Here is a 144179-nt window from a genome sequence, read left to right on the forward strand (position 1 = left end):
AGCTGGGGAGCTCGCTAAGGTAAGATTGATTGTTTGTTGTTGGTCATGATTGACGGTCCGCATCAACAGGGCTGAATCATTGACAGTGGTGGTGTAGTTAGGAATGTCATACTGAACCGACCTGGATAGCTAGGCTTAGATAGTGAGGTAATATGCAGTTGTGCGGTGGTAGCATGGAGGGGGGTGTTTCCAGGACGCTGGATTACACCGCTAAACCTTCTTGAGGTGTCGTGGGCCTAACTTAACGAAACATCAGTGAAGGAAGGTGCCCACTTGAAAACCCCAATGACATGCTTCATACTGCTGTTGGCTAGGGTAGGTAACTGGTGATCTGTGTCTTGTTTATTAGTTTGTTAGCCTGTTAGCTTGTTTTATTCTGGATTGGGCTTCTATGTGTTTTTCCTCGGATTTTGGCACAAGGGATAGTAACATCTTGTCCTGTGTATTAATTAATATTGATTACATATTTTTTCTGTAACTGTAAGGGATTACAGTTACTTTGTTGTAATCTGATCACATAATCCCTTTACATGTAATCCAGTTACATGTACTCCTCAAGCCTGATTTTAAATGTTAGTAAACAGAAATAAGCATCACAGGGTACTTTCATAAAGTCGACATGTTAAATCTGTTGAATGACAGATCACAAGTCACAACCTATGCTCTTTTGGACTTTTCACACAGTTGGATGGCATTAAATGCAACGGTAAACTAAATCAGTCAGAAAATCTAATCAAGAAAATGAAATTTCAAAGCAACGTTAACATTCCTTAAACCAAGGCCAGAGCTGTATCATGTTTTCTCCTCGATCTGCGTGGTAAAAAGAAATACATAGGCTAAACTCCCGCTGAAAAGTTGAAACGCTGTGCGTTCCATAATCCCATGTGGTATGTTCCCACTTAACTAGTAATTGTATTTTCTCTTCACATATTTAATAGAACAACATGGCAGCGCTGCTCTTAATTTCTTCCTTGTGCTTGGAGGACAACCCAAGTGTTGAGTGCAAGAAGTGCATACAATTAGCTAATATAATTCACAGATGTGCTGCATTGGCTCAGTGCGCTCTTTTCTTTTTCATCTCGGCACTGCAGAGAGTGTATAAGGCTGGGGGCAAGCTGAGAATTTGGACACGGTTCCTGCTCTCACCCCGCCGTGACCTTATTGGCACATACATTTCCGATGACGTAGTAATTAAAATACACTAATTTGATAATAATGCAATAACAGCAGCACCCTGAAGGGCTAATTTAAAGAAAACATTATCCCAGACCGCCAGTAAAGCACATGTAATTCCCCATAGAAAATACAGTAGCATGTCGGGTGTGCTCGCTGGGGTCTCGGGGGTATTTCGGGGTACTGATTTCATACCACAATCATTGAAATCTCAGCTCTCTTTTGACTGAGAGCGCCTGGCTGGCGTCAGCCGCCGCGTATGACATCGGATCCCCCAAGGTGTAAACTTGATGAATATCTGAGGTTGTTTGCAAAGGGTTACGTTGGAAGCACCTCCACACAGATGAAGGAACGGTGACAATTCAAAGCTGAACTTCCCTTTATTTGGACTGGCTTGAGGGGCTTATTGGGCATCTCTGGAAGAAAGTGGCCAATAAGGCTATAGGGTAACTCAAGACAAATATGAATTTGGAGGAGTGATCCTGGTTCATGACCTGGATTTAACGGTCGAAATTGGTCGAAATTAACCAAACTGGTGTCTAGTTAGTTTATTTGATCATTTAATTTGACCAAGAAGGTTAAATAATGCAATGTGTCAGCTATGAATGAATTCCTATTCCTAATAAGAATGATGACCAGGGCTGTTGTGGAGACAAAGGCCATGTTCACATTATAGGCAAATCCAACTTGCTGCTAAAGTCATTAATCATCATTATCTTGATTGGTTTCCCAAATCTGATTTGCGAGTGTGTCCGCACTGCCACAAATCTGATTTGGGCAAGTGTTCAAGTCGGATCTGTGTGTGCAGATACAATGAGCCAACATACAATGTTTCTGGCAGTGTTTGCATGTCTGCTCTCTGCTCTTCAAGTCCCCGCCCCCTGCAAAAGACACTCTCAAATCTGATTTGGGTGATCAGCGCGTCCACACTGAAGTCACATCAGTCGAAAGCAGATTGGAAGGAAACTACCTCCATATGTGGTTTGAGACAAGTGACACAAATCAGACTTGGAGCGTCCAGACTCATAAAACCAATCTGGATAGAATCATTAAATAATAGGTCATTAAAGTTCACAAATCAGATTTGGCCTCCTAGTCTGAACATGACCAAAGTGGCCCCTCAACGCCCATCATTCTGACTGCAGACTCCTCTACATCAGGAGGAGGGCACTAATCTGTTGGAATGTAATAATGCAATCCGCTCAGTAGGCTTACACTACTATGGGCATGGTTTCTAACAGCACGGCAACCTCTCAAAAGATAAGACTCAACAATTTCACATGCACCATCATTGCTGGAAACAAAGAATGTATCTGTTCAAGAGGAGTTAATAGTAATCTACTTCTCCCACGGAAGTCATTGAGGCCATTTACACCTGGCATTAACATGTGTTTTCTGCCATCAGATTGGAATCCGTCTTCAATGTGTCTTGGGGGCACCTGTCCTTTCAAGTGGTCAAGCACAATCTGATTGCAATCTGATGGCAGAAAATGCATGTTAATGCCAGGTGTAAATGGCCTCTATGTGTTTGTGAGGCTGTGTTGGATTTGGGGTGGTAACATGGTCTGTGATAATGTATATGAAGAGAAACATCAAATATTGACATGGATGGAAATGTGATGATATGGGGGAGTGGACCTCTGCTCAGAAGCAACTAAAGAGAGCCTACTATTATGATGAATTATTATTTATTTATTTGCGGATGTTCCTATAGGGCTATGAAGGTCCTCCTATTAACAATAACTTGTGCAATTGTGATCAGATGTACCTTGTACTATTATATTGTAATGTATTTAATATTATATACAATGTTAACAATACAAATTTAAATGTCAAAAAAATAACTACGAATTTGCAATAGCTGTGACCACATTATGCGAACCCTACTCTGCCTCTGCCACTCTGCATTTCAAAATCCACCCCCACTGCCGCCCTTTTAGCCAATTGGCATGAACACAAACACACCCCTTTACACACACACATCTGACCTACATGCCTCCATGCCAAATTTCATCCTCCTAGGACAAAAACTGTGGCCACCAAAGCGTGCTGAACTCTTTGTAGACCAACCGACTTACCGACCACATGACCAACAGAGTGACTTACAGATAGAGCTGCTGGTCACAGCAAAAACAAAATCAGTAGAATGTGGCAGAAGCCATGATCTAGTTGTATGCATCAGAATACCCTCCTGGCTCCTGCTTAAGACCCAATCCCGAATGTCCATCATCAACCATGAATATCATGTGCCACATGCTGCATTGCAATTTTGCCCCCAATTTCTCCTCATCAAGGACAAAGACAATACTGAGCAGAGCCCCAATGTGGCGTCTCTCTCTGTATCCTGTCCTTTGTGCTGTGGGCATGGTGGCTTTGAAGCCTACAGAAGTGGAAGCAGAGTGATTGAGTTTGCTCAGTGAGGCACACTGTGGGGTTCACTAATGATGAGCTAGAAAGGCCAAGGTGTCGGACTCAGACACACAAGAACGGAATCTGCCGACTGACAGGCCTGGTTTTTCAGCCTGCCATCTTCACGCTATACAACGAGACTAGAAGCTGAAGCACATAGTGTACTGTAGAGATGTGATCGATCTAAGAGGTGGGATGATATAATAAGATATTATCGTCTATCGTGATATAGTCTCGGCTACCAGACAATTGGAGAGCTCCACCTGCCTCGCGGATAGAGACTGAGAACTGAGTCTAATCGTGATAAAAACATTACCGGTACATTACATTACATTACATTACGTCATTTGGCAGACGCTTTTATCCAAAGCGACTTACAATAACACATTTTTGTCAGCAATAGAGCAATCAACTATGCAACACAGTCTATGACAACTACAACTTCTGAAGGAACAGTGGTACAAGTTTAGTTTAGGTTTTTTTTTTTTTTTTTTTTTTTTAACACTCAAGATAAATTTATTGTGGTGAATTTCCATTAATCGTACAATGAGGATTGTCACATGAGCGTGAATATCCTCACACGAGTGACTTGAAATAGCTGTCTAGCTCATGAACGTATCAAAACAGCACATACAAACAGCGAACATAACATAAGAGTAGAGATGGCATCTTTGATTACAGCTTGTGAAATAGTGAATAAAATAAATAAAATAACACATTTGAATAATAAAAAGAATAGCAACCAATGTGTGACTTCACAGTGGCTACGTCCATTATTTGTATACAGTCCATGGTCCTATGATGCAAAAAAAAAAATGAATTTCTTAACACGAGTATGTTTTACTCCCATATTAAGAGTCTTAAGCATATTTTGCGCAATAATTTTGGACAGGATAACCGTAACATGAAATGTTCATATCGTCCCACTCCCACCCCTAGATCGATGGATTGCCCGCTCTCTGATCCCCTCACTGGTGTGCCCCCCACCCCCCCCCCGCCCATCTATTTCATCATGATGGACTGATTTGTTCCCTTCTTTATAATGTCATACAGGCACAAAGTCATATTCTGAATCTGATGGCATTTCAGCAGAAAACGTCCTGCAAGTGACTGCACTTTGGGACATCACGCTCTAGCCTCTATTCTCAGCCCCCTGGCTGACGGACATCACGCTCTAGCCTCTATTCTCAGCCCCCTGGCTGACGGACATCACGCTCTAGCCTCTATTCTCAGCCCCCTGGCTGACGGACATCACGCTCTAGCCTCTATTCTCAGCCCCCTGGCTGACAGACATCACGCTCTAGCCTCTATTCTCAGCCCCCTGGCTGACGGACATCACGCTCTAGCCTCTATTCTCAGCCCCCTGGCTGACGGACATCACGCTCTAGCCTCTATTCTCAGCCCCCTGGCTGACAGACATCACGCTCTAGCCTCTATTCTCAGCCCCCTGGCTGACAGACATCACGCTCTAGCCTCTATTCTCAGCCCCCTGGCTGACGACCCAGGAGGCGGTCGCTACTCGCTTTACTTTTGAAGGGCCTCTATAGTCTATACGCCCATTTGACATTGTTATGCTAAACACTGCTTTGGTGTAGAGGAAATTGAATTAAGGAGCGGCCCAGCAAGCAATATGGCTCTCTTGTCCTTATCATGTGCATCTATCTCCCTGATCAGAAACACATTGAGCTCCCACCAACAGAGGGTAACAGAGTCACCTGACCTGGGGCAGACAGGCATTTCCTGACCACTCCATCATGGATGCCTCCTCTCGCCTTTAGGCAGTGAGCCAATGACGCTGCTACCAAAGGTGTGAAGGAAGCATCTATCATGCCCCTCCTCCGTAAGACAGATTGTTGTGTTCATGGAAGGTCTGAAAACAAGTGCTAGGTTTAAAGCTCACCAACTTTTGCCTGTGAAGTTAACCAGTATAACAGCTTATAAAGTATCAAACCCAAATATATCAATTGTAGCCTACATTCCCAACTATATGAATTATACATTAACATTTTTGGGTAATTCCCAACATCTAAGCAAAGCTGCTGACATCGCACAATTGACCAACATCCTAAGGCAAAGGGGCGAACGATGCACAATGTCTGTGCACAATGCATCTATAGACACTTTGCATATAAATAGTTTTTACAACATCATAGTTAATTTGTGTATATAATATATAGTCATTACTCAACCATATTATATCAATGCCTTACAAGTTACGAGTGGGGATCAAAGAGCAAACCCCAACCCAGTCCACTTAGCCAACAAGTCTGATGTGGCAATCAGTACAGATTTGACTGGGGAAAGCATCCATTAACGCATCATGTCTAATGTTTGACTGTCAAAAGTATAGCTATGTGCTCTCCTATTTGTTACAAAAAGAAAAGGCAGTGGTTCTCAAACTTTTTCACATCAAGGACCCCACCCTAAACTGACACAAATTAGACCACGGGCCCCCATTTGATAAGATTTTGCCCCTGGGTCCCCATCTGAAAAGATTTTAGTTTAGTTTTTGTGATGACCCTCCCACTCTCCAAACTAACGCTACATTAAACAAACAGAACAAAAGGTGCATGTGAGGAAGGACTGAATGGGCTGAAGGCAAGCACAATGAGTGCACTGGGCCCAAGTGCACCCAATCAGCCTAACCCAACACCAGGCTCTAGACACTTTTAAATGTTTTATTACAGAAAGTGTATGAACCCGTGACCAAATACATTCTGTCATTGTGTTACTTATGGTTGGAATTATAGTGAAAAATGATTAGTTTTTGCTGAGGGACCACTGCCCTGGCCCCTAAAAGACCTGGGGGTCCCCGGACCCCATTTTGAGAACCACTGGGTTAAGTTACATGTGAAAGCTACACGACACGTTTCTGGATTAATGTTTAACTAAAGCTATTAAAATGTAATCATTTTATTCAGAAAAGCTTGTGTGGTGTAATTTAACATAAGAAACAGGTCTGATCAATCAAGACAGATCAATCAACATTTACAACAGCAGCAATAGATTCTGCAATCCATTCAGCCAGCAATTTACATTTTTATAGCATCACGAATAATGAATGTTAGACCATATTGGATATTGAATAGTAAAAAATAACGTTAATGACACTCATTTTTGACTGCCTTACATATGGCTAACGCTAACGTGTCAACTGTGCTGTGCTACAGGCAGCTCGTTGCTTGTTAGTGAAATTGCAGCTAACGCTAGCTAACGTTAGCTATGCATGGTGAGCATTGACATGTGTGTCAGAAGTTAGAACTGACAACTAGCTAATTAGCATGTGACGTTAGCCTTACTATCATAGGTAATATCTTACCTTAATTAAGGTTATTAGATGAAATGCGCATGCTGCAAAGGTGAGATACGCCACTGACTTTGATGGAAGTCGTCAGCTAACGTCACATCCATACCAGCGGCAGCCGATTTCCACCAAATGCACACAACTCTCGGTACATTCAGAAAATTTGCTAAACTAGATGCTACACGCTAGAGATAGCGCCATCTATTGACCAGCAGGGGCACCTGCCTCAAATAAACGATCGCATCCAAAATGAATGGAAGCGAACATGCCCTTTCTCCTATGAAAGGGGGGGGGGGGTAATGGGTGGCTAGCTTAGAACATTAAGTCACAATTGAAGCAATGATTGACAACTGAGGGAGTAACTGAAAGTACGGATTTATTTTATATCTTCATTTCACTCATTAGTTGAAGGGGGGGGGGGGGGCACGGTGAAGAAACACAAAAACTTGAAATATTAACATAAGGAATGCAAAAACTTTTTCTTTTTTTAACACAATGTGCTTTGTATTCTCTTTAAAAAGTGGAAGAAAGGCAATCGGCAGCTTTTACATATGAGATGCCAGATATACAATACATTCTTAAAAGGAATGGACATATAAGTGACAACACAGCTTTCAAATTAAGCAGTCTAAAGGATGATTAAACTGTTTGACTGATAAGTGATTGAGATTAATTAGATTTTCAGTTCCCAGAGCTAATTATGGGGACATGCCTAGTTTTGTACATGTCTAGTTTTGTACCTGAGTCCAAGACAAAATTCTGACAGAACCATTGACAGAACTCTGCCGTTTCTCTGCTGCCACCCTGGGGCAGAGAAATTCACATTACAATAAAGTGCAAGCAGACAAACTTTCAGCAGCAAGGAAACACTGTGCAGTGTGCACAGTCATTCATTGTCTAGAAAAATAGAATGTTATGCAAAACAATAACAGATTTTATCATTCTTTCAAGTTCAAGAAAAGACAAATGAGGCCGCATTGTGCCCTCTACATAAATTTAAATGGACTTCTTTATTAGGGAAGTTGTAAATGTGAATTGCACATGTGTATTTATGCTGTGGCACTCTGAAGCTTAATGTCAGTGCTCTTCAATAAGGCACATCTCACATGCATGTGTAAAATATCCAATATATGACTTATCCATAACACTGTCAATAGATTTGTACTCAACATGATTGTAAAAATTATCTGAGGCATCTGAATGATATAATTGGGGGGAAAGGGCAGGGGGGGGGTCCTCTCCATCTCTGACTCGCCTTGATTATCTCTGACTGCGCTCCTGCTTGAAGGCTACAATGAACTTCCAGGCCTCGATGTACTGGGACAGGGAGATCTCCCCTGGGAAGAGCTCCTCCACATCAGCGGGGACGTCCAGGTCTTTGCGCTCCATGTAAGATACCAGCGTGTCTTTTAAGCTGTATAAGAGACAAATCATACACTTTACATCTGATCTCAGATTATTGGCATGGCATAACACACTGACACACAAATGCACACATAGCCTCAGATCATTTATTTGTTTGTTTTTGTTTTTTGTTGTTTTCCTTGTTTTAAAGCTGAACTGTAAATGTCCGGTTGTTGCCTTGTAAAAAGCACTTTGTAACTATGACAGACACCACTTTAGAAATACATTTTATTGCATGGCATGATTAACATAGCCAGTCATAGTCAAATACACGGTTCTTGCACATTTCCCATTTCAAAATTACAGATTTCTTACAGACTTTAAATTCTACAAATATATCTCTTATGAAATCTACAAAACACCTTTTATCTATAGCTCTCAGAATACTTTCAATTTGCACGCGGTGGCCTGAAATGTTGTGCCATCTCAGCTGACCAATCATTACTCTACCATGAAAATGTGGATTTTTTTTTACAGCCTAATTAGAACACACGTCTGGAAATATATATTTCTCCATACTTTGAATTACCATTTTCTCACAATTTTCAGACATGCAAATTAAGCAAATCCTTTCCCATACTTTTTAAGTCTTCCCAAACCTGCACAAGAACCCTGCAAGTAACAGCCATCAGGTCTGGGCTCATTCTCTTACCCCCAGTCGGGCCGGTAGGTACCGGGTGCCTGTGGGTTCTTGAGGACCAGCAGCAGGAACTCATGCATCTCCAGCAGGAAGGTGTCAGCGCTGCTCTTGGAAAAGAAGGCAATCAGCAGTCTGCGCTCGTCCTCGCCCAGGGCCTGCTTGTACACGTCCGAGATTCCCACAAACGGATCCTGATGAACACGAGGAATACCGGGAAGATGTTCAGTTAGCCTTTATAAAAAGCAATGGTATCTAAAATGGCCATATTATGATCAGACATTACTGCTTTACTACTATCCCTACTACTGTACTACTGTTATTACCAGCTGTACCTCCATATATAGACCCTTTTCACGGGGCCATTTTGTGTCGAAAAGGCAGGATAAACAGAGGTACAAGCAAAACACTAATGAGGGTTTCCAACTTCCAATCATGTGCTGCGTTCCGATCTGCTAGTAGTTCCCATTGAAGTGGACTGCACAGGGTATTCAGCCATGTTAAGTAATATGGCTGAATACCCTGTGCGGTCCACTTGACTGGGAACTACTAGCAGATCGGAACGCAGCAAGATTGGAAGTTGGAAACGCTCATTAGTGTTTTGCTTGGACCTGTTTTTATCCTGCCTTTTCGACACAAAATGGCCCCTGTGAAAAGGGTCTATTATACTCCTATTGTGTTGCCTTACCCTCTTTAGGCGCAGCATGTTTTCTGATTTGAGTGAGGCCAGGAGCTGCCACAGCGCCACACAGTGCTTCAGACTGCACATGCTCAGGGCCTGTGGGCAAGACACACGTTTGATCTCATGTCACACAGAAAAATGTAAAAACACCCATACACAACAAGAAAGACCTTGTTTGTTTAAATCCAATTCTCATGGATATCGGGGGGGGGGGGGGGGGGGGAAGCAGCAATCAAAATGAGCAGGGGGGAAAAAAATTGTTTTTGTCTGTCTCTCTTGTATGTGTGTCAGTGTGCGGATATTCAGCAAATCACTTTAATACATGGTAACAAAACTGTCAAGGCCAGCCGCTGTACTCAGGCCAAAGAAGCCAAAGTGGAAGACACAAAGTTAACAAGCTTGTCTGTGTGCGGAAGAGCGGCAGTCTCAGATAAAGTTGACCTTGAGGATGTGTGGAGCCATCTGGCTTCCCATCTGCAGCACCTCCTCCAGGTAGCTGGCCAGCTGCATGTCGGGCTCTCCCCCGGTCATGGCGAGGAAGCCCAGGGCCACTTCCACCGTGGACAGCGCCTCGCACACCTCGCTGTAGGACTGCAGCTCCCCAGCCAGGGCCAACAGAGTCCGGGTCTGAAGAGGCTCCTGTGGACATGCACACACAGGTCGTACACGGGCATGGGGAGCATAAACAGATCGTTAATTCATCAAGACTGTTTTTTTTTGTTTTTTTTATAGGCCCTAATAGTTTGGCATAAGATATTTATAGCTATATTAATATCATGATATTATTCAATTTCATGCAAGGACAGGCATGTGTATTCCAACTGCATGTGGATTCACGCTCATGTTCAGTAACTCTGGACCCGGGTAATGGGGACTCGACTCTTGACTCTTCTTTGCTGAGTTGGACTCGAACATCTTTGCTGACTCGGACTCAAACACTGGGGACTTGAGCCTCGACTCGGACTTGAGATATAGTGACTTGACTACAACACTGCCAGTGGGCTATTGACTGTGTGATATCACAACGTACCTGAATGACTTTCCCTTTGATATCCTTGAAAATAATCTCATAGTTGCGGTCATGCCTGTTCACCAGTGTTGGAATGCCCTGTGGTGAGGAGATGGGGGCATGATGAGGAATACAGAATATCAACAATCATAACAATCAAAAAGGAGTGATTTCTTATTTTGTTCCCTTCACTCACGTTAAGGGTGATGAGAGGTTTGCCCAGTAGGAAGCGGGTGAGGATCTGCCGTTGGATCTTGGGCAGGTCGTACTCGAGCAGCGTCTCCTGGCCTCTCTCGATGCTGTACTGGGTGTTGGACAGGACCAGGGGCATCAGGTCCCTGTCCAGCTCATATCGGATCACGTGCAGGTCAGTCAGATCTGCAGGGCTCACTTTGTAGCTGAGGGAGGGGAAAACACAACAGTCAACACAGCGGTGGAAAGAGTATTGGAATGTCTCACTCAAGTTTAAGTACCTTTAATTTGGCAATATTTTACTTAAGTATATGTAAAAGTACTGGTTTAAAAATCTACTGAAGTGAACCTAAAAGGTAACTAATTTAAAATGTACTCAAGTAAAAGTTACTGAGTTGCTTTTTTGAAAATAGTGTTGTGATATTTCCTATGCAGTTCTAAAGGACAAGAGTTCAACCTTGATTCATTAAATTGGAAAATACAAAATGAAGTGCACAAACAAATTAAAGCCATATTACTCTTGCAAAGGGCTCCACGATTTGTCTGTACTTTGTCATGGATGGGATTTAAAATGTAACAAAGTACAATACTTGAGTCAAAGTAAAATGTCTATTTAAGAAATATTCTCATAAAGTAGGCCACAAAAACAATTTACGCAATTACAGTAACTTGAGTAAATCAGTAATTAGTTACTTTGTCTTACCCACTATCCAGCTATAACTTGACAATTAATGGTATCAATCTCCCATTAAATCATAGGAACATAGTTCATATACAAATGTGGAATGCATTTGAGTGAGGACTTTCACACTAACCCAGCATTCTTTTACAAAAGTTCACCACAGTGTGCTTCAAGCCAAACATGTACAAGTGAGTAAAATGTGACGTCAGCGCCCCCACCTGGTCTCCTCTCCAGTGTGCTTCTCCACACAGTAGACCAGCTCGTTGTGCAGGGCGATGAGGTAGCTGACCAGGGCAGTGGAGCAGAGGCCCGGGCCTTGTCTCCGTGGCAGCAGCACCTTGAAGTCGCTGGTGAGGTCCAGGTCCGCCCGGCAGAACTCAGCTGGGATCTTGATCTCACCTGAACAACAACCATTTTAACCCAAGGATGTTTAGGATGTTGGGTTAAGAGTAATTATAATCGTCTTAAGTGTGATGTATGGTTTGTTGTATTTACCATTGGTTGCCAGAGACACCCGGAGCTGATTCCAGGTGGTAAGGAAGATTTTGATGAACCTCTCATACCAGGCCTTCAGAGAAACTAGGTACAAACATAGAAACCAACCATGTAATCCAAACTGTGCAATGCATTTAACACGAGAGATTAGATTAAGATACACTTGTGCAGATCAGTCTAGTCTTGTTTATTTATATAGCCCTTTATCAGACAAGTCTCCAAGGGCTTTACATAACATACACATACCATACTTACTTACTACATAGGGGTGTAACAATTTCGTACTGAACAGGTATGAGGCTTTAGGTTCAATACGCATTGCAAACCGAACAAATCTTTCACTGCTAAACAGTGCAAGTCTTCTACAAGGATATCATGGCCAACTAAAACAGATGGAAAAAACAAAAGGTGTCTAAAAACTGTCATAAATTGGCATTTCTACTTTTTTGCTGCATCGGAAACATACCGAATGGTGACACCACTGTGTCGTATCGAACCAAATCGGGAATTTTGTGAACAGTTACACCCCTAATACTCCGTCATACATACACATCATATACCGTACATGCATCATAACCAACCAGTCTGTGGAAGAGACTTTGCGGTTAAGAAAACTGATTACCAAAAATATCACACAAGTTGACAACCATTTTCTCCCTCTAATTCAGAACAATTCCTACTTGGACAACAGGTCTTTATCAATTATTTTGCTAGTAATATGACATTTCTGGGCAGTAATTAGGGATTGCTTGGATCTTTGGTTATCTCGTGCAAGTGAGCCACAGCACTGAAAATGTAAGCTGGTGTAGAGAATGAGCTATTTCCAGTACCTGCTTTCTGACTGTGGAGGAACTCAGCAATGGTGCCAAAGGTCAAGTCTGTGATGTTTTGGAACTTCTTAACCAGATCTCTCTGGAGCGTGAGGATGTCAGGAAGGAACTTCACCAACCGGAGCTCTGCTTCCTGATCCAAGGAACAACCAGTAGACATATGCATGCATAATCAGTGATCGATTGCTCTTTGTAAATAACAGCGCTGATAATAAAGCTTGTGAAATTCAAAACAACACAATTAATAACAAAATCGCTGTGTAATTGGGCTGGTCTGGCAGTATATCACATCTTTTTTATTTTTTCCTTTTTAGTTCAGGCACATTTTTCTGGCTGGCTTAGGACTGGCTTAAGGTTTCTGGTCATTGTGGGCAGACTTATAAAAAGCAGACGCAAGGCAAACAAACATTTTTAGTCACTTCGGAAACTGCAGTGCATGACGGGTAGTTTTTCCTAAACAAAGGCAGAGGCGGATCTCTGTGTGCATTTCACTGGACTCTGCGATAAATAATGTCTCCATGTAAACAAGGGCAGGGCATTCTTAAATAATCAACTTGAAGTCGCTTTAGTATACGTAATCATAGCAATGGCAATACATGCAGTCTTTATGTATTTTCCATGCATCGTCTGTGAAGACTGTGAGGTAGAAGCAAAAATTATGTCTTCTTTATTTAGCCCGGTGGTTCCCAACCTGTTCTGACTCAGGGCCCACTTTGCAGCCCACATCAGACCGTAAAGAGTATGGATAAAAAGGAGCTGTCCATCAGCACCACACAGACATCAGAAACTAAAAGTGAGGGGCTGTCTTCAATAGGCTAATTAATGAATAATTGATCACAAATTAAATAATGTTATCATTCAACAATGGAGTAATGCCTTCTCATACATAATAATTAAATAAATAAATAAATAAATAAATAAATAAATAAATAAATAAATAAATAAATAAATAAAATAAATAAAATAAATAAATAAATAAATCGTGATGTTTTGCAAATTATTTGGTGGCCCACTTGCAATACCTTCACAGCCCACCAGTGGGTCCCAGCCCACAGGTTGGGAATGGCTGATTTAGCCCAATAACATGTTAGTGAACCAAATTAATTTCTTGCTACATTGCAATCGACTGAATGTATGAATTGATTTTCATGTAAAGAAAAAACATAGCAGGGCACAGGTTATTGTTGCTGTGGGATTTTTTCAAGGTTTGCTCGCTTCCACTCTCCACAAAAGGTTTTTTCTTGCGGGAGACAAACTTTACTTTTCTATCAGGGCACAGGTTATGTTGGGTGTTGAGAAATATCAGCATTCCTAAAATGTACCGGTGAGTTTGGTCACTTTTTTCTTACCCTATGCAGAAATCTCCAGAGCACAGGCAGGGTGTCTTTGCCATCGTTCTGCCCCACAATGTGGGTGAGGCTCAGCACAGACACTTTCTCTCTGCAGCTCCACACTGCTGAACCATGGATCACAGAGTCCTGGGGAAGTGAGGTCAAGAAGAAACGAGGATCCCCGAACACGAGCTTGATGATGGGATTGGCAGAGACGCGCGAGTCACCCCGGATAAATGTGTTCACTTCCTTTAGCTGCCTGTCAAAATGCTGAGGAGGAGATGACACGAGAAAAATATGTCTTATGCAGATCTCTGACAAACTGGCACAATCAGAGGTGGAACGAATACATATGCGGATGCATTTTTACCTTCAACTGAGGTGTGATGATGGTGTTGCTTACTACCGTCTCCCATCCATTTCTGGCCTCTTTGGTGGAGAGCAAATTGTCATAAGGAACAGGCCCTGAGAGAAAAGGCAATGTAAACGGTGTTCAACAGTGGAACTCAAGGTAATGCTGTGGACCTAGGGGTGGCCGAAAATGTTTGGCAAGGAGGGACAAAATGTAAACTAGCTGGCAGGCCTCAAACAAAAAACATTAAATAATTTAAAAGTGTCTCAAGTAATTAAGTTACCATATAAACCTGGACAATTGGGAAAGCTGGAAGTAACATTGTGCAGGATAAACTTGACCCATTGACCGTAATAACAGCATCACACCATTATAACTTCCCCCATTACACATAAACCACTTCAAGTTGATGAAGCTCAAATTAAGTTGTTCCTCACATTGTTGGCACTGGTGGGGTTTCAGGAGGCTACTGATGATCAGGTGTACAGTGTTGACCGTGTCGTCTGTCCCCTTGCCCAGTGACCTGGTCAGATGCGCCATGTCCTTCAGCAGGTGAGCGAGCAGGAACGCTCCTGGATCCTGGACTGGAGGCTTGATGATGGTAGAGATAGGCTAGAAATAGAGACACTTTCCATGAGTGACTAGTCTCAGACCGGTTTGGTGCAAATCCCAGGACATCAACATCAATCATCACGGGACACTCCACATTATTGATCACTGATTGACGTTCTCTGACAGTCCAATAGGGCGATGCTGTCATAAGTGTAAGCTACCTGTGTGTGGTTGCTGACCCCGAGCAGCATGGCCATGTGGGTGAGCATGCGGACCATGTTGAAGGCCACAGGAGAAATGTCCTTGGTGTCCAGCATGTCTGGATTGTCCCTGCGACTAGGGTCACCGAGGATGTGGCCTGGCTGGGTGCGGTCACCCCTATGGGAAGGCAACAAAAAAGTTAAAAGCAAACATTTACAAATTCCAAACACATTTTCTTCCTGAATTACCGATTAAAGACCTGCTTACTGCAACTGAACAACGTGAAATCCTTGGACAGGTATGTGGTTGGTTCCTCCGATCACAGCATCACAGTCCATACAACGGCTTTGCTCCATGGGCTGGCCGCACTGCAGAAGCAAGAAAAGCAAATGAGAATATAAAAAGGACAGAGCACGAAGAAAGGCATGCTATAGTGTTAAAGACTCATTTTGGACTTTACATACCTCACCAATGGTGCATGGATGACCATTTGGACAATCTATGGGGAGTGCAAAAAAATATTATTTTTTATTATTATGTTTGGCAGTGGATAATATCTCCAACTGGCATACTGTACTTAAATTTGAGATTGATACGGTTATTAATTCAAAGGTTATGCCCCTTGACACAGGATTAAAACACCACATGCAACCAGAGAACATTGTGTGAATGAAATAATCCATGTGAAAATGTTCACAACTGCTAACTTTCCTCATATTGTAAATATTTACTAGTCTTATTTTTTTTCAGTTTCCCACTTATCTTTCATTTCTTTATCCTCCCTTCATTTTATGTGAAGCACTTTGAATTGCCTCTGTGTATGAAATGTGCTATACAAATAAACTGGACTTGACTACTATCCTACTACTTAATATGATTTTCATGCTACACAGTAGGACCTACTGTATAGCAAAGACATGCATATTAAAACAGTGTCAGAACAGTAAGAAGTGTAAATCCTAATAATGTAATTGACTTCTCAATCAAGTATAGAAAAAATATATAATTAGAGGGTTTTATTCTCTTGTCCGTTACTTACGATACCACTGCACCGGCCCCAGAGCTTGATGAGCCACGGCCAACATGTCTTCTGGCATGGTGGGCAAGAAAGCTTTCTGTACCAACAAATATAAAAACAGTCAATTCACTTCAGAACGGAAAGGCCTAGTTGCCAACATTGAAAGCGGGTGACAGTTTACATACTTGCATGTTGGCAGGTGTCAGTGCCAGTTGCTGGAGAGGAGCCAGGATCCCCTGGTTCCCACAGAGCAAGACAGCAGCCAGGTGAACCGTTAGCTCCCCTAGCACACACTGGGCACCAGAGGCCCCAGGCCAAACAGCCAGTGGCCCCAGGCGGTTGGCCACGAGGGCCTGAGCAAAGGCCTTCACCTCTGGACTGCCAAGGACTCTGGAAGCCTGGATGTAGGCCACCAGGGCTTCTTGCAATTGCTGTAAATACAAAAAGGTATACATCAGTCAAGATGCTTGAAAAATAAATTGTCTTTGATCCGAATCAGAGTGGAAAAGCTAACAAAACTTTGTTGCATTTGATTCGTTTAGGTTCACACTGCCCAATTACAATACAGTGAACCAGGAGTTGTAAACAAAAGTTAGAGACTTCGGTGTGTGTGTGTGTGTGTGTGTGTGCGTGTGCATGTGAGGTACTAAAAACAGCCCCTGTAGCACGTAATAGACTTGCATACTCTCATTGCGGTAATTAATTTACCTTACATGACACTAATAGTAAATAATATGAGCATCAGTCAAGACTCACATTTTGCAACTGCTGGCTATTAGATGACCGCTAAACCGGTCACACCATAAGTACTCTCCTTTCCTCAGCACCTCGCTCGGTCCTGCCCTCCCCCTGCTAACAACTTGCATTGACTTCATGCCTGGCAGCTCGGGTGCAGCGTGCTGCACGCTTGAAAAATAGAACAACCATCGCTGCAGCGTGGCTTCAGTGTGGCGTTAACGGTCTTGCCTGTTAACAACGATGCCTACACTGCTACAGTGCTGCGTAGCTTCAGCGTGGCTTCGGCGTATGGTGTGAACGAGGGCTTAGATTGTATGAGAAGAGATAATTAGCTTTTGGTGGGAGCATCTACCTCAGGCTTGGGATGGAGGTTAGCATTGGCTGCTCTGTAGAGAGTGGTGACTTCTCTGAACAATGCCAAGAGCAGGTAAACTGCTGTCCTCTGTGGCAAGCACTTGCACCCCTACAGACAGAGAACAAATAAGACTTTATAAACTGAAAACAGCATTCCCACATGTTAACGTGCATCCAAAACTAAAACATGAACACAAAAGCAATGTCATGTGACCATAAACTGATCAGTGAGTTACCAAGAAAAATTACCTTGCAAGTATCATCCAGTCCGTCCAATTTGCCCTCCAATATTGCCTTTGCCACAGCATCTCTGATAGTCTTGTAGGCTTCTCCACACACAAGGAACTGGTCTATGGGGCTGCGTTCTTGACTCTTGAGGTAATGTGTAATGAGAGTGTAGGTGTTAAAATTAAACCAGAATATTTGATCAATGCACATAGGCATTGCCTTGCCGTCATATGGACACTAATATAGAAAACCTGCAATGTAGATAATAGCACCTGTTGCAGAACTTCTTCAGGGAAGAGCCAGGCCACTTCCTTCACTTTGACGAGTTTCTGGACAAACTCTACTCCATGCTGGCTGCAGATCTTGCGGATCAGATAGACACGATACCAGTTGTTCCTGCTGCGCCTACACAGGTCCACCACACTGTTCAGGAAGGCTGTGGGTCCACTTTGACCACCCTCCTGGGCACCTGGCATACAGTAGGATAAATATGAAAGTAGAATGATATTTCTGTCAAATGAATGCATTGAAGAGCATTACAACCAAACAATCAGGTTTTTAATTTTAAAGATATAAATGTCCTGAGATAATAATAATACACCATAATAATAATGGATTTTATTTATATAGCACACTTTAAAATACAACAAAATGTCAAGGTGCTTCACAGAGAGTAAAACAATCATAACAACATGGATAATGTGTTGGTATTAGGGGTGTCACAATATATCGTCCCACGAAATTTCGCGATAGTAAAACGTCACGATATGTATCGTTGAGATGAAATCTCATATCGTGAAAAAAAAAAAAAAAATTTTTTTTTTTTTTTTTTTTTTTTTTCAAAAGTAGACAAAGAAACATCTTTGTTTGTTGAAGTTCAATGTGTAGAAAGTAGTTCAGTTGAACAAGTCTCTGAAGAGACACATGAGAAGTTATACAGGTGAGAAACCATTCAATTGAGTTTCTGGCAAAACTGTTTACTTGACAGGAAAAACTGAAGATGCATAAAAAATAGACTAAGAAAAGTCTTGTTGTTTGAGTTTGAAGAAAAACTGAAGATGCATAATGAGAATTTATACTGCTGAGAAACCTTTTAGTTCAAAGTAAATCTAAGTGACGGTGTAACTCATTCTATTTCAAGATAAGCCTTATCTCCAATCTCATGTTTTTTCTAGTTGTTATTGTAATAACAATTTCCCACAACAGCATGTTTTGTATTTGTGCATTTCAAATAAAATACTACTTTTCCAGTCATATATTGTCATTATTCAAGTTTAAAAAAATATTGTTAAAATCGTATCGTATCGTATCGTTATCGTGAACCCAGTATCGTGATACATATCGTATCGTGAACTGAGTGTATCGTGACACCCCTAGTTGGTATTAAGGACATATATAGTAATGATGATCAAGATTACACACCTGTAGCAGACAGTTTTTCCACGAGCAGGCCAGCAGCCATGTCCAGGTCCATACGCACCCTGGCCACCTGTTGCAGGTACTCTACAGTGACTGTGTGAGTGGAGACAGCGTCTGAGTGCAGATAGTCATGCAGGAAGGCCTTTTCATCCTGCAGACACACCTGCTGCTCCCCTGCGGTTCGGAACTGCAACCGCTCAAACATGGAATCCTGTATAAATGAAAAGGTGGCAAAAAAAGTGAATTCCCCACTATGAAATCACTCTGTAAGATGCTACGCTACAATATACATGTAGCTAGACTAGATTAGGAAAAAAGTAAAGATGCTGGTTGCGCTCAGATGAAAGTACTTTGTTACACAGGTGCAAGAATCAAAATAGTGGAACTAGAAAAATGGGGGGGGCTTGGGTATTCTGCACCCAGGAAGTAAAGCCTTTTTGCATTCGTGCGTACCTCCAGGCAGTTAATGTACAACAAGTAGAGTTCCGTTTTGTCGGTCTCCTCCAAGATGTTGCTCTGCTCAACCGACGTCAGGTTCTGCTGCAGGTATCCTTTAACATCATCGAAGCTTTAAAAAAAACGGTGTTTAAACAACACTGACAAACACATGCATGTTGGAAACACTGACAAACACCTGCATGTTGGGAGTGTTGGAAGCCCTGCATATGAGCAATGTGCAGCCCTAGTTCCTCACCTGTATTTCAGCAGGAGTTTGAGCACTACTGAGCGCACCACTGGATTTCTATCCACCGACTCGTCAAACGGAGAGAGCACCTTTGTCAGAATTTGGCGATTAACTGACAAAAAAAGAAACAATATTGAGAGCCAACCAACCAACAGAAACAAACCCACCAACCCCACAGACACAAACACACCAGTGGTCAGTTAGGATAAAGTCCTACCTCTCAGAATGGGAACAGGCCCGGCCTCCATCATGAGGAAGGACAGTAAATGCAGAATAACCTCTGTACTTGGGGGAGAGTTGTCCTTGAAGCACACAGTAGACACCAGGTCTATGAAGAAAGCGTTGCACTGCTTCCTGAACTGAGCGTGCTGGCTGATAAGAACTCTAGATAAAACAATGACATAAACATAACATGAGCAGACTTCCCCTCATAGCAATGTTCATAAAGGCCACATTCATACTACATGAAGTCAGGTCTTATGTGGATTGAGATCTACATGTTTGAGCTGTTCATAATCAAACATAATTAAACAGTGAGTGCATTGAAGATTATAGGAATGTCTTTGCTTGCACACAGGTTTTTCTTTCCCATTGTTATGGTGGAAAATTGTACTACAGTATGTGCGCTGGTGGTAGCATCTACTGTGATGATCTCTTAAAAAGATTCAAATGTGAGTGTGTGAGGTGAAGCTATGAGTGTGGAAACAAGAAACAAATCAACTTATTTATCTGAACTTTTAATGAATTTGCTTACATTTTGTGACTCAAAATATTCAAATTGTTGTCTTTGACATTCATTGCATGTAGATTTATTGTACAGTATTACACCAGGAGACTGATGGTAGCCTCAGTAGACATATCGCACGATTTTGAGTATGGGAAAAGGAAAACAGGGCTTAGGGTAATTACTGCCGTATCATAATGTGAAGACAGACATGCCTTGATTTACATACTGTACTGTAGTCACCACCTCACATGCAAATCTTGCAGGAGGCCATGAATACAGCATAATTCCAGGTTTGGAATAGGCCCAGTGGGGTGCACATGTAAAAGAAACTTACTATGAGCACCACCTCTGCATGGCACTCTGGTCAAGGCCTGAATCGGGCCCTACGCCCTAAAATAACAGCTGCTCAAGTCAATATTTGCTTTAGATTGTGCAGTGATGCAGTAAAGCTGGTGTTCAAAGCAGAAACAGGTTCAGAATGGGATACTACCATACCAAACTTGTTATACTTGTCTACATGTTGCATGTAGCATTCCGAACACGGCTCTGGTGTTTCTCGTCAATATAGTTGAAAACAAAACAAAGCTTGTTTCACAAACCTAGTGTTAATCAAATGAGTCAGCTAATGTGGCAGTAATGTACAGCCCCGTTAATTTATAGTTCATAGAATATCAGCTCTGAGCTTCTCAAATTATGTTTTTTTTCTCAGAAATTATACCAAATAATGTTGATTAAAAAAATCACACATAACTTAAAAAAAGAGAGGAATTAAGAACATTTCATCAGATATAAGAAGGAAAGAATATCATTGTCATTAATTTCTCTCCTCAATTTAACTTGTATCTGTGCTTTTACTGACTAATGAAACAAATGAGCAAAAGCATGTTTTAATTCTCGTGCAGTGGCCTACCTTATGTCCTCTGAAGGAGCCATGGGGAAGTCGTCGGGAACCGGCTGCATGCAGAGGGGACAGAACATCTGCCCAGGGCCCAACCACTGTTTGATGCAGGCCACACAGTAGATGTGTTCACACGGCAGGCAGAGGGGATCCTGGGGGTCTCCCATACACACAGGACACTGCTGGTGACCAAACCTAGATGATACATAAACGCATTAGCGGGTAACACAGCACAGGCAAAATACAGGAGGAGAGAGAGGAGGATGGATCTGTACCTGAAGATGCATTCAACTGCTGTGTCTTTGCAGGTTTTGAGTAAACCAATCACTGCCTCAAATGACTGCCGAGTTTTCAGGTCTGAATTCTTTTCCAGCATCTTGGGAGAACAAAGGTTGTTGTAGTGAAAAGGTTATTGTGGAATCACCTTTAAAGTCATTCATTGAATTAATCTCATGAAAAGTTAAGTCTTGCATGATCAGACCACACCCACCTGGCCAAGCGCTCGTGTGTGCTCTAAAACTAAAGGTGCCAGCTTCTTGTCCACCTCCTCAATGCCCAACAGCATGTGCTCCACGAACAGAGAGAGGGAAAAGATCCGGCTCCATCCAGTCCTAAACAAAAAAATTAAAAATTAAGAAATGGCCACCAAAATCAATAGAGCTAACGTGGTATCTAAAAACTGCATGTACAACTGCCCCACACTACTAGAACACTTGGAAAACCTTTGAATAAGCTGGACTTACTGGACTCTACAGACCATTGCCTTGCTCCTCTCTCCATAGCATCTCACACTGTCTTCAGAGCAGATCAGCTCGATGGCAACCTGGAGCTTTTTGACCTGCCTGAGCCATGCCTGCCGATGGGCATCGGTGTCCAGTTCCCTGGGCTCTAGGTACTCCACACACGCAAGAGCGGCATACACATCTAGCACCTTGGAGACAAAGGAATATGATCACTGCACCTCAAAGCCAAGTCAAATGGCAACAAAGAGCATGAAATAAAACATGCTCCTAGCCTAACATCAATACATCTAATGTAAATGTCTTGCATTCTAAAATGAAGACCATGTCTGAAATTGCATGGAACAAAGAAAAAGCATTTTATATCCTGGAATGGATATTTTGGAGACTCACCAGCTCTTCCCCATCTCTGGCGTGAACATTCCTCAAGAGGACCTGTGTCACCTGGGGCTCGATGCACATCATTCTGGAGAGGTTCTGCAGTCGGTTCTTGAACTCAAGGTAAGCAGCATGGACCCACGGAAGAGATGTCACCTTATCTGTGGCGTTGTTGCGCAATCTGAGCTCATTGACACAGCAGTTCAATGCAGCACACAAGAGCTAGGGAAGCAGACAGTATGAATTAGCACATGCAAGCATATACAGTACCTTCAGCACACACCATCTCACTAACAGGGATTTAAAGCTCTAAAAAGGACCTTAGAAAAAGCCTGTAAATAAATAAACAACCTGAAGATCTTCCAGACAAGACACATTCATCATCATGGAGACAAAATCCTGTAGATAGCGGTGGAAAAACTCAGTCTGCATCTCCAGGTTTGCTTTTGCAATGTATCGGCCCAGTGGTGTCTTCCAAAAGAACTCGTGAAACTGGCTTTGAGTTTGACCTATCAAGAGACACAGGGGGTCATATGTGAAAAAGACATGGCAAAAACACAGTAGTGACATATTGCTTAAATACCTATCCACAAAAACTCTGTGTGAGAGGCAGTTACCTTCATGTAGAAGGGCATGACTCCAAAGTTCTTCCAGGTAGTCCTTGATCCTCCAGCTGAAAGGCATGCTGCAGCTCACGTTCCTGTCTGCAGAAAAGTAGTTCTGCACAAGGATGGTCCTCGTCTCAGAGCTGTGACAGAAGATAATATATAGATACAATAATCAAAGGACAAAGTGTACAAAAGTATGCAGTGTCCAAATTGGTATAAGTTGCACAAATATGGCAACCTTTATTCAAATTACATCACTAACACCACTTACTTGCGGTCCATTATGTATAGGACATCCAACAGTTTATCATCGCCAAAGATGTCCAACCACAGCTTCTTAACAGCTTCACCAGAGTTGCTATCTAGGAGGATGCTCAAGTTTTGGTCACGGTCAATGACTGAGACCAGCTGTGCCAAGAAGGGAATGACCACAGCCTGGACACGCTTCCACAGGGTGTGCCTGTTATGGCAAAATCCATTAAAATGGCTGATCAATAAATAGGCACTGGCTTCAAAATGGATCACTTGCATTAAACCATTCATTTCAGTAGTGCAGCTATAGAACATTTTTTATTCAAGGAAACCATTCCTCACCTGAATGTTCCTCCTTCCTGCAAAGCATCAATGTTGGAGGCCTCCTTAATGACCCAGTTGCTTTTGATGGAGTTTTCATCATGAGTCAGCAACAAGGAGTGAAGGTGCCTCTTCACAGTTTGCAGGAATTCAGCTAATAAGAAACACAAAACATAACATGGTGAGTGTTGTAATGTGTTGGAACAAAAAAGAACTGAAAAGAACTGAGTTGCTGCTACTACCTTTTATTCCGTCATTGTCACTCAGGAGCATCAATAGGATCTCCACTCTTCTGGTACTACGGAAGCCACTTTCCACCTGGTCCCTCAGCATGCCTACAGCACTCTGCACACAGCTCCGCACCAGCGCTGTGGTGTCCACGACAGTATCCCAGGCCTACAGCAGGCGGACAGGCAGGTCAAAGCCAGTAACACAAGTAACCCAGAACAAAAGATGCACGTGACAAGTATTCACTCTACAAATTTGTAACCATAAATGATTAAGGACACACACACACACAGACAGACAGACACACAAAGGGAATGTTGTGGTGTTCTCCATTCACTCACAGTTTGGACTTGAAGCTCTGCTTCATGTTGCTCGTTCTCAGTGTACATGTCATCAACCTCCATGGCTGTACACAAAGAAATCTTGTAATTCAGTGCGGCAAAATATTTTTACTGAAAATACATTTTATCAAAGACAACAAAGACGCAATTATAAATCACTGCAAATTAATTATCAATCAATTACCTTCAGGCTGACTCCTCTTTTCTTCAAAGAGTTGACTGATTGTCATGTTTCGCAAGACTTTGATGTCTGAAACAATATCTTTTGACCTTCTGAGGTCATCGATATGAACTGATCGCCAGGGGCCTGCAAAGTTTAAAATGTCTCAGGCTATTATTCTCAAATCTTGTTAAAACAATGTGATAGTAAATGAAAATTTGCAGGTTCTGTCCACCTCACCTCCATGAAACCCAACATAGGAAGAGCCTCCTTCCATTCTTGGCAGTTTGGTGATAAAGTAGACAAACACCTTGCTTCCCATGTTCTCCAGTCTTATCTTGTTGATTTCATTGATGGATGAATACCTGATAATGAACAACCAAACTCAGTATGGCAAAACCACATAATCGCACATAGTACTTATTAGACAGAAAATATTGACCTACTTTGCAGATGCAATAAGATTGGCGCTATGAGAAGCTTCATCAAAATCACACTGAATGATCAGGATCTTGTTGCAGGGGGCACTGCTGCTTCCATTTCCCGTTGTGAGGAAACTCCTAGAAGAAAACAGTGATTTGATTATGTCAGATTGAGAGAATACAATTCTAAGCAAAATACAGTAAACTAATTTACTGTTGTTAGGTTCCGTAACTACAAATAATAGTTAACCCATTGATACCTGATGCAGCATTTGCATGTATATCCCTCATTTGGTCCCTTTAAGTCACGGTCTTAAAGGGATACGCACACAAATGCTGCATCAGGTATCAATGGGTTAACCTCAAATTAAATTAAGGGCACAGTAACGTGCAATAAATAAAGCTGAGGAAACATATTACTGTAGGTAAATAACTTGGTCCTTTACTAGTAATTACAAATTTGTTTAAAAACCATATAACAACATTTTCCCTTTAGAATTAATTCCAGTTTTGTGTGTATAATATTCCAGGACAAGGCTTATGTAATATTTGGATAGTGTGATATATAGGGAATGCTTCAAATTCCAATAGGCCTGGCGTACATATAAATTGCACTTTCATTAGCAGTTAATTTAACTGTAAATGCAATACACCATAACTTCAAAAATTATAAAGTGTATTAAACTCAAAATGTGTTTTGGGGTCAATGTGACTCATTTTGATGCAGCAGGTCACATACAGTATATCAACAAACCTGATCTTCTTGAGGAAGGAGTTTTCTGTGTCAAACTGCTGGAGCGAGAGAAGCTCTACATTATGCAAGACCTGCTCCAGTGGTTCCAGGTCAGATGCGGTCAGAAGTCTGGAGAATGTTGTCACCTATGGATTAAAATTAGAATGAATAAAGTCTTGGTGAACGACTGCAGTGTATTGCTGAGATTGGCATTGTATAATAAGAACATTGTTTTTGTATTGTCTTAAGTTGTATAATAAATGTATAATTGTATAAAAATACCTCTGTGAAGGTAGACCAGCAATGGAACTCCTGGTTTGTATGAGCAAGTATGAAGTCAGCCAAACAACTGTTATTCTGCTCCTCGAAGTAGACCATGGAGAGATATTCACTCTCCACTTTGGGGAGAGCTGCGCAGTCCATACGCACCACTGAATCTGGTGTAGCACAGTTGAGCAGTACGAGTTTAGCCTCATCAAGTATTCTCCTGTCAGGATCCGAGATGTCCATGTTCTCCTTTTGCTTTTCGATGACTTGAAGAACCACAGAAGCACATGTGTCTGAGTGGTAGCCAATAAAGGCATCTGGTGGTAGGTACTTGTACGTCTGAGGCACCACTACATGTTGACCGCTGAGAGACACAAACTGTGCGACCCATCTTTCCAACTCATCCACAATTCTCCTCTGCTCAGTTTTAAGGACAGTGTGGATGTCCAAGTAATGTTTCTCCAGTCTGTTGATGAGAGGTATTGGGAATTGTTTGTAGACCACTTCTTTTTCCTCAATGACAATTAGCCGGAAGTCTTTGTGCACCCTGCACTTGACACGATGGGTTCCCAGTCCAAGGTCCACATATTTCTGTCCTCCCAGGCAGACATAGTATTGGTTGAGAGCATCATAGAGACTTTCATAAAGGTTCTGCAAGTTCAGAAGCACAACAGTTTGACCCGTTTCCATGCAGATCTTCACTCTGTTGATGTTGCGGCATATTTGGGTATACTCTTGGTCTTTGGGGAAGCTGGAGCCAAAGATGATTTCAGGCTGGGCAATTTCTGAGAAGAATGTTTGTTGCAGGATCTGCAGGGCTGCGTAGTTTTTCGTTAGAACCAGCAAGTACCGGCACTCTTCTTCCTGTCCGTTTGCCATGTTTTGTCGCACAAACTCAATGGCACTGATGCACTCCAGGTTGGGTGTAATCTGCAGCCTTCTGGTGAAGACAGTAACTGCATTCACATCATCCCTGCCACTGAAATTTCTCAACACTGCCTCCACAATCTTCTCTGCACTGGGCTTCTGTTGAGAAGTCTTTGCCATGGCAAAAATCATCTTAACCAAGCTGTAATAGTCACGTAGGCCAAAAAATCCTTTTCCTTTCCTACGGCAGATGGCCAAGTAGGCCCTGGCAAAGGGTTGGAAGAGACCCCTGACCTTCTCCAAAACCATTGCATCAGATGAGCATATGCCTTTAGCACTCGCAATGAGTTCCTTCTCATCAGGGTCACCACGGGAGACAAAGATGCCTCTGTTCATTTTGGCAGGGTCTAAAGCCCAGTTGGAGATGCCAATGAATCCAACCTTTTTGTGTGGTAGTGGCTCATCATCAATGCATCCCTCTTCCAGCAGGGGATGGAGGGTTTTCAGTGGCATTTTGGGGGAGTCCTCAGCCAACCCAATCTCATCTAGGACCACAACGGATATGTACTCATCAAGGTTCTTACCTTCCTGGAAGCGTCCACATTGCTTGAATGTGTTAATGATGCCTTCTGGTGTTGAGTGAGGGCTACACTGGAAAGACACCAAATGGATCTGTTTAAGTCTTTTGAAGAGGTCAGAGTGAGCCGCTTGGCCCTGCATTGCATCTGCCACCAGAGTTTTAGACAGAGATTTTGAGCTTCCGGGTTTTCCAACCAAGAAGAGGGGGATTCTAAGCTCAATGCAGAGCACCATCATGAAGACATTTTCTTTGAGCGCACTGTTCCTTGCGATGGTGTCCCCCAATGGCACACCGCTCAAAAGTAGATCCTGCATAAGTGAGATTTCCTGCATCACTCTCACTGGGCTGTACCCGCTTCGTAGGCTTCTGCAGATTTTCTGCCTATATTTGTCTTTGTCTTCTAGGCAAGCATGGTAGCACACTCCTATGGCCAAAACTAGAGACCATAACACAGGGTCTCGGCCCTCTGAACATCTCTGGTGTCTTCCGTTCTCAGCACCGTGCTTTTTCTCAAACTCGTCGAGCTCTTCAAAAAGCATCACGTGGTTCTCATGGAACCACACAAAAGACTGCATGCAGCGTTCCACATCCCTCAGGCTGACAAAGCTGCATTCATCCTTCCTTGTCCGCATATACCTCTGTGAGGCTGAAAGCACATCTGTGATCAAACTGATGTACTTCGCATCAATCTCATTGACCTCAATCACTCTCTGCACAATCTGCTGGATGTATATTTGCTCTGTGTGATCATTCAACTGTCCAAAGTCCCACACCAGAGGAATCATGCTTGGTGGCAATGCCTGAACTCTGTACACTAACTGGCGGAGAGGGATTGACCCAAGCTTTTCGTCCGTCTCTTCGGCTCGAACTCTGTACCCAAGGCCTGCAGATTCTAACCTTTGAATCATTTCATCTGTGTGCTTTCGGTAAGGGTTGCATGCCGCTATAATCTGCAAGCCACAATGGGGGGGCAAACTTTCTCCCTTAACTGTCCTGTCACAGAGGATCTCCTTAATACTGCTGATGGCCTCTGTGGTGTTTGCCTCATCAAAGAAGAGAACAGAGTCAAATCCATAGTCTTGTTTGTTGGTGAGAGCAATGACTTCTGCATCTCGGACTTTGGTGTAAATCATATCTGAAGTTGTTCCTCCATGGACTTTGACCAGTTTCATGTTGTCAGTGGCCACTCCACTCCTCCGAAGTTCACAAAGGAATTTGATGAGCCTAGTCTTGCCACACCCTGTCTCTCCCATGATAATGACAGGGATGCCACACCTGAAACGCATATGGATTGCCAACATCTTCAATATGTTGTCAGTGGTAAGCTCATAGGTTTCATCAGGGTCAAGAGGCCACTGGATTCCAAGAACGTTGCAGATTCGCTCTATCTTCTCCCCTCTGGGTAGCTTCTCAAAGTCAATGTTGAAAGGGACTCTCTGTAGCTTCAGGCCTTCATACAGCTCCCTTGTCATGATGTTTCTTTTTATCACCTTTCCAGAAGTGGGATCAATGGCATCTACAAAGTTCTGCTCATTAGGCTGAAGATGAAAGCCGATGAAGGTCATGGACACATGATCATCATTAAAGAAGATGTATGGATGTGGTTCTGATTCCCATCTCTTCCTAATCAGAAAAGGGGCCAAGTCTTCATCGCGGACACCAGTCAGGTCCATCTGCATCCTCCCAGGACTCTGGTCAGAGATGCTCAGTGATGGAGTGGCAAAGTCCTTTGCCATCAGAATCATGAAGTCTACCACAAAGGTCTTGAATCCAGTTAGAGTGTCCCCAGTGAAAGTCACATCACAGAAAACAGATGTCTCACAGTCTTTCAGCTGAAGGTTTAGGAACCATGCAAAATTTCTCAATTCTGCCCAGGATGGGTCCATCATGCCACAGTACATGAGAAGCATCTGTAGACATTCCACATGTGACCCTTCAACACCAAGGCATGTGAAGGTGTCAAGTTCTCCCTTGTTATGGAACCGTGTGAGATACTGGTATGGTCTTTGGAAGGCTTCACTCCTGAATTCTTTATCATCCATCAGTGGGTTTTCAGGGTTCACAATGGTGGGATCTTCTCGCATCCTCGTCTCTAGCATTAACACCTCTTTAGGTGGTCGGCAGAGAATGTTTGGGAACACATCTACGAATGAGCTGGTCACAGTTCGAGCCTATGAAAGAAACAGATTGAAACACAATCTAAGATAAGTAAATGTTATTAAATTAAATTATTAATGAAATGGCAGCACTTGTTAAACTCTTACCTGCTGTGAAGCTGTTCTGGGTGGATTCACAGTTGACTGTAAAATCTCAATGACATACAGCTGCTTGTTGCTGCACTTCCACATCTTTCCCTCAGAGTCCATCAGATAACGCAGAACCAGCAGCTTGAAAAGAAACTCATGGAGGCCTTTCTGCACCTTTTCAATCAAATGAACACAAAATACATACTTAATACGTTAAGACCAAACAGAATCTGTCTAGATATATCAATTACAACAAGCCAAACATTACTATGCATGAGACTCATTATTACCGATGATGTGACATCAAAATGGAAAATTGTGAGTTCTTTCATCTTGGGGATGGCGAGCAGAGACTGCAGGATGACATTCTCATCAACATTAGGCTCAATCAAGCGAATGCATTTCAGCATTGAGGGCTTTTTGGTGGAGTGCTTCAGTTTTTCATAAAGCCTCTTTGTGTAGAGAGATTTACCTGAAATTGGAAAAATATTCGTTATTATACAGTATCAACAATCGTAGCAGTGATATATTAACCCCCACTACAGGTAATCATTTGAAACAAGCAGCTTATACGCACCAACACCAGCTCTTTTAGACGACACAACTCCAACGCACAGTCTGTCTTTGAATGCGGCTGCAGCACTGCACTGATCTGCTGGTACGGTGTAATGTCTCTGGAGGTACTTCTGGATCGAAGCCAATGGCTCCTGGGGGACCATGTGCAATCTGTACTGGCTGAAGGCAGAGGGAAGGTAGGCGTGTTCTCTGTTTGAGCTGCAGATGATAACAAGTCGGTAGTCTTTTCTGCTCTGCATTTTCATTCGTTGAAAAAAGCCCTCAACTTTGGAGCTCACATCGTAGGTCAGCAGATCTCCATACAATAGAGAGTAGATCTTCTGTCCTCTGCAGCCCACATTGAGACAGCGTCTGAGGAACAGCTCCACCTGCTCATAGGGTGTCGAGGAGTTGCACAGGAGGACTTCGTCATATGTAGGCAGTACCTCGTGGTCGCTGCTCATGTAAATGGAGATGCAAGATGTCAAGACCTCATCATGTGGGCAAACAATGAGGTTTGGATTCCCAATGGCCAAGCCTTTAGGCAGCTCCCTTTTTATGTCTGTCTCCTTGTTCCCATCAGAAATGTCGTCCTCACTCGCATCTTCTTTGTTGGCCAGTATTTCCAACAGTCGTCCAAGGCTTTTTGTATCAAGAATGTGAGGAAGAAAAGTCTTCATGTCTTTCATATAAGCATTCCAGATCAAATCAAATTTTCTGGAACCATTTGCTTGTTCCACAAGACTTGGCAGAGGATCAACATCTGTGATATCTGGGACTTCCTCTGCAGTCCCTGGCAGTACAACAAAAGTCTGAAATTCAATGTCCTCGTTTTGTTCTTGCTGTTTGGTGAGAATTTCATATTGGAGGGCATGCCAGACTTGTCTCAAATCTGAGGCTGTACAGTTTGGCTTCACAAAAGAGAGCATCATGAGAACTTGGTCATCCACATTGGTCACATTTTGCTGAGTCAGCTTACTGCAAAGGTAGACGATCTGTTCTGCTGTATAGTAGTTCAGATAGTAATGTTGGGATCTCTGTTTGTCCACAAAATCCCTCCAGTAGTCCAGGCACTTCTCCATTTTCCGGCAAAGTTCAGGAAGCTGCTCCTCTATGTTGCCTTCCACAATGATAACACTGAGCACACTGCCCAGGTTGAAGTCCATCATAATGCTGGGTTCTTGGCTGCTTAAATTGCAGTGGATCTGGGCTTCCCAGTATCTGAACAGAGGATTCCCAGCTGTGTACAGGGCTATGAATGCCTCAGCTAGTCTTTGAACACTGGCAAAAACCTGAGGGAAAAAATTGCAATGTATGCATATTATTTTTGTCCAAAATGGAAGTACACTGTAGGTATAAAGCATTTTAAACTATAAAATGAATTAAAATGTTAAATAAATATCTTATGATTCTATACCATACAGTTATTACCGTACTTTAGAACTATGTTATATCATATAAAATAAAAATAAAATGTTCTGTGATTTATTAACTCATTCTCTGCCAAGGACGTACCCGGACGTACTTTTAACAATGGCGTTCTGTGCCAAGGACGTACTCGGACGTACTTTAATGTTTTGGTTGTTTACATTACATCAGACACTTTCCCAGCCTGTGACATTGTTTCAAGTCAAACTGATAAAAGGAACCCGCTAGTTTAGTATTTATGGGTGGAGCCTGTGGTCGAAACAGAGTCCGACCCAGAGTTCTCGGATGGCGACGATGGCGAGGAAGACGCCGGCGTTTTTGTTGTTGCTCCACGACGGAGCGCCAGGGCGACGAAGGCTCCCCTTCACAGCGTTCTGATCCGTCTGACACAGATGAATCGGAGGAGGAGAAATGGGTGCCACTTGGAGAGAGCGATGACGATGGTAAAAAGTAGCCTATTTTTTGTATCGCGTTTGAGATGAAATGATCACACACAGCCGTCTGTGTCACATAAACATTTCAAAGTTTACAGCACTAACGTAGCTATTGTGTGATCTTCTGTGCTAACGTTAGTTATGAGAGGTAACGTGACAGCAGGTAACGTTACAGCACTCGTTATTCCTGTGTGTGTGTGTGTGTGTGTGTGAGAGAGAGTGTGTGAGTGTGACCACATAAGGGTTCGTTCCATTTGTTTATGCTTTTATCAAGCTAAGCTAAAAATCCACATGGCAACTGTAAAAGTAAATTATTTATTTGATTTTGTGCACATATTTATCATACTTTGATATTTTGTGTTTTCAGACTCTGAGTCGATGGAGGCGCAGTCCAGTCCTAGTCCCAGTCCTGTGTGTAGTCCTACACCCCCCATTTCGGAAAGACCATGTCTCGAAATAGGTTCCAACTTATTCTGAGGTTCTTCCATTTTACTGACAATACTGTAGCAAGGAGGCTGCGGCCAAGCCTCATCTGTCAAGAAACCCCAGGAGCCAGACTCTCTCTCTCTCTCTCTCTCTGTAGCCACTCACTGGGCGGGATGGACCGACACAGCTCCCTCAAATACATTCTCTTATTTTTTATTTATTTATTTGGGAAAACAAATACTGTATATGTCTGATGTGTCACTGAGGCAAAAAATAAAAGGCTCAAAAGAGAGTTCTGCTTGAAACGGTGTCCTTCACTAAAAACCTCTTTTTCTCCTATTTCTCTCCCAAGGAGGGCATTTTTAGTGAAAACAAGCTAACTTCCACTGCTTGTAACTAAACAAGGAAACATGGTAGAGTTTCAGTTTTTTACAAGGGGTAAGAAGAGAGTCTCTGCTTTATTGTGAGATATGTTGTGTAATTTTATTCCTAGCACAGAATATTCTGTGGGTCCTGGAAGATCAGGAAATATGCTCAAAATCCTGGCACTGGGAGCACACAGACCGAAATGACCCTGGCAGAGAATGAGTTAAAGAGTCTTTCAGCAAATATAATATATCTAATTCATATGGTAAGGAAACGTCACAACTATGCTAATTACACAAAAGAAAACCATTATAGCTACCTCAGCAAAGAGATCCACCTCATTCTGTCCCTGATCCCCTTTCCCGGACATGAGCATGAGTTTGTTCTGCAGCTCCCGCAGGTCCTCCAGGGAATAGGAGCGCATCTGCTGGCCTTCATCATGCTCCTCTGGAATTTTTAGCTGCAGCGCTGTGTCAAGACTCAACTGGATTGAAAAACAAAAACACAAACTTAAGATTTTGAAGGATTAAATGAAAAACATTATATAGCAGTAGGAATTCAATGAAAACATATTTGAATTTCTTATTTAAATGGCCTGGAATTTCTTATTTACCTTTTTTACATTCTGTGCACTTATTAGGTAGATGCCTTTGTTATTGATGGCTGATGCTAAGGACAGAGACGACAGTTCCACTGACCCATGACTGTCCTTCACAGTCTTAAGCCATTCCAGATGCCGTGCAGTGTCACGCTGGAACAGAAGAAACATACTCAATTGTGTTGAAGTAATCAAGATTCAAGTATTTGTAGTAGTACAGTACTGAAGGTCTCCTCTCACCAGTTTTTTGGGTAGATTGCTGTCATTCTCCAAAGCTCTCCAGAGCTTCTTCAGCACCTCCTTGAAGGCCTGAAAACCCGAGTGTGGTTTGAGCTCATAAAGCAAGGATGAGTAGCCAAGGACAGCATCATGGAAGCAAGCGACACGATCCACATCCAGGTCATTCTCTCCAGCAGAGATGGAGGCCAGGTCAACAAACACCTTCAGCTCATTGATATCTGAAATGACATATTAACATGTCAAATGTGTCTGAATATGCATTGAAAGAAGTGTGATTAGTGTAGATCATTTCATTTCATACCTTCAAGAGCATCCTTTACCCAGCTGACAAAATGTTTTCTAAGTCCAAGCTCCTGTAGGCACAGTCTGCGGGCATCCGTGATGTCCACAAGAGCAACCTTGGCTTGGATCAAATCATTGTCAATCCGACTGAGGTGCTCTTTCTGAAAGTCTGCATGTGTCTGAAGAGAGAAGGAAGCCATCGTTATTCTCATCTAATGTCAATGTTGCCCAAAAAGTACTTCTGAATACATATCAGAAACACTCATGACAAGATGATCTGCATCCCATCATAGTTCAGTGTTTCCCACAGGATTTTGAGAATTTGTGGTGGCGGCCCGCCACAAATTCCTTTATGTATGGGAAACACTGTAGTTTATGAAAGAAGACTCAACTCAATACACTGTCATTTTATGCATTATCGGTAGGGATGTCACAATATATCGCGATATCAAAACGTGACAATATGTATCGTTGCGATGAAATCTCATATCGCGAGAAAAAGAAGCTGAACATGGTGGCACTGATCTGCATCTGATTGCATGCTTGCTCTCCTTTTCATTGCTTTGTTTGAACAGACGAGGGACGTTACAGACACGGAGGATGAAAATGGTGAAATTACTCAAATTAGCATGGAGGATGCCCCCTCAACTTACAAATCGATCGCAAAAAATAATGTTAAAATATCGTATCGTTATCGTGAACCCAATATCGTGTATCGTATCGTGAACTGAGTGTATCGTGACACCGCTATTTATCGGTAAATCTTCTAATATAAAGTTGAGCATGTCCCAATTAAATAATATTTAATGTAATATATGGCGTCTAATTTTTGTATACAAAATCTTTACATGTTGTGGTTGGGCAGTTGGACACCCTTATTGACCTTGACATCTAAAAGATATTTTTAACATCCAACAGTACTGATGCTGTAATATACTAGAAAACATAGGGACTTACAATTGTCTGCAGAACCTTGAAGTCACCTTGAAGACAAAGCGTCTCCTTGACCTTCATGATAACCTGAGCTGATGCCACAGCCAGATGAAGTTCATGATACTGCTCAATCTGTTGAACCCTTCTCTGGATCCATTGTTTGTCATTTGATTGATCCACTCTGCACATAATCTCCAAGTCCTGTGCAAGCTCCTCGTACTTGCCCTTGTAATCTTTGAAGAGCTTGTCAACCTTCCCGAGTCTGATACTGCCATCCTTCAGGCATCTGTAGATGGTTTTGTAATCACCATAGCAAGGCTCGAAAATGTCACCATGAATCGTCTCTGGTGTGGCCGTAATATCAGCTACTCCAGATTCATCGGGGTCTTCACTTTCCCTCTCTGCAGTGGCCAGCTTTCTGGCTTGTTTGTCCCAGCACACTTTGAATAAGTAACTGTTTCTGAAGGTATGTAGAACCTCTGCCATGTTTCTGATGTCATCATGGAGATTAAAGTAGGTGACCACACCAGCCATCGGAGAGGACTGTTGGTCAAATGGATGAACCTCCATGAAAACGTCCAGGGGCGTGGTCTCAATGTTGATCTGCTGTCCGTCTTCCATGTCAGCAGCATCAACTATCATGCAAATTAAACATGTAATAATTATTAAATTTGGTGCAACTGTGAGCACAAGATCAAACCAAATGGACCGATTGCCCTGACACCACCAACATACCTTTCATATGTTCCTCAAGTTTGTGGCTCATTGTTAGGAAGATGTCCACAAGCGCTTTCTCATGGTACACAGCTTTCATTTCAATCTGTCTCTGCTCTAATAGCCTCAGCATTTTGGCAATATCCTGGCCTTTCTCAGAGAGACAGTCTGTTAATGTCAAAGCACGCATGTTAGTATTTCCATATTTGATTATGTAGTCTCATATGAAATGAACACTATAAAGATTTAAGACAGTGGATCTCAAAGTTTTTTGGCTAAGTCCCCCCTTTACCTGACTACACCATTTTGCTTAGAAAACTGCAAGAGAAAACTATAGCTATGATGCAATGAATGAATGATAACCCACCTTTTGAAGATTATAACATTATAGGAAAGGGAGAGTTGCAATTAGTGCCTCCTGACCAGATTTATTTTAACATTTAATTTCTATTCACAATTTATTCTTACATTCTTCATTCTTCCCTTTCACCTTGCTCTTAAGTACCCCTGTAGTACCTCCACATACCCCTAGGGGTATGCATACCCCAGTTTGGGAACCACTGCCTTAAGACATCTTTCGTGAAAATGAAAAGCAGACATTTATTACCGATTTTTAGCAGTTCTAAGAAAGTATTCTTCCTCTCCAAAATGAATTTGAGCAGGCTGATCTTAATGGTTCCATGGACCAGCTGACTGGTGATGGTAGAGAAGGATGATATTGCTGTAACAATTCTGTCAGTGGCGTCAGATGAGAGCTTCTCAATCACCGTACCTGTAGTGAAAGCAGATGAATGTTAAAAAACGCTTTATCTGAAACCACAACACTGATTAACGATGCTTGAGACCACCCCCATGCAGCCATAACACTGAGGCCAGAGCAACTACTGAATAGACCATGCATAACTGGGTGTAAATAATGATGTAATAGTTTTCCTTCTGCCCTGCACATTTTATGGTTTGGGGTGTGCATGTTTTCAATGTTTGTTCTGAGGAGATACCATCTAGCTGGAAAATGTCTTTGGCAGCTGTCCAGGAGAGGAGGTGCTTCAGGACCACTTCTTCCTCATCCCGAAAATTCCCTTGGGGGTCCTTTGGCCAGGATTTCTGGATAATGGTTGAAATGAGTGTTCCAAACTTCCAGTTTATCTTAAACCTCTGAAATACTTTGCCCTCGGACTTGGTCTGAATGGAGAAAATAAGTTATTGATCAGTCATTATTGTTATTCGGGGAAATGTGTTATTGTTCACAAATATGGACTGGACTCTCCTAGACTAGATTACCGGTAGTAAGTCCCCATACCTGGCACAATGATGTAACCGCCTCAAGAGCACACTTCTCAACGCTGGCAGCAACATGTGGATGGGAATCACTGAGGCCCTCAAACTTTGAGCAGTAGAAATCAACCTGATCCATTGCAGATTCCTAAAGTCACTCAGAGACATTCATGAATTAATTACTTAATTAATTACACATTACCTGGTAGAAAATTAAGCAGAAATATGTAAAGGATGTATTCTATACCTTTTTAAGCTTGCCTTCAAAATCCTTGGTGAATGTATTTTTCCATTCTTCTGTCCAACCTTCATTTTTGAAATGGAGGGATATTATGCTGTTCCACATCTATGAAACACAACCAATAAAAAGGCACCATGAGCAATATGTTCCAAAGTATACTTTTGAGCAGCCATCCTAATTTTTTTATTTTATTCATACTGTAAGTGCAGCACTTCTATTAAACCCTGTATAAAATACATTGACACTGCTCACTTCAAGCTCTGCTTGTACGACAGTGACGCTCAGGTACATGGAGGTCACAGCCCTGTTAAGCAACGCGCCTCTGAAGGTCTGACTGATCCACTGTCTCATAATGGTCATCGCTTCGACCATCATCTCCAGGTCTCGTTCCACTCCTTCGGGCACCTTAATGAGAATCACTAGTATTTGAGAAAGCCAAAACTATTTGGAAATGTAAATAACTCAATTAAAAATCTTTCCCTTCACATACCTCTGTCTCGTTACAGTGAATGAAGTCAAAGACTGATGCAACCAGGTTCATGCAAGCTACAGGAATGTTTGTAAAGTTCTGGGAGGACAATGCAGATCGGACTCCTTTACAGATCTTCTCAAGCAGTTTCACCGCTGCTGCCAGGCACTCTCTCCTGTACGCCTCGCTAAAATAACTGTCATCAACAAACGAAACAGGAGTGGACGATTATGTTATTGCCCTGCAAGACTCTTGACAGTCTGCACATGGAAACACTCAAGTATATGAGAAACAATATAAAGAACAGCAACGCCAGACAGTAACAAGTCACAGCACACAGATCATGTGTAAACAACAGCAATTGTCATGGCAGTAAATCACCTGTATTTTTGCTCAATGAGGAGCCCTTGAATATGCGAGAGAGCATCAGATAGTGTCTGCAAAACAGAAAACCAAGAACATTTAATAATAATAATCATACTGTGATACAACCTTTTTTCATATGTTCAACTAGTATTTCCACTTCACCTCGCAGCTGCTGTAGCCGACATCCTGAGGAGCATTTATACTTAAGACATGAAGCATGTCCAGAAGCTCAGTTTTAATGGCGATGCTACACTCCACCAAGTCTTCAAGCGGCATCAGGCACATCCAGGATCGGGCTGCAAGTGTGTCCATTTCCACCAAATGGCTGTGGTTTTTCATCACGTTCAAAATTGCCCTGAAAATGGGATACACAACATACCATAAGCAACCAAAACATACGATGTAAAAACTTTATGCTTATCATTTGCAAAGCTATGTACTGTAGGTTTTTGTCAGCGGGAGTTGTCGCACATTTTCCAAATAGAGAGCAACTATATATATTCTTACTTCCGATCTTGACTGTTGCTCCAGGATGCAGTGTTACCCACATTCAGGCCTGGAAAACCTGTGTCGTGCTTGGAGCTGCCTGAGAGTGGTGCTTGGAAAGGCTTTGTGGTGCCTTTGAGGAAGTGGAGAAGCGGAATTACCAAAATCCATCGTGGCATTCCCTGTGTTCTCACAGTGTTCATCAGAGCCACCAGCTTTTCTGACAGACTAGACAAAGAGAAATCGATTAGCTTCCAAATAGAAAAGTCTGGACAGAAAATGACAAAATTACTATAAAACACATTAGGTCTGCAGATTAGAGGTCTTCCTCGTCGGGTATTCGGGCATACCCGAAGACCTCTACTGCAGATGAATGGTTTCTTAAAAAGGTAAATGATACCCATTTATGTGAAGGATGTGAGGATTTGACCAAGGGAAGAGTAAAAATGAGAAGTGCCTACTTGAGAGTGGAGACGTCACGGGAGAAATCCTTCCAGTACTGGAGGAAATCCTCCTTGCTTTGCTTGGGGAAGCACAGCACAGTGCAGAGCCGATGGAGCTCATTGGTCTCCAGTTTGATATTGTGTCGCGTCCACACACAGAGCATGATCACTGCCGCCCGAATAGGATCCTTAATGTAGTGGCTCTTCCCAGCTCCGTCCTTCTGCAACTGAGGAATGACGTTTGCCAGCATGAACTCCTTTACCAGCTTCTTCACCTAAAAAAAGAACCAAAGCAGACGGAGAAAATATTTTCAGAGGTTAATACCTGGCTTTTTCCAGAGTAACTAGAAGGCAACTGTGTGGAAGTACGGTAGTTTACTTACATTGTTTTCTCCATAACCATAGGTGAACCACTTCGTCTGCCTCTCCTCAAAAACGAAGGGGTTCCCATAAATCTGGAAGAACTGATTCAACTGGGTCAGGAAATTCTTCAAATTGACATCAGTCCAGCTCCTGAGGAGATCAAATATGGTCTCCAACATGATTCGCCCTGCAATGTCTCTGCCTTCGACCACACTCTTCCTCTGTTCAGGCCAGATGGTGTCTTTTAAGCGTTTGAGCATGTTCTTTGATGGCTCCACACAGATGATGTCATCATATTGATGCCAGTCCCCTAAATAAATAAATAAAATAAAATATTAAATTCCGTTTTCTTCAACTACATTATGCACATATTTCATGAGTAGTATCTGAATGCTACTAGAATGCACTCAAAGATTATAGGACTTTACAAAGTTACAAAGCACTTACCTTCCTCGTTAAGGAGGTGGTCAACCACAAACAAACACCTATTGGTAGTATGGTGCAAAGAATCCAGTTTGTATATGTACTCATACTCATATTTGCACTTTTTGGCCTTGTAGACGAGATACTTGTATGGTATCGACACAGCTGCAGCTTCATTTTTTGTTGTAACGAGTTTGCCAGAAACCAGAAATCCATGTTCTCCAAGATCCCTGTGAAAAGAAAGAAAAAAAGGAAATTGTAATTATGTTATTGTTTTATTTTTGAGTCATTTAAACTTTAGCGAAGTGCCTCCATAATCAGGCAATATTTGCTACAACAGAAATACATGACAAATGCATTGCGTGTATTCCCTGCATCAATAATTTATATTTTGAAGAAACAATCAATGGGCACCAAGCTTTAGCACAAAAGTATAGGCACTAAATCTGGAGAAACATGAAGAAAGTTTGTGCTTTCAGTAGAACAAATGCTTAAAATACACATATCCTGGCCAGGTGGTTGTAAGATTTCCTAAAGTAAATTGAAGATTAATTCAAGAAAGATTCACCTTGACACAGACAGCTCAACTGTATTCTCATCCCATGTCCCGATGGGGGCCCCAGCCCTGACGAAGATTTGATCTTCTTCTGGATCAAGTTTGAAATCCTTGGAGAGGACTGCATGGAAGTAAATCGTCAGTCTGTCACTTGCAGCAATGGTCTTGTTCCTGCTGCTTATTCTGAAATGCAATACAAATTGACAGCATTACAACTGGTGAAGGTGATATCTAAATCCAAATGTGTAGCACCGTCTGAGAATTTGATTACCTTTTTGGTGGCGTGTCAGTGGATTCTTCTGCGTTGTCCTTATTGCTGTCTCGGTTTCCCTTGTTGACATCTGAAGTTTGTGGTGCTGTGGAGGAATCTCCTGCGCCGTCTGCAGACTGCTGAAGCTCCATGCGCTCCGTCTTCAGCGGTGGATCCACACTGGAGCCTGTGCTTTCACCCTGGACAAGTAGCATTATTCAATTCAATACGTACAAACTCATCCCAACAAGAAAATGAATCCTTCTCCTTTGCCGCTAGTAAAATAAAATAAAAAAGGACCTTCTAATTGTAAATTGTCCTTACCTTTGCTGATGCTTGAGGGCCAAAAACCATTTTTTGTTCAGCAGCCGCTGTTTGTTTTGGTTTCTGGCCCTGTTGAGCAGTTTTCCCTTTCTGCTTAGCTTGCCTCGTCTGATTTGCGATTGCATCTACGTTGGCATTCTGGTCCACTTTAGTTTGTTTGGTGGTAGGCGAGTCTTTCATGGAGCTGTTTGCCTCAGTCTTCTGCTCTTTCGGGTTGGAGACCTTTGCCCCTTTACCCGGACCTGACTGAGGAGTCATACTGGTCTTGTCTTCTGATACGGAGTGGGAAGCAGGAGCGTCAGCTGGAGCTGGCTGGGATGTCTGCGTCTCGGTTGATTTTGGTACATCGCCGTCTGCCATGACCTGCTTATCCGGGGCTGCAGCGGACTGACTCTGTTTGCTTGGCTCGAGTGGGGCAGCAGTTTTTTCACTTTGGAAGCCCTCGGCTGGTTTGGAAGTATCGTCAGCTACCAAGGAACTCGGCTGGCTCTCCAGAGAGGAAGAGCCAGCGGGGAGTGAGTCTGGTGTTTCATCCATTGTATTAGTGGAGCTGTCGCTGTCGGAAGAGTCCCCTCCTTCCTGTGCTTGCTTCACCTGGTTGTCGTCCAGGGAGATGACGGACAGGTCATCGCTCATCTGCTCTTGGTCCAGTGGCATACGGCCATCTTTCCTCTTTTTGGCCTTTTTCTTCTTCTTTTTTCTCTATTAAAACCAGAGGTGATCAATTCAATTTCACAAATGCCCATTTAAAAATAATTCTAACGCCTATTCCAAACGATGTGATTAGGTCATATTTAGCAGATGATGATGACAGAATTTAACACAATGGGCTTATACTGTAGCATGATTTTAACATTTGTTCAGTGAATATGTCTAGGCTTTCAATTAAAGAAACAAGAAAAGAAAAAAACCGTGCACTTGGATCTACTGTCCAGATGCACGATTTGGGAAGCAGGTTAAAATAACTGTAGCATAAAGCTTGTATTTCCTTGCTAGTAGAAATAATAAATAAATGAAAAAATTAGGGATGTAACGGTACGTGTATTCATCCCCAACTGTCACGGTATGGACATTATGGTTCGGTGCATTCAGTCATATACGCAGTATGCGCAAAGATTGATGAACGGAATGTGGAACCAACTTTCACAAGCCCAAGTTCAACACGGAAACCTTAAAGGAACACGCCAACATTTTGGGAGATACACCTATTTGCCATATTCCGAATAGTAAGACGAGAAGATGGATGACCTTCTCTTCTCTGTGTGTGCATTAAAAAAAATTAAAAAAAGAAGAAGAAGAAAGACCCTCCTACTAGTTAGCTTAGCATCATGACTGGTAGTCAAGGGAATGTTAGCCTACCCCCGTTAAGTCACAAGAAATACACATTACAACAGCACCAAAAAGGTCTTATGTACATGTTGTGACTTGTGCATTCACCACGTTATGAATTAATCATGTAAAATGATGAAACATTGTAATTTACAAAGCAAAATATGTAGCCGGAGCTTCTGGTTTTCTCCAGTAAAGTCCCCCACCGTTGTAATCTTTCACATCACAGATCACACTTTGTAATGCACATACAGAGAAGAGAAGGGCATCTATTTTCTCGTCTTGCTATCGGGAATATGGCAAATAATCGAATCTCCCAAAATGTTGGCGTGTTCCTTTAAGCTGTAAGCCAACAACAGTTGGCAGCAACATGTCATGCTAAGCTTAGCTCCATGCAGCTACTACGGAGTCAGTCACACTATGGCGAGTGCAAATGAGACACAGGAGCTAGAAGACCCGCCTCCTTCTTTCAAACCAGCTTTGTGGGAAAATGTCTGGTTCCCAGTGAACTATGGCAGCAATGCACAGCGAGTGGTGGATTAGACGAGGACGGTGTGTCGGCGTTGTGCGGAAACGCATCGAACATGCTGTCATGGCAAATTTAATCTTTTCCTATATTTTATACTCCCCTAATGTACTTGCAAAACATTCATGCTTTTATATTGTATTATCTATTAACACGCTACATGTATAATACATTTTATACTTATTCTCATATTCAGGGTGTTGTGTGAACAATTCCTTATCTTAAACTCTTAATTGTAGTTGGTCTGGCCTAACCAGCTGACTTTTCTCCCACTTGGGGATTTTCATACAGGTTATTACAATGAAAACAGCCAAGAGATTGCTGATCATCCCTCCAATTATCCTCACATGTTGCTTTGGTACCGATAGGCCATTTGTGTATTGCAAAGCTCGTGTAGGACCGCATTGTCAGGGGGGAACATTTATGACTTCATATTATTTTCATGAAACCCTGACCCGCCGGTCCATCGGCTCACTATTTATCCTGATATTGTCTGATTCAGTACATTCATTGAGATCTTATTAGAGTCATGTGCTCAGCCAGACCTGACGTCATGTTGTATGGATCTGTGTCTCCACTGAATACTGTATTAACACTACTGTATTACAATGATCAAACCAGACTTAATTGTCAAAGAAGACATGTATTGGGTGAACCCTTGACCAAGCTGAACTTCCCCTGACCCGGGATATCGGATGTACTGTATTCGTATACTCTTATTGAGATCATGTGGTCGCCTCTGCCCTGGTGACTGCTGAATATTGCTGTGCTGTCCCTTAATTGCATTATGTCATGTGTATTGCTGTATTGTATGATTTAGCATCTGGGTCATTGGCATCACCAAGATGTGCCAATCACCAGCCTATAGCCGCAGGCCGAAGTAATGGAAACACTTATTCTTTATTTTGTAGTTTTTTTTATCATAACATACAGTAAGAGATGCTTTTCAGTTTTGTAGCCGATTGTGACCTATTGCCTTTTACCCCCCAGTCCCACAGTAAATATCGTAGAATCAATCAGCCCTACATAAAATCATGACCTGTTTACATTGCAGGCTGTACCATCTACCTTTGGGGGGACTATACAGATGGAACAAACTGTAACTCGCACTAATGTCTGTTCAAAATATATGAATAAAGACTGAATAAATGAATGCATTTGAGGGTTTTTGGTTGCTTTTTCCCCATCGTATCGTGATGTCCAAACCGTGTTGTGAAGTGAACCGTGATTTCTGTATACCATTACACCCCTAGTAAAGACCTAAAAGAGGGTCAAGGCACTTAAAGGTCTTCCAAGTCAGATTTCAACCTTTCAAAACGAACTAATTTTCTACTTTGTAAGCTAAAGCGAGCAGTTACTGGCTAATGCAAACTGATAAGACATACAATTCCAACTCTTCCCACACAGAGAAAATATCACTGTTACTGTATCTGCAGTGCACTGACATATTTCATTATGCTACTACATATTTGTTAGAGTAGGTTATCATAACATGCACAAACTCATATGGCGCCGTCAGTGAGATGACACTTTGATACTTAAGCGCAGTAGCGCACCTTTTTCTTTGGGTTGTTGTTGGTCTCTTCATTTGGCCGTTTGGGGGATTTATTGGAGTCATAGCTGTCCACAGTTGAGGAGTGATCCTGTGACTCTGGTTTGTCAGCGGCACCGTTCGAGGCTGGTCCCACCGAGCTGGAAACGGGCTGACTTCCTGCATCTGGATGACAAATATTTGGTACACAAAAATCAGACATGAATAATGCCTGCGCTGCGCAGCACTGCGTGCTATGAGAGAGGCCCTTATCGACACCAGCGTAGATTGCAGCAGTCAATTTGCATTCTAGCCAAATTCACGCTACAACTAGTGATCAGTGAATGGTTTGAAGAGAGTCAATCTGCATCAAGACAAAAACACACAGACAAATTGATTTCTTCAGCAATATCAATATAAGGAAATTACTACAATAGTTTCTGGAGTTAAAATGAACAAGATAAGCATTCCTGTAATATTATTTCATATAAAAAAAAAAAGCATTGATTGCACCCATTTGGACATTTTATTTGTACCTTTGTTGTAATTATCACTCATCTAATTTACAACACAGCTTTCTTGAAGCAGCTAACAAGATAACTAGTTCGACCCCACTGAGGCCAATTTAATGCGTTTATTGTTGTGGAAGAAAATTCACATGTATTAACAGCTGAACTGGGGTCACCTCAGGGAATGTAATGACTGTTGAGCTATCAGAAACAATCCTAATCCTGGCCAAAGGTGGGCTGATAATGCAGGGACAGCGCCATCTTGAGGCCAGAAAACTAGCAGCCACACTATCTGGATGTGTGGCCTTTGACCAGTCAATGCCTTTGACAAACAACTTCAGTGACTCATATGTACAGAATGACAAATCACAAAAACATTCTTAGATGGTTGAAGAAAAACTACTTGACTCACATCTCATCTTTACAGAGAGAACAGGCATTTCATTATACCTAAGTGGGTTCACATCATGGGTCCAGCCCATACAGTACATAGCCCATTAGGCTATTAGTATACTTCATTACTGCCATTATACATTTGGATGCTGTAGTAACAGCATCTATCTATTTATCTACCTGTCTGTCTGTCTGTCTTCTACTGCTTCGTGTCGCTGGCCAGCCTCCTCTCCCTTCCGTCCGAGGAGTCTGGCGCCGCAGGTCTCCATAGTGGGATTGCGATGGGCGGCGCTTAGCGGCAGTGCCCTTGGAAAATAGTTTCCAACAATCCAATTTGCCATTTTCAGCGTGTAGCAACGAGCTAGCGTGTAGGTTTCTGCCATTAGCGTGCTAGCTAGTTAGCGTCGTTGTTTTCACTGAGGCGGCAGGGCGCTATTTACAGCGACACACAGGGAGGAGGGAGTAGACGCCGCTCTGATTGACATGGTCGGAGCCAATGACAGAGTTTGTAATAAGCCGGGAGCGGACATCCGGCTGCCACCGAAACAGTCGCTCCAATGGGAGAGCAGCTGTAGAGCAGGGGAGGGCTTATCCCAGTTGCCTGTTTCCGCGGCGCCAGACTCCTCGGACGGAAGGGAGAGGAGTTAAATCTACTACTGCTGAGAAAAAGCGAGAGGGAGGGAGTGAGAGAGGGGGGAGAGACTGAGGGAGAGAGAGACTAAGGGAGAGAAGGAGACATTGTGTACGCGCCAATAGGGCAGGCAAGGCCACACAGCAGCCAACCTGCGGGCAAGGCCGTGCAGCGGCCAAGCTGCAGAACAGGCGAGGCCGCGCAGTGGGCGAGCCTAGGAATTGAGCGCGCAAGTGGAGCAAGTGGGCACTGTTTGTTTAAATTTTTTGTCCCACTGATGATGTCACAATGTCTATGACATCAATAGTGATGTCATCAGTGACATCATTATTGACCAAAATCATCTTATGACATGACTGATGATGTCATCGCCACCGATGATGTCATAGGCATTGTGACATCATCATCAGTGATGTCACTTGAGCAATTGTGGTTTTTGGTTACACAATTGGGCAATTGTGACATCACTGATGATGTCAGACATGTGACATCATTGTGATGTCATCAGTGAGTGATGCCATCAGTGATGCACGGGCAAGGTGACTGACAGAGACAGACACCGCACACCAACTTAAGCTTAATTTATACTTATTATAAAGTGTCGCTCAGCACATGGTCGCAGATGAAAAAGAAAGTGTCGCTCATGGTGTTGCATTTATACTTCAGAGGACGTTCGCCTCGGTTCAACGGTCACGTGACACTCGAAGGCTATAAGCAGCTGCAGACAGCCAAGAGAAGAGAGGGAACGAAATGCACAGTGAAACCACCTCTGAGGCAAGATGTAACGTACTTGGCTGCAGCCGCATATAAACAGCACACAACCACACAACTCACCTCCTCTCTCTCTGGGAAATTGGTCACGACGTTCTTTGTGATTTTCACAAAGTCATACATCAAGGACAGGCTGATAAAAATAGCGGGGACACGTTAATTCATTTCAATCGAGCGAAAACTAGCAGGTGGACCCCAACAAGGAAGTCAAGCACGTGCCGTCTATATAGCCAATCAGACTTGCGATACTATGACGTAGTCAGCGACACTAGACATTTCACCAGGTAGCAGACACTGCTCGCCGACACTTGAAAGTGTCGACTCAAGTCCTCATTTCTGTCGGCGACCGTTTCAAAAGTGTCGGCAGACAAAGTGCTAGAGAATGAAATTCTACAGCCAAAAGGTAAACAGTGAACCACTTGAAGGAAACCAGTTGAAGTTAAAATGATGGAGCCAGGAGTCAGAAGAAGTCGTCTGATATGACGTATTTGACATAGATCTTGGCCAAGAGATGCACTCTTGTATATTCACGGATGGATACAGGCTTACACACATTGAACAGAAAGTCAAAGATACTTATAGGACACACATCAGATTACATGTCTTGACGCACACTTGAAGGCTACTCTGTAGACTCAACCTATCTGTTATTCTGGCCCTGTAGAGGGCACCGTGGCACAGTGACAGGGCACAGTGTGCGATAGAGAGGAGCTGCAAATGTAAGGTACAAGTTATCTAAATACGTCTGTCTGTATGTACACAGGTTATCCAAATATGATGTCTATCTGTGTATGTACACAGGTAATCTAAATATGAAGTCTGTCTGTGTCATAACTATATGTAACTAAAATGGAAATGTATATGAATATATTAATAACTAGTGATTGTCCAAATAAACGCTAATGTGATGTACATTTTCTCTATCACAAAGCATAAATTGGGCTTTAGGTGCCATCATGCAACTGTCCGCCATCAGCTCATACTACATCACAACAATTGTTCAAGTGGATGACATCACAATTGCTCAAGTGACATCACTGATGACATCATAATCATGACACACACCGCCACCCACCCACTTAGCCAATTTTAACTAATAAAGAGAAGATACCTTCATGAAAATGTCCATGAAAATGTTGATACTTTGCTCATTTTTATCTCAAAATGACCTAGAATAATTATGTTTACTCAATGAAATCGTTTCTGATCACAAATGGGGGGTTTTATGTGACGGCATGCAAATAAATATCACAAGCTTAGACAGCATTTTAGCCATTGTGATTGTATCAACTCCCAAGAATAAATCTAATTGATCAGATTGTAAATGATGTATGATAAATGTCAAATGTATAAACTACTAACCAGGTGGTTTGCTTGCTGGTTGGACAGCCTGTCCAGGCAGTTTAAGGCCACACTCACTGCAGAACTTGGCTTTCTTTTCCACAATATGGTGGTCACATCCTGGGCACTTCATCTTCAGGTCTCACTTTCTGCAGTGGAAGAAATGATCAGTTGAATCACCCTTGTAGGTTTCACTTTCAATTCTGCCAAGTGAGTCAAATTCATTCGACATCTAGCTTTGCATAATAAACACAGTTGTCGTTTTTTCATTTGGAGTTTGAATAGTCTTTACTATATTAACAAACTCGCCTGCAAATCCTAAAGTGATACAAACGTGAACAATATTATGCTGCTCGCCATCTCCCACTCGCTGCCTTGAACTGTGGCCCAGCGTCCTCCTTCCTCATCAGACTCTCAGAGAGGAGAAGAAGCACGCGAGGTCTCACTGTGACTCAACTTCTGGTCACCAAAGTGCGGCAGAGCATAGCCTGCTCAGTGTCAATAAGCTGAAATGTCAGGGTCCCGATTCTGCCCATAGGAAATTTGATTATTATCAATTGTGTTTTAACGGGTAACAGTGATGCTTCGGTATCTGTGTGATCAGGAGAGCACACGCGTTAGTTAACGCCTACATGTGCCGACCGTCTCTACTACCTGACTCCTCCTCTCAGGCATAGAAGATCTTTGACGAAACAGTAACCAATCACGCGCGTAGCACGCAAATCGTTTCCTGTTTTGATTCCAGCCTACAACGACAAAACTAAACCTAACTAAAACATGTTGCACGAACTGAGACCATATTAACATAATTAATTCAGTATCACAACAGTCAGTACAGTCATAGCACGATGTCACACACAAAAGGGCTAATTTACGGCTGATCATGTTTAGTCTGATGTCAGACTGAATTGTCAAATTTACGACGGTCTGACTAGCTTACAATACCAGCTAGCTTACTCTCACATATAGCGATAATTTAACGCTATAGTCACCAAAGCCATATGCACGTTAGCTAGCTTTTAGGTCAGCTTACCAATGTGACTCAGACTTTCCACGACTAAGTAAAATAGTGCAAAGTGCAAACATGAGAAAACAACGACGACTGAGCAACGTTAATGATTTATTAAGACTCGGGGTTTCATATTCCTGTCTACAAACAGGGCCCGCCCAATTATGCTCGTGGTGAAACAAACAAGTTAACGAGCTGGAAGGATTAAAAAGCGACCACCAATTTGCACTGATTGTATTTATCGATCGACACGTGATAACGTAATTTGCTATCCGTCACAACCATGCAAAGCAACGAGTACAATGAAGCGCCACTGGAGCTAACGTAGATCAGCTGATTTGTTCCTGTCTGACATGTCCCCGTGTCCCCGTGAGCCCTGACATCACTAGAGTGAGGCTCTAAATGCAGTTGGGTTAATACTTTCACCAGTCGTACTTGGGTTGACACCGTCGCATCCCTTCTTCAAGACGTGTGCAGAGCAGGAGACCCACCGTGACATCTCTGGCATTCTCTGCTGGAACTTGCCTGCGATTTTCAAGGGAAATCACATTTGAGTTCCGCCTATTTTCATAAAGTTTCGTTTAGCGCGAAATGGGCGTTAACTATTTTTTTCCCCTCACATGATTGCCCTATGCTACTGTCACAAAATACAAGTTGCACGAGTTCAAGTCTTGGGTAATTTGCTTGCCCCTGTTATTAATTATGCAGGCTGAATCGCAACCTACCTTATTATCTCCGCCAGGGGCGTAGGTGGGCCAGGGCAAGAAGTGGGTGGACCTAGAAACGCCCCTGGTATATTATACTCTTTAAAGCACCGATTGCTCGAGTGACATCACTGGTGACATCACTGATGACATCACAACTGCTTGAGCACAGGGACAGAATGTAGGGAAACAGTGGATGGATAAATCCAGAAGGAGGCAGTAATGCAACATAAGGATGCCTGCCAACTGCCATAAAACACCACAGAAGAAGAATCACAATTGCTCAAGTGACATCTCAGGTGACATCACAATTGCTCGAGTGACATCACTGGGGACATCACTGATATTGCTCGAGTGGCATCACTGATGGGGATGCATCATCAGTGAAGCACTGACGGCGTGGCAACTCTGGACAGACATGCGCCAATAGAGGGTATGGTATGCACAGACTTCACTTTCCCCCCGGAACACGCCCCCTCTAAATCGGGACTGATGAGTGACAAAACACAGCAGTTCCTCCCTGTTGTTTGCAGCAGTGCTGTCTGAAAAATAAGTGGTCCTGCCGCCTATACTGTAGCCTACCCTGCACTACACCGCTGAGTGGGAGTCCAGTTGACCTATACAGGAAATGTTTAGGTAGACGTGTTCACTCACTGTAGTCAAGGCGTGAATCTTAAATAACCTAAAATTTGGGGGATAGCATCTAGGAAAACCGGTTGGGGAAAGTAAGTTAGCTGAGTCGCTCAACCTGTTATCGACAACAACTATGAAGCAAACTCCCTGTGTGTCCTTGCATGGGCAAGGCACTTCCTAATGCTAACTCCTATATAGACTAGTAGAGCTGCTGTGGCCAGCAAAGAGCATACGTATCTACTTTCCAATGAAATGAAAGCAAAAGAAAAAATTGACAAAAGTCCCAACTTATTAAAGGGGGGCGCTGATGAGTAGAAAAGAAACTATGCAGAGTAGGTTATGCTTCTGGGGGACAACCAGGAACATGACAACAGCATGATGTCCAGGAAGTGGACCAGTAACCGGTCTGGATGGATTCCTGCTGATCTGATAAGATAATACACCATACAACAGTGTGCCCTTGAGCATGGCACATCAAGGAAAGGCAGGTTTGTTTAATTAATTAATTCATAGTCATTTTTAGGTTCTATAGGCTACATACTGTTGTATGTAACCGGCGTTGTGTTGACAGTTCTGGCAGCAACCCATGTTAAGCGCTTGCAGAGGGGTGGAGCGGGATTCGATCCGCTGACCTCCTGCTTCCAAAGTGCACGCGTTAACCACTATAGCTCTCTCGTCGAGAGCTATAAGCTCCCTTGGCAGAGCTGGTTAACGGGCCTTTATACTCAGGAGTGAGTAACCAACCTACTCGATTACTACCAGGACACATACACAGGAGTTTAGGCTGGGAGGTCGCACCATGTACAAACACCAACAACAACATAAGCCTGAAGCAAATAACCAACAAATACTGATCTACGAAGAAGACATAAGGAATACATTTTGGTCCCTGATAGTGTTATCTCTTGTGTGACAGATGCTCATATGATAGAAGTCCATTGTGTTATAAGACCAACCTGTCACAAGACTGTGCAAGCTCCCTGTGATGCACAGGTGTATCCAGGAGGGCTAATCACTAATTGCTTGAGTGATGTCACTATATATGCACATGTATTTCTGTGTTGAGCCTCTACCCTGATGAAGGCTCCCTGTAGCTGAAACGCATTGGTCTTTTTAATTGTGATTTAGCCATGCGACAATAAAGGCTTTTTAACTTTTCTACCTGAAACAGAGTGGCCTTGGATTTTTCAAGTTTTTCCTGTACTCTACTCCATTTTTTGACTTTTACAAGGATCCAACTTGAACTTTTTCTCATGCTTCTCTCCACCCTCACCAAAGAGCACCTGTTTCAGTGATTTTACTAAGGACCCACGCAGTGCTTCCTCATCCCTTTTCTCAAATGTCACAAGACTGTATTTATGTCCTGACCCCCCCCCCCCCCCTAAACAATACACGAACAAGACACGGATAATTTAAAACACGCGAATCACCTGTCGCCCCTAACCTTATCAAAGTAGGCTAGGAACGGACCCCATTTTTTTAAAGTGAGTTGGTCCTCAGCAACATAAGTCTCTCCATCCATATAACAGAGGTCATGTCCGTCAACCACAATTGAAAAGAAGGTGAAGAGGGGGATCTCCATTCCTTCAGAATTAGTTTCTTGGCAACAGTTGTCCCCTGCGTCAGAGACTGTTGCACAGCTGTAGAAGTTCAGAGAAGACTCAGAGCAGCCAAAGAAGGTGAGTTCTGCCTCCGGCTGAAGGGTTATTTTGTAGGCCTTAGAGTAAACAAAAATAAGAAGGGAGCTCCTTGAATTTTTACAAGAAAAGTATTTAATCCCGAAGTAGTATATTCGTGTACACAGCAGTGTTACAAACAGAATATATCTTCAATAGGGTACACGGGCCTCACACTGTAGGAGAGATCTGTCCAAGTCGCCGCCCCTCGGATGCGGTCTAACAGTATCAGTATCTAGATACTGTTAGAGAGTGCGGTCTACATGTTTCATATAGCGTATCATTTCCTCCCCTGTTGCTCTCCCCCCCCCCCCCCCCACACACCTTTTACCCGAGTATCACCAGTCCCTCTGTAGTCTCTACAGCTCTCACATGACACACCCACTCATCCACTCTGTAGTGTGTTGCATACAAGAGCACTAGAGGCTCAGCACAAGTATCTCTCAGCATGCTATGCTCCCATAATTTCACCAGAGGGCAGAATAACTTGGAAATCAGCAGAGCCGGGCAACAGGCCCAAGAGTAGGCCTACATAATGCATGTTTTCATTCCAACCAAGCGCCAGGTGGCATCACCACGAATTCCTTGGCACTTTCTTTTTTAACAACCTTTATTACAAATAAAATCAATTTACAAAACCAGATGTGAACAAAAACATTGCATTCAAATGAATGATACAAGAAGCCTAATAAAAAGAAATGCACATGCGGATACTAGCTAGTGATTAACAGTAATACTAATCTTCACACCGCTCTTCACTTTGATTTTCATGATTTATTACATGTAAATCAGAGATAACGTACCATAGTTTGAGAGAAGAACATAATACACGTTTCCCCCACAGCCAACTTGCCACTTTTACTGTATTAGAAATCTTGTACGTTCGATTCCTAGGGTGGAGACTCTGGTTGGGTCAAACGGTCCTTTTTATTGTCCCATATGAAAATGCTTATACAATTTCACTGAAGTACACTCAGTAAACACTGACCCAACGATGGACCTACATCAGTGGGGGACAACATGTTTACTATTTGTTTGTTTTTCTTCCTGCTGTTATAGGCTGTGGTTCCCTCTCCATGTTGGCTTCCCATTTGGACCGATGTTCCCATTTGGTGCCATCAAGCCAAAAATAGCCAAAAACTTTCTTCTTTCAGCTTTGGTCACCTACTCGTCTATAAAACGGTAAGTACATTTTGTTAAAATCAGCAGGGTTGAATTCATGAAGAGTTCTGGAGTTGATTTCTGAAAGAGAATGAAAACAAAACAATGTTGTTTGCATTTATACAAATCATAGATCATGACATTATCAAGTGCTTTGCAGCGTTGCTAAGCTGTGGTGTTTTACCTGCACACGCTGCTGTAGATCACTGGAGACTCGTCATTATTATCATTGTCCCTCTGCTGCTCCCTACATGTAGATGCAGTACATAATAGTGAATGAGTGTTTGCCTCTCATACTGTACAACATGAAGTAGCAACTGAATGTTTACGTGAGTTTGTGAAAACATCTCACAGGTTTGCCGTTCTCCTGGTGGTGAAGTGCACAGTTGCATATGTGACATCTTGTGATTCCGCCTCTCTCTGACGGCCCTCTTGTGATTGGTTGTTGCCAAACATGGACCAATTAGCATAGATTGCTGTATCCTGGGTACAGTCATGAAGAAATAGCACACAGGCAGTGAATTAGTATAGCACACTGTGTTCTCCGTAACCTAAATTCTTATACTTTACATTTCCATCACAAGCTACCAGTATTCTGGCTGTTAATAATAATACACCCACACAACAAAAACAAAACACCTCTAATGTCGAGGTTGACCCCCGTTACTGCATTGCCTGTATGTCTTTATCACAAGGAATCATCTTGTGGTTTGACAAGTCTTGATGACTTCCACCCTGGCTGATATGTTTGCAGAAAATCCAGGTCCAACTGGCACACTTTAAACTGTTTACCGCCTCTGCACTGAAAATACTGTGACGTTCATGATGAGCATCTAGTAAGTATTTAGCAACACAAATGACACCCAGCTAAGTTACTTTAAATCCTTGAAATATAGACAGAGCAGTACATTGCTTTTAATTGGCAAACACTGATATTGACACCTGTATGTTCTCCTCAAAGTCTGTCTCTGGTGTCTCCATCCTCCTTTTGCAGAGTCTGAAACAGGCAAATGTATTTTGTAACAATATCATATGATCATTAGTTTGACTTTTATATTATGAATGGCAGGATACAGGCTGTAAATGCAGTGTACCTTTTGATAGCAACACCAATGGCCACAATGAAAAGCATGGTAATAGTAGCAATGACAAGCATGTTTGTCAGCACTGTTGCTCCAGTCCCTGTGTAACAATAAAACAGCATGTCAGAGAGTGCCAGAATCATGGAAAGTCATATTTTAGATCAGTCTCATATGACACAATTTAAGTTTTAATTAGTTTTAAGTTATTCTTTATTGTCCCCATGGGGGAATCTACCCTCTGCATTTGACCTCTCTATAGGAACCTTCCTAGAAGGGAGCAGTGGGCGGTTTACAATGTACATCTTCAAATGAATAGACAGGGGCACAAAAAACGTGACGCGTTTCAACCTCTCTGGTGTTTGTTAGGCTAAATATAATAAAAAATATTGATTTGGATGACAGCTACTAAATGCCTGTGGGACATTTGCTCATAATTTTTAGTTGCAATTACTATGACAATTTTAGAAGATGAGCAGAAATACTGCAGCATATTATATTTGTATTCTTATTCTGATCTTGAAAATATGGCTCGCAGGGAAATTGATTTAACAGTGGAAACCTTATATCATGCATCTGATCTATTTCTGCTACTTACTTTTCCTGTTTATAGTCACAATAGAAGAATTTTGACTTCCATGTGTGTTGGTGACACTGCATAAGTACTGGCCACCGTCAGCATGCTCAAATCCATTGAGGTGCAGTTCACGCTGGTGCCCGACGACTGCCATAGCATCTTCATCGTCTACTGCAAACCAGGTGTAGTCCACCGGGGGGTCCGCATCAGTGCTGCAGACCAGGCTGAGAGGACCGCCTGTGTCTGATGGCCTGACAGATACTGATGTGTTCTTAGGGCCGTCTGAAACAACAGCAGAGAAGTCCATTCATTAATTTGGTGAGCTCACACCTGTAGGCTACTGCTTAAAAAAAAAAAAAAAAACACGATTTCAGACGGAAACCCGTCTTTATTGTCACACGAACACTACAACACATGCATGCGGCCACAACACACACTCATGCTGACGGTGGCCGGTGAAATATGTCCTCTGCATTTGACCCATCCAGGCTTGTCCTTTCCTCCAGGGGGCAGGCCATGAGCAGTGGTCGCTTTTTCTTTCCAGCGCCCAGGGACCAACTTCAGATGTTGTCGTCACTGGTCAGATGACGATCTTCTGCATGTTTTTAGTGGGGGGTTATGTAGGGAGGAACCCCCTGGGGGGTACGGGGAGAACATGCAAACTCCACACAGAAAGGCCCTTTCGACGAGATAGCCCACCTGGGCAGTAGGCACTGAAGATATGGGGGGGTCACAACTTCAGCGCCCACAGCGTCCCAGGCGAGAATCGAACTCAGGACCTTCTAGCTGTGAGGCGACAGCGCTACCGACTGCGCCACCGTACACCCTTAACTAGTGGATCTGCGTTGTGCATATCCAGATAGTATTGTAAGAAAAGTTTAACAGTAGCACAGTTTCTACGCAATGGCAATTGATATGGTTTATACAAGGTATATAAGAAACAGGGTGATTAATAAAACCAAGTAAGATATAATGTATTAAAAATATAGAATTAAGAATTAAAATGCATAAAAAAATTAAGATCCAGTTTGCAATAAGCAAAAGGTTTTGAGGAAAAATGGTCAAAGTTAGGGCACATTTTGTCTCCACAGTTGTAACACAATGTGGAGACAAATGGTGCCTTCAGTCAAAGATCAGTAAAGCTTTAAATCTGGAACTAGGATACTACATAGATTTAATTTCATGATTAAATCATACAGTTTGAATTATCCATCCTGATCTATGTTTCTGTTCAACATTGACATTGTTTCCAGTACTTACATTCCAGGTGGATACTAACGGCCTCTGATAGTGATCCAGTGTGATCTTTCAGAGAGCAAGCGTAGCTCCCAGAGCTGGTGGAGGACATGTTGTGGAGGTAAAGTACAGGCCCTTCATCAAAGGACTCTCCATCCTTAAACCAGACGATGGCAGACGAGATGTTTCCACCATCACAGCCATTTACACAGGTCAGATTCACAGACTCCCCTTCCTTCATGATCCCCTCTCTGTTAGGCTTCGTCATCAAAACCTTTAAATCTAAAAGTACAAAGTGTTGTTTATGTTTCGTACTTTGTCAGTTAAACAACCTTCACAACTATATTTTGTTTATGAGTAATACTAATTAAAAAAAACTTACCAACAACTTTTAAAGTTGAGCCAACGATGCCAGTCCATTTCCCGTCTTTATAGTGAGTTATAAATCTGAAGCTGTATTTTCCACTGTCGTTGTGCTCCACTTGGTGTATTTTCAAAGAACAATTGTGGTCTTTGTTGCCAATATACTGGAATTTTGTGGTGGTATTTTTTGACTTACTGTCAAAAATGAAAGGACCATCATAAATGTTATACCTTTCATGACTCCACATAACTCTTCTCACCAGCAGGGTGACACCAGGCATCTTAGGATAGTAATATGAACAAAGAATGGCAACAGAGGAGCCTTTCACAGCACATATATGCTGCTGGTGATATTCCACTTTCCACATTCTGCAAGGAACACCTGAAAGAGATGGATTCACACATATATGATTTTATCTTTGTAACAATTTCATCTTAAATTAGATTAAAATTATTGTTCTTACCAGATAGAAATAGTAGAAGAAGTGCACACGTGAGGTTTGCATGTTCACCCATATTCTTGTCAGTTACAGTAATCAGTCCAGCTCCTTGGTTAGCGATGTCAAAACAGATTGAGAGAAGCTCTGTTGTGTAGACCAAATTAAGACAGTTTGCAGCTTCTTCAAAGAGACCCTCGACCTATGAAATCAGGTCACGTACACCGCAGTGTGCCACTTAACGTAAGCAGGCAGTATATGAATCGGCCTCTGCTTTATAGAGGAAACATGTAACCTACATTGCTCTTGTGTGAGCAATTGTGCACTGTCATGTGATTTCAATTGCATAGTGCGATACTTTGTGAGGCTTTTGTTTTTCAAGTCAATCTACTGATCTCTACACACTAAGGTACAGTAGCAGTGTAGAGTGAACAACAGGACAAAGGTGCCAGATCCCACATCCAAATCCATAACATTGCATCCCGGTAATCCTTGGTGGCATTGTGCGCCTAGGCCATGGGTGTGTAGTGTACAAACTGCATTCATATCTCATTCATTTATTTGAGCACAGGGCCAGGGGTGACTCTGGTGGTACTAAGTCTCATTCGACCTCAACTGCCACTTCATGCTTCTGCAGGAGCAGCTGGGTCTGCATGGTTTCCTCGCATTGCATTTTACAGAGTCCTATACATTGAAAATGTACAGTAGTGGGGAGAGCCGCTCCGAAACGGTTCAAATCGAGGTTAACCCGGGAGGCCGTGCCTGCATGGTGCCGATATAGCCTCGCACCAGTCATGGCACAGCCTCATCACAGGAGAAGGTGTCTTAAAGAGTAATTCACACATCAGCCTCCGCTGATCAAGGTAATTCTCATACTACATTGAAAATGTACAGTATTTGGGAGAGTCTCCCCACTCAGAGAACCTGGGTTCTAATAGTGGCTGGTTCCGACCCTATGGAGGGTGTGTTCCATGGAGGTATTATATAAATAAACAGTATGTTCCCTAGCGAGAGAGACTAGCCCTACAATCATGGCCTGCATACCCAGAATGCCTTGCGGTCCAAAGAAGGCCAAGCTCCAGGATGACGGGGAAACAGGTTAGGGGAAACAGAGAAACACCAGGAAACTCTTCAAACATTGCATTTTTATTTTTGTTTTAAGGATGTTGGTTGTTACATTAGGCAAGGAAGCAAGCTATTATTCCTCTTTCAGCTTTGGTCAACTTGTCTATAAAACTGTAAGTGCTTATTGTTAAAATCAGCAGAGTTGAATTCAGGAAGACTTCAGGAGTTGATTCTGAAAAAGAAAAATTGTCATTATTATCATCATGGGCATCCAGCTGCTCCCTATAGATACATCATAGTGGATGAGTGTTTGCCTCATACAACATGAAGTAGCAACTGAATAATGTCAGTTTGTGAAAACATCTCACAGGTTTGCCGTTCTCCTGGTGGTGAAGTGCACAGTTGCATATGTGACATCTTGTGGTCCCGCCTCTCTCTGACGGCCCTCTTGTGATTGGTTGTTGTCAAACATGGGCCAGTTAACATAGATTGCTGTATCCTGGTTACAGTCATGAAGAAATAGCACATAGGTAGTGAATTGGTATAGCACACTGTGTTCTCCGTAACCTAAATTCTTACTTCACATTTACAAGCTAGGCTACTGTAACAGTATCCTGGCTGTTAATACACCCCACACAACAAAAACACCTCTAATGTTGACACCCATTAATGCATTGCATGTACTGTATGTCTTTTATTTATCACAAGGAATCATCTTGTGGTTTTGACAAGTCTTGATGAATTCCCCCCTGGTGACGCACTTTAAACTGTTTATCGCCTCTGTGGCACACTGAAAATACTCTGAAGTTCACGATAAGCATCTAAGTAAAAAAAAGAAAGAAAGGGTAATATAAATTGTAAAAACAGCTGAAGATAGTATTTCGCAATCGCAACACAAATGAGAACCAGCTCTAATTTACTTTTATAACCTTGAAATATAGACGCAGTAAATTGGCAAATACTGTACCTGTATGTTCTCCTCAAAGTCTGTCTCTGGTGTCTCCATCCTCCTTTTGCAGAGTCTGAAACAGGCAAATGTATTTTGGAACAATATCATATGATCATTAGTCTGACTTTTATATGATGAATGATACAGTAACGTTGTAAATTCAGTGTACCTTTTGATAGCAACACCAATGGCCACAAGGAAAAGGAAAAGCATGCTGCTAATAGTAGCGATGACACTTATCTTTGTCAGAACTGTTGCTTCAGTCCCTGTGTAGCAATAAAGACAGCATGTCAGAGTGCCAGAATCATGGAAAGTTTAGATCAGTCTCATATTATGGCACAATTTACTTTTTTTTGTATTAGTCATGATTATTTCTAAACTTTTATGATACTCAAATAATGAAAGCATGCAAATTATATATTTTTTCTGACAACTTATAAGCATTTGTTATAATTTAATTATTCTATTCAGAGGAAGTCACTGAAAAGAACTTGGATTATTAGAATTACAATTATTACAATTACACATATTATTATTAGTAGTACTATTAGACTGAAGTTAAATAATGATAATAATTATCATTATTATTTCACTCTAATCTTAAATTGTCTTGGCTAAAACTTGTAAAAACGTTTTGGGTGACAGTTATTAAATGTCTGTGGGAGAAACTAGTTGCTCCCCATTTTTAGCTCCAATTACTATCACAATGTTTCTCTTCATTCTGATCTTGAAGCATCTCATCTATTTCTGTTCTACTTACCTTTTGAAGTGACAATAGAATCATTTTGACTTCCATTGGTGTTGGTGGTGACGTAGTCATGCACCGAGGGTGTTGCATCGCTGCTGCAGACCAGGCTGATATTACCACCCGTGTCTGACTGCCTGACAGATACTGATGTGTTCTGAGGGCCGTCTGAAACAACAGAAGAGTCGTTAGCTATCATAATTCAGCTATCAGAATTGGTGAATGCACAATCTGTGTCCCATTTACATAGTGGATCTGCATTGTGCATAATCCAGATAGATATTGTAAGGCAAGTTTATAGCACATTCTACACAAAGGCTATAGGTGACATTAGATTAAGAAAAATACAAACAAGATAAAAAAAAAAAAAGATATAAGGTGTTAAGAAGAGAGAAAATAATTTAAATTAATAAAAAAAAAAAAAAAACAATTTTCAGGTTTTGAGCCTATTTTAAAATGGTCAAAGTTGGGTCACATTTGTCTCTACAGTTGTAGCCTAATACAATGTGGAGACAAGTGATGCCTTCAAGATCAATAAAGCTAGGGAGCTGGGAGGGGAGGCTTGGTGCGGCCATAGATTATATTTTCATTATTAAATCTACTTTTAAACATTGACATTGTTTCCAGTACTTACATTCCAGGTGGACACTAACAGCCTCTGATAGTGATCCATTGTGATCTTTCAGAGAGCAAGCGTAGCTCCCAGAGCTGGTGGAGGACATGTTGTGGAGGTAAAGTTCAGGCCCTTTATTAAAGAGCTCTCCATCCTTAAACCAGACGATGGCAGACGAGATGTTTCCACCATCACAGCCATCACAGGTCAGATTCACAGACTCGCCTTCCTTCATGATCCCCTCTCTGTTAGGCTTCGTCATCAAAACCTTCAAATCTAAAAGTACAAAGTGTTGTTTATGTTTCATACTTTGTCAGTTAAACAACTTTCACAACTATGTTTTGTTTATGAGTAATAATAAAAAAAAAAACGTACCAACAACTTTTAATGTTGAGCCAACAAAGCCAACAAAGCCAGTCCAGTTACTAAATCTGAAGATGTATTTTCCGCTGTCGTTGTGCTCCACTTGGTGTATTTGAAAATAACAATTGTGCCAAGTGTTGTCAATATTGTAATCGAATTTCCAGGTGGCATTTATTCTCTTACTGTTAAATTTGTCAATCATGAAAGGACCATCATTAATATACTTTTCAGGACCCCATATGTGATAACCATGCATCGTTGCAGAGAATTGTGAACAAAGAATGGCAACAGAGGAGCCTTTCACTGCACATGATTGTTGGTGTTGAAATTTCACATTCAACATTCTGCAAGGACCTGAAAGAGATGGATTCACACATATATGATTTGATCTTTGTAGCAATTCTTAAATGAGATTAAAAAGTATTGCTCTTACCGGATAGAAATAGTAGAATTAGTGCACATGTGAGGTTTACATGTTCAACACCCATATTCTTGCCAGTTACAGTCGACCTAAACTCATCAATCCAGCTCCTTGGTTAGAGTTGTCAAAAGGGATAAGAAGCTGTGTATGCCAAATTAAGAAAGTTTCCATTTCCTCAAAGAATTATCAGCCTATGAAATCTCGTACACCACAGACTATCTTTCTATCTGAATGAAAGCAAGCAGTAGGCCTAGCGAAAACCGGCCTCCTCTTTATAGAGGAAGCATGTGGTCACATACAATGTGCTATCTATCATGTTGTCAGAGTAGGCAGTGTGATACTTTGTGAAGCAAGGTACATCACTGTAGAGTGAACAACAGAGCCAAGGTGTTCGACCAGATTCCACATCCAACTCCACAACATCATGCTCCAATGAATACTCCAGCTTTGAATGATCTATTAATAAGATTTCAGTCTGTGATATCCCCTTATCACGGTTTGCCATGTTGCCAGATGCTTCTCAGTTTTGAGGCAGGCTGAATATAAAACTGTGGACTTTAGTTCACAGTTTAGTTGGGTAACACTTTATTTGGGTAGTCCAATGTTGATAATGATACTGCACAATCAGGTGACAGACAATAAGATAGTGTCACTTGCCTATTTGATGCATCTCCACAGACTAACCCATACGCTAACCTGGCATTAGCCTGACTTTAACCCTGCTCTATTGACATGGCAGTGCACAATTGCTCAACTTCGCATCACTGATGACATCACATTGTATATATATATATATAGATCCTTTCCAAAAAATTTGAATATCATGGAAAAGTTAGTTTTTTCCCAAAATTCCTTTCAAAAAGTGAAACTTTCATAGATTATAGATTCATTACACACAATTTCAAGTATTTATTTGTTTAACTTTGTATAAGTCTGGCTTCCAGCTCATAAAACCCCCCAAAACAGTATTTAAACAAATTAAATATCACATAAAAACAATCAAAAACCGGTATTTTCAAAACAGAAATGTCGATCTGAAAAGTTATGTTCATGCCTGCACTCAGTGTGTGTGTGTGTGTGTGTGTGTGTGTGTCAATCCACCCCTCATAATGTGTGTGTGTGTGTGTGTGTGTGTGTGTGTGTGTGTGTGTGTGTGTGTGTGTGTGTGTGTGTGTGTGTGTGTGTGTGTGTGTGTGTGTGTGTGTGTGTGTGCGTGCGTGCGTGCGTGTGTGTGTGTGAAGAAAACTTCAAACGCCCTTCCAGATTCTCCAGGCTCTCCAAGACTCCACGCGGGATTTCTCTGTGGTGTAAATGTGAGTCACCCACTCTGGGGCACTTTGCGTTTTGACGAAGCTGTGAGTAGGCTATGATGACGGACCTATAAGTAGACAGTGGAAACAAGGGGACGAGTAGTGAGCCGCGACGACGAGCAGGACCAGTCGCTTCAGTTCAAGGTGCGCAGGAACAAGCCTCGAGATGGAGATGCCTCTTAAACTTGTTTCCCTGGTCGTGGTCATCTCCATGCTGGTCTCTTGCAGTCCGACGGAGGCATGGTACAAGCAGGTGGCCGGTCCGAACTACTACTCGGTGGGCAGAGCGTCTGGCTTGCTGTCCGGGATCCGGAGGTCGCCGTACATCAGGAGAGCCGAGCCGGACTCGTCTGACAGCGGGGAATCAACCAACAACCTGATGCCCGAATTCAGTCAACATAACTCTATCCTGAAGACTATGGTCAGTGGATGGGATTGCCATTACGCATTACGCATTACGCACGCTGCCTGGTAGCCTGGCTGAGCGCTCTCGTGAAAAATTGCATAGGCTGTAATATTTGTATAGCCTACACTGCAACATCCACGTTAACAATGGTGATGTTGAATATTATCATCTTATTTTACTCAAAACAAGAAAATGCCATGTGCACTATGTGGTGAGACAAGTTTACTCGTTTCCACTGCAGTTTTGAGAATGTTTTGGTCTCTTGAAATAAGCTCAACTCAAGAAAATTCTTATTTGCACAAGTAAAATTTACATCCCATTCTCGGATGTTTCAACTGTTTTAATAAAAGTTCTAATTTCACAACCCCTGAGATGGATAGTTTTTGCCATGTGTAGATACAGTAGGTGCTTCTAGTGTGTTTGTGGTCCTCAACAGTAGTTATGTGACCTCTTTTCTCCATAATGTTCCTATAATGTTCTATGTTCCATATAGTGAGTTTATAGTGATTTTTGTCATTCTTTATACTAGGCTTTGTTATGCATCACTGTAATATATCTACAGAGTTTACAATTTTACTAGATTTATATTTTATACTTCCAAAAAATGTGACTAGGCCTATATTTCAAGAGCAAAAGGACAGATTAACAAAAAAAGATCTCAAATCTGACCAGGCTGATTGCTCCCCATTGGACTCACTCATTCTGGAGCTGTCCAATCAGCACCACCTAGTTTGAGACATGACAAGGGAAGCTGGAACTATGCGCAAAAATGGTCCAAAACTACAAATCCCTAAAAATGAATTGTAGTGATGCCATAAAAGATACAACTAAAGTATAAGATCAGTATAAACTCACTAAGAACCACACACTCCTTATAAGATGTGTGGACACCTTAGCCCTCAGTTGCTTTCAGAAAGTTACCCTCAAAACTCTACACTAATAATTAGCCATGGGAAAAGCAATCAGAGATTTATGAGCAAACTCCAGTGTAATGCATCTTTTGTCTGTTTCTCTGTTCAACAGCCAATTTGTATCAAATACATTACACCAAACCTGCAGAGCTGTGAGCTGCTCCAGGGCAACAAGGAGACCTTTAAGTGTAGAGCAGATGTTTTCCTCTCACTGGACTCCTTGGACTGTGCAGAAGACTGAGCTGTGCAGCTGAAGGCTGGGCTGGATGACACGGTCTCCCTGATGTCTGCATGTGTGTTAAACCTGTGTATGTTTACATTGGAATCCGCTTATAGTGATCAACCGCTTATATTGATCAAAAAGCTTGGTGCCGAATTATTCCTATGTCGTTTAAATAATTTGCTTATAGTGATCAATACTCCGCTTACAGCGATCATTTTGGGCCTTGTCACACCTGAGAACAATGGAAAAAATGTTTAAAACTACAGTAATTTTATTAATTTTATTACTTAAACTGCCAAAAATGAGCCAACGAGATAGAGCAGCGATACTTGGTGCATGTCTCTCTGTATATGGAGAGATCGCTACGTCCATGTCTATGCGAGACTGCCGTGTAGAACAGCTGGAGGCCTAACTTACTGTATGGATTTTCATTACTTTATATGTACCGTCTATATTAATGTAATAAATATACAAATGTCAATTAGATGGTAATCTGCATGAGAAATAAAGAAAAATAAATCTGTTATGATCATTCACTTACACAGTAGTGATCAATTTGATCCCATCCCAAAGTGATCACTATAAGAATATAAGAGTATCTTTAAATTTAACTCACTTGTTACACCAGATCAAAGATCCCCCCCCCCCCCCCCCATTTACCAGATTTGATTTTCTGATCCACATTTCTCTTAATGTTTACACTGTATAAGGAATGTATAACTATGTACATAATTGATCTGATTTTTCATTAATAAATGAATCATATTGCAGCCCTGTGTTGAAGTTCTGAATTGTTCAATGACTTGATCACGCCTCATCAGTAACCAAATTCCACATGCTGCAGTTTTCAGCATACAGGCATTTTACCATACGCCAAACAGCAGTAGCGAGCACACTCCAAAAATAAAGTAAATCAAGGTTCTCCCTTTTACATTTTACCATACACAACACAGTACATTTTGACAAATACCTCAACAGTTGGTGATTTAGAGGCATTAAATATTACTTAAACCAGGAAAAACACATGTTCAAGGTGCAAGTCGGTCCATTTCTCTAAAGATATAGCTTAACAGGCATGTTTTAACAACCATTTGCTGAAGAGCCACTGCAGTGATGGTGAACTGAAACCTGCTCTTAAAAAAGGAGAAGAAACTTGGTGGATAAACTCTAAAACAAACGAACCCGGTAGGCTTATCAATAAATATTTTATTTAAAAAATTAAAATCAGTTAAAAATGAGAACTGCACTGCAGCTGAAAGAGGACACATAGAAAAATAGCTTTAATTAAATCTGAGTAGAAACACTATTATCTACACAAGCTAAAAGGGTCTTCAGAGCATCTTTGTCTTCACAGCAGTGGGATGGCAGCCAAGTTCTCCTTGACAATCTGATCCATGACTCCCTGGAAGACCAGCTGTACGTTGTCGGTGTCCGTGGCGGTGGTGAAGTGGGGGTACACAGGGCCAGGCTCGTCGGGCCTGACGTTGCACGCCACAAACATGGCCGCGATGTGGCGGGCGGCAGCATCCACATCACCATCTGCTCCTGTACAGTGATGAATGAGGAAGCAATTACACTTGCGGATGCATCCAACAAATTCAGTGATAAAGACTCTCCAAGTGAGCGCTATACTCATAACATTTTCACCATAGGCGTGCAGTCCTAACTACACTGATTCAACGTAATAAACAAAGTTCATGATGCAATATTAATAAAACAACATCTTTGGCTTCCACTGAGAAGATGTAAGTTCTCCTCCACCCTGATGTTGTGAGCCTGCTTCCCCGATGCTGTGAAAGAGCCTGAAATATGCATGAGCGTGATGTGGCCAGAGTGTATTATTACTGTACAGACGTAACGCAGAGAAGGACTGCGTATGAATGCTGTGACAATCTCTGGCCCGAGGGAATTCTGATTCCTCAGAGATCACTGAGGAGATGCAGTGACCCCAGTCTATTAACACAAGAAAGGGGAATGGATGCAAACAGTATTCCTTGTGGGCGCTCCAGTGGCTCACCTGGTAGAGCACATACTGTACCATAAAGGCTTAGACCTTCCCGTGGCCGGCCCGGGTTTGAACCCGACCTTTTGCCCTTTGCCACATGTCATCCCTTCTCTCTCTCCCTATGTTCCCTGTCTACCTACTGTCCTGTCAAATACAGGTGAAAATGCCCCCCTCCCAATAAATAAATAAATAAATAAATAAATAAATAAATAAATAAATAAATAAATAAATAAATAAAAACGACTACTGCTACTATTACTAACAATAACAATACTACTACTACTACTACTACTAATAATAATAATAATGTAAAGAAAAATGTGGTGTCCAAAACTGCTGACTGGTAGTCCGGGCGTACACACCGTCATGCTAGCATACCTGTATAGCTACGAAGGTAAAACCTTAGGTGTCTTCCAGAGTGTAGGATCTTCTCCCGGAAAAGGTCGGTTTTGTTCATGAACAGAATCTTTAGAAGAGAGATGCCGTCAAGAGTTATGGACTAAAACAAGACCGTGACAACATTCAAATCAGTCAACATTCAATCACATCAATCTCGGGCAGTCTGCAAGACTTAAAATATCTGTAGACGCACACAAAACTGAATTATTTTTGACTTAATATTTAGACTAACAGCTTTTTGCACAGCAAAATGAGATTTTAAGTTTCTGTAAAGTTGTGAGCTGAAATAGTGGAAATATTCAGGTTCGTACTACCCGCAATTGAACAGATATTACAATATTAAATGATATAAATTCAATGATAGCATCAACTCAATGGACAAAATGTACATCTCCAGACAGGTAGCCGATTATAAACCCACTGGCCTCTATAATGGGCAGTGTTTGCTCAGCATCTGTTTTCTCACACTGGACAATATACAGCAAGATCTGCAGAGAGCCATCAGCTATAATCTACTATCAGACACCTGCACAAATCCAGGTCCAAAACACCACTGGTCTCATTGCATGTGTATCAGACTGTTTAATGGCTCAGTCTATTAAAACAGTGGTTCTCAAAGTGGGGTCTGGGGACCCCCTAGAGGTCCTTGAGGATGTTCCAGGGAGGTCCCCAGCAAAAAGGGTAATCATTTATTTTCACTATAATTCCATCCATAGTCACAAAAATGACAGAACATACGACAATTTTCGTCATGGGCTTCATACACTTTCTGTAATAAAACATCTTAAAAACAAAAGTCTTGAGGGACCCTGGGACATCAAATGGGGGTCCGTTGTCTAATTTGTGTCAGTTTAGGGGTCCTTGAAGTGGAAAAAGTTTGAGAACCACTGTGTTAAAACACAGACTAGTAGACAGGAACTGGCACTAAAGCAGTGAAAGGTGGCCTCCGCATGAGAATTTTAAATACACAATATTTTGATACGTTTTTCTTTTTCTTTGTTGAAGTCAGAAAAAAACACCCTGTAAGTGAAATTAAATTGAAACAAAAAGATAAATTTTGTTTAAAGGCTCAGTACACTACATGTGCTGATACATCTATCCCCTATATAGATAGCATCTCACATTAACATGGATGATTTCCTCCATTTTCCTCCACCTCTATAGCATTCTCATCACACCGGTAATAGACAGATCACTAATTGGCTGCAAAGCATTAAAATGCAATCAACATTTAAAAAAAGATGGAAAAGGAAAGATGACTGGAAGAAAACCCCCTCCAAACGCGGTGAGTTACAACAGAAATGCCAGTGACAACAAGTGACTCATACAGTACGTGCTCATATAAACACATCCACAATTTAACAGCATGAAAGACATCAAACAAACTCATTAAACAGGGTTTTAAACAGAACCTCTCCAGCCAACACAGCCAACAGAAATTACCTGCCGACACCTCTGTTATAGCTCCAATGCTAATTATCCCTGTCAGAGGCAATTATGGCTCAGCAGTGCCCCGTCTGGTTGGCAAGAGTGATTAGCAAAGGGCACTCAGCCCTCCACTCACCCCTACACATTTACCTGGTCTCCATACAGACATGATCAAGGCTGTGCGCAACACACTAGCAAATGCCAGATCAAATAAAACTCCAATTTGACGTGTGATTGTAGTCTACGTACTGTATGCCCCGTTAGCCCAACATTTGCATTCATCTTTGAGAGAGGAACCCATTTGCGACTAAAGACCGCATGCGCTTTAAAGTGAGAGCTGCAAAACGAGTGCAAATTAAAACTTACCAACGAGGAGCTTTTAAAAAACGTGTTGGTGCAGATGGATGTGAAGAGGTCAAGGCTTTCTCCCAGCTGGTTCTAAAATGGAAAAAAGTGGGAAAAGAAAGGAGAGGAGGGATCAGAATGAACCAGCTATGCAGAGATGAGAGCATTGCAACACATTTCAGAAGCGGTCTACTCAGCCGAGTCATACGAAAAAGTATTTTTTTTAAATCAAGTTTTTCCCTGTGTTTTCCCCCCATTTTCTCCCCAATTGTACCAATTGGCCAATTCCCGCTGCTGTCCCGATCATTGCTTCACCCCCTCTGATGAGCTGGGAAGAGACTAGCTGCTAACCTTGATTCGAGCGAGATCATGAGATTACAATCATACGACAAATCTATCTTGCCATGCACCAATTTATTGATTTGAATCCGAGCGACCAGTGGTTCGTACCAATCAGGCTATGGGCGGGCTTTGGTGTGACGGCAGTGAGAGCAAACGCGTAATAGACATGATTGACAGATCGTTCATCCAATCATCTGCCAGGTATTTTTTTAAAGTGCCTGTCGACGGGCTGGAGGCCAGACTGATCGGCAGAACGAAACAAAACGTGAGTTCACATGATCAGTATGGTTTACCAGGCTAAGCAAGCACATGCTTCCTCTGATACATGTGCAGTCGCCAGCGGTTTCCTTTCACCCGACAGCGAGGGTTTCACCAGCAGGACGTATCGCATGGGAGGATCACACTACCCCCCCCCCCAGTTCCCCTCCCCCTAAACAGGTGCCCCGACTGACCAGAGGCGGCATTAGTGCAGTGGCCAGGACATACCCTAATCCGGCTTCCCACCTGCAGACATGGCCAATTATGCCTCTATGGACGCCTGACCAGGCCGGAGCTCGAACCTGCGACCCTTGTGTTGGTAGGAAGGGAATCTACCGCTACCCGGATGCCCTAGTCAAACCAAAACTTCTAGCAGCGTTACACTTAGTGATTTATTGGATTACAGTCTACTTCTCTACACATCTACACGTCTTAAAAGGGGGGGGAAATAGCCTCGTGTTGCATTTCCACGTACCGCTGAGGAGTCATCCATCAGAGATGAGTCGTAGTTGCTGAGCGCCACAATAAACAGCACAGCCTGAACGCCGTCGAAGCAGCTCAGCCACTTCCTGGTCAGGCTCCGCTGGCCTCCGACATCATACATCCTGTCAACAGGCAACAAGGCCAGAGGCTGTTAAGTAGAGTTGAGTAGAGATATGGCACTGCAGGCTTCGCCAATTGTAAGAAATGGTACTAAGCAGCTCTCCTAAATAGTCACGAGAGAGCCAGGTGACGCGGGGTTAGTGCTGACCTAGCAAGCTAACTTGAACAAGAGATCGTGAGTTCCTAAACTCCACACAAATACAAAGCTGCTTTGATTAAAACAAATACTTTTCCAACCACAGATTTAGCTACTACATCACCGAACTTCACATGTAGCTTTAGCTAATCGCTCCCTGCTAACATGAGTTTAAAATCTCGCAAGTGTATTTCTCAGATAGGTCTTGAATGATTACATTTTTTTATCCTGAGCGGTCTGTCTGAAAAATGCCATTTTAGTGTAAGAATGTTCAGAAGATATGTGGCTTTGGAAAATGGGCAGAATATTTACTTTGATGGCTATGGGGGCGAAAGAATCTGTCATAATCTGACATCATGTTTACTCCTCCCATTGACTCAGGACCTGCCGAAAGTCTCCTAAGTGGGCGTGGCTGTGGAAAACCATAGGTTGAGGCGATGTCTCGTCATAGACGCTGGGTTAGCTGGCTCAGCCTGGCTGGGGCCGTGGTCAGGGTGGGGTAAATCCCCCGTTCTCTCCATTCAGCAAAGTTGGAATTTAGCTGCTAGCTCAGCCCAGGCAGACACGATCGGAGATTTAACCACCGCAGTAAACGCACATCTGAGCAGACGTCTTGTGTTCTGCTCTAGAATCCCCAAACCTGTAGTTCAGAGCCGCAGCACCTTCCTTTGGTGAGTCAGCCCATTGAGCTATATGAGCGGTTTTACCCCACTCGCGCGCCAGCCGTCTCTATGGGCAAAACCCACGTGACACAAATACAGGAAGTGACTCAAAGATGGGGTGACTCGCGTTGATAGCCCACTGACTCTGACAAGGCTCACTCACACTTCATCCTAAACAATGAGGTACCGAATACACCCCATGCAGACAAGTGAGTGCATGAACATCTATATAATGAGCACTTCATGGTTATTACAAGAGCCAGGAGAATGGTAACATTAAGTCACTGTGCACGCCTGAAGGATCGGCTGTGTGTCAAGCTGCAAGTCACACCACACCCAGCTATAATCCTCCACTGGAACACATACAGTAGCTCAGGCATACTGCACTCTCCAGGGATTGGGCACAGGGATTTTATTCATTATTATAGAGAATAATGTGATGTATTGAGTTGTTAAAATCAATGTCAAAACAGTCTGCATTGTGTCTACTACCCAAATATATTCCCCCAAAACTAGCTTGAAAGTCACACTGCAATCTAGATCCAATAGCCTTTCAGTTCAAATAACAAAATTGTCTTATTCATGCTCTCTAATAAAGAGGAATACGGACACATTAAAAGCTATTTTAAAAGGTTTTTTTTTTTTGGGCCATTCAATGTGTGTGTGTGTGTGTGTGTGTGTGTGTGTGTGTGTGTGTGTGTGTGTGTATATATATATATATATATACATACACACACACACAAAACCATGCACTAAGTGAAGCGGTGGGTGTCTTGGTGACACAGGTAATAAGTTCCCATTTGGGGCAGACAGTCTGCAGGTGCATGATGATTGCACTACTCATGTCAGAGGCAATCAAAACGTTTATCGTCTGGGAGTCGAGAGTCACATTGAACAAGCTGGAGCGCACCAAGCCTGAACCGTGACATTTGATGACAGCAGTACGTGACATTTGATGTCAGCAGTATAAATAATCACTCATCATGACTCTGAAAGACTCTTCGGTTTGCAGATATTACCAGGAGTTAAATTGAGCCGGAGCCGAGCTCCGGCACATACCATTAGGCACCCAACTAAATTAAAAGGGGCCACAGACAGGCTATAGATTTATTATGACGTTTAGATATGAAACATAAAATTATGTCACTATTCTAAACGCATTAAACCTCGAAATCAGGTACAAAAGAGCCCCAAATCACAACAAATTATTTTCTTTAGACTGCAATAAGAGATAACAGAGAAAAATGACTGGACCCAGAATATTGTCTAACCAAAAATGATTAGCTGCAAATTATACTTTGTTTGCTTAAAATACATACTATACATACAGTGCCAGTTTCTTACAATACACTACAAACAAAAAAACTTCATCTCAAATAGTGTCTCCAAGCTGTGTATTTTTTTTTTACATTTCACAAAGTGCCATTGTAAATAAGTTGAAGAAGCTATATGCAGCGTTACGCAAGTCTGTGTGTGTGTGTGTGTGTGTGTATGTGTGTGTGTGTGTATGTGTGTGTGTGTGTGTGTGTGTGTGTGTGTGTGTGTGTGTATGTGTGTGTGTGTGTGTGTGTGTGTGTGTGTGTGTGTGTGAGAATCACATTTCTGAGATGAGGACTGTGACTGAATGCCATGGTATACTGTACCATCATCATATGGAACACAGGGTTCAGGTGGTACAGTAGGAGTGTCATGGCTAGTTGCTCACTGTTCAAAAGGACATAGGGATCTTTCCTGGAATAAACAGGCAGAGTGAAGCCATCAATATTCCATTTGTGTGCATGGTATCTTAGGATGCTGCCCCCTTCAGCTATGAGAGAGGTCAGCTGTGGTTCCCTTGGTGAGTCAGTAGGGAGGCGGGGTCACGAGAGCCGCACCGGTGTGTGTGTGTGTGTGTGTGTTTCAATTTAAATGTCAATGATATCACAATGGAGTGGATGGCATCACACTCTGACTGACATCGCACATCTGGGCGCAGCTATTGCAAATTTGCGCTCGTTTTAATACATCTCAAAATTTGAGCAGGAGAAAAAACAAAGATTGTTATGGTACGGGAGTAAATGCTATACACCCTGTATTTATTATAACTCCACCAATTTCACCAATCATCAGAACGGTCAATGGAAAAAATGTCTTAGTACATATGTTGAGCTGAGCATGGATGTTATTATCATATCCACATATGGGTGTGCGCTATAAGCGTAAATTATTTATATCTTTGAATCATTTAAATGTATTGAAATTTGGTACACAAAATTACCAAAATACATGACATCTTAACTTATTCTTTCTTATCCACTGGTGAAAGCGCAGCGGAACGAGGCGTTGTGTACTGTAGCACCGTTAAGAGATTCAGACCCTGAACGCAGCACTGTTAAGAGAGAGTGACACAGCAGCTGCCTGCCAAAACCCACATAGCCTACAAGCCTACAAGCCAGCAGAATCACATTTCCAACCAGAAAACACATCTACTGGCATTATATCAACAACATTTAGTTGACTAATTTCTTATTAAATTGCTTCTCAATTGTACAAAAGCCTGTCCAGTTCCCGCATGTTCATGCTTGCACGGACTCTGGCGCACCAAGAGGCTAGAGCGCAGTTAATTGATTGTGTGTGTGCAGTGGGAAGCATTACCGTTGTTTCTGTGTTGAAACCATGTAAGTCATTTCACATAGCCTATTTAGTTCCCAGGAACGTTGATTATCCTTGTAATTATGGAGGTAGTGACCATTTAGATTTAAACATTTTTAATGCATCTTCTGTTGTGCAGCACAACAGCTGTCAGCTTAATTGTTTGATTTGGTTCATTTGCGGTTGACTTTTATGCATCAACGACAGAGAGCGAGCGAGCGAGCGAGAGCTTTTATGCATAGACCAATTGGTTTTGGAGCCTCCCTCCGAGGCACAAAAGTCATCATGCTGCTTCATACAGCGAAGTTTTCAAGGTGATGATCAGGAGAGAAACAATTGAATTGTTCAGTCTGTGCCGTGGTAAATGTTTTGGTCAAAAGGAGAGATGAAGTCACACATGATAGTCCACACAGGAGAGAAACAATTTAATTGTTCAGTCTGTGGTCAATGTTTTGGTCAAAAGGAGAGATTAAGTCACACATGATAGTCCACACAGGAGAGAAACAATTTAATTGTTCAGTCTGTGGTAAATGTTTTTGTTATGAGCAAAAACGTGAAGAGACACATGATAGTTCACACAGGTGAGAAATAATTTAATTGTTCCATTTGTTTTCAAGTGTGTTGTAAATAATTTACTATATTGTCAAGTGTTTCTAAGTTCTACATACAGGTTACATTACATTTTTTAATGCGTTTGTTCAGGGATAAATTAAGCTGGGGGCGGTAGGAGAACAATATGAAGCGATGAAGGTTGGGGTAGTATAGTTCCTGTAAGAAATTAAAACCACTTTCACCCCTATTCTTATCTTATTTTATGTCCATTTGTCAACTGGAAAACACTAATTAAGGATGATGTCATAACCACTGATGATGTCATGCCCCACAATTGTCAAGTGATGTCCCACTGATGTGGATGACGTTGACATGAGCCCATGGCGCATCGTCTCCAGTCTCCACCATAGAAATCGAACGAGCGCAGTATGAATTATAGGTATGAAACTGTTTTAAAGAGTTCATTGTAATACCTGTAATACTTATGAAGTATGCACATTTCAATTTTTTCCCAAGTTTTCAGGTATTCTCATTTGTAAATAATGTACAGTACATTTCACGTTCGTTAATGTACGTTCAGTGTGAATCAAAAGTTTTACAATGCTAACTTTTATGAATTAAATATAAAGCATTTTGGTGATGCCAGAGAAACACTGCCAGAATCATGTTTAAACCACTTTAGCCATTGCACTGCGAGTGTTATGCGTCTTACCGATAGACCACTCCATCAACTTGAAACTGTGTCTCGATGATTCCATAGGTCCTCACTCTCACCCGCAGGAAGTCCGTCTCCGTGGGGATGTAGTTGGGAGCGATGATCCGACTCATGTTCTCAAAGAAACTGGCAAGGAACAGGAAGTGGGACAGGGAGCAAAGAAGCATCATCAACTGATGAGACAACAGAAATCTCAAACTAAATAAATCCTGAACACCACAGTGAAGACACATCTGGTTTCTGTCTCGGTCAGATACGCAGGAGGCAGAGCTAACGTCACATTGAATGTCAAATACTCGAATGCTAAACATTTTCTCCAAAATATCTAATTACACCATAAACTGGGAAAATCTAAATCAACATCAGCTATCTGGGTGTTAACTAGTACTAATCTCCCACTGACTGCCAGAAAAAACCGATATGTTAATAAAACCAGACGTCCTTTGCACAGCAATTACGAAGCAAACCTCCATTGTCAGTGTGGAAGGTGACAATGACCTGGATCTCACTGAAATTTACTTTGTTCATTAACAACAATTATTACAGGGCCTTGCTGAATACTCAATTCTGATTGGTCAATCACAGCATTCAGTGGTCAGACCACTGCTAGGTATATCAGACAGTTTACATCCACATCAAGCCAAGTCAGTCATATCAATCCGCACCAAGAAGTCCAGTTAAAATGGCAAGGTACCAAACACCTCTCTCTTGGATACTATTGTCTTTCCGTTAGAAACATCTCAGACAAATCCATGTATGTTGTTGTTTCTACCCGGCTGGTGTGTTAACACTGCAGCATGTCCAAGCTAAAGCTGGTTAGCAAATGTAACGTTAGTTTTCATTGTTGCAGTTGTAAAGCCCCAGCAAAAAGGAAAGGGACAGGGTGTGCCGGTGGCTCACCAGGTAGAGCTCATACCAGTAAGGCTTAGTCCTTCACGCAGCCGACCTGGGTTCAAATTATTCAACCCATGGCCCTTTGCTGCATGGCCTCCCCTCTTCCCTGCCTTCCTGTCAGCACACTGTCCTATTCAATAAATGTGAAAATGCAAAAAAATTAAAAAAAGAAAATCTAAAAAGAAAAGGAAAGACAATGATTTTGCCGGAAGCAATGAAATCATTTTCAAATCAATAAAATCGTTGTGGTTGTTATATTTTGTGTCAAATAATTGATTTCTTGGAAGTAGCCGTGTAACAAGTGGGATAATGGACAGTGAGCCGGTCATTATTGGAAAATAAACCCTTCAGGTGGACTCAGATGTACAATATCTCTTACTTAGCTCTCCACCAGAGCAACAGAGGGCAGCTGGCAGTGGATATGAAGCCACAGCACTGTAAACAGATAGCTGCAGGGTGTGCAGCCAACATCACCCCTCCTTCCCTCCACCTCACCCAGGAGGAGACAGGCAACACTCCAGTCTGGTTCAATAGCATCCCGTCATGCTCCAGGGTTGCATGTCCAACTCTTCTGTCTGTGAAGAACCTGTGCCTCTGCTGCATATGAGCTGCAGAGAGGGAACCTCCAACACGCCAAGGCGTCGGGGGTCCAATGCCATCCAGAAACAGTGCTGCCTGGGCGTATGGGAAAGATTTTGATTTCTTTAAGAGCAGTGAACTGCAGCTGCTAAAGCTAGTTTTGACTGAAGCGACAGGCTGCGTGTCGATATTTAATTTTCTGGCAACGTAAATGTTTCAGTGACATTAGCAGTTCAGTTCAGGTGGAAGCTGATAATCACTGAAGTGCCTCCTGTCCTCAAAGTCCTGGGGAAGTCGAAAGTGAGTCACGAGTCACGGCGCAGTCTCACCCAATATTTCAGCAGGAAGAGATCAATGTGGATCTAGCAGAGTGGGAACATGGAGAGAGAGAGAGACAGAGAGAGATAGAGAGAGAGAGAGAGACACAGACAGAGAGAGAGAGAGAGAGAGAGAGAGAGAGATAGAGAGAGAGAGAGAGAGAGAGAGAGAGAGAGAGAGAGAGAGACACAGAGAGAGAGACACAGAGAGAGAGAGAGAGAGAGAGAGAGACACAGAGAGAGAGAGAGAGAGGGAGAGAGCCTGTGTGGTGTCACATCATCTCCCAACCAGAGCCTTTTATTGAGTTCCAATAATGAAACTGTCATGTCCTCATCCTTCTTAGCTTGGCAAGCTGGAGTGGCAGGATTTAACATGGCAGAACTCACCCTGTCGCCTCAGAGATAACAACTTTAATTTCAAGCTTTTCCATAGCTTTAAAAAAAAAAGTGATAAGAAAAGTTCAGTGTTATATATCATCAATCTGCGATGTTCAATGCCTTCCGGGAGTTACTTTGTTGTAATGAAGCTTTTTGTTCTACCCACTTCCCCCCGCCTGAATGCGTGTTGTTGGAGAGAGAAATAACAGATTGCAGGGGCATCTGGGTAATCACCTCCCACCGCGGGGACCCAGGTTCAATTCCCGGCAGCGGTACGTCCAGCTTGGTCAGACGTTCCTACAAACACAATTGGCCGTGTCTGCGGGTGGGAAGCCGGTGGGGTATGAGTCCTGGTCGCTGTACTAGAGCCTCCTCTGGTTGGTCGGGGGCACCTGTTCGGGGGGAAAAGCGTGATCCTCCCACGGGTTACGTCCTGCCGGTGAAACTCCTCGCTGTCAGGTGTAAAGAACCGGCTGGCGACTGTGCACATGTGTGAGAGGAAGCATGTGCTAGTCTACAACTCTCCCCAGATTGGCAGAGGGAGTGGAGCAACGACCGGGACAGCAGGGGGAATTGGCCAAGTATAATTGGGGAGAAAAATCTGAGAAAACGATTGTTTCCAAATTCCAATCTTGGAAGTTGGAAACCCTCATTAGTGTTTTGCTTGCGCCTGTGTTTATTCTGCCTTTTCGACACAAAATGGCCCCTGTGAGAAGGGTCTATTGACTCAGGTTACTCAGCTGTGTCCCACTATGGCACACGTGCAGCAAGGGTTTCTCACATTTTGGGGACCAACTGAATTAGAATGCTGGTCGCAGCGTAAACATTTTCTGCCACCAAACTCCATTGTAACTGCACTGGAAATATCTCAATATCATGGCATCTATGTTTGGCCAGTTATCCACAGATTCTGAGTTTTTTATGGTGTGTGTTTTTTTGTTGTTGCTTTAAAGCATTTCACTGAGTGCAACAAAACACTAATTTAGTAAACTGTATTACACACTTCAGCTCAAACCACACACTTCAGCTGATGACGCAACACTCAGTGAACTATACAAAGCACTGAATGAGCATTTCATGACACTTTAGACACAAGGCTTTTTATGATACCTTTTTGTTGAAAGGGCATCATTGCATCACTTCTGAAGGACAGCTATGGGGGTGGGATCCTGTCTCATACCAGGCTGTTGGGACGCAGGGGGAGGGGTCAAATGTGCTCTGTCATGATATGGGCAAACCATTGTTATGTTCGACTATTCTATTTGAACATTTATGCATACTGGGGTCTCTAAACAGTCTTGGAATACATAAATAATTGGGTATATCTGGAAAGCTGAGACTCTTGTGGATTCAATAAGGCCAAATTGAATTAATGTGTGATGATGTTAGTCCCCATAGACCCTTTTACGGTGGACGTCACAGGGTTAGTTGAGAAATATGTAAAAGGGTCTATAGTATTTATATATAGCCATTTCCTTGTAGTGAGACCATTTTTCAAACCTTGACCTCACTAAATAAGATAACCTACAGTATTGTGACCTCGAGGATAATCGCAGCCTCACGAAACTTTACAACCACGTGTTTGATCAGTCATGTGACAGTCAAGTTCCCTCTTTTTTGTGTATTTAGTGACAACACACCACGTAATAGCTAAGACTGTGTACTGACGTCAGTTAAAATGTTGCCCCCCCCCCCCCCAGCGCAAATGTCAAACTCCGCATATGAACTAAATGCGTGTGACGTGACTCACAGCTTCGCCTGTGTGCAGATGCAGTCTCACCAGGCAATAAAACAAACACATTCGTCATGTCTGTTTCATCTGACCCCCCAATGCCCCCCGTCTCCCCCGGATTTCCGCAAACAAGCGCTTTTTTTAAATTTGTTTCCAATTAAGCCTCCCATTTCACAAATGTCAAGAGGAATCATTTCCTGGACATTATGTACTCTCAGCGCTTTGCTTTACTGTATTGACGAGATGAGATGACGTGCTTCTTTACTGCGCGACTTCCCTCGGCAAAGTCTGTGGTCAGTCACGTAAGGTCATTCTTGACTCACTAGAGTGCGGAGTCGTTCAGATGAAAGTCGTAGCCCCGGGCTGCTGCGGCCCGCACGCCCTGGTCGGCCCACAGGCTACAGAACGCGTGGCCCAGGAACGGTAGCAGCTCTTGGTCCTCCCCTACACACTGGCCACAGGACAGGATGGAGCGGGCGTGGGCCTGAGCAGGGCAAAACAACACACAGCATACCATTAGAACACGCTTGACTTGACTTTTTATTCATTCATGCTTGCAAGTAGTAGAGTATACCGAAAAAGCCACAGAAAAAAAATACGCTTTTGTAGCCCACGCATGAAAACTAGACACATGCACATATACACATTTAGATCTACTTACAAGGTTACTATGAATAAAAGAGTTGAGACTATACTTTAAAATATCATGATAAAGTAGGACTCCTAGAAAACGCTATTCCAAGTGATAAAGAAAACAACAACAGATTGTAAAGGTTACTTCCTGCACAACTGAATGAATGAATGAATGACATTTATTTTTGAAAATGAGAACAATCAACATTTTCAACATGGTTTCACATGTTATACTGAGATAAGTAGAAAAAATAAAATTACAGCTGTGTCTACATGTTCAAAAAAGGAGTAGGAAGAAGCTATTGCTTGTGATATCCTACCCATTTTATACAACTTAATTATTTATTAATACTATGTATATCTTATCAGAAGTACAGTCATTTCTCCAAAAAAAAAAAACTTGTAGTTTATCGGAAAATATAGTTCTGGAAATAAAGAACAAAATATTCTGGAAATATAGTACAAGAAATAAAATACAAAATAGATGTCTGGATACTGAAATATTCAAGCAAAATGATTCAATGCAACCAATTTCTATAGTTCTCTAGTGTATACATTTTAAAATGCTTTTTGATTGAGCGATGTGTATACTTTCTTTGATCTTTGACTTATTTTTTTGACAACTGATCATTGAAAGAGTTGACAACCTATTTTAAGATGCTTGATTAAATAGCCTCACTGCGGTATGCAGAGTTGAGTTTTTCCAGTCATGTTGTTTTGGTTTCTTAATGTCCTGGCAGTACAGCTGCCTCGCGTTGGGGGCAGCAGGGGATGTTGTGGTTTCTGCAGGTCCCTTATCAAGTTCACAGCAGCCTCCTCTCTCCTATTTTAAAGTGAAGGTGCTTGTGAGGTCATGCCAGCTCTTCTTCTAATAACTTCACAGGCACATGTTTGAACTCACTCCAAAAAGGCTGGTTTCTCTGTGCACCCCACCATGAGCACTGCACCATATTCAAGACATGGCCTTATCAGAGTAGTGTGTAGACCATGACTAGGTCATCTGCACGTAGGCCATGTCTGGCTCAGACTGTGAGGAAATGTAGCCGCTTGGAGGCTTTCTTTACTGCCTCTTCATAATATGCAGGTACCTCTTGTCCCCCCCCAGTTATCAGAGGCAGAGGTTGTGGTGGTGGGTACCATGCAAAACATATCTGCAGTTCTACACATTTCTTTCCATTTTTTAACAGCATATTGTTCTTTGCTGCCCATTAATCCAGTCTCTGTGCCTCCAGGCACATTGATGCATCAGTCATGATAATGGATAGGGGGAGTCGCTGGTGACAACCCGATGTCATCTGCATATCCAGTGTTGTCCTTAAACACAGCATCACCAGTGGCAAGAGGTACGGGGAAGCCACGCCCCCTTGTGGCACTCCAGATGTCACATCAATCCAGAGGCTGTAAGCACCCGTTGCCTCCTCCCTGTGATGTAGCTGTGGAACCAGGCTGTCAACCTGGGACACAGTTCTTCTGTCCAGTATGTTTTGCATCAGTTTTGCCTGAGTTTGGGTCCATGCTTCTACAAAGAAACGGTTTACGGTATCTGCCACATTCCCTCAATTTGTATTTTCTGGTTTGATGGTTTAGCTCGTCCCAGGCTCATATATTTATCAAATCCAACCATTCCATGGGGTTCTTTTTCTTTAGATCCTGCTTTTCATTTTTGTAGTACTTTCTCTTTGCCTTCTGTACGAGTCGCTGGACTGACTTTCTGATTGTCCCTCCATTTTTCTGTTTCCCCCCATTTATTATAGGCCTTTTGTCTTTTCTTGATGTTGTGCTTTATTTTCTCTGTCATCCATGGTTTATCCAGAGCTGTTTTTCTCCCACGTCTCCACACATTCTTCAAGGCAATCTGAATACAGTTACTGAAGGTTTCCACCCTGGAGTTAATATGCCCAGCCTTGTAAACAGCAGACCAGTCAGTTATAGCCATGCATGCTCCAAGAGCCTCCTTTCTGCTTGTCCCATTTCCTCCCTGTGCTGCTTTTTGGGTTCAGTAGCAAACACAACCCAGGGGTGGGGGGGGGGGGGGGGAAGGGGAGGTTGTACAGGGACCAAATACTGAATTTAAGTCTGACACCCTTTTGTTAATACACAGTATGTTTCACAGATTGCTGAAACAAATGTTCATGTTTAATTGATTGAAACAAGTATAACCAGTCAAAAGTTTGGACAGACAACATTCTTCTTTATTTTTACTACTTTCCAGATAATGAACGTAGTACATTCAATCAGGTGTGTGCAAACCTTTTTTGACTGGTCGTGTAGGCCATTTTCCAACAGTAAAATGATAGTAAATGATGCAAATACATTACAGATTTGTGCTACCGGGGGATACAAGTGGCTCACATTATCTACCTGGCAACAGGCAACAATCTCACTCTTGAACTGAATATCTTTCAGAACTGGCTGGCCCGTCAATCAGAACATCGCTACCTTGGAGTGATTGCCGGATTTTGAAGATCTAAGAACCAGATAAAGACTGACATCTAGTGTGCTAAAGGAGGGATACAGTTAAAAGTACAAAGAAAAAGGCAGCAGTACAGCAGGGTAGATGAAACACTGATGAAGGGGCTCTAACTTTATGTGAAGACATTTCTCCATTGAACTCCACAGTCTGCTCACCTTGTTCTTCTTGTTGGCGAGGTTGATCCTCAGCATCCCCATGCCGCGCAGGACAAACTTCATGGAGGTCAGGAGGTTGTCCAGTACTGCAGGCTGCGGAGGGACAGGCAACATTTTGTCTCTTGATTGATGTGCTGCTGGTAAAGCTGACAGTTGGTTTTGGTTCAGATAGCTGGCACAACTGACTGTAGTTGTAGACTGTAGCTTCCCCTTTCACTTTTAGGAGGAAAAACATCCCACCACATCCAGCCTACAATAACTTTTATTTTGTGGACAACATAAATGTCAATGATAAGAGGGATACAAACTAAGGCCAGCAACAGGCTTATAAATGTTACCAGTGACTAAAGCTTGAAATGCTGCACCTACAGCTAGCTGTTTAGAAGAGATGCCACATTCAAGGGTTCTAGAACAGCCGTGCTACAATCTTTTAGTCTTTGTCTTCAGGCACAAGTCACTATATATATATATATATATATATTTTTTTTAACCTTTATTTATACAGGGGGAGTCTCACTGAGAGCAACGCTCTCTTTTTCAGGAGTGCCCTGTTCACATTCACACACACATTCATACCTGGATTATGGCAGTGGTTCTCAAAGGGGGGGGGGAGGGGGGGGGGGGGCTTGAGGGGGTTCCAGGGGGTCTCCAGCAAAAAGGGGGGGGGGTTACTTTCACTATAATTCTATCCCTAAGTAACACAATGACAGAATGTATGACTATTTTGGTCATGGGTTTCATACACTTTCTGTAATGAAACATCTCAAAGCAAAAAGGTTTATGAGATGGGGGACCCTGGGACAAAATCTTATCAAATGGGGGTCCGCAGTCTAATTTGTGTCAGTTTTGGGGTCCTTGATGTGAAGAAGTTTGAGAACCACTGCAATATAGAACTAGACACTAAAACCCAACTCCCAAAACAAACCCAAATCAACTCAGTCAGCTGTATGCTTTGCGTACTCTAAGTTGGAAAATGTCATCCCTGCATTTTCCCTAGCGGCGAGCTGTGTATTGTTTTCAGACCCACTTGAGATCCACTCATGCAGACAAATCTGCAAGCTTGCGCACTGGCTTCACAATATAATATTTCCTATTTTCCTTTCATTCCTGGCTCGTCTGTGTTAGATGTATAAAGTAAAATACCTTGAAACTAATGAGCTCCTGTTTGGAGAAGCCGTGGCTGTGGATGATCCTTATCTGCTTGATCAGGGTGCTCTTCCCACTCTCTGCAGGTCCTGGTCCAGGAGCCAGAGAAATCATTTCACTTGACATGTCAGTAATTCAGTGACTCATATTAAATAAATACATATCTTTAATAAAGCACATTTAACTTACCAAGCATGAGGATTTTAACCACGTTCATCTCACTCTTGGCATGCTCACATAGGTCTTGTTCTATTTTGGAGCTCTGGAGTTTAGCCTTTTTATCCTCCTCGGTGATATCCTGGGGAAGGCACAACCCCATGCAGATCTACAGCCAGGGAAAACTGCTTAGAGGATATACTGTACACTTTCTTCCTGTGTGCAACGTGCAACCTGTAAGCAGTTGTGCTTCAGAGCTACAGTAGCCTACAACACTAAGCTAATTATACACATGGTGCAAAATATACATTTCACACTTTGGAATATGTTTAGAGAGATGATTGGACAAAACCACTAGAGAAAACATGTATTTGCACATTCTATGTTCTATTTTGGACTGACTTTATGCATTGTTGACCATCTGCAAGTAAATATATTTTGGCCAATCAAAATATTTACAAATACAATTTGGGGGCACATTTTCTATAGGCTATGCTAGAATATGTCCAATATAGCACATATTGTTATAAGTCACTTGTATCCCCCCCTATGCGTGTTTCCTATGTAGCCATAGCTACACAATGTGCATCCAAATAAACTAATAAAGTACACATTTCTCCCAAATGAGACACTGTGACAGCTTTGTGTATACACTAAACAAAAAGTATGATTGATTAAGCTGTTCCACATGAAACCTGTAACTAACAAACACACTAACTCAGTAAAGATCAACAGAGAGACCTCTGACAAAAATAAAGGCAAATAGGGTCCCCCTGTCTTTTGAAACAGTGCACAACTTCAGACAGAGTGAATACTAGTACCTGCAGTGGCACTGGCAGGACATTGAGACAAGAAAACATGTCTGTGTAGTGAAGCCTGGGGAGAATCTGTCTTTTTGGACGCGCGGTCAAACGCGAGGACAGAAAGAAGAAGCGACTTTCACGCAGCTAATTGCTTAATGAAGAGCATGTGTGCAATCTGTGCACAACAAATAATCAAGCGTCCAGGTAGCAGTGTCAAGCCAGCCAGAACCACTCTGGCCAGAACAAGACTTCCGATCGATCTTTCAAAATAAAAGCTACTTCAAGATGGAGAGAAGGGTCAAAACGACCTAAAGTATGGCCTTCAAAATTAAAGTGTAAACTGTACATCATATTTGAAAAATACATACAGTACATGTTGTTCCCCGCCCCACCAGTGCTTTAGTTCCCCCCTTTGGTCAGTCCCATTTGCCAATGCCGCCCCCTAGTGGCACAGAGTCAACATTACAGTGTGGCTCATGGGGAGACCTTAGTATGGTTCACGTTTCCTGAGGAAATTCTTTTTTTGGAAAGGTACATTAAAATAGGCTACTGATACTAAAATATCTTTTGATGACTTCAGCACAAAAACATATGCTGTTTGCAGAGCATGCAGAACTTTGCTGGGGACGGATCTGCTACCAAATAATTTAAACGTAATGGCCTGACATTTAGCAACCACTCAGTGTGAGTGATTCATATGCTGCAAAGTTAAATTCATCTCTACGAAGGTCACTTCAGACATGACTGTACCTTTTTATAATGTGACTAATGTGCAACCTGTTCACTTACCTCGATTCCAAACCAAGAAATTAGACTGCAAGGCAACATTTTCTATTTTTGTACAAACAAGATGACAAACACAGCTTTTCAGGTGAAATTGTTGTTATTGTCAGTCAATAATGTACTGTAGGCCGATCAATTTCTACAGTACTTGTCAATTGGTGGTTCTCAATAACATAGAGTATAGCCTACACTGAATACATTCCAACTTGACATACAGACATATTACTATGCTTTTGAAACGATATGAAACCAACCAGAGTTAATGGAGAGGAGGTCAGTAAAATATACATCTACAAAAAAATAGAATATTTAATCCAGTTTGATAGTGAGATAGAGGTTAACTTACTCTGGCCTCAAAAATGTCAGTAAGAGGTTCGCCTCGAGATCAAGTCAACAACATTGAGCATCTTTCATAGGTCTCTACTCTAAGATAATGAAATGTTAAAAGCATTCTGTCCAACCTCTATGGTCACTATACTAGAGTAAGTGTAAGGGGTGTTTGTTTAAAAAAAGAAAAAGGCCAGGCCAGGTGTGCAGGTCTTGATCGTGTGCATTTTTTTTTAAGTTAAAAAACTGCTCTATTTGTAAAACAGAACAGTTCTGATGATTCTGAACAGTTTACAGTCAGTGCATTCTGGAGCAAAATCTGGTATGTACATGAGGTCCCATAAATTGGCCCATCAAATATTCAATACTTTTCTCACCTCCAAAGGCTGAACTACCCCCAGGGGGAAGCAGGAAGTTGTCACAGCCGATGGAATGCTTTCGGGCAGCTTTTCACTCCCCAGTTCTCTAGTGGTTTTAGCATCTTCCAGTGTTATTGATTTATAATAGATACATACAGTACATATATACAGAGATAGATCGGATTGACAGTGTGTTGAGGGGCTAAGCCCATCGCTGGGCAGAAAGCAGCAACAGCCCCCTGGAAATGACATAATGTTTGCTGTTCAACAATCATCCTGTGAGGGTCAATCGTCTCCTGGTTGGTTGGTCACCAACAGCTCCGAGCCTTCGTTTTCCAACATCTCCGGTTCCCCACTCACCCCTCATATGCCCAATGCCATGGGGGGGGGGGGGGGGGGGGGGGGGGCGGGCGAAACACCCATAAAATGAATAATACTATTTTAAAGGCAATAAAAGTAAAAAGTACATGAGGAATGAACAATATCTCCAGACATAAAATAGACAGTGGAAGACATGGCGATGTCTTCTACGCTCTGGGCTTTCTCTTTCCCTGTCCACAACTCGGGGGGGGGGGGGGAGTGGACAGTTACAGTAGATGTGTGTGTGGGTGATTTGTTGAATGTAGTTGCATAATGCAGCATGTATTAAGACACGGAGCCTCACCCGCCCACACAGTATACCTGATGATCCCACAGCAGAGCTGAGCCCCCCCTGGTGGTAAGACAAAGGAACTGCTGTTAGTAAGGGCAGTGAGTGGAGGGTGCCCCAGCACTCAGGAGGAGGGTTGATTTGAACGTATGGGAGTTCGTCGGTGTCTGTTAACATCATATGGGAGTTCATTGGTGTCTGTTGACACATCGTATGGGAGTTTGTCGGTGTCTGTAGACACATCGTATGGGAGTTCATTGGTGTCTGTTGACACATCGTATGGGAGTTCGTCGGTGTCTGTTAACACATCGTATGGGAGTTCGTCGGTGTCTGTTAACACATCGTGTGGGAGTTCATTGGTGTCTGTTAACACATCGTGTGGGAGTTCATTGGTGTCTGTTGACACATCGTTTGGGAGTTCATTGGTGTCTGTTGACACATCGTATGGGAGTTTGTCGGTGTCTGTTGACACATCATGTGGGAGTTCATCGGTGTCTGTTGACACATCGTGCGGGAGTTTATGTGGGGCCTTCCTACAGTACAGCCTGGGCTCTTTCTTTAGTCTTCTCCTCCTCTTGACGCTTCATGGCCTGGATCACTGCGATCTCCTTGGCCTCTTTCTTCTGGTTCCTAGCTTCAAATAGCAACCTGCATCACACAAAAAGAACAAAGTATAGATAGCCCATAGTTTAGGATGGCACGGCGGCAGCTGGACATGCATACTCGAACGTCAGCTTGACGAGCGCTTCCAGAGGAGATCCCAGTAAAATGAGTCAATTGTGTGATTTCACACTATGATTTCAATGACTAGAAGTTAGCCCAAGGTCCAAGGAGAGAATGTAGTGCGTATACTGTAGAGTCCTTGGTCATAGCTTTCACTCTCACCTGGTTATCTCCCCATCTACATTATATATATATATATATATATATATATATATATATATATATATATATATATATATATATATATATTATACTTGTGCTGTTCATGTCAGCTGCATCCAGTCACATTTTTGGGGAGCTGCACGCCACCTGCGCCGGCAGGCTTGCTGCACATACGGCAAAGGCTTTGACGCGCAACCATGAATTCAGTGTTAGGAACAACTCTATACATTTTGCTGCCCAGTGGAGATACCGTATTCTTCTTCTTACCTGTTTTTGATTATCCTCTGCACAATGGCATCCGTAGTGAGGCAGTTCCCACTGTCGACAGTGTGCAGGATTCCTTTCCTCCTGGGCTCCTGGAGATGAAGAAAAAAAATTGTTAAACCAATTGTCAAAGCATCTCCAACTTTTTAAGGACACTTAGGTAAACCAACCTGTCTGAGAAGCTGCTCGTGTCCTTCTACGACTGCTCTATAGAGAGTGTACTGACATACTGTATTACAGTATCGTACGCCAACTGTTTTCAGCAGCAGACAGGAAAGCTCTCCAGAGAGTCAAAAACACAGCCCAGAAAATAATTGGACTTCCCTGCCCTCACTGGAAGCCTCACTGGCTCTGCAGAGCCAACAGCATACTGAAGGATGCAGCTCACCCCGATCATCACGTCCTCTCTCTGCTCCCATCTGGAAGGCACTACAGGGTCTTAAAGACCTTGCAGGCTCAGAAACATTTTACCCGAGTCATCACTGAACTGAACTCCCCTACCACCACCACCCCAACATCATCATAATACTACACACAGTATTAACAAATGAAATAGTAGTGAGGAAATGTCCAATAATTGAGGAAGTGTGAAATAACATCTGTACATATCTGTATATAATGTGCAATAATATAATAATAATAATAGTATTTAGTATTTTATTTTGATTGCCTTTTTATTACCTTACTTCCAGGTGCATGTGTGTGTGTGTGTGTGTGTGTGTGTGTGTGTGTGTGTGTGTGTGTGTGTGTGTGTGTGCGTGTGTGTGCGTGTGTGTCCACGTGCATGCGAGTGTATGTATGTATGTATGTGCATGAAACGTTTTAGGAGCTGCACGGCAAATTTACTTTAATTACAACTAGAGGGTACTCAGTAGAATGCATGCCTCCGCCACGGCATACCCCCATTGCCACGCCTCCTTTTGGCTATTGGGTGTGGAAAGTTAGAACTTTGCGATCGAACACGGCCCCTTGTTGGCCAGTGGGCGTGGAAAGTTAATCACTTCTAAGTTGGCCCATGACCAACCTTTCTGCCAAGTTTCATGCAAATCCGTTCATCACTTTTTGAGATATCCTGCAGACAACAGACAGACAGAGACAGACAGACAGACAGACATAAGGGTATATCGCTGTCTTTCCATGGCATACAAGATCCACGTGGAAAGTGAATCAGTTCATCCTATTGGCCCATGACCAGCCTTTCTACAAAGTTCTGTGGTGTTACGTGAATCCGTTCGGAAGTGAGGTGCCTTCTTGTGATTGAACACGTCCATTACAGTAACCACTTTTGGCCAGTAGGCATGGAAAGTTAATCATTACTAAGTTGGCCCATGATGGCCAACCTTTCTGCCAAGTTTCATGCAAATCCGTCAGGTAGACAGACGCCTTTCTGTGATTGGACACGCCCCTCGCCACACCCCCTTTTGGCCAGTGGGTGTGGAAAGTTAATTAGTTCTAAGTTGGCTCATGACCTACTTCTCTACAAAGTTTCGTGGTGTCACATGAATCCGTGTGGAAGTTACTGTAAGCGCTTTTTTGTGATTGGCCATGGCCCCTTTTGGCTAGTGGGCATGGAAAGTTAATCAGTTTTATGCTGTTATGTGAATCCGTTTGGAAATTAGACGCCATTTTGCGATCGAACGCGGCCATTGCAGCGCCCCTTGTTGGCCAGTGGGCGTGGAAAGTTAATCACTTCTAAGTTGGCCCATGACCAACCTTTCTGCCAAGTTTCATGCAAATCCGTTCACAACTTTTTGAGATATCCTGCAGACAACAGACAGACAGAGACAGAGAGACAGAGAGACAGACATACAGACAGACATACAGTACATACAGACATACATACATACATACAGACAGACAGACAGACAGACAGACAGACAGACAGACATACAGACAGACAGACAGACAGACAGACAGACAGACAGACAGACAGACAGACATACAGACAGACAGACAGACAGACAAACAGGGGCGAAAACATAAGCTCCAGCCAACTCTGCTGGCTGGGCCAACCGTAGTGGAGGCAATAAAGGTGTTCTACTGTATTTGTATTTATTTACAGTGTACCACTTCTTAAGATTAATTTCTCACCGTGTTCACTCAAAAATAAATGGCGGGTGCAAAAAGGGTTTTGGGATCTTACAGCGTATGGGTCGGATCCATCCTTGTCAGGGTATATCGCTGTCTTTCCATGGCATACAAGATCCACCTGTCAATACAAAGTCGTGCTTAGGTGATTTGATCTTAATTTAATGCTGGATGGTAGAGGAGATTGTCTTAGAGTGTATGGAGGTCATTGCATTGCTTATATTTACCTTGAAATGCTCAAGCAAATCTTTTGTGACTGCAAAGGGTGCACCAATCACCACTTCAGACACATACTGCGGGGGGAAAGCACACACACACATGCACACGCACACGCACACGCACACGCACACGCACACACACACACACACACACACACAAATCAACAAGATGTTTGCTTCTTAAGTCTCTACTTGCAAAAGATAAATGTAGTACTACTGTATCAGAGAAAGATGGAGAACGCACTCGACAAGCCAGGACACTGAGCGTTCTCTCATGGACATTCATGATGGGGTAATTCTTCCCTTTGTAGCGATTCACCTCCTGAAAAATATGGACAAAGTACAAATTTAGGGTGAAATACTGCCACAAGACTCTAGGAGGCAGTAGCTGTCTCACACAGGCAAACAGAGACCAGTAGGACTCACCTGATTAAAGTGCAACCCCACTATAATATATGGCTTTTCTGCGAGTTTATACACTGCTTCCAGGAAGTCCACATGGCCAATGTCTGAGAGGAGACTGGTCAAGGGTCAAGTACAGTTTAGAATGGCTGAGTATTTGGTAGAAACTATTCACAGTATGCAAAATGAGTCTGGCTAAATGGATGTGCTATTAAATATACAGATACAAATATTGCAGATACAAATATTCTGCCAGCTTAGCATAACACTCTTGTATTTGAGCATTCCGATTTCTCAAGCTCCTCAATCCACTTTTTGATGGAATAGTAAGACTGTTTGGAGTCCTATGGATGATGCCTATGAGAGGATACGGAAGAGGTCGAAGGCTCCCGCCACATAGATGATGGTGTCTCCGGGTTGAGGCTCCTGGCCTGAGGCAAACTGGATGATCTTCTGGGAGGTCTGCAGGAACTGAGACACCCCCGTCCATGGACTGTGGCCCTTCTGACCATGCGACCCCCATAATTCAGAAATAGGGGTAGTAAGTACAGAGTGACAGCATAACCGTGAGCAAGTCACAGTCAGTAGTTATCTTTCACACTACAGTATGCTGAGCAGACTGAGGGCAAAATGAACACTTCTGCAGCAGCAGCGCCACTCGGTGGTGTGAGGAGTAACAGACCTTATGGCGCTCACAAAATCAATGGCTAACTCAGAGAGCTGCACGAATCCCCAGAGCATTTATTCAACACTAGCCAAATTCACAGCATCATTCTTCCAGTCTTAAGATAGAGAAATGTGGAAATGGCCCTCTCTCCTTTCAGTGCTATTTAGAAGCACAGCATGTTGACCCTGTGTTAGCTTCCCTGTCCAGGAACAGAGGTGGCATTCATTGTTTACTGGCCAGGCCTGCAACTTGATTATAAAGCGGGCCCACAGTAAAGGCCTTTGTCCGGAGATGGTTGGCATCTGGCCCTAACAGCAACTTTGGCAACTCGAATGACAAAACAGTTAAGGCAGAGAAAGCTAAAGAGCCAAGGACTTGGTCCCAAAGAGACCCCCCGTTTGGTAGCAGGCTGCATCTAGTGGAGACAATTTAACGATTTAACATTGACCCGGTACTGAATAACACCTACCTTTCCAAAGTTGTCTGTGTGCTTCTGATAGTCTGAGCTATCCTAAAGAGAAGAGAGGAGCAAAATCAGGCCTTGAGGTCTTTTATGTTCTCGCATTTTTTTAATCAAGTTTTGGGGGATTTTTCTCCCCAATTGTAATTGGCCAATTTCCCCTGCTGTCCCGGTCGTTGCCCCACCCCCTCGGCCGATCTGGGGAGAGTTGTAGACTAGCACATGCTTCCTCCTCGATACATGTGCAGTCACCGGCCGCTTCTTTTCACCTGACAGTGAGGAGTTTCACTGGCAGGACGTAGCATGCGGGAGGATCACGCTATTCCTTCCAGTTCCCCTCCAGAGGAGGCACTAGTGCGGCGACCAGGACACATACCCTTAATCCGGCTTCCCACCCGCATACACGGCCAATTGTGCCTGTATGGACGTCCGACCAAGCCGGAGGTAACACTGGGGTTCAAACCTGCGACCTTCGTGTTGGTACGCAGCTGCACTACCCGGGTGCCCATTACCTTCTTGCATTGTGAGCAGAGAGGAGAAGGCTGTATACTCACAATGTTGCTGTGGTGCGCTTTGGTCATTAGCAGCATCCTGCCGACCAGGTCTGTGGTTGAAACTCCCTGGGTTCTCTTACACTCCCTGTAACAACATGGCAGACAATTATGTACCAAGTTAGGAGAAACATCCCCCCTGTTAACCCTGTATAGACCACATGATGTACAGTATACCTGATAAGAAGCATCCCTTCCTGATTGTCGAATTCTCATTGGCAGATTTCAAAAGAACATCTCACCTGTATCGCCCCGCCTTCTTCACCTCTTCATATGTGTCCTTTCCATCCACTGTTAGTGTGATATCATCTGAAATGACAGTACATGTTACGCTGTATCCAGAGAGAGAGGGAAAAAAGCTATATCATATTCTGTAATGGCAGATCCAGAATCTCCGATATGATCAATAAAACATGTTCGATGAATATTCATCCATATACAGTATATGCCCAGAGATGAGGCCATGCTGCAGGGACGGGTACCTCCATGTACACAGAAGTCACAGTTGTACTTGTCTAGGGTCTCCAGGGTGGTGACGTAAGGTGCTCCCTCCACGATCTCATCCACCCATTTGATGGCACGCACCATCTTGTACCTTTCTTCCTGAGTGAAGACCGGCGGACCCTTGTGCTTTGCGATCTCACCTTGAGAGCGGAAGAAATGCAAACACAAACAATACAGTTTACGTCCGTTAACAACTTAGAAAAAGCACTGATGATTGACAGTACATGCTGACAGCACATTCTGATAAGCAGTTTTTATCGCGAACTGCTGTAGCATCACCCTTGTCATAGAGATAGTCCGTTATCAGTTGGGCGAAGGGAAAGGTTGTTGCTATCTGCGCTGGCCCCGACTGCAGTGTGAGGAGGCTGCATTGAGTTCAGAGTGATGTCGTTCCTCGTTATCATAAATACTGCGGTAGATTCCCTGCTTATCAACACAAGTGTCGCAGGTTCGAGCACCAGCGTTACCTCCGGCTTGGTCGGGCGTCCATATACAGGCACAATCTGCCGTGTCTGTGGATGGGAAGCTGGATTTAAGGGTATGTGTCCTGGTCGCTGCACTAGCGCTTCCTCGGGTCGGCGGTGGCGCCTGTTCAGAGGGGAGGGGAACTAGGGGGTATAGCGTGATTCACCCACGTGCTACGTCTTGCCGGTGAAACCCCTCGCTGTCAGGTGAAAAGAAGCAACTGGTCACTGCTCATGTATCGGAGGAAGCATGTGCTACTTTACAAGTCTCCCCATATCGGCAGAGGGGGTGGAGCAATGGCCGAGACAGCTTGGCAGGGGAATTGGGCAAAAGTATAATTGGGGAGAGAACAGGGGATTGGGATGGGGGGGTGCTAGAAAAAAAAAAGAAGAAGAAGAAGAAGGGGAAAAAAGAATGCCGTAGGAGAGCAGGTGTGCGTTGAGGCGTGGTACGTGGCCGCTGAGCCCCTGTGCCACTGTCACAACACCCCCCCCCAGCCCCAGACACCCCCCCAGGCTTCCAGCACACAGCTGGTGCCTAGCTGTTGATCATGGGACTGGAGAGAATAAACAGAGCCTGGCAGCCTGGCGTCTCCCCAGAGCCAGGAGCTCCAGGCTGCAGCATGGTTGGTGGTGGCAACACGAGTGTCAGGATTGGAAGAAATCAGGAGACGAAGGATTGGGGAATGGTAGATGATCGATGCTCTTCCGAGGTGAAGGGGAAACGGTTCGATTTTAGATGTGGGGTGTTTCCCCTTAAATTCCCCCTTAAGTAGCTTCAGAGTTGAAAAGAAAATTAATAAATAAAAATCTTCCATACTGTAGTGTATGCCAACGTCACATCCGTACACTTCCCTTCACTGAAGCTACAATGAGTAAAATAATTCTCAAGCCCTGCAACATTACATCAAATGGAGAGAAAAAATCCCAATGTCTTCTGCATCATTTGTTATTTTTAGGGTACCAAACCCTGGGAGCTTGACTAGAATTTAAAATAAAGTTTGAGCTCAGCTGAGAAACATGAATTTGTGTTCATGCCATGGTACTGCATGAGGGACCTTGGGGTAAAAGTGGTTTTAAGAACTAAAGAGAGGGAGAACACGGTAGCAGCAAAAGATCCTGACAAGATTAGACAGATTTCAGAGTCTGTGACGGCGGTCTGAATTTCAAGTTGAGTCTGTTGCAGGATAGAAGAGACGAGACGGTGTTTATGCTATGGCAGCCAGCTAGACTCTTGTGGTTCAGGGAGTGATAACCCTTGTCTGGTTCAGGGAGTGATACCCCTCGTCTGGGCCTTACTGTCTGTGTGTACTCCAACGATGAGGTAATCTCCCATGGCCTTGGCCTGTCGCAGCTGGTTGGAGTGGCCATAGTGGACCATGTCATAGCTGAAAGAGAAAAGAGGAAAGAGCCAGTAAACCAAAGATGCAACTTAATTCTGCCCCTTTTTCTTATAGACAACCATCTAGAAAGATACAGAGATGACAGTAAAGGCTACAGTAGCTCATTCACTTTCTGAAAGGGTCAGACTAGTGTGAGAGAGAGTGGCGTCAGCGGAGGACCAAAATGCGAGACTCATTAGCCAATGAACAGCCAGGAATGGGTCTCGCGCTACTTTTGCATGCTAAAATAAAGCTGATAATGTACAATTTGATTCAAGGGGTGAAAAATCCTTTCAGGGTACAACACAAACTGTCTATGTTGCTGCTTAATCCAGGACCTTACATCCTGGAACCCTTGAGAGTAAAAAACTGGTCCATTGGAGTGAATGGAGATGTCGGGACTCTTCTATCTACACGGCTCTGGGTCAGACTAGGGCCGGAGGGGAAGTGACCTTGACTCCTTACTCCTGAGGAGAGAACTTTTCTGGATCTACACACTGGACACCCTCACCCCTAGAGGTCTAAATGAGGATTTTAGCATGAAACCTCTCTGTGCTTTGGTCCTATTGAGCCACAACTGTATGGTCCTATCCATTCTATTACATTCTGTTCTATGCTGCTGTTAGTTTGGGTTCAAATTGTGGTCCTATTATATATCCTGTGCTGCTCACTAATATGCTCCTTGTTTCTCTAGTTAGAGCTTAGCTTATATGACTCCTAGTTTTTAATTTTTATGGTCATCCATTCTTAAATATAGAGGCACCTGTTTAGACCTAGCCATTTTTAAGTATGACGGCCACTCTGCCTGATGTTGTTTTCTTATGTGCTCTGGGGGTCTGATCTATATTTGTTGTATTATAGCTGTATATATGATGTTTGTGCTAACATGTCTTATGTTTTCTGTTTCACTGTAGTTTTGCATCTGTGGGTTTTATGTATTTTCTCTGGGATCATGTGACGTATGTATCACATGACCTGTTCACAGATGTATTTAAACATGGCGTCTTTGTGTGGTACTTTATGTCTGAGGAAGAGCAGTCACTCGAAACGTCACGTTTGTGGATGGCCAAATAAAAATTGATAACGGGAGCTACAGTGTGCGGACCTTCTTTTTTCTTTCAGACCAGGGCTGGGCAATATATTGATATTATATCGATATTGTGATATGAGACTAGATATCATATTAGATTTTGGATATCGTAACATCGTGATATGGCATAAATGTTGTCTTTTCCTGGTTTTAAAGGCTACATTACAGTAAAGTGATGTAACTTACCAGCCTATTATTTGCCTTTACCCACTTAGTCATTATATCCACATGATGATTATTTATCAAAAATCTGCAGAAATATTTTGTGAAAGCACAAGTCAGGGAAGGAAACCCTGTCTTTGCATTTTATTAGGATCACAGTCTTGTTTGAATAAAAGTGCTTGTGACATCTCACATGTGGCTTTGACTTACAACTGAACATTTAGCCTACTTCATAACTTCATAGAAAATACTGATATATTGTGTATCGCCATTCAGCCTAAAAATTCAGAGATATGATTTTTGGTTCATATCACCCAGCCCTAGGTCAGACTATCCTTACATAGTCACAAATACAATCCACATAATAAGTTAGCTATTCACACATTGATACATTTTGATCAAAACCTCAACATAACAAAGTCAATGACACAGTGTGTTACCTCTGTCACCCAGACTAGCACACCATACGCACATAATTAGATTAGCACAGATTGGAGATAGTAGTAACATGATAATCTAGCCTAGTGATAGTGACAGATGGACATTAGCCTTCCATCACTATTACTGCTGACAACACCCGGCCTAAGTCTGATCTTTTTTTTAAATTTCTGGTCCACTTTCTAAGTCATATGTATGATATCTAAAGTAAATGTACTGTAAGATATCAGAATAGGTTTAGATTGTTTAAAGTACCTGCAGTTGTTACTAAAAACAAGTTAGGTAGACTTTATTCGATTTGATTATAGAGTTGCTGCACAAATGAATCCTGGGTAGTTGGGTAACAGCACCAGTAACACTTCTTCTTTGTGTTCTAATTAACTGATGCAATTACAATAATTACAAGACAACGATGCAAGGCGTCGGCGAAAACGAAAAACATTTTGTATCCCATTTAGCATATTACATCGCCCATCAGCATTGACAGGAGTAAGGTGTGGAATAACACTATGAATATAGCATCCTCAACAAATCAATGAGGAAACTGATGGGTGTAGCCAGAACTATGGACATAATGTGAGTGAAAATTATTGATTGATTGATTGATCGATTGATTGTTGATCATTATTGTCTGTGTTCAGTGTTGGTGAGTGGCCTTCCCCATCGGCGATATGCTGTGGTTCCAAAACACCATTAAAAAACATCATTGGGATGAATCATCTCTGCTTGGTGAGCTTCAAAGGCCTTCAGGCATGTGAGGGAGATAACGTCAAGGTCTGCTTGACCAGAGTGAGAGTTGAGTCCTCCTGGTGAGGTGATGGAACTTTACAGCAGACTCCGGAGGGTGGGGGCCAGCCACTGCTCATTATAAGATATAGATATGAGTTAGCTTTTGGGGCACTTCTTCAAAAACTTCCAATCGAGTGTGACTCTCTGTATACAGACAGACCATTACTTGGAAATAAATCCTCCTTTGTTCATTTCAACGAGCGACTGATTAATTGTTTCAAACAACAAGCATTTTTTGCCATTACAATGGCCACAACAGTAACATAACTATGTACATGGCCACAACAGTAACAGAACTATGTACATGGTCCATAACAGTAACATAACTATGTACATGGTCCACAACAGTAACATAACTATGTACATGGTCCACAACAGTAACATAACTATGTACATGGTCCACAACAGTAACAGAACTATGTACATGGTCCACAACAGTAACATAACTATGTACATGGTCCACAACAGTAACATAACTATGTACATGGTCCACAACAGTAACAGAACTATGTACATGGTCCACAACAGTAACAGAACTATGTACATGGTCCACAACAGTAACAGAACTATGTACATGGTCCACAACAGTAACAGAACTTTGTACATGGTCCACAACAGTAACAGAACTATGTACATGGCCACAACAGTAACAGAACTACATGACCACAACAGTAACTGAACTACATGGCCACAACAGTAACAGAACTACATGACCACAACAGTAACAGAACTATGTACATGGTCCACAACAGTAACAGAACTTTGTACATGGCCACAACAGTAACAGAACTTTGTACATGGCCACAACCAGGGGCGGACTGGGATCATAATTCAGGCCGGGCATTAGATACCAAGCAGGCCAGGCCGATACGGGCCGACGCGCGTGCCGGCGTCCGAAGGGCGCCGGCGGAAAATTTGGGGCGTTTGAAGCTCAATTTGGGCCGTTTGAAGCCCAATTTGGGCCGTTTGAAGCCAGATTTGGGTCATTTAAAGCCAGATTTGGGCTGTTTGAAGCCCGATTTGGGCCGTTTGAAGCCCAATTTGGGCCGTTTGAAGCCCAATTTGGGCCAAGTCCAATTTTACAATGAGATGCACCCACTTTAAACCTGAATAAAGTAATAAAACCACTAGTAAACCAGTAGGCGGCGCCTGGCCTGCTGTTCAGTGAGTGGCCTGGCCTGGCTTGCAAAAAAAAAAAAAAAAAAAAAAAAAATTTTTTTTTTTTGGCCAGGCCACCGGGCATTTGCCCGACGTGCCCGATTATGCAGTCCGCCACTGGCCACAACAGTAACAGAACTTTGTACATGACCACAACAGTAACAGAACTATGTACATGACCACAACAGTAACATAACTATGTACATGGTCCACAACAGTAACAGAACTATGTACATGGTCCACAACAGTAACAGAACTATGTACATGGTCCACAACAGTAACAGAACTATGTACATGGCCACAACAGTAACACAACTATGTACATGGTCCACAACAGTAACAGAACTATGTACATGGTCCACAACAGTAACAGAACTATGTACATGGCCACAACAGTAACACAACTATGTACATGGTCCACAACAGTAACAGAACTATGTACATGGCCACAACAGTAACAGAACTATGTACATGGTCCACAACAGTAACAGAACTATGTACATGGTCCACAACAGTAACAGAACTATGTACATGGCCACAACAGTAACACAACTATGTACATGGCCACAACAGTAACAGAACTATGTACATGGTCCACAACAGTAACTGAACTACATGACCACAACAGTAACAGAACTTTGTACATGGCCACAACAGTAACAGAACTTTGTACATGGCCACAACAGTAACAGACCTATGTACATGGCCACAACAGTAACAGAACTATGTACATGGCCACAACAGTAACAGAACTATGTACATGGACACAACAGTAACAGAACTATGTACATGTACATGGTCCACAACAGTAACAGAACTATGTACATGGTACATGGCCACAACAGTAACAGAACTTTGTACATGGCCACAACAGTAACAGAACTACATGACCACAACAGTAACAGAACTATGTACATGGTCCACAACAGTAACATAACTTTGTACATGGCCACAACAGTAACAGAACTTTGTACATGGCCACAACAGTAACAGAACTATGTACATGGCCACAACAGTAACAGAACTATGTACATGGCCACAACAGTAACAGAACTATGTACATGACCACAACAGTAACAGAACTATGTACATGGCCACAACAGTAACAGAACTATGTACATGACCACAACAGTAACAGAACTATGTACATGGTCACAACAGTAACAGAACTATGTACATGGCCACAACAGTAACAGAACGTTGTACATGACCACAACAGTAACATAACTATGTACTGTACATGGCCGCAACAGTAACAGAACTATGTACATGGAGACAACAGTAACAGAATCCCATGTTGCTGTTGGCCGGCCCCATGCTAATTCTAATGGAAACCTCCTCTGCGCCTGGCTATGGTGTCACTATTACACGGACTGTGTGCGGGTTGGATTGCCCATGAGTGAACTGGAATTCCCGCTAGCACTGTAGCCCTTAAATACACAAGAGGACCTACTATCACCCTGTAGGGCTTGTCTATGTGAGTGCAAATCATCCATACGCACCACGTTAAACAAACGCAGTAGGGTGAAGGACAAAAGCAGGCTTCTGGTTGAGGCAACACTAGAGACCCTGCTATTTGTTTTGCGTGTCCTGTGCTCTTAATTGCAGTTGAAATGGGATCCGCGTGTGCAGGCGCTGGAGAGACACTGCAGGGCCAGAGGCACTCAGGGCAACGGGGGCATTTGGAGGTGAATGAGTAGGGAGGAAAAGTCTAAGACTCCCATAGGGTTACATAAGACCAGCAGGCAACCCTCTGGATGTTTGTCTCCAAATGTGTAACCCAGGAACACTAGCTCGGTGCCCGCCGGGTGGCCGTATTCCTGTTGTATTTTTTAGCAGGGATGGGATCATGAGGGCATCACAAGTGGGATGATGAAATATTAACCAGTGTGGCCTGTTAGCAGACACCCAAACAGCACCTGAGCTTCTCAAGGCCAGCCCCTGAGCGGCCACTGACGGGATGGGAAGCCACAGAGGACAATGGAAGAAGTGTAGAAAATAACAGTAACTTTATTGCTGCATGACTCTTTTTAGAGACAGCGGGGAGATCAAGAATCATAATTTTGGCAAATAATTTGGGCTTGAATTTAATAGTAAATAGAAAAAAGGAGCTTCTTGATGCTTATAGAAGGATTTAATAAAGAAGTAATGTACAGGTATACTTATTCAGTTAATACAAAGTACATCTTCGAGATAGGACAAGGGCACAAGGGACGCAACGCGTTTCAACCTCTGGTCTTCGACAGGCTGTAGGCGGAAAAAGCTGGTTGCCGCACCTGTATAAAAGCAATACGTGGCACAAGGTGAGCTGACGTGGCACACGGAAATGATACTGTGACGTGTGAGCCACGTCAAACAAATGTATAGGATAGAGAGGAATACACACCTAGAAATAGCACACTGGGTTCTATATACAGAAGTAGGATATAAGTAATGTCACAATGGTATGCAATATAGGCTATAAATAATAGTGCGACTAATGCACTGAAGTGGAGACATCAAGCGGATACACAGCACATCACAAAGCAATCTACAGTTAGAACAAGTGAAGCATGTTAACGGAGGAAGCAGATATAGGTGTTAGACTATAGGAAACATGATAAATCAAATTCTTCATTGAGGCCGTGGGGAGTGGTTGTGTGGAGCGCATGAATCCAGCGTGTCTCGCGCTGGAGGAGCGCTCTATCCAAATCCCCGCCTCTCGGGTGCTGCTTGACAAGGTCAATAGCCCAGAAGCGGAGATCACTGTCAATATGTGATTTGCTCAAAAAATGTTTGACTAGTGGGGCTTTGGGGTCACCACGGCGAATGGCACTTTTGTGCTCAGTGATTCGTGTGCGTAGAGGGCGGGTAGCCTTCCCGATGTATAGGAAGGGGCACGGGCAATACTACCCCCTGCGATGCGCAGGTGGTGAGGTGTTTCAGTTTGTAAGTCTGATTGTCCGGGGTGGTGAACGTTTTGAGTCTGAGTGACTGTGCGCAACATGAGCAGTGTGCGCAAGGGAAGTGTCCAACGGGGGGAGGCAGGGAGTCAATGGTGCGTTGCGTGATGCTGGGAGTGTGGAAGGTCTTAACCAGCTTGTCTCTGATGTTAGGGTTGCGCGTAAAGGCAATCCTGGGGGGTAGTGTGAAGGTGTTGTGGACCTGAAGGATGTTCCAGTGTTTCAGGAGACAGCGTCTGATTTTATTGGCCAGGGGGGGAGTATTGGAGGGTCGCAGTGATCCTGGGAGGGGAAGTGTCCGTTTTTCTGGGCTCCAGTAGTATGTCTCTGTGGGCATGAAGTGCGCGCTTAAAGGCGTGGGAGACAGGGCGGCGACCGTAGCCCCTCTCCAGGAACCTCAGACGCATGTCGGAGGACTTGGATATGTAGACCCGCTTGTCGGTACACAGCCTGCGTAGGCGCATAAATTGTCCGGCTGGTACAGTAGGTTGTTTTTGAGGGGGGAGGGGTGGTAACTGGAGGTGTGTAAGAGGGTGTTCCTGTCTGTGGGTTTCCTGTAGATAGTGGAGTTTAATTTATTGTTGTGTTTGTAGACAGAAACGTCCAAAAAATGGATACAGTCCGGGGAATGCTCGGTGGTGAATTGGAGATGTATATTCCAAGTGTTAAGGAGGCGATGGAACTCGAGGAGAGAGGCTGCTGTGCCGTGCCAAATGAGGAAAATGTCGTCTATACATCTGAGCCATAGACTGATGTGGGCAATAAATGGATTGACTGTGGGGTTATATACAAAATCCTTCTCAAAGGTGCCCACATAGAGATTGGCCACAGAGGGGGCTGCGGCGCACCCCATTGCCACTCCGGAAGTCTGTAGAAAGTATTCACCACCAAACATGAAGTAGTTATTTTGGAGGCTTATTTCAGCCAGTTTGGTGGTGAAATCATTAGGGGGGAGCTCAGTAGTTCTGATGGATATGTATGTCTGATTGTGTCAATGGCCGCCTGTTGTGGGATGTTCGTATATAGAGATTCTATGTCCATGGTGGCTAAGATGACGTCAGACAGGTCTAGGTTGAGTTGGTCAAGTTTGAGTAAGAAATCAGAGGAGTCACGGACGTAGGCTGGTAGTGTATGGACGAATGGTTGGATGTGGTGATCAGTAGGTGACAGATGTCCCGGCACACACAGTTTAAGAAAAAAATATCTTATTTATTGTGGGCAAACAAGGTGATGAACGTTTCGCCAGCACTTTTTATATATCTTTATGGGAGTCGTGCTTGCTAACTGTTTTTCCTGGATGTGGTGATCAACATATTGTGATAGAGGTTCAAGAAGGGACTCATTGCCAGAAAGAATGGGACGTCCAGGACATGGTGTTTTATTTTTGTGGATTTTAGGCAGTAGGTAGAGTATTGGGGTCCTGTGGTGTTTGCGGAGTAAGAATCTGTGGTCACGTTTAGTGATGTGGCCAGATTGGAGTGACAATAGAGTCGTCATGTTGTAGTTCATTCAGAGCTGTTCGTTCCCTGTGGGTGATTATGCCTGAAGAAAAGTCTGAGTCTCAATTTGCGGATGAACTTAATATGTAGGTCAATCCTAGTGTTGAAAGACTGGTATCTAGCAGTGGGGACAAAAGACAAGCCTTTGGACAGAACATCAATGTGAGTTTGTGGGAGTGACTTACTAGAGAGATTTACGACTGGGCTTGAATTTAATAAAATGCAAATACGGTAAATACTGCTTCAATAAGGTAAATAGAAGATTATTTGGAGGGACAGTCACAGTGTAAAGCTATGTTAGAGATTGATGACTGTGTTTTTAATCATTATGATATGGTTCATTCTCAGGTCTCAGATTAGCCCAGCAAGTCAATAAAAGATGCTTCCCTGACTGAGGCGTTAAATGCGTGTTAAACTTTACGGGCTTGTCTTTACGGCGCACTACCTCAGCAGATGCACCGAGTGGAAGTGGACTTTCCACTTCCACGCTTCCTTGATGATGTGTGTTACAGGCGACCTTTACCCCCGATCAGATCACCTTCTCCTGTCAGGGCAACCAATAAGATCAGATCCCCTCCTGTCAGGGCAACCAATAAGAACAGACTGCCTCCTGGTGCAGAAAGGGGAAGATGGGGGTAGCCTAGTAAAAACCATCCTGATGATGTGATGATCTCACATTCTGTTTCGCTCCACTTATCAGTCTGGACTTCCTGCCCCTCACAGTGATTTCAGTGGGCGGGAGCACTTGCCTTAACAGACAAACTCCTTCAGCCAATCAGCGTCGCCAAATCAAATCCAAGAACGGCGAAAACGTCTTGTCCGCGGAGAAACTCAGCTGGTGCATACTCTTGTTCTTGTTTAATTGTTGTTATTGAGTCTGTTTCTGCAGGAACTGCACTTACGGCTGCGTTTACTCTACTGACGTTAACGTTACCGCTCGTTGCTTCGGGAGACGCCGTGCCCGTTTTGCCGGTTGCATTGTCAACTACGCCGCAGGTCCCCCCCGATCGGCCCGGTTCCATTCTAATCTCAGTGTCAAAGATGTGCAAAACAGATTGAGCCATTAAACGCTCCGTGTTCTTTCCTTGGAATCTCCCCAGCATTGCCCTCTGTCATCTTAACTGCTGACGGCGCTGGATGCCAATAAGACCAGGGCGACGTCCAGTAGGGCTTCAGGACACAATGTGTTCAGTGATGAGCGGCGGCGGGACACAAGCAGAGGCGGCCGTGGCAGGTGTGGGCCGGAGGGGTTAGAGGGGTTAATGAGATGAGCTCTGTTGACATTGGCTCTCTTTACGAGCTCACCCCACCGGTTAATATTCTGGCATCCCAAATATTCTGAAAACATTCCATCAAACCACGGACGGGCGGCCGCACCTAAATGGCTGGAATTCTACCAGAAAGCCACTGTAATCCTGGTCTTCATACACAGAAATTCAAAGCATTTTGCCTCCATGCCCTGAATACAGACTATGCACAGGAAGGTTAGACTTCCTGCCCATAGCAATTATTAACTTTGATGTGTGAACGTTTCTCAAGTCCATGCAAAGTGACATTTTAGACAACGACGACAAGCTTATTGGTCTTCCGTGGTGATTTGCTGAGCAGGTCTTGTGCTCCTCAAGTCGACGCCCACTTCACTCTGACAGGCTCTCCAAGTGCCACAGGTGTGTCTAAGACGTTGGCGAACTTGACATTAACATTGAGATTTTTCTGAAATCTTTAACTCCACCGAGACTAGTAAATCATCATTGGTGTTAACATGCTTTTAACAGAACACTGGAACACTTGCCTGTCATAAGGTGAATGGCCTGCAATTAAGTGTTGGCCAACATGCCCCCCCCCCCCAAAAAAAAAAAATTTGTATTTGTATTTGTATTTATTGATTTATTTGAGGGACAGTGCACATTAATTAACATGACTGTAAACATGCCAGTGTTAGCCAAACGGCTAATTTTCAACTGATGTTCCTTGGCCAGAACTTAAGATAGCCATTAAAAGCAAGCAAGCATTAAAATAATAATAATATAATAAAAAATAAAATAATAATAATAATAATAATAATAATAATAATCACAATAATAATCATCATCATCATCATCGTAATCATCATCTTCAGAAAAGCAGAAACTAAGCAAAACGTGTTTTTAGCTTGATGTCAGTGCATTTTTTACATTGTTAAAGGGTCTCACAAGTTACAGCAGTCAGAGAATTTTCTCCTTCCTTCAGCTGAAGTCAAAACAAGAAAATCAACAAACATTTGAGTTATGAGGTAGGCTATTGACATGACAACAGCAATAAACGGTACTTAGCATTTGCCTCCAACTTTTCTGTGCTTCTAAAACGATTCCCTATATTTAAAAGTAATGCCTGTTTTATTTTTTCTCGTTTTGCAAACACCTTTACTGCAGGGATTCATATGATCCAAAAGGTCTATTGCAATAAAGGTAAGAGCACTCCAGACCCCCTCTGGATGTGAAATATCAAGCTGCAGGAGAAGAGCCAAACAAACAAATCTTCTTTTGCACAGCCTTGTTATGTTGTGGTGGTTGTTTTTTGTCCAGACACATTCGTTTTCCTTTGTTTATGAATTTTTTTCATATTTCTCTCCCACTTTCTGTCCAATTGTACTTGGCCCCTGCTGTCCCGGTTGTTGTTCCACCCTCTCTGCCGATCTGGGGAGAGTTGTAGACTAGCACATGCTTCCTCTGACACATGTGCAGTCGCCAGTCGCTTCTTTTCACCTGAAAGCAAGGAGTTTCGCCGGGCAGGACGTAGCGCATGGGAGATTCACAATATTCCCCCCAGTTCCCCTCCCCCCGAACAGGTGCCCCGACCGATCAGAGGAGGCGTTAATGCAGCGACCAAGACTCAGTCATACCCCACCGGCTTCCCACCCGCAGACACAGCCAATTTTGTAGGAACGTCTGACCAAGCCGGAAGTACCGCTACCAGGAAGCTAGACACATTCTCTTCTCAAGTCCTCTGAGACATGCTTGTGAATTAGGGCTATACAAATAAACTTGACTTGACTTGACTTGCTTGTGAATTAGGGCTATACAGATAAACTTGACTTGGCTTGACATGAGCAGCACAACTGTTAATTTTCCATGAGTTGCTTGCCCCTCCCCAGTCCTGTTTGGTCACATGACAATCCATCAGCTGTTTTGCATTGAAGAGCGAGGCCAACGTGTGCACCTTGCACAAATGAAATATGAGTTTGTGTCAGGCAGATTCATCACAATGAAAGCAGAGACCTTTCGGGTGACGTGTAACTAACTATAGCGTGATGAAAGTAGTCAGAAGGTCCATTTGAGCATGGTCATTACTGTACTGTTACATGGTAGATCAAATACATTCCAGTGAATAGTAATGATCTGTCATAATAGAGAACTACTTCACATCTTGGTGGTAGCTAGCTAGCTATAGATCACTGGGCTGCATGTATCCCGAGGTGTGGCATTTAAAATCTGGCTATGCAGTTATGAGTTTCATAATATTTTGCATCCTGGCTGGTCTGTTTGTGTGTAATTGTGCATGGGGGAAACATCCTCTTCAATGTGAAGTTTGAACATGCCACAACAGAAGGAACAGTAGACTAGAGTAGCATTCACAAAGTAGGAGTGTGTGTCGGTCGGTGCATGTCACATTTCAGTAATACTGAAAGAAGCTCCTTGTCTTTAGAGAGACTAGTGTTATCCTCATTTTGCCTCAACAATAAAGTTCGGACGATCATAATAATATTAATGTATGTTACATAAACATGCTTCCACTGAATAAGACTTGTTTCATTCTGCTTCAGGGGGATGAGTACACTTTTTGCACATCATACCTATACTTGTCACCATCTTACTTAACATCATAGAAGCTTTATCACTTTCCTCTTTGCTTCTCAGGTGTAGTCTTATGGATAGACTGAGATTTTCCATATAGATATCCATTTGATATTTCCTTTTGAGCTGATGTTTCATTTGACAGGGACAACTGGCATTTTAAAAGCTTTTCTAAGACCACTTCAGCACATGAGGAATGCTTAATTTTTGTCGTATTTTTAATTCATTAAATGAAAATAAAGATATATTGAAAAACATTGACAAATCACCAACTATAAGAAACCGTATGTGAAATTTGGTGGGCGGGGGGTGTCGGCCAGCAAAGATAAACGTGTATTAACAATGATTATGTAAGAACTTTTTATAATCTTTGTTGAACTTGTGAAGCTACGGTACGATTGTCAACGGAGCTGAATATCCAAACTGACATCTACAGTAGGACCAAACTAATTTTATTTCATTTGTAGCCTGTGGCGCCTAACTGTAGTTAAGCTTTGCGTAATGTGCAGTGTGAGTGTAGAGGATCATTATTAGAGAGTAACTGTATGGAGGGTCTGGTCATAGTAAGCTGAGCTCCTTGTGCATAAAGGGATCAGTGTGTCATCATGGACTTAGCCACAGGAAAGATCAACTTAAATCTCTCGTCGTCACATTATGTCAAGGTGAGTCACCAGGGAATAGGAATGCTGTCCTTATGGAGGTTAGTAATGCTTAGTTACACTTTTTGTAGTCCATGCATATCCTCAATGTCTTCTCAATTAAAGCCTATATCAGTAATAGCTATGACCACTGGCCTGTGTGTATCTGACTGTGTGTGTGTGTGTGTGTGTGTGTGTGTGTGTGTGTGTGTGTGTGTGTGTGTGTGTGTGTGTGTGTGTGTGTGTGTGTGTGTGTGTGTGTGTGTGTGTGTGTGTGTGTGTGACTATCAGACATGTGAGCATATAACCTACCATGATAAAATAATCTAATCTAAGCAAAGCAATGGGATATACATGATATAGACAGTGTATGATAGCTGCATCTCACTCAGCTCAGCCCAGGACCTGGAGTAGGCCTGCCTGCCTGCCTGCCCCGGCCATAGGGGGCAGGTGACAGCCTGACAGGTTGACATAATTCAAACGTGCTCGGTGCAACACTGGTAACGTTGCAGCATCTCCATCGCACAGATCGACCACTCAATTCCGTTTTTAGAGAAACTCACCAGCCATCGCACCACACCCGGATGCTTCGCCTCCTCTTCTCCGGACTGCAGGCTGCAGCGCCGGGGGTCGTGCCTGCGTCTTTCCCGGTGGCCGGTGTGTTGTTCACTTGGTGGTGGTGGTGTCCGTTCTTGATCATTTTCTGCACTGGTGGAATACTGGCCTACTGCTCGGGACAACAAGGAAACCCGAATGCCTCGGAATGAGATGTTGAACCACGGGCTGTGTCAGTTGCGTGTCCCCCCCCCCCTTGCCTTGCGTGCAGGATAGCCGGTGTCTGCGTCTCCCAGCAGCGTCACACACGGCGTTCAATCGCGGCGCGTCAAGTCAGACAGAGAAAGTCCAAAAAAACGAGCAGAAGGAAGGCGCTGTTCGCATAAAACCGTGCAACGCATGCTCGCCAACGAGATTTTTTATTTTGAAAGTAATGATCGGAAATGGTGTGTATTCTGTCTCACTTGACAGCGGGGTGAATCGTGTGATGATGACCGCTAGTTCTGTGCCGACATGTTGTTACATAACAGCAGCGTTTTCCACTGTCATGTGACAATTATGTGAATACACAGAAATACTAGGCTACTTGCCATAGCAGTCTGTGTGAATACATGCCAGTTGATGATCATCCAAGGCCTGTCTTTAACCCGGACCTCGCTTTACTGCACTCATTATGTGTCCCCACTCTGCAAAATGAAATGTCATTTCAGAATACTAAAACATGCTTCAAAAACATACAAAGAATAGCTGTATTTTGCATTCATTTATGCACGTAGAAGGCATTCATTTGAAATACCTTATAACATTTCTTCCTATGCACCTCTGACAACAGAATACAGTATTCTATTTTGTCAACTCACATGTACAATTTTCATATATTTTGCCAAACTTTTGTATAATTTTAAACATATTCTGAAGTATTATGTGTAATATATTTTTCCTTATGGGTCCTGTGGCTGTGGTGGGTATTCTGGGGAACTTTTAATTTGTAAGATATGCAAATATGCAGTACAGTCTATGATTTGACTCTACCCTGTAGGCCTCCTAGAATAAGACTGCAGAAGGCCTGGCCAACATCATTCTGCTATTATGTAAAATAGATTATCAGGCCACTACATGGCCTTCAAATCTAGCTTGGTGGTGGGCCTCCAGGACGGGGTACCGGTGACTGTATAGGTGTACCCCCTCAAGGACCTCTGGACCCCCTCAAGGACATCTGGAACCCCTTCACCGACTGTTGGGGCCCCTTTAAGGACCTCTGGAACCCCTCAATGACCCCGTAGCCCCTTCAAGGACCCATGGAACCCCTTCAAGGTCCTCTGGAACCCCTTCAAGGATCCCCGGAGCCCCTTCAGGGTCCTCTGGAACCCCTTCAAGGACCTCTGGAACCCCTTCAAGGATCCCCGGAGCCCCTTCAAGGTCCTCTGGAACCCCTTCAAGGTCCTCTGGAACCCCTTCAAGGATCCCCGGAGCCCCTTCAATGACCTATGGAACCCCTTCAAGGACCTCTAAGGTAAAGTAAAGGCAAAGTCCCACTGATTGTCACACAAGTGTGAAATTTGATCTCCGCATTTGACCCATCCCCTGGGGGAGCGGTGAGCGGCAGCATGCGCCGCGCTCGGGAATCACATGGTGATTTAACCCCCCAATTCCAACCCTTTGATGCTGAGTGCCAAGCAGGGAGGCAAATGGGTCCCATTTTTATAGTCTTTGGTATGACTCGGCCGGGGATCGAACTCACGACCTCCCAGTCTCAGGGCGGACACTCAGACCACAAGGCCACTGAGCCACTGAGCTGGCCACTGAGCTGGAGTCCCTTCAAAGACCCCTGGAACCTCTTCAAGACCCCTGGAACCCCTTCAAGTACCCCTGGAACCCCTTCAAGGACCCATGGAACCGCTTTAACGACCCATGGAACCCATACAAGGACCTCTGGTGTGTGTGTGTGTGTGTGTGTGTGTGTGTGTGTGTGTGTGTGTGTGTGTCCTGTAGGTTTTGGGGGGGGGGGGGGGTGTCCCGGCCATGACAATGTCATGAACATTTTATGATAGGATACCATGCCTTAGGGAGAATAAAAACAAATCCTATAATTTTAGGATAGATAGGCCTATATCACAACCAGCTAGACTAGGCTATATATCCTATAGGTATGTTATAGGACATTTTGAGTGATACCATAGGATATTTAAATAAGAACAATAACAATAATACTAATCATAATAATAAATATACAATCAAGCACAATAAGATAATTATAAACAAACTTCTGAGTAGCCTACCACAGAACATACCCCCTTAGAAATATTATGCCATAATGATTTTTGTTAATAAGAGGGGAGAAAAAAGTAAAGAAAAGTGTCAAATTTGATTTCTAGCATATTAAAAATAATCTGTCATTGTAACACAGGCATTATTAGACTTTAGGTAGGTTTACACATGATTTAAGTTATTTTGGGCCATGGTATGGCCTAATAATTTGAGAATTCAACATGTGGGGTGAAATGACTTTTCAGCCTGTTCATGTATCCACTACTAGAGACTCCTAAAGCCTCCTTTTAGGATAGCATATGGCGTCATCTTGTGGAAAAAAACTGCTAAATCACACCACAGCGTTAAAATGAAGTCTTTACACTGAAGCGCCAGCAGATGGAAACCCAGCTCCACACATTGCAAAGCTGACACCATAAGATAACCTCGTAAGCAACAATAAGCTTGAATAGGTATCTCTATAACACTGTCTTTATTATCCTCCATCTGGATAGCAATGCACATCTAGTTTTTTGCGGTTATTGCTCAGATGCCATTGACTCCCCAGTGAATCGTGGCGTTTCGTCTGTTTAATAAAATAAGCATTTTGTACCTGGATCTGCCATCTGCCTCATATAGTGGTCCCAATAATAGCTCAATTTATGACAGGGACTAAGTACACGTAACATCCTCACATAAATAGACACGTCCTCTGCCACCGTGACATTTGCCGAGCGGAGAGGAGCCCCCATGCCAAGCTGTTGGCAGGGCGGGCCGTGCTAAATGAGCGCCCGGCCTCGCTGATGGGGATGGCAACATTAATTGTACAGTGGGCTGTGGTCTGAGAACTGGGCCAGCCACCTGCTGCTGCAGAAGTGGGTGAAGATGAAGAATGCTGTCCTAGATTGCCCACCACCACCAGCTCACCTTAACCCAACCCGCCAAATTAATCAACTCTTCAGAGGCCATCCCGCTTGTCTGGGGCAGGCATCCGAGGAGCATCTTTTAAGTCACAGGTCACAGAAACCTGTAGCAGCCCCCCTCTGCCTTTTGAGACAAAGAGCAATAAAGGGCTGGAATGGTACAGAGTAGAGTAGGGATGCACCAATAGGAAAAATTTGGCAGATACGGATAACCGATATTAACATTCCTGTTATGGCTGATAATAATAATAATATAATAAAAAAAAATTTTTTTTTACAGATGCTGATATGATCTATAAAAACAAGTTTCTATATGATAATCACATTTTGTACATACTGAAAAACACTAATGTCTTTCTTTATTTCCAAAACATTTGGTACTGTAAAGCCCATAAATCATAGATTTACCGCATTGTTTCCTCACAATATGAAAATGTGGGCCGATACCGATAACTGATATTAACATTGCTGTTATTTTGCTCATCGGACCAAAAAGACTAACGTCGTCCGATACCGATATGATTGCCGATATATATCGTGCAACCCTAGAGGCATTGGAGCCCTGCAGGACGGAGACGCGGTTTGTCTGGAGCCATCTGTCTCTTTGTCTCTCGTGAGATGCGTTTTGAATGCGCGCTGCTGCTGAGGAGACTGATGTTTGATGAGGTGCGCCGAGACAGAGGGGGCTCGGGCGCCCCAGAGGGAGCACAGATGACTAACTCACTCCTCGCCCTAATCTAGGACAGGCACACCTAGACATCCTTCATGACTCTAATGTTTTACTCGTGTCGGGCCAAAAATATGTCCACCGAGGTTAGCCAAAGTGGGTCGCCCGACAGCTTTTTTTGGATTGCAGGAGAAGAAATCGTGCCATCTAAATGATCGCCGTCTTCCAGAACCCACCCTGGACGGCAAAAAGCCTTCCACCACCAGTTTATTTTTACAAGTATCAAACTGGGTCAATGACGCCACAGAATATGACAAAACCCAATTGCAACCGTGTTTAAAGCCTCCGAAGACAAGAGTAGTGCTTATAAGCCTTTTTCAAAACATTTTATTGGTCTTATAGAAAATAAAGTAAGCTGTATCAACAAACATACAATATATACATCAATAACTTAGACACCTCAGAGAACCACGTTTAAATCCACAGTTGTTACTGTATATATGAATACATAGTACTTATCTACAGATTGCAAAAAAGTACAATAATTTAATTTATAAATAGTTACAATTAACTATTGTCTGTTTTCATACAAAGTACTGCAATATTTTATTACAACCCATACATAAAAATAACAAAACTGATTAACTTTGTATCGCTTTTATAGTCGGATGTTTACACCTTTGAAACACAGACCCACTCCATGGAGGAAAAACCTGCACAGTCAACTGTTTACAAAGCATAATTCCGTGAAAAAAGCCGATGTCTTGAGAGCTAGTAAATTCAACTGCCGCACAAGTGCTGTTAAGTTATTTATCCTCTCTAACACATTGCTTGTAAACAAAACAAAAAAGCCATAACCAAGTAAAAAGTCAATCTGCAGAACAAATTACAGTGTTGATAAGATCAATTTCAAATACACACTCGACACACAATGAAACAAGGAGGTCGTTTCAGCAAACGATGAGCATTGATGACTGATGTAGCAGCAGAGGAACCTCAATCTTCCAAACACACACAAAAAAGATACGGCAAGTGGCCCTTGTGATAGAATCTATTGTAGCATCCGTCTCATTCAATGCACTATATGGGCTAATATCCATATAATATAATAGCAGTTGTCTTTCAATGGGGTCTTAAAAGTCCAATTTATGGGTCAGGTAATACAGCTAATTAAAAACCAGACAATATTTAGTAAGTAAGGCTTGTGTGAGGCCTTGGGCAACGGCCCACTGATTCCATTCAGACAGAATACCGGGTATGAATGTTACACTATACAAGGGCCAATTGCTCTTCTGTTTGGGGGTTTAAAATCTGAGGGCAAAAGAAAACACCTTTTTTTTTTTTTACAAGAAAATTACAAAACACTGGAGCAAGAATTATTAAATTACAGACCATAGTCACTTTGACAATATAGATTACTCTTACATCTACTCTTTCACACCTTTCCACTGAGTTGCATATTAAGGGTCACTTTTTCACAATGGTCATTAATACCTACTGTAGCTACATACTATACACCTGCGTGTGTGAGAGAGGACTCTCTAGCGACACCTGCGTGTGTGTGAGAGAGAACTCCCTGGCGACACCTGCGCGTGTGAGAGAGAACTCTCTAGCGGAGATCGAGAGATTTCGATTGGTCGACGGTGCCACTTCCGACACCGTAAAGACACTTACTTCACACGGAAAGTTTCACTCCACAAGACGGCCACAGCAATAAGGACGCCAACATCAATACTGGGCTATGTCAAGAGTCTGATACATATTTTTTCCCCACAGTTAACCAGTCCATGTAAATAGCTAAGCATGTTGACAAAGTGAGGATACTCCACTCCACTCATGGTCTAGATGTATTTTTGAGTGATGGTACAGACAAAATGCACTCTCTCTCTTAGATCAGGGGTTCTCAAAGTTTTGATGACTGAGGCCCAAATTGTTTTTCCCTCGCCAAGATTTAGCTTAAATTTGGAGCGTTATCTAGCCACCTTCCTGACAAGCTAGCATGACATGGTTGGTACCAATGGATGCCTTCGGTCTTCTAGTTTCCTACGATACCAGAAACTCTCGCTCTGGCTTCAAAACTAAGCCCGCTGAGCCTCTGAAAAACAGTAAACCTATCGAGAAACCAGACCAAATACCATCATGTCAGGGAACTCGTCGCGGGCCACCACAAACGTTCCCCGAGGGCCGCAATTGGCCCGCGGGCCGCACTTTGAGAACCCCTGTCTTAGATGAAATACCTCACTGTTTTTTAGACATCGCAAGATGCTCTGACCAGCAGGAGAACATGATTCGGATGAAGTGTATTGTGTTAATGTCCTTACATAACGACTTCCACCTTGAGGTGTGAAAACGGCTTCACTGTTAAATTCCTTTTAGAGGATCAGAAGAGTGATGTGACACTTGGCACAGAGTAAGTGCTGCTGGCAGCCATTGTTGATTGTAATTCTACGTGGTCTCGCGGTGTCTCTTTCTGAGTGCGGATTGAAGCCCTTTATGGCATGCTTATTATAAGACAAAATGAACAGAGCTGCCGTCCCTACCTCCCCCGCTTCTCATCTAGAAACGTTTGTTCATTTTTAGAGTGACCTGTTTTGTCCTGAGCAAAACAAGCAGGAGCTTTAGTGCATACGTGCCCCCGGCCGAGCCCCACCGCGTTCAACCTGACAATCTGGAGACAAGTGGGAAGTTTACACAAGTGATGCTGCACCAATCAGCCGTTATCTTTTCTAAAGTAAAAAAAAGAAAAAAAAAGTTAAGGGATGGGATCTTGAGTCACAACCGTGAGAAATTGCAAGCTTTCTCAACAAGGTTTGGGAAAAAAGGGGGTGGGGGGGTTGTTATAATTTCATATAGTCTATAAAAACAGGATTTTGTGGGGTTATTAATTTTATAACCGCAATCAAATCCCGAGGAAAGATAAATTATTAGCAGACCAATTAAGTGGCCTGAACGAATGCTAGATTGTTATAGCATCTTCCCGTGGATTTCATAGAACAAAGTGATTTACTTTGAGGTCAAGTCAAAACTGACATCCAAAATGCAGTAAGTATTCAGAGGGGATCCAGCACCCAGCGGAGCCATTAGTCAGAGTCTGCCAGGGGAATATGGCGCTAGGCTACAGACAACCACAGATCCTGTCATTTAACGCTCACTAAAATGCTACTTTTTGGAGATCCAAATGCCATGTCACCCAATGCCGTCTTGCATGGCTCAATATGGTAAACTCTTCATGACAAAATGATTTGTAACTAACACCAAGGAAGCGGAGGATATCACAGATGCCAATACGAACAAAGACAATTGACCTTGTTTACACCACCTAGATTAGCTCTACAGATTTGTTTTAAATAGCACAGCATTGACATCTATACAGTGAACGACACTGCCAAACTTGTCACTTACACATCACGTCACGCGCTACCCCACAGTACGCGCCTAGTCACTAGAAAAAGCTATCAGACTTCAATAGTAAGCCACTTTCGGTACAATTGCAAAAAAGATATCACAGGTTTTTTTTTTTATGTTTTCTTTTTCTGTATTTCCTATAAACAACGGAAGGTAACCTACGCAGTAATAAAAACCAGGAACTCAACGTTAGACAAAGATTTCTACACCTTAACGATTCAAACAGTAAAGCTTGTGTAAAGTTTTTCTTTTGGAAATATTTGACTGCCCTGTCAACAAGTAGTTACAAAAACTGCAATATATATATACTTTTTTTTAAACAAAACAACTTGAACATATTTTCTCTATGAGCAAAAATTATGTTTCAAAATGTTTGTGGTTTACACTGTCCCCACAAAACACGAGGATATTACTGTAATAACATTCAGGTTTTCAGACATTGGAGAAGAATCTTGTCATATTGGAATGGCACTCAGCTCTGGAACGACACCATTTAAAACTGCTGATCATTTTAAACATTTCCACTTCCCATAAATATGCAAGACCTCTTTGTATTTTCAGTGCATACGTATATTATTGCATCTACCAGTCATATTGATAATGACAAGTTCATTAAAGCCCGTCGAAGATGCATAAACAGAAATGAACGCTGGATTTGGGAGCATTATTTCATGTTTATATTCTCGACAGACAACCAACAAAATCACAAATTGGACTAATTGACTAGTTTTGGGTTAGTCAGGCTATGTTAAAGACATCCGTAACATCCACACCAAGAGTTTGAGACCGTTACTCGTCCTCGTTGAAGTCAGTGCATAATAACGAGCAGAGGGTTTCATAGCGGGATAAGTGCTGGAATGGGCAATGCCTAGTGCACGTGTGATTTGACTGGTTGTGGTCAGTTATGTAAATCAATTCTAAGGACGGAAAAGACCTATTAAGAAACAACAAGCACGCCACGTACAGTACCACGACCAAAAACAAGAACCTAGCAGTCAACAGTTTGACTTTGATGCCAGAAAGAGACAACAGTTAAGGATTGGACATCAACAATCCCTCTCTAGATTATGTGAATGTAATCTCATGGAAACCGGTGTGTGAAATAGAACGCTCATGTACATTCTGTGTGTACTATAGGGCCGCACAATTATGCCAACAAATAATAATCCCAATCATTTTTGTTAGATTTTGATCATTAAAAATGATGACTATTCTTCTCAAATTCAATGATCTGAGGTACGATTCTTTTACTGTACGTTTGGCATCAAATATTACCATCTTGACAATTTGAAAACCACAGCTGGCTTTTAAAGCTAAATGAAATGTTATTGCCAATATTATCTGATTAACAACTGTGGAAACTCAAGTCGCACTACACAATTAATTATGCGGCCCAAAACGTACAAGACGTTTGTTCTACAGGAAAGAGCGAATTGGCCGAGCACATCGTTAGTGTTGGTGCCAAGAGTTCCAAGAGTTAAAAGGGAGAATGGAGACGGGTAGCCGATCCTGTGCCCTGTTACGATGCACTGACTCTACTTTAGTCTCGACACATCGCCGCACCGCCTTTTCTGCTACTACGACCTGGCCTCCGTTTTGGATTTGATGATGGTGATGACGCTGGTGGCGGCCACTTTGCCGGGGATGAGGGGCCCTATGACGGAGCCCATGGGCCCCCTGGCCGAGGTGACGGGGCTGCGGGCCACAGTCCTGGCAAAGCTCTGGAGCGCCTCGTACTTGGAGCGCAGCGCGTCCAGCTCCGCCTTCATGCTGGCGTTCTCCGTGGCCAGCTTGTCCACCTCCTGCTGCAGCTGAGCCTTCTGTTTCTCCAGCTCCTCTTTCTGGGTGACCCTCTTCACCCGGCAGCTGGCCGCGTAGCCCCGGTTCTTCAGGGTGCGCCGCCGCTGCTTCAGCTGCAGGATCTCCTCTTTCGTCAGGCCCCGGAGGTGCTGGTTCAGCTCGCGCACCGACATGGTCACCAGCTCGTCGTCCGTCAGGCTGGTGCCATTCTCCCCCGGCTCCCGCTTCACCTGGGGATGCGCAGGACATGCACAGGGATTGGTTAGCGTTTGCGCTTACTAGGGCTGGGACGATTCGTCGACGACGGTTTTCGATAATATTGATTTCAGAATATCGCGATTTCGAAAGTTTACAAAAAAACAAACAAAAATGTTCGTAATTTTTTAGTTTTGCACTTCTGCCCTGCTGCCGATCCTTATTTCACTGCTTACTGTACATTATTGGTACTGTTAAGAGTCTTTGTTGCTGCAAAGGGAGAGGCAAAGAAAGCAAGTGAACAGCATACAGTATCAACCTCTCAGTCCTTTATTCATACTATTCATACTAATCATATCGTCACCCTCTTAAAATAATGGCTTAAGTCACTTTTTCAAGTTTTTCAGAAAACATTAAAAACTGAACCAAATACAGAATATATTATATTTATTAATCATTCCACAAAAACATGTTATTACGACAATAGATGACTACTGACATACAAATAACACTGTCTGTCAATTATGTAACATAAAATGATTAGATGACCTAGGCCAATTTACAAACATGCCATTGTGACTTAGGCAAAAAAACTTAGTTAGGCCTGACTTACAGTTGCATTTTATGTCAAGCGTGTGACTTGGGCCGTTTTATTTTTTTGCCTAAGTCACATTGTCATGACTTAGGCAAAAATAAAACCACCTAAGTCACACGCTTGACATAGGCCATTGCACTACCAGGTAGGAACAGCATGATCTTTTCAATTAAGGACTTAGGCCATTTTACCAGAGGTGGCCAGCATCACGAAGAGATGATTTAGGCAAAAATATCATTTTCCTCAAAAAGTGACTTAGGCCATTATTTTAAGAGGGTGACAATACGTTATGTATGTTCCTGAAAAAAATACAATATGTATATATATATATATATATATATATATATATATATATATATATATATATATATATTACCCCAATCCCCCTCGCAGCATAATATCTTATATCGCGATATTTAAATTTGGATATCGCCCAAGCCTAAATCGACGTAATCGATTACGAAAATACGTCAATTTGCGTAAGGCATGTCTGCAAACGGCGTTATCACAGCAGGACAACTGCTATGCACCAACACTTGAAGCAAAAGCATCCCGGAGCGCTTTGTCAGGATGGAAGCATGACAGCAAGTCCTGTTTACTTTTTCTCCAAGCATGTTATTAGGTTTATCCTTATCAACACATGGAACGTGTTTGTGTTACTGTAGTAGTAACGTTACATCACTTAAATTGATTTTCTACATGCTTCTTCATTGCCCCCATGTTAAAAGTAATTTCTGCACCACTGCTGTAACGTAAGACACCATGCATCATCTAACGGTATTCGTCCGTTTTATATTTTCTGTTTACTTAAATGGCCATAAAGAGTGAGAAAATGGCTTAAACTAAAGTTACAGACCGTTCTTACAGTCTGTGACTGTTGCTACGGTCTGTAAATAATTTAAATTACTTTCCTTGACCCACACTAATGCAAAAACACATTTGCCAGTGATTCTCTTAACTGCATATTACTCCCAATGATGAAAAAAATCCACATCATAACCATTTTAAGTCAAGTACTGAGTCTCCAGTTTAGGGAAAGGGTTCCTGATGATGTGATGATTAAATGACTATGTGCCAGCAATCCTTTTGAAAGTGAGGTCCAGTATATAGGGTCCATTATTAGTAACGGAATATCCGTGCAGTTATGTGCGTCCCTGTGTGACCGGTGGAGGCAGCCATCGCAAATTCGGCCATTAAATCGGCCCTAATTAAAAAAATCTGGCTCTGTTAGCTCACCTGCAGGGGCGCTCTTTACACTTCCTGAAAGATTCAGCGCGATCGCACGTGCAACGACATAGCTGTGGCCAAACACAATTTCTGCTCACTCACTCACACACACACACACACACACACAGACACACTTTGCATTCTTATTATAGCAGTGACATGGAAATTAGACCAATTTTAAAATATGCCACTATTATCATTATTCGAATGTGCTTTATGCGTCTCTTTTTCAGGATGAGGCAAAGCAGTGTGGAGGACTGTTTCCACAAAAGGCACCCAAATCCACACACAGCCCAGATGGCTGCTCAGCTTTCTGACAGCATTACAGATGATCATCAGTGACATGAAACCCTCAGTACTTGAATTGAACAAGGGCTTCTTTTCATTTCATTTTGGAGAGATTTGATGTTGGACTATTTTTAAGAGAAGATGATTTAATGAAAATATTGAAATACACTTTTTGATATTTATTTGTGGGAAATTGTTATATTGAGTAATAAAACAATAGAACAATCGATAATAGAAAAATCGTTCGATTAACTGACTAACGGAAAAAGTAATTGTTAGATTAATCTTCAAAAAGATAATAATTGTTAGCTGCAGCCCTACTACCTTACATCAACATTCAACATGCAGACGTGTGAGATTGTCCCCAGTGCGGCAGACACAAGCTTAGTTCTGCCTCATGCAAACACACCTACCTTCAACGCCTTGTTTCCCTTGTTTGTGGTAGTCATGCCACGAGAGCCGCGTCCAACTGCACTGCTGGTCTGAGGGGGAGGAAAGTCATCGTCAGTACGGATGCCAAAATACTAGAGAAGGCTTGGAGGACTCTTCACAATGACAATTCCTTTAGAATACACAAGAATGGATTGCTTCTGGCAAGGAAGCTACATGAGCAAGCCCTTCAAATACAAAAAGGCACAAAGTGGGTCAAGGACTTTAGACTTCCTTGTAAGAGATGCCAAGTCTGGTTAGCCAGTGGTACCTGGACCATTAGCTCACCTGTCATTATGAGTGAATAGCTTGCTGGTGTGCCCCCTCCCCTCCCCGCTCCAACAGCAGTCAGGGGGGTAAATAGGACTACAAATATGTAGGATTCACAAAAGGACGAGCATCAAAGAGGTCTGGCTTGAATCCTGCCCTGCACTTTAACAACATACTGTTCTCAGAGATGAAACAACAGCCTATTGGCTTGCTAAGGAGGATGGCATTTAGCAGCTTGGCAGCAGTTCACTATGATTTCTTGGAAAACAAAACTCCAAAAGAGGAGACATCGCCCTCACGGGCAGCCTCTCAAAGCAGAACACAGCCGAGGACGTGGTTCAACCGAAAAAAAGACTTTCCACTGTGAGCTCAAATAAATAGATTCACAGAGAGAGAGATACAGGGGTACCATGCTTTTGTGTCTGCGTTGTACGCGATGCAGTCTAGACAGTCACACCTGTCTAGATTTGGCCCGTTTGCGACTTACAATCCCATAAGATCAATAAAAAGCGACAGGCTATAATTACTGCCGAGCTGAAGCGAACATCCAGAAGAACAGGCCTAGGCTGCACTTTATTCTGTCACGTCAGTAGTGAGGGAAGACGAGAGAGCGAGCCTACCGGTGTTGAGACAGACAGACAGCACCCGCACCCACCACCCAAACAGTTGTGGTGGCCCATGGGTGCTTTACACTACACACTGTAAATGCTGAGTCAGCGACACAGGCACCCGCCACAGTCAGACAGCCCAGCCAACACATTGCCTCGCTAAGCTGATTTAACACAGCCTGGTGGTGGTGGTGTGCACAGTGCACAGTGCACGCACGCACGCACGCGCGTACCGAGCACATCAACAAATGCATGTGGGCTTTTCCTACGTTTGAGCATCAAAACAGAAGAAAAAAGGGGGAAAAAAATCCCAAAAGGAATCCTTAAAAGAACTGGTGTCAGCGCAGCAGCGCCTGCATGTGTTTACAGGCTAGACGTCCACAAAGCTAGTCGTGCAGTGTACAGTATGTATGATGTGTGCAGAGAAGAGAGGGGGGGGGGGGGGACAAACGGATGAGTAGTAGCTCTGAAGTGCACCAAGATGGCCAGGACATCACCATGGCAACAAAGGGGTGCTACAGGTGGACCGGTCACCTGAGCCAAACGGGGAGAGACAGACAAGCTTGTTAGAAAAAAAGATGACCTGAATAGGACACGATCACACACACAGGCTGGGGACATAACATGAGGTCAGTTTGTGACATGCATTGTAAAGAAAAGCCCTCGGGCTCCTCATCATACATTCAGCGCTGGCGCGCAGACGCCCCGTCTAAAAAAGCCTTTCGACGTTGTGTGTGGATGATTTCTTAATGTGATATTTTCGTCCCCTGGTGGTGGACTGGCTATGAATAGCGGGACTGATAGTAACACCTAGCTTTCACCAGGACGCTGTGCTGAGTGGTGACTCACTTCCAGTAAGCATTTTGGACCACAATGCAAAACATGATGGGTCTAATGGTCTGCCTGATGATGCACAGATAATGGACAAATAGACAGGAAAGCACTCCGCTAATAGCTACTGGGATGAGACTAGGAGGGGGCGGGGGGGACGGCGACCGCTTCCAAATTTCATATAAGCCTATCATTTTCCCTAAGTAGCCTAGACCCAACATTGTTCAAAAAACAATTGGAAGTCTTGGAAATGCAGAGGGCTGGCACAACGTGGTCCAGGTTGAGGAGGCGGTGGTGTGTTCTGCCTCACACAGCTGTGTAGGACAGCGCAGTAGGAATGGCTTTGGCAAGGCAAAAAGAGCTCAGCATATGACACTGTGGGAGGACGTCGCCCGGGCTGCAACCCCCCAGCACACGCCGCTGCCAACAGACGGCTACCCATGACAGGCCATGGCAGACAGGCTCCAACGCACAGCTGCTGCCCTCCACTAGCAGGCAGATCATACCTCACACACAGACACAGGCACACACACACACACACACTGTCTGACACACTAAGGAAGGAGAGGGGGGGGGGGAACACACCTAGAATCTCACCTGATATCTTGATCTTACTCAGTGAGGGGGGGGGGAGCAAGTGATTGGGAGGTTTGAGGCTCTGGCACGGTGTTCCACTGCAACAGCTAGGAGGACACAGGAGGACGTCCTTGGACTTGACAAGTTCACCCTCTTAACACTAGAACGGCCACGGCGCCGGCGGTCATTTGGACCTTTTTGAAATTTGCAATAACTTTGTTGAATTAAGAAATACAAATGCTGCTGGTGGTACCTGACTTCTCCTGACTTTTTTTTTTAATTTAAAATAGTATTTATATATAAGTTACACAAAAGGCAAAGAAAATATGAGCATTTTTACTATCTCGTCTATTTCGGCCATAGCCGCGGTCATTTTGACCTCACCGAATTTCCCAGTGTTATATAGGCCTGTTTTTAGCTTTAGCTTTTTACATTTTGGTGTTGTGTTTTTTTTTCATTTTTTATGATTTTTATGATTTTATTTTTATTCAGTTATCTTAACACAATAAATGCATGAATCTCTTAATTGGGTATTCGTCATGAGAGATTATAGAGTTTGGAATCTGGCGGTCAAAATGACCACTTATGACTGTTGTAGTACTTATGGAACTCTGGATCTTCTTTAAACTTGTTAAAATGCACCTTTTGGTGTCATTTCATCTTTTTTTAAAAGATAACAAAAAAGTCATTAAACTCTCAATTGGATATTTATCACGAGAGATTATATAGTTTGGAATGTAGAGGTCAAAATTACCGCTTATGGCCGTTGTAGTCAGAATGGAGGACAGTGGAACACAGATGTCTCTCTTGCACAGTGCACTGCACACTTGTACCACCTCCTATTTACAATGTGTTGTCTTTCTGTGCGTGCCCGAGTGAAGGGAGCAGGGGGGAGAGCTGCTGCTCGGGAGCACGGGGGGCAGCGGAGGTGGGGAGCGCGGGGACACACAGGCGTCTTTTGTAGGCGCTTGCTGAATTTTTATGAATCGCCTGGAAGAACGCTGACAAATCAGAGCTGATTGCCTGTGGAGGAGAGACATCACACCCACAGGAAATAGAAAACGCTGAGTGTGGTCACCCAGAGAAAGGGGGAGGAGGGGAGGAGGGGAGGGTGAGAAAGAGGCAGCGAGAGAGAGAGAGACAGAGAGAGCGAGCGACTTGAACAGCCTTGAGGAAAACGCGCGCTCGACACATTTAGAGGAGCTTGAGAAGAACAGGGTGAGAGAGAGAGAGAGAGAGAAAATCCTGATCTCAGCAAGGACCACGACCAAGGTGCCAATTAGGAAGTTGTGAAGTTGAACTAACACGACGAGAGCGATCCAGCCAACCTTCAAAAGCTGTCCGTGTTCATCTAAACCTATAGAGGGCAGCGTGTGAAGGTGGGGTCGGCCTGGGTGAGACTTCAGAGGGGGGAGGGGTGGTGGGGGGGGGGCACCTGTGTGTGGTGGGATAAATGCTGATGTGACACGATGGCTCCGGCCTCGAGCCCGTGTCATGCTTTAATGATCTCATCGCGTCTGCAGGGATCTCTCCAGGGGAGGAGGGGGGGGTTCTGCCAAGGATGGACACCATTAGCGAGGAGGACCCTTTGTTGAGGAGGGGAACCGCGGCTCCCCTACAGGCAGCAGCCATGCACTACGCCCCCCCCCCCCCCCCCCCCCCCCCCCCTGATGAATATTTATCACCGTCATTCAGCGCCCGGGGTGGGGGTGGCGGGAGACAAGGGCGGGGGCGAGAGGCTGCATAAAGATGCTCAGGAGGTGATTCTTCAAGGATACACATCCAAGGCTCCTCCATCAGCGGGTGTCTCAAAATGGCGGTAGGCGGTGGGGGGTGGGGATGCGTGGGGAGGAGGGGGGGGGGGGTGTTGTTGCTGGTGGTGCTGGAGGTGGCACGCATGGGGGGTTGCGGGCTGGGCTGGCGGGAGAGCCGGCTCCACTTGACAGCAGTGTAACAAGATTATCATCAGGGCCATGAGAGCAAACAAAAACCCCAGCAACCCGCCTCACAATCCAGATTACAGCCGCGCGCCTGCTCCCTGAATACTAAGTATGGCTGTGACACGCGGCTCTACTCAGACGTGGAGAGTGGACCGCGCGTCGTAGCTATCGCACGCATCTACACATAGACACACATGACCACAATGACACATCCACACGTACACACATGACCAGAACTACACACACCGGCACACGTACACACATTACCAGAACTACACACACCCACACGTACACACATTACCAAAACTACACACACGTACCCAGTACCAAAATAAAAGCCGTATTTTACAACTGGGTAAATAAAAATCGGGGTCGTCGACTCAACGTCGTTCAATTGGACTTTTAGTTGTCTGTGTTCTATATGTCTTCTGTGCATTTCGGATCACACACAAAAAACGTTGCGACATGCATCAATAAGACTATTCGTTTATTTAATTACCATTATTGTGAAGGTTTTAACCAGAAGTTTCAATGTTATTCTGGCTCACTTATTCAGTCAGCCTGACAGTCTGCACGCAAATCGTTATCACACCAGCTGTGTGTGAATGCGAAATAAAAGGTGAGGACGCAACGCTAGTTTGCCGTTTTATGCAGAGACGGTTGTCGTCTAAACATGGCCTTACATACATGACCAAAACTACACACGTACACACATGACCAAAACTACACACACCCACACGTACGCACATTACCCAAACTACACACACGTACCCAGTACCAAAACTATACATCCACACATGACCAAAACTACACATCCACACATACACACATGACCAAAACTACACACCCACACGCACACCCGAATTTAACTTGTCATGATCAATTCCTGAAAGGAGGCGAGCGAGCACTTTGGCATCGGCAGCTTCTTAATGAAGTGAATCAAGGAGATGGTCGAGGTGCATGCTGATGAAAGACAGCACAGACTGCATCCAACCCTGGCAAACAAACAGCTGAACATCACCTCTCACCAAACATCTCCACAAAGAGAAGATACTGTGTACACTAGATGTGTGTGTGATTTTTTTTTTTTTTTTACTGGTTGTTTTTTCCTGTCTGCTGCGACCAGTCCAGGCCTGCAGAGAAGCGCTCCATGTGGCCTGAGTGTAAATTAGCCCTAAGATCTTAACACGGGTTTAGCCCTGATCTCAAGCCCTTGTCTACTCAGAAATGCACGACTTTGAAGATCAACACGAGCAGAGGAGGGGTTGGGCATTAGGTCTGTATGATCACCTACTCAGTTTCCCTGATCAATAATGTATGAGACTCGTAGCCTCTCACTCCATTATCCTGGACGTTCCACAGGAAGAGCAGTGTTGATACGGAGAGGCACATAATGAGATAAGTGTGTGAAAATAAACATGTCAGCACTTTCTCATTAAGCTCATTCATTTAAACTTAATGCTTGCCTTATTTGTTAACTTGTCCACTTGCTGCTTCCAGGTTCTGAATGCTGACTACAGCAAACAGTTTCAACCCTGCAGGCCATAAATAGCCATTCTCAATAGGGATGCACGATATATATCGGGCGATGAATAGAGAGCCAAAGTGGAACGTCACTTCCTGCTTCAGTACCAGTACCTTTTCAGCACTGCACCAGAGATTTTCATCCGCCATTCATTTTCCCATAGACATTTCGTAAAATGCGTATAGAAATAGTTTTACTTGTTCAAACCAAACGGTTCAGATATATTTAGAAACAGGAGAGACCACATAACATTTCGCTTGGACCAAAACGTTTAAAACAAATGCGGGTTTAAAGAAAACATTTGTTCAATGTTTTTTTATGTTTTGGTCCGAGTGAAATGTTCTATGGTCTCTCCCGATTCTAAATATACCTGGACAGTTTGGTTTCACCAAGTAAAAAGCATTTTACGAAATGTCTAGGGGAAAATAAATTGCGGAAGAAAATCTCTGGTACAGTGCGGAAGCAGGAAGTGACGTTCACTTTGCCTCTCTATTATCGCCCGATAATGGGAAATGTATATTATGTGTATTACTCTGATAATTAAATGATTGGCTATAATAATATTTAGCCTATACAAAATGAGTTGTTTACAAGGTAAACTCATATGGACACCATTAAGTATAAAATGACATTTTGGGGCAAGTCTACTACAGTATATGCCTTTTGTCATTGTGTTTTATCAGCAGAGAGTAACTTCTTTTTTACAATACAAAAATGTGAAATGATCAGTTATCTTACCATAAGAACCATGGTAATTATCGGTTGTCTGTATTGGCTGGGGGGGGGGAGAAAAAGAAATGGTGGATCCCTACTTCTCAACACTTCGTGCCTGATAAGAAGCAGTAGTTGGACTCCCTCCCTCCTCATCGCGAGTGGAAGAGATCGCCTAGATATTCAGACCTAATCATCCCTCCCTTCAGCTGAGTGAAGTCAATTATCAAGCAAGCTGCATGTGTCGGGCGCCATTTAACTGCAAATTAAAATCAGACTCCTCTGATAGCTCAGGAAGAGTTACTGGAAGGCTGATGTAAACTTATGGAGAAGACAGTGTGTGAGAGTGTGAGTGTGTGTGTGTGTGTGTGTGTGTGTGTGTGTGTGTGTGTGTGTGTGTGTGTGTGTGTGTGTGTGTGTGTGTGTGAGAGAGAGAGACACGGTGGGGATAGGGGAGGGAAGCTATTAACTACTAAGTATTCAGAGCGTGAAATAAGAGTGACAAAAGGAGAGAGAGGGGAGATCATTCAGCAGCTATCAGAGGGAAATGTGACGCAGTCGAGGAGAAACACTAAGCCAGTACCTTTGACCATTAGAGTCGGGGGGCAATGATAAAATAAGGACTAAACATAAACAGCAATCATATGCCTGTCTTACACCAGGATAAAGAAACTACCTCAATGATCTCAGGCTATCAAATCCACTGGGGGCGATGAGGGGAGGTTAGCGACCGACGGGATGGTATCCTCATATTGTCCTGGCCAGCAAATGTTCCTAGTATGAAGCAGGGCTGGGCGATATTATGGAAAGCTGGATTAAGGGTATGTGTCCTGGTCGCTGGACTAGCGCCTCCTCTGGTCAGTCGGGGGCGCCTGTTCGGGGTGGAAAGGAACTGGTGGTGGGAATAGCGTGATCCTCCCACGTGCTATGTCCTGCCAGTGAAGCTCCCCGCTGTCAGGTGAAAAGAAGCGGCTGGCAACTGTGTCGGGGGAAGCATGGTGCTAGTCTGCGGCTCTCCCCAGATCGGCAGAGGGTGGAGCAGCAACCGGGCCAGCAAGGGGGAAATTGGCCAAGTACAATTGGGGGGGAAATGGAGGGGGGGGGGGGGGGGACCAGAAAATAAATAAATCAATAAATAAATCATCATCATGATCATCAACATCATCATAAGTAATGTGGATTATATAATGACTAAGTGGGTAAAGGCAAATAATAGAAAAGCTATAACGGTCTGGTAAGTTCGGAAAATAACATCACTTTACTGGAATGCAGCCTTTAAAACCAGGAAAAGACAACACTTATTACCATATCAAAATCTAAGATGATGTCTAGTCTCATATCACAATCGATATAATATAAATATATTGCCCAGCCCAAATAATCAGCATTAATAGAAATTTGTACAGGGGGACCACACAAAAAAACATGTCCAGAAATAGAACTTCGGATCGATGTGGAACCCCACTCAGGATATCTGACTCTTTTCACCCTCTCTAAATGTGCCTTAATTCCCCCATAAGGTTTTGAGCAAGAAACATGAGATGAATATGACCACCTGCTGTATAAAAAGAGAAACATGAGATGAATATGACCACCTGCTGTATAAAAAGAGAAACATGAGATGAATATGACCACCTGCTGTATAAAAAGAGAAACATGAGATGAATATGACCACCTGCTGTATAAAAAGAGACATGAGATGAATATGACCACCTGCTGTGTAAAAAGAGAAACATGAGATGAATATGACCACCTGCTGTATAAAAAGAGAAAGATGAGATGAATATGACCACCTGCTGTGTAAAAAGAAACATGAGATGAATGTGACCACCTGCTGTATAAAAAGAGAAACATGAGATGAATGTGACCACCTGCTGTGTAAAAAGAAACATGAGATGAATGTGACCACCTGCTGTATAAAAAGAGAAACATGAGATGAACATGACCACCTGCTGTGTAAAAAGAGAAACATGAGATGAATGTGACCACCTGCTGTGTAAAAAGAGAAACATGAGATGAATATGACCACCTGCTGTATAAAAAGAGAAACATGAGATGAATGTGACCACCTGCTGTGTAAAAAGAGAAACATGAGATGAATATGACCACCTGCTGTGTAAAAAGAGAAACATGAGATGAATGTGACCACCTGCTGTATAAAAAGAGAAACATGAGATGAATATGACCACCTGCTGTATAAAAAGAGACATGAGATGAATATGACCACCTGCTGTATAAAAAGAGAAACATGAGATGAATGTGACCACCTGCTGTATAAAAAGAGAAACATGAGATGAATGTGACCACCTGCTGTGTAAAAAGAGAAACATGAGATGAATGTGACCACCTGCTGTATAAAAAGAGAAACGTGAGATGAATATGACCACCTGCTGTATAAAAAGAGAAACATGAGATGAATATGACCACCTGCTGTGTAAAAAGAGAAACATGAGATGAATGTGACCACCTGCTGTGTAAAAAGAGAAACATGAGATGAATGTGACCACCTGCTGTATAAAAAGAGAAACATGAGATGAATGTGACCACCTGCTGTATAAAAAGAGAAACATGAGATGAATATGACCACCTGCTGTATAAAAAGAGAAACATGAGATGAATATGACCACCTGCTGTATAAAAAGAGAAACATGAGATGAATGTGACCACCTGCTGTGTAAAAAGAGAAACATGAGATGAATGTGACCACCTGCTGTATAAAAAGAGAAACATGAGATGAATATGACCACCTGCTGTATAAAAAGAGAGACATGAGATGAATATGACCACCTGCTGTATAAAAAGAGAAACATGAGATGAATATGACCACCTGCTGTATAAAAAGAGAAACATGAGATGAATATGACCACCTGCTGTGTAAAAAGAGAAACATGAGATGAATGTGACCACCTGCTGTATAAAAAGAGAAACATGAGATGAATATGACCACCTGCTGTATAAAAAGAGAAACATGAGATGAATATGACCACCTGCTGTGTAAAGAGACATGAGATGAATATGACCACCTGCTGTGTAAAAAGAGAAACATGAGATGAATATGACCACCTGCTGTATAAAAAGAGAAACATGAGATGAATACAGTATGTATTATGACCACCTGCTGTATAAAAAGAGAAACATGAGATGAATATGACCACCTGCTGTATAAAAAGAGAAACATGAGATGAATGTGACCACCTGCTGTGTAAAAAGAGAAACATGAGATGAATACAGTATGTATTATGACCACCTGCTGTGTAAAAAGAGAAACATGAGATGAATATGACCACCTGCTGTATAAAAAGAGAAACATGAGATGAATATGACCACCTGCTGTATAAAAAGAGAAACATGAGATGAATGTGACCACCTGCTGTATAAAAAGAGAAACATGAGATGAATACAGTATGTATTATGACCACCTGCTGTATAAAAAGAGAAACATGAGATGAATATGACCACCTGCTGTATAAAAAGAGAGACATGAGATGAATATGACCACCTGCTGTATAAAAAGAGAAACATGAGATGAATGTGACCACCTGCTGTATAAAAAGAGAAAGAAAGACAAACAATTGAGTGATTAGGCTCTTGTGATCAGACTGGAGCTTTGACGCTACAGCAGAGCGGACAGTCAGTCTTCCAGCATGCAGGCCTGGCCCATTTGTTTTTGGTGGCCTCGTGAGGTGCAGACAGAAGGATTTTAGAATACTTCCACTTATAAAGAACATTCACGTTTTCACTCGCACTTGTTTTGTGCTTTACCTAACTAGCCCTGTCCAACATATTTTTTATGAAGCATTTACATTTGAACTAAGACCAGGGAAAATATGTTGGACAATATCGCCGGTCTTAAGTGATGAAAGATTAACAATTACATAATGATAACAATTACAGTCAACAACCTTCTCCCTAGACCTTTTGCATATTTTTCCATGCAATACAATCATTTTAATGTCTTCTTTTGGGGAATATATTTCAAATGACTCTAAACACATCAAAGACTGAGGTAATAGAAATGTGTATGGTCGGTGCTATAAACATTTAAAGCAACACAATGCTAATTAAAATAAGTACTGTCCTAAACTAACCTCAGACTTCCTTTTCAGTTTTTAAAAATGTTTTTAGTCAAAATTGTTGTAATTCTGCCTTTCTTGTTGGCCGAGCCGATATTAACTCGATATTAATCAGATTATGTCACTCACACAGTGAATGAAGTGTCACAAAAAGACATTTTCTGCATAATCCAGCTAAAAAGTGCTACTCTTACTCACAGTAAAGCTAAGTCATGAAATTTAATTTATTCACCAAGATTAGAAAACATGGTGTGTAGTTGTGCATCTCCAAAAGGCACTCAGGGTAATTAAATGTTCCCAAAAAGTAAACATTCAGATTTCCCCCAAAACAATACAGAGGCAGTTGAGGGGACAAACACACACACACACACACACACACACACACACACACACACACACACACACACACACACACACACACACACACACACACACACACACACACACACACACACCTTTTTTGTGTGAAGCTTTGCAGACACATTTGTAAAAACAGCTGATGAAAGCAGAGCGGACAGAATGTGTGGGATACATATTCTCTAACTGTGTACAGTTTCCTGGAGGGAAAAAAAATCATCATCATTTTTAGGAAATTAGCTGTGTGAATAGAAAATAATGACGTGATGCTCCGGTACAGAAGAACCTGATATAGCAAAAGTAGCCTATGTGCTTCATTTATGGTTAGAAAGAAAGAAAGGGAAAGAAAGAAAGAAAGAACGAACGAAAGAAAGAAAGAAAGAAAGAAAGAAAGAAAGAAAGAAAGAAAGAAAGAAAGAAAGAAAGAAAGAAAAAGAAAGAAAGATCGATCCATCACCCTCAAGGGCCTGAATACTCTCTGAAGCCACTGATAGTGTGAGGCTAATTTAAACGGACTTGGGCTACATTTACCAATACTTCGATCAAAAGCCATGTCCAAGCTCAGTTCCTGTTGACTCTCTCAGCTGCAGTGTTAATAGAAGTAGTGGGACAGGAGAACAGACTTCGCTGGCCTTCCACCACATCTGCCTGGAGGACTTGATTCAAAAGGAAAGGAATAGCTCTTGATACACTGGCAGAGGAAGTAAGGGTTGCAGACAGCCCACACACGCTGGCAAAATATCCACCAGTTTCACTACACTGCATGCATAAATGCATATTGCATTGACCTACGAGCAACAACAAAGCATTTCCAGCACGCTAAACTACACGAGAGCAGTTCCACACATTTACTGCAGGCTAAATGCAATTTAAAGTGGAATAATGGTGTTCTTCACTTGTTGGATAATTTCTGACATTGCACGTCTTTTTGCATTAAAAGTGATTTAGCACTGCATAGTGTTATTGCTACTATTATTCAGGGAAGGTTCTCTTTAACTGATATGTCCCTGAAGAAGCATTCGGTTTATCTATAAAGCTTTGCGCAATAAATTACCTGGTTGTTACCAGTTTATTACAAAATATGCACGCACCACGTTCGTGCACAATATTTTCGGGTTCAAAACATTCTGTGGGTTAGGACTGAATTAGGAAAAACTACATTTGAGTATTATGCCCCTCATAAATGTAATAGGAATGGCCTACAGAACTTGCTAAAATTGAATATCTGTCATTCATCTAGACTGTCAGTTAGGTAGTAGTCCTTAAAAAAATAAAAGGTGAAATAAGAGAGGAAAAATTACTTGCACAAAGCTAAGCAGCATCATCACCAAACGCAAACAAAATGAGAATAAACGTTTTGAACTATTTTCTCTGCTGTGGAGCACTTTGATTTAAATACAGAGGCAGTTACCAAAGTTATTACTTGAAAGCAACAAAGATGCCATTTCTATAAATAACATTGACACCCCTCAGTTCAAATTATAGCTAAGGGATTGATGGTGATGTGTGTCAGGATATTTGATGGAGCTTCAAACTGAACGTGATTCGATAAGCAGCAGGGGAACATATCTCCAGAATATGAGATGAGTTTTAAACTAGTGATGCACCGATATGAAAATTTTGGCTGATACCGATATTAACATTGCTGTTATGGCCGATAACCGATTTGTAAAATTGTAAAAACAAGTTTCTATGATAATCAAATTTTTCACATACTGAAAAACGCATGTAAACACTGAATTTGAAACAGTAATCCATTTCCTTATTTCCAAAACATTTGGAAAAGCCCATGAATCATAGATTTACCGCATTGTTTCCCCTCAATGTGAAAATTTGGCTGATGCTGATAATCCAACATAGGACCGATGCCGATATGTTAAAAAATGACGAACAAAATTGTATTAATAAGCATGCATTCATTACAAAAACAAAGGAACTTCTCCCTTTTACTAGATGAACTGTTTTTCAACCTGGGTCTATCAGATGAATGGTTTTTCAACCTGGGTCTACCAGATGAACTGTTTTTCAACCTGGGGTCTACCAGATTAACTGTTTTTCAATTGGACTCTCCTCTCATTCGCTCACATATTCCCACTTGGACTAAGCATCAGTGTCCTGGGACCTCAAAGAATGTCATTGCCAAATAAAACAAAATAAACAAACTAAATTCAAAGCATCAATAGTGATCACAATAGCCTGGTGGTGATTGAAGACACCATCTTGCAAAATGGATATCACAGGCTCGATCCCTACAAATCAGAACATAGTTATAACATAACACTGTCAATTGACGTCTCCTAAATCCCTCCGAAATGCAAATACAATCAACGCATGCATTAAGAACCGTGATTGCAGAAACTAGTGATCCCAAGAATCTACACAGAGTGGACTTACGAGATTTGCGACGAACCGGCTGATTCCTCGCCTGCCTCATTCACTGATTTCACTGTGGCTTAGCTTGCTTCGCATACACAACACATGAGTGGTGCTAAATCACTTATGTTCATAATGACAGCGTATAGCATTGATGTGCCGCACACACAAAAGCAACCGAGCTTAAGTAGGTTACATGAAAACCAGCAATGAGTTGAGTGAACTGCTCCACAGTGTGTAGACGACTCACTCTGGTGTTGCTTCAAATCTTGGCTAATGTAAGTGATGAACACACGGAGGGCAGTAATGAACATGCCAAGCCCAACTCAAGTTCCAAACAGAGATGCATCAAGCACCCTGCCTCCCTGCGCTGTCTGGATGAAAGCATTAGCTACTCTGAGAAGTGGATCGGGCATATCGCAATGCTAAGCAATCATAATCCGCACTACACTTGCAAGGGGTTTCATCACCAGCATTCCCTCCCCATTGCAAAAAAAAAGAGAGAGAAAAAACCCCACTATATTGATCTTTTTCTCCCTTCCCTGCAGGCTTTCCCATTTCCCCGTGCAGCTTAAGCAGCACTTTTGTGGACAAATCCCACATTTGTGTTCCTTTCTGGGGGCTATTAATTGTCCTGAATAGGCATAACTACTCCCAAGACGGTCTCGCGTCGGCCATGCAGACTAGAGTCTCGGTGGCCACGCCGTTCTCTGCTCTGTGGTAGTATTGCCTGGTGTTTCATCAACCTCGCATCTCCTCCTCCACCCTCCACCGCCGCCTGCCCATTCTGAGCAATGCCATTGGGTATGAGTTGTGCACTAGGTTCACCTCTACAGTATATTCAGCCTTATTTTATCTCGGCTACCTCAATGCGAGGGGCGGTAAATCGCAGAGCTGATCTCCATCGCCCCTACCCCCCCCCCCTTCCCCCCTGCCTCCATCCCCACACCTCTGCCACCCCCCACTGTGCTCTTTGCAGGGGCCCTCATCTGTTCTCGTTACCTGCAGGGAGAGGCAGAGATGGGCATTACGCTTTATTGCGAAGCTGGGCTGCTGATGTGGGGCCGGACTGTCTGCTAAACACACTTCAATGCCCCCGCTCGCATGAACGGAGATGATGAAATAAGTTGAATATCTGTGCAAGAATGGGGCAACTTCTGTCTGTTTACCCCTGCCTATATACTCAACAGTTTCCAAGGTGACTTTTACAATTGCACAGAGATTCTCCATGGATAATTCATTACCTGCCCTCCATAAGCTTGCATTCTAATAGGCAGCAAATTTGAGCATGTCATATACTGCGAAACAAGAGCATCTGCCGACCCAAAATGAGCAGAGAAACGCTGTGGTACAATGTATCAAATGTCACAAACAAGCTGGTAAAATAGCATCCGAGTCCTACCAATGAATAAGAAAAAACCTGGTGCATTTACAGCTGTCCACACCCATCAAAAATACTTATTTACTAAACTGCAATTTTTCTTTCAAAAGCACTGGCAGAGTTGGATGCTATGTTTGACTTCCCATACATCCCGTCATCATACACGACCCAGTTTAAAAAGCCACGTTGAAGGACTCCATTATAACAACATAGGCATAATATATTGCTTAGCGTGCATTTTTTTTTTAATGGATTTGACATGGCAATTGACACCTAAGCACTTAGTCTTAATGCAGGCTACTCACACACCCTATCTGTGTGTTGATGTAGATCATGACAGCGCTGCAATAAAATGCACATTCTCAGCTGAATGTAGATGAGGCTATTATTGATAAACGCATGATGGTCATCACTTGATGGCTGATGACTTGGACTATAAATCAGCACCGCTTCGATCCATCTCCTCGATGACGGCAGCCTGCTGATAAACATCGATCCTTATCCACCGAGCAGACCTTTGTCCGGTGGTGCCATCATGTTTCGGGGTGGATTCTCAAAACGTCTAAATACATCATTGTGATGATTCAGCATGATAAAATAGCGCTGCATGTTTGTTGACTGGGATAATAAAATACTACTATGATACACTGCCAAGCTGCAATAAGATACTGTAGCCAAGGACGGTTCGATTTAGGCATTGCCATTGTTACAATGTAACCAGTGGTTGAATTCTCACTTCAGGTGAATGAATTCAATACGGTCGGATCGAGGAGCGATTATTTTTGAAGCATCTGCAAAAATAACAAACCCTTGCATGCATTTAGAAACTGCAGCAAACACATTGCACAGATCTATCAATCAACACGTATCCTTGAAATAAATGTCACCAGAAATACTACAACCCACCTGATCTCGCTACACCGCTGCTTCGGCTGGCTCTGGCTCCTTTTCACGAGGTGATGAAGCAGCAGGTTTGAAAGGCAAGACGCGCATGAGTTGACAAACCACCAGGCAAGAAGCCCAAATGACAGACACAAGACGGCTCGGCAAACTGTCTGCTTATTACAATGGCAACCTAGTTACAGTTTTGACATTCCCGATCCTGTACTACTGTCTCCAACGTTACAACGCTTGCTGCTTGTGAAACTGGCAAACAACTCCCCGCCTACAAAACAAGCAAGCGAGGAGGAAATCCCCGTGTTCAGCCTTCCTGACCTGCTGTATAACGTTACACTCCAAAGAACAATTGCTCGACTGACTGGGGAAAGCACCGTTCACGTGTGAAACGGTTGGCCGTCGCGCACAATCAAAGCCACTACCGGAATTACATGGTTTTTAGGCATAACTCAAAACGTGTACGTTATACGAAAGATTAGCTGCCATCTCAGCATGGCAGAACCCGTTGGCAAACCAGCTGCCCGTCGACTACAAATACAATTTCCGGCTATAGTTTTCAAAATAAACTCTTTAACATGCGCTTCACCTGCTTGGGTCATTTAAACACTTTCAATTTGAAGGGACAGCCGTAAAGTAAAACCTCCGGCATTATTCTGGTTATGTCGCTGAAACCAGTGTTGCCAAGTCCGCTTATTATAGGCGACTTTGGTCTTGTTTTTCCTGTAAATAAGTGGCTTCAAGCTGTCACGTTTGTTTTCTCAGCAAGTCTCCCTCTCGAAATAAAATTAATTTAAGTAGCAGCCTATATAGCTAACATGTATCATTCTTTACTTTTGTGGTAATTCAATAACAAACACAAATTTCAAAAGGCAAGTGATAAATAGCCTAATTCAAAATCAGATAGATCATCGCAACAATTTATTTATAGAATGTCGCTTCTTTTGAGCTTGTTTCTCTCACCAGATCTGGCAACACTGACTGAAACATAAGAAGCTAACGTTAGCTACTACTAGTGTTAACCCTAGAAGCTAGCCTAGCCGCGGCTCGGCCAGCCCAGCCCAGCTGTCAGCGGCGGAGCAAAGGCGTGCACACTCAGCATAACAACACAGACTGACAGCGCTTGGTTTCGAGTGAGAAAGGACTCACCAAATGCCGTTCTCCGATGTTTTAATTCTCAGTGTAGTATATAGCCGCAGGGAAAACAATCAGACATTTGGTGTATTTCAATCCAACTGACAGAAGCGTGCGCTTCCAAAGCCAGCTCGTGCTTTCCTTGTTGATTCCTTTCTCTTGTATCGAAGCCAGACGTCATCGTGTTTGGTCACGTGTCGTCATTCATCAAGGATCTTCTTTCCTCGCAAGTAATGAAAGAAAACATCTTGAAAAGGCACTTAACCAGTACTGCACAACAGCCTATCTGCAGTGTTACACTGGAAGCTACTGATACTACCCCATATCTAATTGCGCACTTGCTGTGTAGGCACAAATTAACAAAGTCCACACCCTATATCTTACAGTGGTGTTAGCCCCATTAGGCCTACTCAAATAAAAGTGTAAAAAAAAGAGACTAAAGTAAAAGTGAAAATTACCATTTGAGAAACCTACTCAAATAAAAGTAAATAAATTACTCGAAGTTGCCTACAAGTTACTCTCGCCATGTTAATATTTTTTAGGGCAGTGGTTCTCAAAGTGGGGTCCGGGGACCCCCAAGGATCCTTGAGAGGGTCCCCTGCAAAAAGTGGTCTTATTACTCGTGTGCGTTACTTGTAATACGTTACTACCCACCCGATATTTAGTAATAAAAGCTTTTAGAATATGTACAGGACATTTTTGTGGATTTATAAAACTAGGCATCTCGCACGCTCGATTCCTACCGCTAGCTCTGCCGCTGCGTGGCCTCGCCCGCCCTGCAGCTCGCACACGCGGCCTCGCCTGCTCTATTGCATGCACAGCACAACTTCGCTGCACTGATGCCTATGACATCATCAGTGATGTCATAAGATGATCTCGCTCTTATGACATCACTATAACATAATCAGTCGGACAAAAATAGAAACAAAGAGAACAGACAGAGATTACCCACTTGCCCCTTTTATAAAATATACAATTCAGATTTTGATTACAACATTTTAAGTGCTGAAATATTTGTGCAACAGAATTCTGGGACTGCGTCTAAGCTTATACTGTCTCTTCACTGCAGACAACTGGGTTGTATTGCACAGTGAACTTAAAAGGAAATCTAATCATCAATTGTATCCAGTGAAATAATTCCAGGAGTCATCAGACATCATGGCTGCATGACGGCCTGAGAAAAGACGCAGAAAGTCACATTATTCTGAGATATTATACGTAAAGATTATCTTAAGTTTCTATATCAAAGTCCAGCAACTGAGCAGGAGATGGACCAGAAATCAAACGGTTATGAAAACTTGCATGGACAAGGCATCTAGTTTAAAATGTAAACTAATCACCTTGATAAATGAAATGCATTTCATGACAGTAGAAAAATATTAGTCATAGAAATTCTTGACACTAAATCCAGTGGAATTCTGCCCATTAACGAACCACTAGGTTGGCTCACAGATATAGTGGTTAACAAAACGCATCTTCACTGACGTGACAAGTCTCACAGTAGACGTGCCGTTTCTCCACCTGTGAGAAACTGCTCAGGTCTTCTTGGTCCTTGGGTTGCTTTTGTTGAAGAGACTGATCCCACCACCAGATTTGCCTGTCACACCTGCCGTCCTCACTCCTGGCTGCTGCAGCACTTTGTCCAGAGTGGTCTTCTTTATGGCAGCCGGGGAGATCTGCTCTTGGTCAGCCAAAAACTGAAGTTCCCTTTTTGAAGAAGGAGAGGGATACAGAGACATTCCTTTACACAAGGATAATGTATTTTTCAATAGATTGCCTGTCACCAGTGAACACAATTCCAAATGTAAAATTACTTGCATGTAGGTCCATATACGGCCTGAATTATACTGTAGATATGCATAATGCATGTAGATATAAATAGTATAATTCCCTCTGGACATATAAGTAATAGAATCAACTTCATTATCCAGTATATCATTATGACATTAAAAAAACACAGTCATGTGATAGTTGAATTTGTTTGTCTCACCCAGTGATTGCGTTGCGTTGTTGTCTGTCATTTTTATTTTGTCATAATCTGTTAATACTTGTGTTAAAATGACAGACGTCCTTCAGGTTTTTCTGTCATTGTTTAAAAATAATCTGTCAATTAGAGAAAATATTCCGCTACTGCGATCACTGACTGGTCTGACCACGCTCTTATCAACCTACCTAGTCCTGATACAGGAGGCCTCGACAGCATTGATCAGGAGGCTGCGGAAGCCACCGCTCTCCATGACATGCAGGGCATGGATGGTGGCGCCCCCTGGTGAACACACATTGTCCTTGAGTTGACCGGGGTGCTGCTCTGAGTCTAGCAGCATTCGAGCTGCTCCCTTAGCAGAATGCAAACGGAGATCCATGTGAGTCCAGCAACATGTGGATTATGTCAGATTTAGTAAACACATATATGCATCTTATTATCCCACTGACACTATCCTACCTCCCCCACCCCCATTATATGTCACTTTAAAGGACATTTTACTTTGCACTTTATAATTTGAGATTGATTTTCTGTATTGCTCCATCTTCTACTATTGATGTGACTACTGCGCTGCATACCAAGTCAAATTCCTCATTTGTAATCTGATTACTTACTGTAGCTATTAAAGTGAATCTTGAATCTTAAAAGACAATGCTCTTACCAGTAGGGCTTGGGCTCCGAGCCGCACAGCCAGTCTCCTGGGCAAGCCCATCTTCACTCCACCATCAGCAAGAGCATCTACAGCTGTGAATGCCTACCAAACCACACATAGTATTATGAACACACAAACAAACAAATGACCAATCAGATGACAAAGAGTTGTTAGGATTATAGAATAAATGGAAACACGCAGCAGACTGCCAGGACAATGCAGGGCAGGTAAGGCAGACTTGAAAAACACATTGGACATCACCTAACTGAATACAGCTAAACAATGAACTAAGAAAATACAAATTGCAATATGAACTTTAAAATCACAGAGACTGCAATTAATTGCTGAGAGGAGCATCCAAAAAAGATTTCCAAACAAGGTATTTGAGTGCTTCTGGTAATTTATGGTCCATGGATCAAGAACATACTGGTGAACACCTTTCATCATACTCAAACTCAGTAAAACCTGCACACTGACATATATTTTTTGTTTTCTTACTAAATCAGGTTAAACAATTTTTAAGTTTTTAATTTAAAAAAGAAATGATGACAAGAAACACTTTCTGTCTCTATTGTGTCAATTAGATTTTTCCCAACATATTTCTGCCCAAAGGTGCTATACAAATAAAGGTTATTATTATTATTAGGTTAATATTATTATTATTAATAATAATATTATTATTATCATTGTTATAAGTGACTCACGTAAGCAGGGCCACTGCCACTCAGGCCAGTGACGGCATCGATCAGGTCCTCCTCCACCTCGGTGCAGTAGCCCACGCTGGACATCAGCTGCTCCAGGAGCTTCCCGTCCTCCACCTGGGCGTGGGTGCCCGTGGCATACACCGTGGCCCCCTCCCGCACCACCACCGGCGTGTTGGTCATGCAGCGCATTACCTTCGGGGCAGGGCGATACAGCTCCAGCTTCTGCAGGAAGATTGGCACTATTTCAGCGACTGTCTTGATATTATAGAAAAACATTTACTTTTATCTTTAATGCACAACTAAAGCTGGAATGGAACCAGGTTTATACACTTAATACGTTCCAGAATAGCATTAATGCTTTGTTCTTATCTGAGATCTAAAACAATAGCTTGTTTTTTAGATTAAACAACATATGCTATGTAGCCCGAGTAGTTTTAAGCAGGAACAGCATGTTACAGCTTGTGACTGTTCTGCCTGTGGGGGCGGCTGAGCTCAGTCAGACCACAGAAATAATGGCAACATCCACATGTTACAACTTTACATCAATGTGTTCCTATATACTTCAGAGGATTGTCACCATATCACACAGCACCATCCACCATCCAGCCCTGATGGTGAGTCAGCACGCTGGACAGACAGAGGGCTCCTGTGACTTGCCTTCTCTATGGAGCTGATGGTGACGCCCGCCGCACACGACACAATAAGGTGACGATCTTCGATGTCGGGTCCGATCTCGTCCAGAACAAAAGGAATGATGTGGGGCTTCACAGCCAGGAAGATAACGTCACTTCTGTTCACCGTCTCTTTGTTGCTGGTGGTGAGATTCACGCCCAATTTCTGCATAAAATGACATTGTTTGAGATACTTTAGTATATTTTGTATTTCAAGCCTTCTCAACTACATGTAAACAAAGTAAAGTAAACCAAAACAAACAATACAGAATTAAACAATTCAGTAGAAATAATTAGTAAGAATCATTAAATTGTCACAGATAGGCTACATCCCCAATCGTCTACCCACCCGCAGTCCCTGTACTGTGGGCAGGTCTGTGTCTGGGGAGCTGGCAGTGATTCTGTGGGTGGCAATCACACCTTGAGACGGGGGAAAAATTAAGAGTTGAGAAATCAATTTAGGGACTAATTGCAATCAATGGAGTGAGCACAAGGCATATATAATGGAAATGTATGGTGTAGGTGTGAGCCAAACGAACCTGCAGCAGAGAACCCTCTCACCAGAGCGTGGGCCAGCTGACCCGCTCCTATGAAACCCACACTCATTCTCCCTGCAAATGTGAATAATATCATAAGTATATAATTATTATTAACTTATAATCATAAGTTTGGCATGGCTGGGGCTATTTCCATTTCAGCAACAACAGTTAAAGTAGTCAGGTTCTGAACGTGGGGTCCGGGGGACAGGGGTCCTCGAAGGGGTTCAGGGGGGCTCCCCAGCAAATTGACATAGTTAGACACAGTTAGAGAATGTAAGACTGCTTTGATCATAGTTTCTCTGTTATCTCTCTGACTACAATACAGACAGTCATGGCACAATCAAATCTGTCAGTAAACATATTCTCAGATTTGGGTCCAAGAGACAAAATCTCATCAAATGGGGGTCTGTGGCCCTAATGTGGAGTAAATTAGGCTTAGAGGATACCCCCATTTCAATAGTGGCTCACCAGTATCTGGCTAGGCGACAGCACTGGTTATATTGATTGAATATCAGTGTCAGTTGCCAAGTACTGTAGCTAAACAAATTCTCACTTCCTGATTGGGCGGAGCAAGCAACCCTTCCACAGGTTGTTATGTAGTAGTGGTGGCACTAGGCATGCACATTGTAAACAACAACAACAGCAACAACAAACAGCTGCGCTATGAAATAGAGACTTACGGATATCTCGAAGAGCCCCAACACAGCCACCACTGGACACAAAATGTCAACTCAGTCACACTCTGTCAACGTGGCCTCGTAGTATCGCCGCGAGCTTCTTCTGTACTGTTTTGTACTTGGCCGAGAACTCAGATGGACAAGTGTCAAAGCCAATGGGTTGGCGTCACTTAAAACGTCCGACCAATCACTGTGGCAGCAACCCAAACGTCGTGGGCGGGCTCTGTGAAGCTGAGTGAGTGAGAAGCTTGTTGCATCAGGTTTTGTGGGCGTGTGGGAACGAATGTAGGTTAGGCTGATGTCCCGATACCGCCATCTACTGGTGAAAAGCTCGGACAGCAGGGTCAAATTTTGCATTCTTGTAGTCATGAGTCTAGTCTAGTGACTAGTCTACTCTTATCCAGACTGTGCTGCCAAAGACTCTGCAGGAACGGGAAGCATATTTGATGTAGCTAGCTGACTGTGTTAACTAGCTAACAACGTGGAGTAAGTAATGTTTGTTTGTTTGTTTGTTATTGTTTTCCCCCGTCCACATTCTGAATGCAACGCCTCCAAATTTATCAGATTTTTTAGTCTGTCATATTTTAACTAACAGCTGCTGTTAGCATTCACAGTCTTCTTGATATGACACCTGAAGTTGTAAAATTCGGCGATGCATTCTGTGTGTGTGTGTGTGTGTGTGTGTGTGTGTGTGTTGCGCGCGTGCGTGTCTGTCTGTGCTTAGATAAAATGTAAGCTGGTTAGGCTAAGTGGTTTTCAAACTTTTTCATGTCATTGACCCTTAAACTGACACAAATTATAGACTACGGACCCCCATTTGATAAGATTTTGTCCCAGATTGTAGCTTTTGTGACGACCCTCCCACTCTCTGGGCCCTGTCTTGCAGGAGCCTGGGTTAGGGCCCGAGAAGTAGGGCCCGGTGCACTCGCTGGGCAAACCTTCAGTTCAGACCATTCAGTCTCTCTCCCTTCTCACCGATAGACCTTTTGTTCTGTTAAAAAAAAATTCGTTTAATATCAATTAGCTTGTGTTGTTAGTTATTTTCCCTTAGTTTTAGTGACTTAATTATTGTTTTAACTTTTGCTTTGGTGTATGACTCCATGACTCCCCCCCATTTACTTCCTGGGGCGGGTTATAAAAGTTAAAACAATGCATTAACTTAAACTAAGGGAAATGACTAAACACAAACTTACATTAAACAAACCAACAAAAAGGTGAGATTGGGGAGAGACGGGGCCAGGTGCACCCAATCAGGCTAACAACCCCAACACCGGGCTCCTGCAAGACAGGGCCAGGAGAGTGGGAGGGTTGTTGTCACAATTTTAGATGTTTTGTTATAGAAAGTGTATGACCAAAATACTCATACATTCTGTCATTGTGTTACTGTATGATTGGAGTCCTGAAAATAAATGATTCCCCTTTTTGCTGGGGACCCCCTGGAACCCCCTCAAGGACCCCTGGGCGTCCCTGGACCCCACTGGGCTAGTTTACCCTATTTCTACGTCACACTATGGCACCATGTCTTATTAAATATGATCATATATCAAATTAAATTGTGGTAGAAATCATTCATTAAAATTAACCACGCATGCCATTAAGATATATTTCATGGATTTAATTGACGCTCGTTCTGTCTGTGTGAAAGAATGTAGTTTCTTGGTGAGAAAACACTCTCTTCCCAGAGAGATAAGCATGAAGAACCTTCTAGATGTTCCCCATAATATCAAAGATGTTCCCCATATAGATGTTCCCCATATATCAAAGATGTTCCCCATATATCATGTTCCCCATGGGACCCAAGTATCAATCATGTAACATGTTTGAATAATAACTGTCTCCAGCCTTCCATTGTTTTCAGTTGATGACAAACAAGTTATCAGACCTCGCACGTCTGCAGACATGAGAGAGAATGAGGATCATTGCTCTTGTCTTCTCTGCTCTATCATTTGATGAGTGATTTGTGCCACTCTTTTCTCAAGAGAATCTGCCACCACACAAATCAAGAGTAGTCCTACGTGTAATGTGAGCCACTGTCAATCAATCACAACACTCAAATAAGTCTCGCCAATATCCAGTCAAAGCTTTGTGAAGTGAACAGCTGTTCCCCATTACAAGCATCATGACTTCATTATTATATATCATGTAGAAATTGAATATTTAAACTTATGACTGAACACAAATCCATACCATCATGTCGGGTCTTTTGTGCCCAAAAATATACAGTATATATACAATTTCTGTAACTACTTCGTGTGTGATAACAAAAAGCCCAATTCAGCCTGAAAGTCTGTAATACATCAAATCAAGAGACCCAGAGAATATGCTAATCTGTGGTTTATTAACATAGAACATATCAGAAACATGGAGGAACACATCACACAATTGCAGATGTGCTTATCACAAACAATCACTTTGATGCTATTACTGTAGCACAATATTACATTTAGAAATTCATTGCGGTATCAAATAATTGCATTGAACATTCAACTGATAACATTTGAATCCTACTGAACTTTGCATTACAAATGCGAGGAATAGGATAAGCAAGTGGAAGAATTACAGGGGAAATAGTCTGTGACCAAATGCTGTGCTGAGATTCATTTGAAATAAAACGTCAACAAAACCTTTTTCCTAATTCTATTTACAAAGTCTCTTCAGTGCACACTGTAAGCAAAACACATAATATGCATCAATGAGTGATATTTTCATCGACTTGACTGGTTTAAATATCGTTAAATAAATTGTTTGACTTCTCAATAAGAGCACATTAACAAGCAAGTCCGTCTATGACGATACTGATTTAAAAAAAATCTCCACTTTACTATACAAACTCCCTACAGGTCCGTCGTGTAGGAGACCACTGGTGCAACTTGGAGATGAGCGAGATGTGTTTGGTGCTGAGACGGACATATTTTCCAGTGTCCTCAGTGTGCAAAGTTGCTGAGATCAGCTCATCAGCGCACCTGGCAGACTCTCCCTGGTAGGTCACTGCAGAACTGGGGGGTGGGGGGGGAGGCCTTGAAGTTTCTAACATGTATCACTGTAATTCTGTCAGTACAGAGGTGTAATACTAGAAGAACACTGATAGTAAAAAGTGCCACACAAGCAGAACGCCGTGGCATCTTCAATCTTCAATAGTCCTTCGCAGAAACTTGACTGTGGAGAGTATTTTCTGACGTGGCCTCCAACTCTCTCTAACTGTCTGTGTCTGAGGCCAAAAAGCCCTCGAGGGGAAGTGTCTCAGACGGCAGAGCTGTTGACAAAGCGGATCCTCTGGGAGTAGACGAGGTCAACGAAATAGAGGATCATGTTGACATTGGTGAACACTGCCACCACCAGCTTACTGTCCCAGGGGCAACTCCCCCGCGGGCAGTCGTCAGGCCGGTCGGTGGTGCTGTACTTCCTGTCGAAGCTGAAGATGGGCCAGATCAGCGCGGTGCTGAGGTAGAGGATCACGGCGAGGAACGTGTAGACCACCACGAAGCGGTCGAAGGGGAAGCGCAGGGCGGAGGTCCTGCCCGACACCGTCAGCACGACCACCACCACGGTGAGGGAGAAGCACAGGCTGTACACCACCACGCAGTACTGCGTGGCGATGTGTTTGGTGTACTCGCTGTCGTTGGCCAGGGCTCCGAAGATGATGCACGCCGCGAAGGCCTGCACCACCTTGAGCAGACCGGACACGGTGGCCATGTAGCCCACCACCGCCCCCGTCTTGGCCCGGGTCAGGAACACCTCGGCCCCGTAGGGGAAGCAGCAGACGCTGGAGCAGACGGTGGCGGCGATGCGGTAGTGGAGGACCTCGCAGCCCTCGGCGGGACAGCCCTCCACTTGGAGGAAGTAAACCGGGTAGACCACGGAGGCGGTGATGTACATGAGGGTGGCCAGCATGGCGAAGGCCACGGTGAAGTTGTCCCAGGAGATGGGCATGCAGCTGTGCAGCCGTGTGACGTCCAGGGCGAAGACGATCAGCGTGACGGCGAAGCAGAAGCTCCACACGAACATGCAGAAGGTGCCGTAGTCGGCGCTGTACCCCGCGCTGTGGGCAACAAGCGCCATGATGGTGCAGCCAAGGAGCAGCTGGCACATGCGGGCTGCACCTAAAGGTGACAGCACAGCATCCTTGTTGAGGTAGTGTCCGCCATGAGAGTCCATGGTCTCTGCTACGCACTGCTGATTTTGCCTTGATGAGAGTCTGGACCTCCTGTTCTTTTGCTTGGTGTCTTTGAGGCCTACTCCTCTCCTTCCTCTCAGCGACCTCGCCCTTTCCTTGCTCTGCTTTTATAGATGGCGCTTAATTACAAATCTCTGTAAATGTTCCCTGCACTTGCGTTGTAATTGCTGTGGTGTGCTGGAGATCAGGTTACACTCAGCCACTGTATTGTAGAACAGTGTAGCTCACAATAGTCATGGCTATTTTAGGTGAACTTTAAACAAATAATTTTCTTTTAGATGGGCTAGAGCTTTTGGGATCTTAATCCAATGTCACTCTCACACAGTTTGAAGT

General features: G+C 43.0%; 8 protein-coding genes and 1 long non-coding RNA gene across 14 annotated transcripts; 1 reads left to right on the top strand and 8 right to left on the bottom strand.

The window, feature by feature from the left end:
• Positions 1 to 7262: 7262 nt before the first annotated feature.
• LOC310788375 (E3 ubiquitin-protein ligase rnf213-alpha-like) lies at positions 7263 to 49240 on the bottom strand. Its single transcript, XM_083649938.1, has 67 exons — positions 49111 to 49240; positions 47688 to 47815; positions 44047 to 44207; positions 40636 to 41337; positions 40333 to 40511; positions 40074 to 40244; positions 39530 to 39735; positions 39103 to 39392; positions 38738 to 38994; positions 38298 to 38504; positions 37953 to 38145; positions 37806 to 37861; positions 37446 to 37620; positions 37208 to 37360; positions 36962 to 37060; positions 36740 to 36862; positions 36438 to 36621; positions 36047 to 36211; positions 35461 to 35607; positions 34750 to 35360; positions 33812 to 33971; positions 33511 to 33728; positions 33286 to 33423; positions 32992 to 33156; positions 30041 to 31310; positions 29754 to 29935; positions 29482 to 29637; positions 25786 to 29388; positions 25525 to 25649; positions 24795 to 24908; positions 24589 to 24713; positions 24373 to 24495; positions 24189 to 24253; positions 23862 to 24015; positions 23641 to 23773; positions 23318 to 23506; positions 23056 to 23186; positions 22790 to 22947; positions 22454 to 22660; positions 22064 to 22251; positions 21811 to 21931; positions 21596 to 21696; positions 21333 to 21515; positions 19913 to 20079; positions 19705 to 19807; positions 19464 to 19578; positions 19014 to 19221; positions 17864 to 18060; positions 17613 to 17735; positions 17362 to 17472; positions 16457 to 16702; positions 16293 to 16368; positions 15718 to 15752; positions 15521 to 15621; positions 15274 to 15430; positions 14938 to 15112; positions 14519 to 14613; positions 14167 to 14418; positions 12818 to 12950; positions 11988 to 12071; positions 11711 to 11891; positions 10815 to 11016; positions 10640 to 10717; positions 10051 to 10248; positions 9616 to 9705; positions 8943 to 9121; positions 7263 to 8300 (listed from the first exon to the last, which is right to left on the bottom strand). Exons 2-67 carry the CDS (start codon positions 47797 to 47799, stop codon positions 8147 to 8149), a joined length of 15660 nt encoding a protein of 5219 aa, XP_083506064.1. The 5' UTR covers positions 47800 to 47815; positions 49111 to 49240; the 3' UTR covers positions 7263 to 8146.
• A 3348-nt stretch (positions 49241 to 52588) lies between these two features.
• On the bottom strand, positions 52589 to 53333 carry LOC310787440. Its single transcript, XR_014553260.1, has 3 exons — positions 53202 to 53333; positions 53034 to 53096; positions 52589 to 52930 (listed from the first exon to the last, which is right to left on the bottom strand). It is a non-coding gene; the product is annotated as an uncharacterized lncRNA (long non-coding RNA).
• Positions 53334 to 57709: 4376 nt separating this feature from the next.
• Positions 57710 to 60728, bottom strand: LOC310788003 (uncharacterized protein). Of its 2 annotated transcripts, XM_083649468.1 has the most exons (7): positions 60289 to 60728; positions 59935 to 60189; positions 59316 to 59468; positions 58725 to 58821; positions 58574 to 58628; positions 57975 to 58105; positions 57710 to 57838 (listed from the first exon to the last, which is right to left on the bottom strand). In XM_083649468.1, the coding sequence occupies exons 1-7, from the start codon at positions 60617 to 60619 to the stop codon at positions 57826 to 57828; spliced, it is 1035 nt and encodes a 344-aa protein (XP_083505594.1). In that variant the 5' UTR covers positions 60620 to 60728; the 3' UTR covers positions 57710 to 57825. The 2 variants fall into 2 exon arrangements, with proteins under 2 accessions (XP_083505594.1, XP_083505593.1); XM_083649467.1 differs by having other exon boundaries at positions 58574 to 58821.
• A 1404-nt stretch (positions 60729 to 62132) lies between these two features.
• Positions 62133 to 64043, top strand: LOC310788004 (neuropeptide B-like). Its single transcript, XM_083649469.1, has 2 exons — positions 62133 to 62428; positions 63437 to 64043. The coding sequence occupies exons 1-2, from the start codon at positions 62174 to 62176 to the stop codon at positions 63563 to 63565; spliced, it is 384 nt and encodes a 127-aa protein (XP_083505595.1). The 5' UTR covers positions 62133 to 62173; the 3' UTR covers positions 63566 to 64043.
• An 852-nt stretch (positions 64044 to 64895) lies between these two features.
• Positions 64896 to 82946, bottom strand: LOC310787673 (guanine nucleotide-binding protein G(o) subunit alpha-like; the record flags this gene model as incomplete). The annotated part of the gene is made up of 10 exons (XM_083649156.1): positions 64896 to 65092; positions 65931 to 66018; positions 67746 to 67817; positions 68800 to 68929; positions 73621 to 73749; positions 77847 to 78007; positions 80785 to 80877; positions 81928 to 82019; positions 82120 to 82255; positions 82908 to 82946. The coding sequence occupies 10 exons, from the start codon at positions 82944 to 82946 to the stop codon at positions 64896 to 64898; spliced, it is 1137 nt and encodes a 378-aa protein (XP_083505282.1).
• A 2594-nt stretch (positions 82947 to 85540) lies between these two features.
• LOC310787291 (ethanolamine-phosphate cytidylyltransferase-like) lies at positions 85541 to 106157 on the bottom strand (the record flags this gene model as incomplete). 4 transcript variants are annotated; one of them, XM_083648671.1, is made up of 13 exons in its annotated part: positions 106005 to 106157; positions 92810 to 92898; positions 91025 to 91186; positions 90785 to 90851; positions 90546 to 90630; positions 90001 to 90042; positions 89236 to 89368; positions 88889 to 88971; positions 88707 to 88784; positions 88472 to 88537; positions 88300 to 88365; positions 86160 to 86248; positions 85541 to 85655 (listed from the first exon to the last, which is right to left on the bottom strand). In XM_083648671.1, exons 1-13 carry the CDS (start codon positions 106139 to 106141, stop codon positions 85541 to 85543), a joined length of 1212 nt encoding a protein of 403 aa, XP_083504797.1. In that variant the 5' UTR covers positions 106142 to 106157. The 4 variants fall into 4 exon arrangements, with proteins under 4 accessions (XP_083504797.1, XP_083504798.1, XP_083504799.1 ...); XM_083648672.1 differs by having other exon boundaries at positions 89236 to 89383; XM_083648673.1 differs by having other exon boundaries at positions 89995 to 90042.
• Positions 106158 to 114815: 8658 nt separating this feature from the next.
• LOC310787626 (transcription factor MafG) lies at positions 114816 to 117804 on the bottom strand (the record flags this gene model as incomplete). The annotated part of the gene is made up of 2 exons (XM_083649104.1): positions 117757 to 117804; positions 114816 to 115268 (listed from the first exon to the last, which is right to left on the bottom strand). Exons 1-2 carry the CDS (start codon positions 117790 to 117792, stop codon positions 114816 to 114818), a joined length of 489 nt encoding a protein of 162 aa, XP_083505230.1. The 5' UTR covers positions 117793 to 117804.
• A 17602-nt stretch (positions 117805 to 135406) lies between these two features.
• pycr1a (pyrroline-5-carboxylate reductase 1a) lies at positions 135407 to 139803 on the bottom strand. Of its 2 annotated transcripts, XR_014553263.1 has the most exons (9): positions 139676 to 139803; positions 138996 to 139067; positions 138806 to 138876; positions 138443 to 138622; positions 137786 to 138007; positions 137091 to 137183; positions 136618 to 136781; positions 135931 to 136152; positions 135407 to 135619 (listed from the first exon to the last, which is right to left on the bottom strand). XR_014553263.1 is itself a non-coding variant. In XM_083648976.1 (8 exons), exons 2-8 carry the CDS (start codon positions 139060 to 139062, stop codon positions 135981 to 135983), a joined length of 969 nt encoding a protein of 322 aa, XP_083505102.1. In that variant the 5' UTR covers positions 139063 to 139067; positions 139676 to 139803; the 3' UTR covers positions 135407 to 135980. The 2 variants fall into 2 exon arrangements, 1 of the variants encoding a protein (XP_083505102.1); XM_083648976.1 differs by having other exon boundaries at positions 135407 to 136152.
• A 2935-nt stretch (positions 139804 to 142738) lies between these two features.
• On the bottom strand, positions 142739 to 143827 carry myadml2 (myeloid associated differentiation marker like 2; the record flags this gene model as incomplete). Its single annotated transcript, XM_083648696.1, has 1 exon — positions 142739 to 143827. One exon carries the CDS (start codon positions 143825 to 143827, stop codon positions 142913 to 142915), a length of 915 nt encoding a protein of 304 aa, XP_083504822.1. The 3' UTR covers positions 142739 to 142912.
• Between the last annotated feature and the right edge of the window lie 352 nt (positions 143828 to 144179).

Source organism: Poromitra crassiceps (assembly GCF_964638095.1).
Source record: "Poromitra crassiceps genome assembly, chromosome: 13".
Lineage (NCBI taxonomy): Eukaryota > Metazoa > Chordata > Actinopteri > Beryciformes > Melamphaidae > Poromitra > Poromitra crassiceps.

Excerpts from the sequence above, each read along its gene's own strand:
- LOC310788375 (XM_083649938.1), bottom strand. The coding sequence starts at position 47,799 with ATGAAGTGCCCAGGATGTGACCACCATATTGTGGAAAAGAAAGCCAAG. Across the intron at positions 33,972-34,749 it reads TCAAGGTTCTGCAGACAATT|ACACATGCAGACTTTCAGAA; the intron begins GTAAGTCCCTAT and ends TTCTCTCTTCAG. Across the intron at positions 29,389-29,481 it reads CCAGAACAGCTTCACAGCAG|GCTCGAACTGTGACCAGCTC; the intron begins GTAAGAGTTTAA and ends TTTCTTTCATAG.
- LOC310788003 (XM_083649467.1), bottom strand. The coding sequence starts at position 60,619 with ATGTTGAATGTGAAATTTCAACACCAACAATCATGTGCAGTGAAAGGC. Across the intron at positions 60,190-60,288 it reads CTCAACATTAAAAGTTGTTG|ATTTGAAGGTTTTGATGACG; the intron begins GTACGTTTTTTT and ends TTGTACTTTTAG. Across the intron at positions 59,469-59,934 it reads TGTTAGTGTCCACCTGGAAT|ACGGCCCTCAGAACACATCA; the intron begins GTAAGTACTGGA and ends CTGTTGTTTCAG.
- LOC310788004 (XM_083649469.1), top strand. The coding sequence starts at position 62,174 with ATGGAGATGCCTCTTAAACTTGTTTCCCTGGTCGTGGTCATCTCCATG. Across the intron at positions 62,429-63,436 it reads ACTCTATCCTGAAGACTATG|CCAATTTGTATCAAATACAT; the intron begins GTCAGTGGATGG and ends TCTGTTCAACAG.
- pycr1a (XM_083648976.1), bottom strand. The coding sequence starts at position 139,062 with ATGAGTGTGGGTTTCATAGGAGCGGGTCAGCTGGCCCACGCTCTGGTG. Across the intron at positions 138,008-138,442 it reads CCATCAGCTCCATAGAGAAG|AAGCTGGAGCTGTATCGCCC; the intron begins GCAAGTCACAGG and ends ATCTTCCTGCAG. Across the intron at positions 136,153-136,617 it reads GCCTCCTGTATCAGGACTAG|GGAACTTCAGTTTTTGGCTG; the intron begins GTAGGTTGATAA and ends TTCTTCAAAAAG.